General features: G+C 33.0%; 1 protein-coding gene across 1 annotated transcript; it reads left to right on the forward strand.

Annotated features, from left to right (window-relative positions):
- Positions 1 to 20,905: 20,905 nt before the first annotated feature.
- On the forward strand, positions 20,906 to 118,278 carry LOC129233567 (nose resistant to fluoxetine protein 6-like). Its single transcript, XM_054867577.1, has 15 exons — positions 20,906 to 21,561; positions 37,276 to 37,451; positions 37,528 to 37,627; positions 39,924 to 40,026; positions 54,970 to 55,184; positions 56,734 to 56,910; positions 65,507 to 65,600; positions 67,365 to 67,457; positions 85,196 to 85,358; positions 85,806 to 85,885; positions 94,273 to 94,413; positions 106,422 to 106,542; positions 107,621 to 107,795; positions 113,969 to 114,111; positions 117,838 to 118,278. The coding sequence occupies exons 1-15, from the start codon at positions 21,246 to 21,248 to the stop codon at positions 117,958 to 117,960; spliced, it is 2,220 nt and encodes a 739-aa protein (XP_054723552.1). The 5' UTR covers positions 20,906 to 21,245; the 3' UTR covers positions 117,961 to 118,278.
- Positions 118,279 to 123,525: the final 5,247 nt, after the last annotated feature.

Genomic DNA, 123,525 nt, shown 5'->3' on the forward strand with positions numbered 1-123,525 from the left:
CGGATGTTAAAAGATTGCATTTTTCAAAATGTAGACATCTAAAGGGAAAAAAAAAGGTAATTAAAAGAGTATATTTGAAGTTAATCATCCTTGTTAGCATCAAAAATCAAAACCCACATAATTTTCTCCCAAAAGAACAATTAAACATAGCACAGCACCTTAAAAACGCAAATATTGATAAGCTGGCAAAATGATGAGAATATTTTCTAATCAAGTCATTATAAAGGTTCAACGCAAGACGCAGTGGCGCCGACTCCATAGGGCTTGAGGGGGCCCGAGCCCCCTCAATAGTTTACTTTGGGGGGCTCGGGCCCCCCAAAGGCTCGGGGGGGGGGCCCCCTCAAATCAACCCCGAGCCCCTCAAATCGGGGCTCGGGGGGGGGGGGGGGGCTCTGTGCTTTAACATACTCCCTAGACCCCGGTGACATCCGGCCTCCCCAATAATTTTTCCAAGTCGGCGCCCCTGGCAAGACGCTAAGTGGTGATAATTTTGAAGTTGGTAACACTATCTGAAGGGATCATATTTTTTCCTCACCCTTACTATCCCTTTGTAGTTCTAAGTTCATTTCACAGATATATATTATTATTGTTTATTAAATCATGAGCGGAGAAAAGTGTTTACCAATGCCTTTTCAGAAAAGTTTACAAAAACACTGCTGCCGATTTTTTTTTCTTCAAAATTAGCCGATTTTGTATAAGCTGATTCCTCTAATTTGACTTAAAAAAAGGTTCCAAAAATTATTGGTTTATACACAGAAATATGCGTTATTTTGCTTTCAGATTTGCTCTTTCAATAAACAATTTGACAGATCCGACCTTGTTTATCAGAATTTTGTGAAGGGTCCGTTTTGTTTGATCGGGATTTTGTGAAAGGTCCGTTTTGTTTGATCGGGATTTTGTGAAAGGTCTGTTTTGGTTGATCGGATTTTTGTGAAGGGTCCGTTAACGGACCCAAATATCCTCTGGCCAGACCCCTGTAATTATACATCACATAAATTTGCATTAAAATTTAAAAATGAAAGTATAATACAGAAAAGTTTTTCTTACGGTTGGATTAGTAACATCCTGTTTGCGTAGAGGTACACTTAAACTTTTTAAGCATTCAAACAAATTTTCATCTGTTAGTTTACTAGCCATTTTTTCCCTAGAAGTGAAACAATTTTTAAAAATTAGAACCAACATAGAGTTTAAATAGGGCAAAATATTTTTCCTTGTGCTCTTATTCTTCATTCTCATAAATGACACAAAAATTAGACATGTCTCCATACCAAATTACAACAAACAAGAAAATTCGTGGAATTCAGGAAAATAATTGCTATTGTGATTAGAGTTCAATTTTGGTGCAAAATACAGTCAAACCTCGTTAACATAAACTCGAAGGGGCAGGGGCGGATATAGACGGGGGCTATGGCCCCTCCCAAAGCCTTGTGATTGTAGGATTTTTTTTTAAAGAGAAAAAAAAAGAAAATATTATGAGAAAATAAAATTTAAGACGTGTTTTTTACATTAAAAGAAATTTCAGCCTTAATTGGGAGAAAAATTATATCTCTCTCCTCAAAAAAAAAACAATTATTACCAAAATTGTGCTCCTTCGTTTACATCATATATTGATTCCAATTTTAGACGCTTGGATGTTCTCTAAATGCTGTTGTCCTCAGAGTCACCTATTACTCACGAGACCAATGAGAGCCTAAATTTGCGTATTTATGGCTTAAATTTCGAAGTTTTTCGGAGAGAGAGCTCACGAATACTCCATCGCTTTCTGTAATCCGCACAAAAATAGCTTAAAATTAGATTTTTAGAGCCTCTTAGGTAAAATATTTCTAGAAAGGGGGGATTCCAAAGACACACCCTCACTCTCCCTTTAGAATCATTCATTTTAATAAAGTTTCTTGAGAGTTTGTTCAAAAATTTTGGATGGCCCCTCCCAAAATGATCGGCTGGATCCGCCACTGCGAAGGGGACACCAAAATATTTCGTGTTAACCGAATTTCATGTTTACCGGATTTTGTGTAAGCGAAAAGTTTTTTATTTTTGTGTCTCAGAAAATATAGGAACCAAAGTACCTTTGTAAAAAAATGTACACTAAGCATTTATATTTATAGTTTAAGTAAGAAATACAAGTAATTAGAAACAGAGGCAATGGCTAGTCGGACCATCAGAGGCGTAGCTAGACCCGATGTTCGGGGGGGGGGGGTTACTTCATTTATATATATGTATGTGTATGTATGTATATATATATATATATATATATAAATATATAATGTGTGTGTAATTTTTTTTAGTATTAAAGAAAGTAAGAGGGAGGTGAATCTTGCATACTTTGGAATGGGGTGCCCCAATTCCGATACTTGTGTCAAACAAAACAAAAGCAAAGAAATTTTTTTTTTAATGTTATAGAAAATTCCACTTTTTTTTCTTTTCTCTCCATTTAATTTAAAGTGAAATTTTCTAGCAACGATCTTGTCAAAACCAGTATATCCAAACCAGGGGGAAGTCAAATATCTAATGAGCGTGTTCTGTTCATTTCAGTGTGAATGTTTAATTTAGAGGCTAACACACATCTACAAAAGTTGCCATCCCTGAAAGCTAATAGATACTTTCATTTCCGCCTGTAAACTGGATGTTTGACTTTCAATCTCATCGGTGGTCAGACTATAAAGACTTTTTTTACTAACTTGGTTTGCACTAAAAGTATCAAATAAAATAAAAAAAGACTTCTTGAATTATGACCCGTAAAAAATGTAATTGCTTTTCATATCGTTATATTTATGTGTTGCTTTTTATGTATTTACATTTATGCTAATTCTAAAGCATTTAATAAAACTTGAATAAAAAAAAGTTAGCGAAGAAATATAGGCGGTAGAAAATTATTCGCTCGAATGCATATCATCTGTTTTCCTCTCAAGTCTTTATTTTTAATTTTATTAGCTGCTTTAGAATTTACATAAATATCTATTTGAGAGAGCAACAGCAATTTTCGAGTATTATAAACAGAAATCTTTATTTTCTACTTTTTAATGCGAACCAAGCTAATAGAAATAATCTAGATTCATTTCATTTTTAAACATTTTATTCATGTAATGCTATGCAGTTTTTCTTTTGAATTAAAATAAAATTACCTTCAGAAGGATCCGATGGGACTAATGCTGTTTTGCAGACTGTACTTCGTTTTCTTCAGATGACGTTAACTTTTAGAGCAATCCTTTTCGTCATTTTAATTTTTTTCTTTGCGTTTAAAAAAGCTTGTTATCGGTTTTGCTCGCTTCATTACGCATCAACTTTCACTTAGAATGTACTATTTTAAACAGACTGTACCTTTCCAAAAGAATACGCAGTAAATATTGGCTGGAAAATCAATGTGATTGCAAGGGATACTCTGGTTAGCAAAGGTCGTTTTGAGTATGACCTTTGACACACAAGGCCAGATCAACAAAAACCTTTATCGTCTCGAATTCCGGTTATGCTATCATTTTCGGATTCGAAGCCCAATGATCTTTAAAGCAGCAAACAAAAACATTTTCTTCAACTCGGAAACAGAGGAATTGTCTTCAAGAGCTGAGGAGGCAGTGGAAAAAAGGGAGAAATGCGTTCCACGAATAGGCTTTCCAGGAAGATTAACCAAAGGACAGTCGTTTCGTGTACTTTCTTGGAAGAGGAGTAAAGGGGTGAAATTCACAGGTTTGACATGTAAAATGAACATTTCCAAGTTCATGGTCATTCAAGTTAAAAGCCAATTCGCTCTGTTATCTGGATTAGTACTGTTCTTTGGTTGCTCTCTTTCTTAAAATTATGGTTCCTTAGAAAACCAAAATGATTGAAGTGAAAAAAAAGTATAAGTTTTTTTCAAGTGATGAAAAAAGGAAAATCGTAGATTACTGGCCAAGTTAGATTTGCAGCAATTGCTAACCTCAAAAGGATAAATAATGAATCCAAAAAAAAAAAAAAAATCAGGGACCAAAAAGGAATAAAAGACTTTTTCTTGAAAAAGATATGCTTAAAGTTTCTTTTACTGTCAAAATGATTCCTTAAACTCGCAATAAAGCACTTAATAATGTAGTAATAGAATAAATACCTAACAAAACTAATAAAGAGGAATTTTAATCAAGAGCCCATATTGTCTTCAGTATCGATTTCAAATTTTCACCATCATATTTCAAATTTCTATAAAAAGTTTTTTAAAGCCACGTATCCTCAAAACCTCTTTATCTCCATTTTTTTTCTTTAATGTGAAATTCGAAATATACCAGATTCGACTGTATGCAATATTCCCACTGCGCGGCTCATAAAATTAAACATATTTAACAATTTGCAGAATGTATGACAAAGAAAGGCTGCATATACGTGGATTTAACATATCAATCTCATTTCTAAAGCGAAGTGTCAAATTTCACTCAATTATCAAATTGTCGCAGCAGAGGAAGGCGTGTTTATACTCGAGAGTCACTCATTGAGCAGATTTTCAATGGCATTTGGGGGGGGGGGAAGTGATTTTTTGACCTTTGTTACTCAGAAAAAAAAAGTCGTTTTGATTTTTTTTCTTTCCCTTTTCCTCTTCTTTTTCTCTTTTTTTTTTTGAGACTAACGTTTCGGGGGGGGGGGGGGGTTGTCCCCCCAACCCCCCCCCTTAGCTACGCCCCTGCGGACCATTTCTCTACGGCAGTGCATTTTCAAACATCTGATTTTTCCTTGATCTCAAGACTGGATTTTCACAGCAGTGTTGACGAGTAAGAGAACACTTTATCACTTTTAGACCTTAAACCTCTACATGGGCAAAACATGTGTCCAGAATTAGATTTTTCTATTCTTTTTTTTTTTCAAGACGAAATTTTACACCTAGGTTTGTCAGCCACTTGTTGAAGATTTCACAATGAATCCAAGCTTTTTTACTGTAAGGATAGTCTACAGCTAAAGTTTGAACTTTCTTGAACAATGTGGTTTTTCCGATTTTCCTACATAAGGGATCTCGCTGCCATCCCTGGTGAAGTGCAGTTCTTTCAAATTTTAATTTCATGTAAAAGTATGGGGATTTTCTTTTTACATTCCCCTTTTCTCTCCAACACCTTTAAATTTTATTCGTCTTATGCAGGATTTTGTATAAATTCCTTTTCTTGGGGAATGGCATTTATTTCGCACTAAGCGAAAGTTCGAGTTAAGCGAGTTCGTGTTAATCGGTTTTGACTGTATTGTTCATTAAAATCCCTATTTTTTTGGCCCACTTTCCTGTACAAATAAAAGAAAGAATAAGCGTGAAAGAAGGCTGAAGAAGCCATTCCATTGTGACAGATGTGATGCTTAGACACCACTTTTACTGGTTAAACCAACATTTTGAGCACTAAATCAGTTAACATATAGTACTAGCAAAGTATTAAAATCATGATTGAATTTGCTAAAATAATTGAGCTGAAACAAAACTGCAAGAGTTTGCGATTTTTTAAAAATCTTGTGACTGGTATGACTCTTAGCAAGACATGAGCTTTCACCTGCTCTTATACTTTTAGAAATTCCCGGGAATATTTTATGATTACAGCATTTTTTTATCATGATGCGTAATTTGTACTTTCCTAAAGAATGATTGTTGTTTCCAATCCGTTAATATAGCTTCAAATAACTTAATAAAAAAAATTATGACATTCTTTACCCTCATGTCTAAAAATGTTCTTGATAGATGAATTATTAGGTAAATAAAGGTTATTAACACCAAAAATGAGACGACCGCCTAATTCCCAATTATCGAAATATCTCCAGATATTTCGATAAATGAGAATCTAGCGCGGTCGTCTCAGTTTTGGCATTAATACCTTTATTTTGGTAACCCTTCTAATTTATAGTAATCCTCTGTAAATAGATGTTTCTGTTCTTTGTTTAGCTTTGCAACGAAAAATATCTCTCGTGCAGGCGCTGGAGCCAAAAATTGACGCCAATGAAGAAAGATCGCCAGATTCCCAATTATCGAAAGATCCCCGAATACCTCCATAGAAAATGTAAAACTCCAGATATTGTAGATGTCCGTTGACAATAAATCTCCCGACATGCAAAACGGGTTATTCCATGTCAAATCAACGAGCCTCACAACTTGACCATCACGGATTCCAACAAATTTCAGGAAATTGATTATATATATAAAATGATACAGAAAAATATTTTTTTCAGATTTTTAAGTTGCCCAGTTTTTTGTGTAGGGCTATGTAAAAAAGGGGAAAAAAAGCAAAAAACGAGGTTTTGGTTATTACAAAAAGTTGATTTTCTCAGCTTCTATTAGAGCTAAAGAGTTCACTTTGGTTTTATTTTAAAGCTTTTGAAATGGGCTTTTATAGAATATGTCACATTATAAGGTTTGGGGTCATTAATATTTCAAGGTCACGAAAAATATAATTTGACCTTGAATATTTCAAAAAGTGTATCTTTTAAAAATCTGAAAAAAAATTATTTTTTACCTACTAATGCACTGTATTTGTGGAAAAAATTTCATAATGGGATTGCAATGGGATCATGGTAAAATAAAATAGTGAACATACATCTACTTACTACTTAAATGCAATTTGTAGCCCCTCCAAAATCCCAAGTGTACCTAAATTTTTATAGAATATAATAAAGGGAAAATTCCTCCGTTTTTTAAATCTTGAACTTGAAGAAAGGCACCAGGAAAAGCGAGGAGAGAACTGTAAAAGCGGATCCAAAGAGGGGATATAACCAGCGGGAAGTTCTCCCCCCCCCTCAAAAAAAATCCCAAGAGTACCTAAAACTGTTCAGAAAACAGAGTACAGGAAAATTTTTTCGTCTTTTAGAACGTGAACTAAGGAACCAGGAAAAGCAATTAGACAACAGCAGAAGCGGATCCATGGAGGGGAATAGGGGGAATGCTCCCCCCCCCCCGAAATCTCAGAGATACCTAAACAATTTCACAACAGAGTGCAGGATAATTTTTCTGTTTTATGGAACTTGAAGAAAGGCTCCAGGAAAAGCGATTAGAAAATAGCATAAGCGAGAACACGGAGGGAAACTGGAGGAATGTTCCCCTCCCCCCAAAATCTCATGTGCATCTAAAAATTTTCACAACAGAGTAGAGTAAAATTCTTCTGTTTTTTTAGAACTTGAACTTGAAGAAAGGCACAAGGAAAAGTGAAGAGAGAATTGCAAAAGCAGATCCCCAGGAGGGGAACTGGGGAAAGTTCCCGTTTGCCCTCAAAAAAATCCCAAATGATCCTAAGACTGTTCAGGAACCAGAGTACAGGAATTTTTTTTTCTGTTTCTTAGAACTTGACGAAAGGCTTCAGGAAAAGCGATTAGACAATAGCAGAAGCAGATCCACGGAGGGGAACTGGGGAAATGTTCCCCTTCCCCCAAAAAATCCCTCGTGTACCTAAAAATTTTTAAAACAGAGTTCAGGAAAATTTTTCATTTGTTTTCCAGAACTAATCTTATAAAATTAGTCCTTTTGAACACAAACCTGTTTAAACTGTCTTTTGTATTTATTTGGTGTAGAGTATCATTATATGTAAAGCTTCCACAATTTAGTGGCACAACCAGAAGGGGGGAATTCCGCCTCAGAAGGCAGATTAGAATGTTTTTAAAACATTTATTACAGTTAAAGAGAAGGATAGAACGTACATGGGGAAAACTGTCGCGAAAATAATTTAAATTTCTACTGAAAAGAACCTTGAAAATTTTCAATCGTGGCAGATTTTTGATCAGTTAATTACATCCCGCACCTCCCATTTCTTTTATCCTCCTTTCTTTTTTTTTTCCTTTTTCCTATTTGGTTTAACAGGGTGGCGACAGGAACTGGAAAAAAAAGTTCCCTTACTTTTCCCTGATTTCCCTGATTAAGTTCACAAAATTTCCCTGATTTACGTTATCAATGATAATGGTTTCCTTTCTTTGCCCTACCTGAAAAGCATTGTATGTTAAATAAAATGCTGTATTTAGAACGGTTTAAGCTGTTAATGAAAAATATATTTTGAAAAGAGGATTCTTTTTTTTTTCGTAAAAATAATGTATTAAATTATCGGCAGAGAAATATTGTAAGAAATCTAAAACAAATACTTTACTTCTAGGAACCAGTTAACATAAGAATTCTAAGAAATTATTAAAACCACTCTTAAAGAAATATCTGATCATGATAAAACTAAAACATTTAAATGGAAATAATCTTGAACTGAATTTTCAAGCAGTATAATTGTTGCTGCAAGAATAACAAATGATAGTTAAAGTACAGAAGTAATGTAGTTTTATTACGTAAATAATACTGCGGTCTTCAGGTAAAATGGTAAAATGGTCAGGTAATCTGCAGAAATTAGTTTTCGAGATATTTGAAGAAATGTGTGGTGGACTCAATACTAACACTAGGAAAATGTTGGAATTAGACTTTTTTTCGCGCCTCTTTTTCAGCGGAAACCAAATAAGCTACAATTTAGATGACAAAAATGCAAAAAAAAAAAAAAAAAAATGTGCAGTTACCGCCCTTTACTTGCAAACAGCAGAATAGACATATTTATGTAAAACAAATTGAAATCTTTCAACAACAAGTCATATTGAGCTATTCTCTACTCAAGAACTTAGGTTTTAATGAATGAATACAGCATTTTAACTATTAAAAAATAATAAAAATATTTACTTATGTACACAACTCAATTTCAAATGATTTCATTAGTTGTCGGAAAAAGAAACCTTAGATTAGTTTTTAGTAACAAACAACATTGAAATTCAAAAACAATTATTAATTTCAAAATGTATATGGTTTTAAAATAATCAAGTTTTAAAGTCTGTGAAAAAAACAACCTTTCGTGTAATCTGAATTGACAGCGATTAATCCCATGGCAAAAAAAAAAAATTGATTTTCAGTCAAAATTCAATTTTAGCAATTACATTAAGAACGCCAAGTGATAACTTTTAAGATTTTTTCAGCATTAATTTAAAAAACAAAGATTTGTTCTTGAAATCGTGATAACAGTATGCTAATTACTTCAAGACAATGAGTAAAGGCAAGGGAGCAAAATCATCAATGACGGTTTCCTTTTTGCCTGTAGGGTTGTTTATTTTTACGTAGCTTGGAATGCTTGGAAGGAAATTTCAAGCAAGGTAAAATAAACAACTTTACAGACTCAGAAGCAATCTTAGGAAGCTCATCCTAAGATTGAATACTTTAACCTTGAGGAAAAAAAGATGCACAAATATGCGGCACTGTATAATCGCATCTCATTAATTTTACTTTTTTTAAACAAATAATTGGTGGAAAATTCGTAAGGAATCAAAATACTTCATTTGTGCAAGGAAAATTTTTTTTTTTTCTTCATTTGCTCAATTTTCCCTGAATTTTTGTTATTTTTTCAAAATTCCCTGATATTTCCCTGATTTTTTTTTCATTGAGTAATAAAGTTCCCTGACTTTTCCCTGATCTGTCCGCCACCCTGTTTAAAAATAAGAAAGTCTTCATAATGCTACCGCTTTGGAACTACCCTTTCTCCTGCCAAAACCTTTCAAGAGGTCCTCAAATTTCGTTTTCAGGCCTTCAATTTCAAAATATCGGGCGGAGGGGTGATCGATTTGGATCCATTCTACAATATACAATATATATATATATATATATATATATATAAATAAATAATATTTTTTATCTATCTATCTGTCTGTCAGCCCCAAAAAGTCCCATTTCTTACTTTAGCGTCAACAACTATCACTTTTTAAAACTTCAATTTCTAAAAATTTCCACCGAAGACCCCCCCCCCCCCCCCTTCGAACCTTTTCCTCCCCGTATAACCTCATCAGAGATCGTCTAGTACTGTTCTTAGAACTACAATTTCAAAAATTTTCCGGGGAGAGAACCCCTGGACCTCCTACCAGTTGGTGAACATTTTAAGATTAAAATATAAAAACAACAATACAAATAGAGCAATGAGCAAAACGATTTTTAAAATTATTTTTTGAGAACTGTACTTGCAGAATTTGTAATGCACAATTTGTTTTATAAGAAGCGTTAAGATGCAGAGGATAAGTTGGTATAGCTCAATTTTCATGGTTATTTTTTTAATAAGTAATATCATATACCCCCCCCCCCCCCCATAAACCTAAATTGCAGAAGAAAAAAGTTCCCCTCCCAAATCTATAGTCTGGATCCGCCACTGCCATGTGGATGCAAGAATTTTATCTTAAGTGTTTGATTTTCTTCATCAGAGTCTAAAACACAACCTAACCACCAATGTCCATCATACCTGCAGATTAAAAACCCGACCATTTCTGCAAATTCAATATAATCCCGAGCAGCTCTTACATATTCTATTCTTGAATTTTTTGAAAATGAAAATATTTTGACTTCCATGTGATTCATGTTCAGTGGAATAAAAGAATGGAGTTTCTGAGTACCTGGTATTCTTCCTGCGGGTCATTAACCTGTTTTTCAAAGTCTCCTCTTCTTGTTTATGTTCTTCAGTTGTACTATATTGAAAATGTATTATCTTAATGTGATCTTTTGCCCATTCATACAGCTGTCGAGGAGTCATAATTTGGTCATTATGTATCATTTGAAGACTAGCTCTTGCTGCTAGTCTTTTCACAGTGCCTCCTACATCATCGCATGCACTTTTGCCGTGTGATGTTGCAAAAAAGTGCCATTGTGCTTTGATACCAAAGTCTGACTCATGGTAGCACAGATTCAGAAAAATGAAATCGGTTTTTTGTATTGAGAAGCAGCACCATCACTATAGTAATAAATTAAGTTTGGTTTTGTGTTATAATGAGATTGCATGAAAGAAATTAGATGCTTTTGAAAAAGATGAAACTGCTGTTGTGTCATGTACAAGGCAATCAGAAATTATTACTAGAGATGTATTCATTACTGCTTTTGTGGAAGCGTCCTGAAAATAAATGGTGAAGGGGTGAATTGTAGCTTCAGCATTGTTCCAATGGAAACCTTGGGCAGCATCCTGGAGGATAAAAGAATAATTCTCTGCAAAAGTCACAGATTACAAGGTATTCACCTTCTTTTAAACGATTGTTTTAGATGCGTGAGGATAGCTCGATTGTTGACTTGCAAGAAATGAGTGAAGAAGAAGTTTTGGGAGATTTTCAAAAAATATATTGATGAATTCTTCAGTAGTTTTCACTAATGTCTCGAGAGATGTTCTTTTTTTCAACTTGTATACGCTGTTTATCATGTGCTGTTTTCAACACAGTTGAATTCAAAAGCGATTCTTTCTTTGACCTCTTTCAAACCCAGGACAATTTATACAATTTCCAAAGTAACAAGCTTCAGTAGGATTTTCGCAAATTGCATATTTCATAACATCTTTGTAAGAGTTAATTGGTTTATCACCTTCTCATCAGTTCTTTCATTCTGCATTGACTAATCATCAATTTTGCATTTTGGTGTGTTGTACACACACACTTTTTTTTTGTGAGTTTAACTTGCCCCTGCAAGAATACAGTATTTCCGCCTGAGTTCACAAAACTTTGAAAATCCTATTTTCAACAGAGGGTATTTTTGTTTAAATAATGCAAAAGCTTCATGCAAGTTACACGAAATTAATTTTTTTTTGAATATGCTCTCGTTTTCCATTTACCTTAAGAGAGATGAAATCTTTTTTTCCCCGGCATCATTCGACTTATTTACTCACTCTCATACAGATCAGTTACTTTTTTTGCTGTTTCAGAATCTAAAGTTTTACCAGGTTTTGGATCAGGACATGACATAACACCTTTTTCGTTAACCAGATTTTTAGCCTTTCTTGCAGTGTAATCTGTTACATCAAATTTATCTTGGTAATCTTTCAAAGTCCAACTTTTAGGCATTGTTGTTAATATTTGCATTCTGATGCTATTGTCATCTGTACTTTTATATTTTTCCTTCAACTGGTTAATAATTTCACGGTCAGGGGATATAGGGAATATCATCTTGTTCAGGATCTTGGGTGTATATTTAATACTTCGCTTTTGAATGCTGTTGCTGCTTTTTTAAACTTTTCTTGGGGATATTTCTTCTTACCTAACTGTTTTTTCTGAAGAGGTGATTCATTTAAAGCTATCAAACTTTTGTTCAAAGCATTAAAAGCTTCATCTTTTTCTGGGGTACATAAAGGATCTATTTGTTCAGATTCAACATCAGAACTAGATTCCAACTCCCCTCTTTTTAGGCAACTGCTCCTTAGCAGATAGTTGAATTCTCCTTGCGGCAAGAATCAAATTTTGTAGCCTTCTTTGAGAAAAGTAAATGTTTGCAGCAAGTTTTTGCTTATAGTTCTCAAGCTTTTCTTGTAACAGTTATGGCCTAATTTTTCAAATGGGTTGCAACAATATGTTTTACTTGAAGCTGTAGAAGTTGAGGGTTCCATCTCTAAATTCTGACTAAAAGCTGTGATAGATTGCAAAAACTTTTAAAATTTTAAAGTCGAAAAAAAGTAAAGAAAATTAAATCCTATTGAACAGTGGATCACTGAAACTTCTGCTTCAAGAGCTGACCATAGACTGAATTCCTCTTCTCTCTCTCTGAGCTCTACAGGGGTCAAAATGGTTAGTGGTTTGGTTTTAGAGGCTTCAGAATCAACTAGTATGTTGTGGCCATCACGAAACTTTCTTCTATATTTTTCCTTTTTCTGATCCCTCTCCATGCTTGACGAGGAACGCAATATTCCTAACAAAAACAAAATTACACATGCAAAAACTTGACGACCATCCCAATGTCTGAATTATTGTAAAAACAAAACAAAGAGCGAAAATGGAAAGTTACTTTAAAAGCCTTACTTGAATTAATTACAAATATTTTATTTATTAACAAACATAAGATGGCAACAGTTAAAAATTTTAAATAATTGAGATAATATTTCCGATCATATCCATACAATTAAAATCACGAGAAATACGCAGACGACAATCTATTACGATTTATCTTTCTTATTGTTGCATTAATAAAACTATTTTTATTCGCAAAAAAAAATAAATCAACACCTCTTGGAGCGATTGGAGTCAAAATTGAACCAAAGCCTGTTTACGTATGGATTCACATATATTCCAAATTTCAACCAGAAAGTAGCATTACTTCTTGAGATAGGGCACTCACAATGGAAAAAAAGAAACGAGCGATTGCGTTACCACCCCCTTTTTAGCTGTTGACACCAAAATAAAATCAGCTCTTATACCCACTAAGGGCTACTTGTCAAAAAAATTTTGTTTGATTCCGTTAGTTATTTCTTGAGATACAGCAGTCACAATTGACGACAAAAAACGTTCTATAATTCAACCCCCGTTTGAGCTATTGACACCAAAATTGAATCAGCACCTGCTCCTGTTAGGGGCAACATATGGACCAAATTTTGTTTGATTCCGCCAGTTACTTCCTGAGGAACAGCAAGCACGCGTAACTCAAAAAACGTCCCATTGCTCCACCCCCCTTGGAGGAATTCGCGCCAAAAAACCAATGGGCACAAGTTCACATAGGGGCACATATGTGTACCCAAATTTCGTTCAATTTCATGCGGTAGTTTTTGCTGTAGAGCGGCCACAAAAAACTGGTCACACACAGACGTGACACACATACACACACACACACACACACAGACAGACAGACATTTTCCAAAAATAGTCCGAAATGGACTCAGCACACCTTAAAACGTTCGAATCCGTCAAAATTCGAAAATTTGCACGATTCCAATACTTTCTTCTATATATTAGATATAGAAGAAAGTAAAAAACTAAGTTGGAATGGGGGGGATGGTTTAAGGAGCAGAATTCGAAATGGTACTAACTATTGGGGTTTTAGTAGAAACGGAAATAGGGTGGCTAATAAGAGAAAAGATTTTAACAGCTGGGATTCAAACAATCGTGCAGCATTAAATAAAAGTAAGATGAGCTTACTTCAGGTTTTTTTATACAAATGCTCGTCTAGTATTAGGAACAAGATGGAAGAATTGAAAAGCATAATTATAGACGAGAGGTTGGATATTATTGGAGTTACCGAGACATGGGCTACCGAGAGTGATGATGATTTATTATCTATTGCTGGGTATAATTTGTTTAGACAAGATAGAGTAGGTAAAAGAGGTGGTGGGGTTTTATTTTATGTCAGAGACACTTTAATTTGCAATGAATTGGTAATTAATGATAAACCTAATGAGATTCATATATTTGGATGGAGTTGATTAGTAATAAGGGCAAAAAACTACGTCTAGGGCACATTTATAGGCCACCCAACTTAAGCCAGGGTCAAGACGAACAGATGTTTAGTATTATTAGTGACATTTCTAGCAAGGGGTCAGTCATCATAATGGGAGATTTTAATTTTCCAGGAATTGATTGGAATAATTTTTACCATAGTAATAGCAGAGAAGAGGAATTTTTTAAAGTAATTGGTGACTGTTTCTTAGATCAAATTGTAACTCGGGGTACTCGACAGGACCGCGATTTTGGATCTAGTTTTCTGCGACATGGAAGGCTCTGTTCAGGGGTTATGTGTAGGGGAAACACATTGTAGACCAGTGCCAATAGCTTTGAAAAATGGTAAAAAGTCGAAAAAATTTAGAACAGGATAAAACCAGTTAGAAAGGTAAGAAAATCTAATAACATTAATAGGAAAAATAAATTACGGGCGAGCTGAGTTCGGGAAAGGGGGTGTAGGGGGGTTTTAAGGGGGGGGAAAACGGTTTATCACAATTTCCGGAAAAACTAAGAGTCCTATCGAAAAAAACAAAATTGCAAAGTTGTTGGTAATAAAAAGATCTACAACTTTTGTATTTGCACTTTTTTTCTATAACCTCAAAATATATGCGAAAAATTCAAAAAACCGACTTTTTGGTTTTTTATTTTTATCTCCCACAAAAAAAATTTTTTTTTCACTAAATTTAATGAAAAGTTACCTTATTATGTCCCCAAATACACTGTAATTTTTTGGATTTAAAATATTTATTTTTTCTCCTTATTTTGATTCAGTAGTAAAAAATCATCAGAATTTTCAATCAAAAATTCTCACGTCAAAATATCTGATTTTTTTTAAAAAATCGGAGCAAGTTTTTTTCGTTGGAATCTCTACTTTTTGATGGTATAAAAAACACAATATACAATACTATAGAAATTTTTCGCAAAAAAATGAAGAAAATCAAAAAACTCGAATTTGAAAAAAAAAAAAAAAAAATGTCATAACTATGTAAAAATTTTAAGCTCCTTATTAAAATGTACACTTTAATTACTCGAAAAATGAAATTTTTCCATGTGACATTGTCACAAAACTGAAAATAAAAATATATTAAAATAATTAAAAATCAATCTACAGCATGCATTTGTTTTATACCCTTCTCATCCATCATTAGACGGTGACTGCAGTGCCCCCTATAGTTCTTTGGAGTTACGAATATCAAGCTACACTGTAGGATGGGATAAATGAGTAATTTCCGCGCAATTTCGAACTGTGTAACCTTGAATATTATGAAAAAATAATCAGTTTTCCAATTGTGTTTGCTGTTAATTATTGTGTTTGCTGTTAATTTAATAAATAGCTTAAAATTTTACATAGTGATGATTTTTTTTTTTTTTTTTCAAATTCGAGTTTTTTTGATTTTCTTGCATTTTTTGCAAAAAGTTTCCATAGTATTGTATATTGTTTTTTTATACCATCAAAAAGTAGAGATTCCAACGAAAAAAACTTGCTCCGATTTTTTAAAAAAATCAGATATTTTGACGTGAGAATTTTTGATTGAAAATTCTGATGCTTTTTTTACTACTGAAACCAAAATAAGGAGAAAAAATAAATATTTTAAATCCAAAAAATTACAGTGTATTTGGGACATAATAAGGTAACTTTATCATTAAATTTAGTGAAAAAAAATTTTTTTTTTTTGTGGGAGATAAAAATAAAAAACCAAAAAGTCGGTTTTTTTGAATTTTTTCGCATATATTTTGAGGTTATAGAAAAAAAGTGAAAATGAAAAAGTTGTAGATCTTTTTATTACCAACAACTTTGCAATTTAGATTTTTTTTTCGATAGGACTCTTAGTTTCTCCGGAAAGTGCGTGATAAACCCGTTTCCCCCCCCCTTAAACCCCCCTACACCCCCCTTCCCGAACTCAGCTCGCCCGTAATTTATTTTTCCTATTAATGTTATTAGATTTTCTTGCCTTTCGAACTGGTTTTATCCTGATCTAAATTTTTTTTGGTCTCAAACATTATTGGCACTTGGCCCTATTGGAGATAGTGACCACTACAGTATTAGGTTTGGGATTAAATTTGATATGCACAAAGTTGAGAATTTTAGGTTTGTGCCCAATTTCAGAAATACTGACTTTGTGGCACTTCGGCAGAGTTTGAAAGCAGTTTTTTCCTTCTGGATTGGACAATAGCGATTTGAATCTTCAGTGGGCAGAGTTTAAGGAAAATCTAGCGAATACGGTTAGGGATCAAGTTCCTTTTAGGAGAAAGGGTGTCAACACTAAAATTTGGCCAATGTGGTTCTCCAGGGAAACTAAAGACGCTCTAAATTACAAGCAAGCTGCTTTTCATAGGTTTAGAGAAACAGGTCACAGTGCAGATAGGCTCCAATATTGTAAGGCAAGGCGTAATTTTAAATATTTGGTACGGATTCAGAAAAGAGAGTTGGAGCAAAGACTGGCAGATAATATAAACAGGAATCCCAAGAGGTTTTTTCCATATGCTAATTCGGGGAGAGTTCGAAATAGTCATATTGGGCCACTGGTTGATGAACACGGACTTTTAATTCAGGACGATAGTGATATTGCTAATGTTCTTAATAACTTTTTTCGAGTGTTTTTAAAGATAACTGTATCTCAACAGTTGACACCAACAAGACACAAGCTATAGTACAGCTTGAGGACTTTGTATTTTCCAGGGATGACGTTTTACTTCATTTGAAAAAATTAAAGAGACTAAGGCTCCGGGGCCAGATAATATTTATCCGAAAATTTTAGTTGAATGTGCAGAGGAATTACCAGATGTAATCGCAAACATTTTCAATGCTTCTTATAATTCGGGGACAGTGCCAGAGGACTGGAAGCTGGCTAACATTACACCGCTCTTCAAGAAAGGGTCTAAAGGGAGTGCAGGAAATTATAGACCTGTGAGTCTAACTTCGGTGGTTTGCAAAATTTTTGAAACATTGATAAAAACTAAGATAGTAAATTTTCTAGAGACTCATAATCTATTGACTAGTTTTCAGTACGGTTTCAGGAAAGGTAAATCTTGTGCAACTAATTTATTACATTTCTATGACAATGTTACCATGGCTTTGGACAATAAGAAGCCTGTAGATGTTGTTTACATTGATTTTCAAAAAGCTTTCGATAAGGTACCGCATGTTGCTCTACTTAGCAAATTAGCTGATATAGGAATAGGAGGGAAAACTTTCATTTGGGTAAAAAACTGGCTGACCGGAAGGAAACAAAGAGTAGTTGTAAGGGGAAATAATTCTAATTGGAGTGAGGTCTTAAGCGGGGTTCCTCAAGGATCAGTATTAGGGCCTGTTTTGTTCATTGTCTTTATGAACGATATTCACAAAAATATTTCTGGGAACATGAATTGTTTTGCTGATGATGTGAAAGTTATGGGGACTATAGAAAATGAAGAACAAGCAAATCAGCTGCAAGAGGATCTAGATCATATTACGGAGTGGGCTGATAAATGGGGTATGGCTGTTAATGTTGGGAAATGTCAAGTGCTACATTTAGGGCATGGAAATAAGTGTACAAGTTATTATTTGCAAGGTTCAGTCATTAGTCAGGCAGACAAAGTTACTGATCTGGGGGTCTTAATAAGTCAGGATTTAAAGTTTAGCCAACAGTGCAGCGTTGCTAGCAACAAAGCCAATAAGATGCTTGGGTTTATCAATAGATCTATTTCAAACAAATCTAAAGAAGTTCTTCTGCCCCTATATAGAAGTTTGGTAAGACCCCATTTGGAGTATGCTGTTCAGTTTTGGTCTCCTTATCTTAAGAAAGACATTAATGTATTGGAAAGGGTTCAAAGGCGGGCTACAAGTCTAATAAGTGGACTTTCCCACTTAGATTATGATTCCAGGCTTAAAAGGCTAAAAATGTACAGTCTTCAGCAAAGAAGAGACCGAGGGGACATGATTCAGCTGTTTAAGTTTATTAAAACGAAAGATGTTACGGGGCTAAAGTTTAGCACTGAAAACAGGATAAGGGGTCATTGTTTTAAGCTACAGTAAAACCCCTCCTAACGGACACCCCTCAAATGCGAACACCTTTCTTATGCGGACAATTTTTAATACCCCGATTTCAAGGCAAATAACATTATCAAACCCCTGTCCTGCGGACACCCCCTCTATAGCGGACAAAAAATATTGTCCCTTTAGTGTCCGCTTTAGAGGGGTTTTACTGTATTTAAATCTCAGGCTAACATGGATATTAGGAAAAATTATTATTTTAGCAGGGTAGTGGAACCTTGGAACAGCTTACCAAAAGAGGTGGTAATGAGCAAAGGAGTAGACAGTTTTAAGAGGGCCATTGATCTTCACTGGGGATTGTAAATTAACTAGGACCAGTCTAGCTGGGCCCAGAGCCTGTTGCTGGTCGTCACTTTTGTATTTGTATCTCTCTGTTTACAAGTCGATTCCTTAAGGGGAGGGACTCATGTCATATTTATTGACTTCTTAGAAGAAACCAACCACATGGCCCTGTAGGGCCATGTTGTTGACTGGGAAATTCTAGTATACTTCAAAAACCAACAACATATTTATTTGATCACAGCGTTGTTCTTGTTTAGAGCATGATTTTAAAAAGAGCAAAGGAATATTTAAAATGAAAAGGAACTGGAGGTGAAAAATTTAGAATGAAAAAGTCATATAATTTATTTTATTTTTAGTAGATATAAATATTATGATACTAAAAAATATTTTTCATTTAAAAATTTTTTTTATGTTATTTCAAAAATAAATGCCAGCAAAAAACTTTGTTCTTTAAAATTCATATAATAAAACTATTTTTCTAATATCGATATTAATTTTAATTTATGTTTAGTACATATGTATAGTATATAATACCCTTAATAACGTGTTAATTTTAATATATTTTTAAATAAATATTTGCTTCAGTATGGTTGATTTTTTTTTTGTAAATCTTAATATATAAAGATCAATGTCCTGAGATAACATATATATATATATACATATATATATATCAACGCACAGCCGAAACCGCTGAAGCTTCAGACTTGAAATTTGGCAGGCATGTCCACATGATTACAAAAGAAACCACTAAGAAAGGATTTTTCGAAATCTCAATTAGTTCGGGAGAAATTAATTAAAACCCCTTAATTTCTGCGAAATTAAAAACCTGTCATTGAAATTCAAATCCCTTATTTTCGAAGGCTTTCCTCCATTCAAATCATTATTCAGTACTTCATCTCAACTTTTGGTCGATAGCAAACTATAAATTTGATATTGCTTTTGTTTCTCACGTGATTCTTCTAGGCTTTTCTCAAGTCAAATCATAATGTTTCTATCTTTTGCTTTTATTTTTTCAAAACTAGAAACGAAGTTTTTAAGAACATCATCACAGGCGGACTATCCTTTTGAATTTAGAAGAGTGCAGTTTCCTGTTAAAGTTTGCTTTGCAATAACCATTAATAAATCACAAGGACAGACATTAAAAGTAGCAGGGATCGATTTTAGAGAAGACTTTTTTTTTCACATGACCAATGTTATGTAGCTTGCTCCAAAGCCGGTTCATCAAGCAGTTTAATCATTTTAGCACCGGGGGAAAAAAAAAAAAACTAAAAATGTTGTATACAAAGAAGTTCTAGCTTAAACATAGGTATAACTATAAAATGTGGATGACCTGTGTTTGCAAAGATAATCAATACTTTAAAAGGATCGTTAATAACAGTTAAAGATCGGTTAAGGACAAGTGCATATATATATAAGGAGTCCAGGGTCCCCGGGATCCTTCCCAAATTAGAAAAAGTTATAGTAATAAGTTATTATTATAGGGGATTTTCGAAACTAGGTGCACCAAGCACTGTTAACCCCTGCTAATTCCATTACCCGAGCAATGCCGGGTACGGGAATGCTAGTATGTATATAAAATAAAACTTAAATGCCGATTTTGTACTGAAATGGTAAGTTACATTTTATTTTATAACTTAGCATCCCATGGCAATCTCATGTTTATATGCTCGTATATAGTAAAAAATAGATGTAGGAATAACATATTTTTTTTAAAAGAAAAATTAAAATACACTTTCTGAAATATAGAAGGTCAAAGGTCAAAGTGTTTGACCTTGAAATTAAAAAATCAAGAAATATAAGCATGTCACATATCAAATAAAAAGTCCATTCAAGCACTTTCTAAAAACACCAAAAGTAATGTTCTGCGACAATACGGGAACAAATAATGACTCATTATATGATTAGCAAAACGCAAAATTTTACATTTTTTGCTTATCTTTGGATCGAATTATCTCAGAAACTAAAATAGATAGACTTATTATTGTATATTTATTCCTTTTTATGTAAATCTAACAATTGAGCCAAATATCAAAAAAATTTGAGAAGGTCAGGTTGAAAATGCCATTTTTTTCGTTGATTTGACATGGAACGACCCAAACGTAAACAAACAATTTTTCTTCTCTTCAAACATTTTTACTTTAAATACATTGAAACTTTAGGTTTTGTATGACACTTAAACTTACTTAGTATTATAATTAATTTTTCCTAAAAATTATAAATATAATAGAAAATTTGACAAATTAAAAATGTTTAACATAGAACTACTTGAACAACTTTGTTTTGAATTAGCGAATTCGCGCTAACGGCTAACGAAACGAAAGTGACGTCAGAGATGTTTTTCATTCGCTTACACTACGCCTACAGAGGGCTCTGCCGTACTTTTGGGATTTCCTTACTCCTCCCTCCTCCCCTTCCAGCGCCAAGCATGTCGGTCGGTCTGCCAAATATAGAGGAGAGGAGGGAAACGCCGAGAAATTATCTGCCATATGATTGATTTTGATTATTGCCGAATGTTTTTGCAAAGTAGTTGGAATTAAACAATGTTATCTGCAAAAATATGTTTTAACAATTGCTGAAAAAGAGCAAAATCAAATAAAACAAAATCAAATAAGTTCAGATATTGCGTAGATTTTTTTGAATGATTTTAATGAACATTTCTGTTTTATCTTTCCTTTTTTTGTAGTAATCGACTTTTTTGTTTTTATTTCTTTTATGTTGTTCATTTTTCGCGGATTATTTTTTTTTTCAATGATTCGAACTAGTTTCATTCGCAAATATTTTGATCATGCATCTGTTTTTTCTGAGCTTGTGTATTTCTATTATTATTAATAGCTCAGCAGATCTCATACAAAATGACTTTGAAAATGCTGCTAAATTCCCTCTACAGTATAATCTACATAAGCTAAAAGGCAATATACACTCTTCTTTATTATCAACAGATCATTCCTTTACTGCCAGCAATTTTAATGACCTCGAATACTATGAAAACAGAGATTCATTATTAAACACCTTTCCTCCCAGTAGTATTTTTAGTAAGTGTTCAGAAGATATTTTATTTACTGTGTTGAGTTTGAATCGTTCCAGCGCTTGGGCTTTACAATGTAAGTATTTATTCATGTATATACTGTCCAAAAAGAGATTTAAATTTAGTTTTAATAATCTTCCCTTCTAGTTAAAATCATCTAGGTATTTAACATGAATCAACTTGTAAGTGAATTAAGGCCATTGTTGCTTAATTGTATTTGTTTGAACCTTTTAGAAATACTCTCAGTTTTGCTTAATCTGGTAACAAATATCCTGAATTACAAGAATAACACCTTCCAAAAAGGAATATTAAAGATGCTTGTTTATTCAAATAATTTCTCGTAGATAATCATGTATAACTAGTCTGCATTTGTAAATATTTTTGGCCAGAAAAATTGAATGCATGTTATTATTATTTTTTTAATAATAATAAATATCTAGGTGACATGACATTTGTAACATTTTTACTGATTATGATTTATGGTCGGTCAGAACATCAACATGCTGCAATAGGGACAAAGTCTTATGGTCCTTTTTTTTATTGAGCAAGTGAATTATATAAAAGAAATGGAAAAACCAATGAGTGGGAAACCTGAAAGGGGCACACACTCCTAAAATGCCTGCAGGGAGCAATAATTCTACAGTAAATCTGTTGTAGTGGACATAAAAATTTCCATGTATCCACCCTCTTAAAAACCTACCACTGGAAGCAATTCACTTTAGAGATTACTTTAATGTAACTAATCTTTAATGTTAAAGCTTGCCTGTGCATTACATTTTTTTAATCAGGGGAGGGTAATGGGGTTATGGCGCAAGTTGTGCCATCAAAAAAAAAAATTTTTTTTGGGGGGGGGGGGACGAGGGTTCCAGAAGTTTTTCCCTTTAGAACATGAAATTTTTGATTTTCGGAAAGAAAAAGTATTTAAACTTATTCAACAAGAAATAGGCATAAATAATACTTTTTCACGTACTCTTTCCAAAATTTAAAGACCGTGTCTCTTTTTCAATAAAGAGAGCATCCGAGACACGATGGCAGGGTTGGCCGGATTGGACCCAATGGGTTTTTTTGAAAAAACCCATTTAAAAAAACCCATTATTTAGCCCACTTTTGGGGTTTTTAAATTTTCTGAGAAGTTTTAAAAAAATTAATTAATTTAAATACTTTCACAATTTAAATTTCTTTTTTATTTGTTCTTTACCACAGACAATGGACATAAAAAAAATGAATTTTGAACTTTAATAGTATTTCTTAACTCTTAACGGCATTAAAAAAATTCTTCAAAGATTTTAATAAATGTATTTAACTTTTTTCTTTAACTGGTCAATAAATAACTCAAATTATCTTGAGTAAGTCCTGGCCTGTCTGATTTTCTCAATATTTGTAGATTGTACAGAGGAAACTACTTTAGCTTAAAGGTTTTCATGTGAATTATTTTCTGCAAACCAACACGTGACAAATTTTGAATTAACACACACACAAGGTATATTTTTTAGAAATTAACAGGTTTTTCAAATGGTCAGACAGAAAACAGAATAGAATGTACAGTATTTTCATTATCTTACGAAAAAGTTTAATATTTCTTACTCTGTACACAGAAATAGAAAAACAGGCAACATAAAATTCAATGTCTTGATTAAGCTGTAATTCAGTAAAAAGAGATTTTAACTACTTGAGGTTCTACACTAGTTTTGCATAACAAAATGAAATACAATAAAGTAAAATGTTAAAAAAAAAGGTAATTAAAAACGAACGATAGACTCGAGAAGTAACTTTGCCTTAACTGTTGGTAATCATAGAAACTAAAAAATCGGAAATTTCACCATTCTTGAGTTTGTCATCTTTTATACTTTTCTTTAGAAAACGCTGAATTTTAACTAGTTTTACAGCTTTTTTACCCAAGACAATTTTTGCGCTTTGTCCATTTACTTACGCTACAATATGCTACAAGTACCCCACATTTTCCCTAAAGATTTTAAAATCCACATTTCTTTTAAAAAACCCAACTTTAGTTGGGTTTTTTTTTGGGTTTTATTTAAAAAACCCTGGGTCCATGGGCTTTATTAAAAAAACCCGGGTTTTTGCCAACCCTGCACGATGGAGTTGGTGTCTGTTTCAAAGCTGGATCAGGCAATTCGCTTTCTTTTTCATTTATTATAAATTAATTAAGTAGCACAATTCTGCATGATGAATACATGTAACAGTGATGAGAGGGAGAGAAATCAAAAATGACTAAAATAAAAAGGTTTTTGCTCTTCTTTATTTATTGTTTGTAATAATTCTGACCACTATGCTCTAGTCCAGGGGTTCCCAACCTGCAAAGCATTTCTTAGGGGGTTCGCGACATTATCCCTAAATTAAAAAATATATCATTGCATAGTTTAAAAATAAAAATAAATCTGGGGAAAATAGCATCACTTTATTGTAGCATCATTTCTTGAGCGCTATGGCGAATTTAGGAGGACTATGGGGTTACAGTAAAATGCCAGAGTACCTGATCTCCCAACATCCTCTAAAATTATCTTACAGTTTAGTTTAGGGACTTCAATCTCTCCAAATATCCGCGAAAGAGTCCCGAAGTCACTCCCTCTAACATCATCTAAAATTGTCTAAAATTTCGTTTTTGGAACTTCTTGAATAATTTCTGTGAGAGATTCTCTAAACCCCAACCCTTATCCTGAAAGGTGCCCTGTAGTTCTGTTTTTAAGACGTAATTTTGGAAATTCTCTTTGGAGGAGTCCTGAATCTCTTCCCGTTCCCTAACTTAAGGGGCATTCCATGGTATTTTTGACATTTATGTAGAGTCCGTAACGTGACCTTTTTTGCCATAACTTTTTAATTTACCGTTTGATTTGCAAATTATTTTAATTTGAGCTGGTGTGTTGGTAGTAAAAGATCAAAATAAAATAATATGCTAATCAAACAGTAAATTAAAAAGTTATGGCAAAAAAGGTCACGTTACGGACTCTACATAAATGTCAAAAATACCGTGGAATGCCCCTTAATCAAACACAGTCAGGAAATGGGTTTTTAGGATTTTTATTTCAAGAAAATTCTAGGGGAGTGTCTGCTGTTTCCCTTCACATAGTTAAAGAGCATATAAAATCTCAATTTTAGGGCTTGAATTTAAAATAAAAAATCCGGTTGAGGGTCCCTGAACATTTTTTCTTGTCATCAATGATAACATACGGAACTGATGTGATGTACCCCACCCTTGGTGACTTTTTCTTGTTAGCGCCAAGAAAGCGTTGCCAAGAAAACGATGTATGACGACATATGTCATACATCGTTCTTAGCGATGCTTTTTTACCGTCAACAGGAAAAAATCAAATAAAAAACCATGATCAAAGCACTTCAGAACACAATATATATAAAAACAACATAAAACCACAACAAAAATCATCACGGATATAAGCTTCAAAACTACCAGAAACTAGAAAGTTTTTTTACACAAAGAACAATTACTAGAAAGTATTTAAAATGCTTAAATTGACAAATTACTATAACAGCTCACCAATGAATAAAAGCTATTTTCCTACATGCATTTCCTCAAACAAAAACTTTTCTCATACTCTGCTAAAAAAGAGCAAAGTAATTCAAATTGCGATGTTTAAAGCGGAAAACATCCCCAAAATCAATAACTATTTCAGACAAAAAAGCGCTTAGTTACTCAAATTTCGATGTATGAAAAGTAGAAATGTCTCAACCGAACATCCTAAACATAAACAATACAAAAATACCATACATTTATTTGCTATCCATACATGCTTTCAAAATACCTGTTATATTTTACATAAAATAACACTTTTATATTTTTATAAAATGCTGGAGTCAACTTATTTTCAGAAATTCAGTACCTAAAGGAGGCACGTTAATAGAATGTCTAAATAATTCGTGGCATCGATAAGAATTAACTTTTAGAACAAAATAACTGTACTATTTTTGAAAAATTAATTTACATACAGTAAAAATAAAGTTAAAAACTACAAGAACCCCTTAAGAATTTGTAAAAACAAAGAATTTCGGAAGTGAGAGTTTTTTTTTTTTTGAATTCTAAAATAAAGAACTAACCTTTTTATGGTATAAATCCTCGCACTCAATCTAAAACAATACATCATATGACAATGGCACGTTACAAATACACACCATGTTGGAGTTAACTTTTAATTAACATTCAAGTTTGAAGAAACTGGCATTTTCTAATGTTTTTACTTCAAAACACAACTGCTGAATTTAAACTAACAACAAAATAAGCTTTCCTGTAAGGTTATACTGCACGAAACAACACGTATCTCTCCTGCGTGAAACCGAGTAAACAATCCAAGTAAACAAGTCTAAACAGATCTAAGATTGCCTTTGGGTTGCCAAACACAGGTTAGTTTCGCCAAGGATGCCATGCTTAAAAAATTATTGCCTCATTGGCGAGAAAAATATTTCAATTTTGTGCAAAAAATCGGATGTCGCCAAATGTGGGGGTGGGGGGGGTACATCACATTTGTACCTAACATACTATTACATTCTTTGACTTGAATTTCGAAAAACTTCCTTGAGAGTACCCGAAATCCTCTCTCCCCCTACATCGTTAAAACTCGTCTAAAATTTCGTTTTTGGAACTTCTGTTCTGAAAAAATTCCGGGAGAGTGGATCTAAAGGGAAACTTTTTTCCTTACGTTTACAAAGATGGCTTATAACTGCATTTTTAGAACTTTAAATTCAAAAATTTTCCGGGGAAAGGTCACCCGAAACCCTTTTCTTTGCTTAACTGCAACAAAGATGGTCTATAACTAAGCTTATTTAGGACACATCATTTTCATGAAAAACAGAGCATCCCTGATCCTTCTCCCCCTTTCACTATGGTTAAAACTTGTCTAAAACTTCAATTTCAAGTAATTTCAAAGGTAGAGTCTCCAAGCTTGAAATGTTCACAAAAGTCCCCACACCTCTCCTCCTCCTAACATTACCAGTGATCATCTAAACTGCAATTTCAGAACTACAATTTCTGGCCTAGGACCATCGTGAATGTTACACTTACAACTGTGGATTCATATTGTTAATTCTCTTTCTTGTGTTACATGAGAAATTTATTGTTAATTTCTCATGTAACGCAATTCTCTTAATATTGCACATAAGCTAGTAATGACAGCTCCCCCCCCCCCCTAAGCAAAAATCTGGACTCTCTCTACTCTCTCTATCCTGTTACATTTACATTTGAAAAATAATGAGTTTCTTCCAAATGCCCTCTCCCAATTTTTTGACCTTGCTATGGCTTGTTACAAGAACATACCTTCATTCACTTCATTATAAGTTGGAGAAAACCAAATCATGCATTCGTCACTGCTAGGACGCAAGAACTTTGAAATCGAAAAAATGTATATTTAACATTATCGAGGCAGTCTTTCTTTTTTTTTTTGCAATTATTGTAGAAATAAAAAAAATACTCATTAGGCATGAATGAAATATCTCAAGCACCTTGAGTTAGTTATACACACATATACAGGGTGTTCTTTTTTAATCTGCAAGACCTTCATTTTTGCAACCATTAGTCCTAGATATATACTTCCAATTGCAAAAATGTTCAAAATCAGCTGCAGAGTTAAGGTAGCGAAAGTTTAAAGTAAAAATAAAAATTAGTCAAAAAAAATTTAACTTTTTATACGGGCCCAGGTCCCCCAACTTATTTTTAGGGAAATAATCTCCATTGAAAACTATTACTGATACAAAAAAACTTGACATTTGTACAACCAAAACTCAAGGCGACATTCCATTTCAAAGTTTTAAGGGACCATACAGAAGATTAGATTGAATGAAACTTATTGCCCTGTCAGAAGAATGACAGTTCGTCAAAGTAAGAAAAACAAGGTACTTAAATTTTTCATTGCTATTCAAAAATAAATGCAAATGTTATGCCGTGATATGCAAAAATACACTACAAAACCTCGAACAATTTGAAAAACCACTCTATGCACACATAAACAAATACAAATACAAATACAAAAGTGACGACCAGCAACAGGCTCTGGGCCCAGCTAGACTGGTCCTAGTCAATTTACAATCCCCAGTGAAGATTAATGGCCCTCTTAAAACTGTCTACTCCTTTGCTCATTACCACCTCTTCCGGTAAGCTGTTCCAAGGTTCCACTACCCTGCTAAAATAATAATTTTTCCTAATATCCATGTTAGCCTGAGATTTAAATAGCTTAAAACAATGACCCCTTGTCCTGTTTTCAGTGCTAAACTTTAGCCCCGTAACATCTTTCGTTTTAATAAATTTAAACAGCTGAATCATGTCCCCTCGGTCTCTTCTTTGCTCAAGACTGTACGTTTTTAGCCTTCTAAGCCTGGAATCATAATCTAAGTGGGAAAGTCCACTTATTAGCCTTGTAGCCCGCCTTTGAACCCTTTCCAATACATTAATGCCTTTCTTAAGATAAGGAGACCAAAACTGAAAAGCATACTCCAAATGGGGTCTTACCAAACTTCTATATAAGGGCAGAAGAACTTCTTTAGATTTATTTGAAATAGATCTATTGATAAACCCAAGCATTTTATTGGCTTTGTTGCTAGCAATGCTGCACTGTTGGCTAAACTTTAAATCCTGACTTATTAAGACCCCCAGATCAGTAACTTTGTCTGCCTGACTAATGACTGAACCTTGCAAATAATAACTTGTACACTTACTTCCATGTCCTAAATGTAGCACTTGACATTTCCCAACATTAACAGCCATACCCCATTTATCAGCCCACTCCGTAATATGATCTAGATCCTCTTGCAGCTGATTTGCTTGTTCTTCATTTTCTACAGTCCCCATAACTTTGACATCATCAGCAAAACAATTCATGTTCCCAGAAATATTTTTGTGAATATCGTTCATAAAGACAATGAACAAAACAGGCCCTAACACTGATCCTTGAGGAACCCCGCTTAAGACCTCACTCCAATTAGAATAATTTCCCCTTACAACTACTCTTTGTTTCCTTCCGGTCAGCCAATTTTTTACCCAAATGAAAGTTTTCCCTCCTATTCCTATATCAGCTAATTTGCTAAGTAGAGCAACATGCGGTACCTTATCGAAAGCTTTTTGAAAATCAATGTAGACAACATCTACAGGCTTCTTATTGTCCAAAGCCATGGTAACTTTGTCATAGAAATGTAATAAATTAGTTGCACAATATAATTAGTTGCACAATATAATTTTAAACACTTGTTAACAGCTATATTTTCCCCCAAAATGTGTTATTGATGGCGAGTGAAAAGTGAGTGTAAGTCGCAAAACGCTGCGTTTCATGTCTTGGTGAATATTGGTCATACTAATTTCAAACTTTTTGTGTTGGAATTACTTTTCATTGGAGATTATTTCCCTAAATATAAGTTAGGGAACCTGGGGCCTGCATAAAAAGTTAAATTTTGTCTTTCTTGACTCATTTTAATTTTTACTTCAAACTTTCAACATCTTAACTCTGCATCTGATTTTGAACATTTTGCAATTGGAAGTATACATCTAGGACTAACGGTTGCAAAAATAAAGGCCTTGCAGGTTAAAATGGAACACCATGTATGTATATATATATATATATATATATATATATATATATATATATATATATATATATTAGGGTGGTCCTTATTTTTATGGGAAAAAAAAAATTCGGAAATCAGCAAGTGACGCCCCCTATTTTTGTGACACTATAATAAAAAGTAACATGAGCAAAATTTGAACTCGATCGGTCAATAATAACATGTTCCCCTAGGCCGTTGAACTTTAACACTTTTGATAATTTTCTCACAAATCTTCCGAGTTTTCACTTCAGACACAGTACATCATTTCTCCTAGGTTTGCAAAATATTTTTACAGTGAGGTAGCACTAAAATTAACCTTTTTAATTACTTTATATCATCTAAAGATTTTACGTTGAATAAGAATGAAATAATTCTTTAGAAACTTTCCTTAATCGTACGCTTTTCTCAATATATCTCGATAGTGTGTATTTTTTTTCCGATAGTCTTGGACGATCTGTAAAATAAATAAATAGCTTTGTGACTCATATTTGGTAAATTAGTTGTGAAATTCTTTGATTAATTGTGCTCCTCTTTCAGTTGTATCATTCACAATTTTCAGTATTTTAGCAATATCTCTTCCCTTTAAATAGCTTAAACATTTTGCCGCGAATCAGGATCATATAGGAAAAAATCTTTTAGTATTTGCAACTTATCAAACAATTTTATTGACTCGTAATTGATTCTATAAAGAGGAAGATCTTTACTAAGAAAGTATTCTAAATCATCTACTGTTATCTGAAATTCGTGTCTGTTAAACAGTCATCAGACACGTCTTCCTTATCACAAACATTTTTTGGACTAGTCTTTTCCTATCTTCAAAGTTAATTCCTTCATCCAATACGGACAAAGCTACTAGTTTATCCCCTAAATACCATAAGTGATTTATGAATTTTCCAATCACTGCTTCTGCTGTATGTTTGTCGTCATTTTGTACGCTGCTAGATTTCAGACATATTATATTATTCAAAGGAGCCTCGATTGGGTTAATGCGAAAGACCATATATTCATACAGCATTTAATTGTAAAGCAGCTTTGTAAGAAAGCATTGAAGGGCTTTCTTTTCATGTAAGGTCAATTTAAATTGTTTCCTAAATATAAAAATTTTCAAACAAAAATTCCTTTTGCCACCCATGTGGCTCAGGGATAAGCTCCAAGTTGCCGAAAACATATCCCTGTAGGAGGAAATTCACCAGGAAATATTATTATAAGTTATGAGAATTCTTTTTGATATCTTTCTCAATACCGCTTTTTACGAACAATGATATGTCATCCACTTCGTCTTTTAGAATTTAAGTGGTATGTGTACTTGTTTGAAATGTTATAAGTTCTGAATGATGGAGATCTTTCCACAAAATTTTGAAGCGCTTAAATAATTGAATATCTGATCTAGAACTAAGAAAGGCAAGAACTTCTTTAAGGACACACTCTGCAGTACGATTTCAAGTGCATGATGATGGCAATCTAAATGTAATATATCACCGTTCAGTTTTTGCTCTAAAGAATTGCATGCACAATTTTACCGTTGGTATTGCAAGTCGTTGTATCAAACACTACAACTAGAACAGTTAGCAATAAAGAGCTGTCATCTAAGATATCATATACAACTGAAGAAATATCTAAGGAATTCCGCATCTGTTCAATATTAGGACCGGAAGCTATCACGGTAATCCTGTCGACGTTCTTTTTCCAGTTACATCTAAATGTAGCTTTGTATCGCAGTGAATAACTACAAAATCTAAATTTAAATTCATGAAATTTAATTTTACCTCTCGAAGATTTTCTTTTGCTCTCTTAAGGAATGTACGATTGATCACTAGGTCATTTGGATTTAAATTTACTGCAGCTACATAGGCTGTAAATAAATGAACAACATCTTTATCCCTAAATATGGTATTTGTCTAACAGTGATGAAAGGCGAGCAGATATCAATAGTTGTCAAGCTTTTTTGCATTGTGGTAGACCAGCTGTAGAAAACAAAATTTCAACAGGTTAGGATAGATACCCCTTTCGGTTTCTAAATCTTGTGAATCGCAAGAATTTGATGATAATAAAGGACTATACTGAAATAGAAGAAAATTAATTTAAAGTATAGATTTCTACATTGTTCCGATCTGGATTTTTTTTTTAAATTTATATTTTAGCTATGGAAAATACAGTATATTTTTATGTTAGTAGTAATCGAGGATTTTTCGAAATTTATATTTTAAAAATTAAAACTTGCATAAGCATTTAGGTATGTTTATAGTATGTTTATAACTAAAGAACAGCGAATTAAAATATAATTGCAATTACTTATATTAATAGCATTGAAATCTTGCGACTCTATTTGACACACCTATTACATACACAGGGAATTTTGTAAATCAATACCCCCAAAGCCTGGAGGAGGCAATTTGTTGTTGTCAAAGATCGTTCATTAATGGCCTAGGTTATTCATTAATGGACTGCAGAATCCCTTGTGTTCATCTTGTTGAGAAGAAACGTTCCCCTGCCGCTTGGTTGGAACAAGCGCAGAAGAACGGTACGCTTGACCCAAGGCCATTGGGGTACATTTTATTCTCTGTAACATGTTAAATTTTACAAAATGAAAGTGAGAGAATGGTCGATCTGGAAGTAGCAGCACCTATTGAGGTTCAAAATTACTTTAAATATAAAATGTTAGAATATTTTCACACAAAAATGAGAAAATCCGCAATTTTTTCTTCGAAATTCAAAAAAGGGGGCCCTAGGGGCACGTGTTAATATTCATGGATTGACTTTAAATTTTGCAAGGATGATTTATTTGTACAATGGAACAAGTTGAGGGAGCATCGCGTAAAATATCTACAACTTCAAAAATAAGGACCACCCTAATATATATATATATGTGAATGTAAACGAGATTGGATTGCTAGGGATGACCTGCATCTGAGTTCTATAGGGGTCAAAATGGTTAGTGGTTTGGTTTTAGAGGCTTCAGAATCAAAAAACTATGTTGGAATGGGGGGCATGGTTTAAGGAGCAGAATTCGAAAGGGTACTAACTATTGGGATTTGAGTAGAAACGTAAATAGGGTGGCTAATAAGAGAAAAGATTTTAACAGCTGGGATTCAAACAATCGTGCAGCATTAAATAAAAGTAAGATGGGCTTACTTAAGGTTTTTTATACAAATGCTCGTAGTATTAGGAACAAGATGGAAGAATTGAAAAGCATAATTATAGACGAGAGGTTGGATATTATTGAAGTTACCGAGACATGGGCTACCGAAAGTGATGATGATTTATTATCTATTGCTGGGTATAATTTGTTTAGACAAGATAGAGTAGGTAAAAGAGGTGGTGGGGTTTTATTTTATGTCAGAGACACTTTAATTTGCAATGAATTGGTAATTAATGATAAACCTAATGAGATTGATATGATTTGGCTGGAGTTGATTAGTAATAAGGGCAAAAAACTACGTTTAGGGAATATTTATAGGCCACCCAACTTAAGCCAGGGTTAAGACGAACAGATGTTTAGTATTATTAGTGACATTTCTAGCAAGAGGTCAGTCATCATAATGGGAGATTTTAATTTTCCAGGAATTGATTGGAATAATTTTTACCATAGTAATAGCAGAGAAGAGGAATTTTTTAAAGTAATTGGTGACTGTTTCTTAGATCAAATTGTAACTCAGGGTACTCGACAGGACGCGATTTTGGATCTAGTTTTCTGCGACATGGAAGGCTCTGTTCAGGGGTTATGTGTAGGGGAACACATTGGAGATAGTGACCACAACAGTATTAGGTTTGGGATTAAATTTGATATGCACAAAGTAGAGAATTTTAGGTTTGTGCACAATTTCAGAAATACTGACTTTGTGGCACTTCGGCAGAGTTTGAAAGCAGTTTTTTCTTCTGGATTGGACAATAGCAATGTGAATCTTCAGTGGGCAGAGTTTAAGGAAAATCTAGCGAATATGGTTAGGGATCATGTTCCTTTTAGAAGAAAGGGTGTCAACACTAAAATTTGGCCAATGTGGTTCTCCAGGGAAACTAAAGACGCTCTAAATTACAAGCAAGCTGCTTTTCATAGGTTTAGAGAAACAGGTCACAGTGCAGATAGGCTCCAATATTGTAAGGCAAGGCGTAAATTTAAGTATTTGGTACGGATTCAGAAAAGAGAGTTGGAGCAAAGACTGGCAGATAACATAACTAGGAATCCCAAGAGGTTTTTTGCATACGCTAATTCGGGGAAAGTTCGAAATAGTCATATTGGGCCACTGGTTGATGAGCACGGAATTTTGATTCAGGACGAAAGTGATATTGCTAATGTTCTTAATAACTTTTTTTCGAGTGTTTTTAACGATAACTATATCTCAACAGCTGACACCAACAAGACACAAGCTATAGTACAGCTTGAGGACTTTGTATTTTCCAGAGATGACGTTTTACTTCATTTGAAAAAAAATTAAAGAGACTAAGGCTCCGGGGCCAGATAATATTTATCCGAAAATTTTAGTTGAATGTGCAGAGGAATTAGCAGATGTAATTGCAAACATTTTCAATGCTTCTTATAATTCGGGGACAGTGCCAGAGGACTGGAAGCTGGCTAACATTACTCTGCTCTTCGAGAAAGGGTCTAAAGGGAGTGCGGGAAATTATAGACCTGTGAGTCTAACTTCAGTGGTTTGCAAAATTTTTGAAACATTGATGAAAATTAAGATAGTAAATTTTCTAGAGACTGATAATCTATTGACTAGTTTTCAGTACGGTTTCAGGAAAGGTAAATCTTGTGCAACTAATTTATTACATTTCTATGACAAAGTTACCACGGCTTTGGACAATAAGAAGCCTGTAGATGTTGTTTACATTGATTTTCAAAAAGCTTTCGATAAGGTACCGCATGTTGCTCTACTTAGCAAATTAGCTGATATGGGAATAGGAGGGAAAACTATCATTTGGGTAAAAAACTGGCTGACTGGAAGGAAACAAAGAGTAGTTGTAAGGGGAAATTATTCTAATTGGAGTGAGGTCTTAAGCGGGGTTCCTCAAGGATCAGTGTTTGGGCCTGTTTTGTTCATTGTCTTTATGAACGATATTCACAAAAATATTTCTGGGAACATGAATTGTTTTGCTGATGATGTCAAACTTATGGGGACTGTAGAAAATGAAGAACAAGCAAATCAGCTGCAAGAGGATCTAGATCATATTACGGAGTGGACTGATAAATGGGGTATGGCTGTTAATGTTGGGAAATGTCAAGTGCTACATTTAGGGCATGGAAATAAGTGTACAAGTTATTATTTGCAAGGTTCAGTCATTAGTCAGGCAAACAAAGTTACTGATCTGGGGGTCTTAATAAGTCAGGATTTAAAGTTTAGCCAACAGTGCGGCATTTCTAGCAACAAAGCCAATAAGATGCTTGGGTTTATCAATAGATCTATTTCAAATAAATCTAATGAAGTTCTTCTGCCCTTATATAGAAGTTTGGTAAGACCCCATTTGGAGTATGCTGTTCAGTTTTGGTCTCCTTATCTTAAGAAAGACATTAATGTATTGGAAAGGGTTCAAAGGCGGGCTACAAGGCTAATAAGTGGACTTTCCCACTTAGATTATGATTCCAGGCTTAGAAGGCTAAAAATGTGCAGTCTTGAGCAAAGAAGAGACCGAGGGGACATGATTCAGCTGTTTAAATTTATTAAAACGAAAGATGTTACGGGGCTAAAGTTTAGCACTGAAAACAGGACAAGGGGTCATTGTTTTAAGCGATTTAAATCTCAGGCTAACATGGATATTAGGAAAAATTATTATTTTAGCAGGGTAGTGGAACCTTGGAACAGCTTACCGGAAGAGGTGGTAATGAGCAAAGGAGTAGACAGTTTTAAGAGGGCCATTGATCTTCACTGGGGATTGTAAATTGACTAGGACCAGTCTAGCTGGGCCCAGAGCCTGTTGCTGGTCGTCACTTTTGTATTTGTGTGTATATATATATATATATATATATATATATATATATATATATATATATATATATATATATATATATGGGGCGGGGTTTCACAGGTTTTTTAGTTGGTGAAAAGGGGGTCTCGACTTGAAAAAGGTTGAGAACCACTGCTCTAGTCTTTCATTGATTCATTTGCGCCTTGACAATCATTAAGAACTAGTTTTGAAGTTTGCGAATAACATCTTTTTAATCCCTCCAATCGACAATTAATATATTTTCTCCATAAACTAGCTTAAGTTTATGCAGAATTTTTTATTTGACTTTACTATCATTTTCTCTACCATTTTTAAACTGATTGTTTCAATTTATCATTAGATGATTTTTATTGAAACTTTCAGTGATGTTGGTTTTTGCTGATAGAAGCAGGACAAACAACTTAAGTTGTTTTAATTATTTTTCTTAAATCATTGTTACTTTCTTCAATATCTGATATGCATAGATGGATATTTGATTCGTTAAAATTCTTGAGTTCTGATTTTCAATCTGTGCTGAGTAGTTGAATCCATTTTTGAGGATTTCGGAAAAATATCTATCTCAGGGTATCTGTGTGTGATCCATCTTTTTTGGCTATACGAGATTCAGTTTTGGAAAACTTCCAGGAGAGCGCCCCCACTGTTATGCTGAATAAAACCCTCTTTATCATCAAGAGTTATCTAAAACTGCATTTCTAGAACTGCAATTTTGGAAAATTTATAGGAGAGAGCCCCCGATTCCCCCCTCTCTCATTGTGTTTTTGTAGTATCAATTTCGAAACATTGCTGTGGGAATGGCACCAAACACCAGTCTTGCATAATATAGACGAACGCACTAACGGCGTTCGCAGAAAATATTTGACTCTGCAGAAATCTTTTTTAATTTGCTAATGTTAATTATTAATTTTTTTAAAAGAAAAATTAAAAAAAATCCCAGTTTATTTCTGCTAAAGCCTTTTAAAACACATGTGTGAAAAAATAATGGTTTTGGCAATTTTCTTCAGTTGGTGAAAAAAAAGCAAACTAATATGTTATTTTGTAGTAAGGTACCGCCAAAAAAAAAAAGATTTAAAGCACTTTTAATTTTTGTCGCTCCATATTTGAATATAAATTTAATTCTTTCAAGGGGGAATCACGCAAAATAATTATTTGCAGAAAAATTTCCGGTTTCGGTTTGTGTTTGCAGAAAGCTTTTCATTTTATCTAAGTCTGCCAAACACCTTCCACTAACATTATCAAGATCTATCAAAACTGCGTTTTTAAAGCTACAAGTTTGAAAATTTAAGTGGAGCACCTTTCTCCCTTCCCTCACTCTCGTCAACATTATTAAAGGTCGTCTTAAATTTTATTTTCAGGGCTGCAATTTCGAGAAAATTCTGGGAGAGCTTCCGAAAACTTTTTTCTTAACGTCACAAAGGTCAGCTACAATTGCAATTTTAGAGAATCAATTTCAGAAAATTGCCTGTACAGGTCTAACCATAGATAGCCTAAAATAGTGTTTTAAAGACTTTAATCGGAAAAATTTCCTGGGGCGAGGCCCCGAATCTCTTTTCTCCCTAACATTACCACAGATAGTCTAAAATCACGTTTTTAGAATACTTATCAGAGGAGAGCCCCTGAACCCGTCCCCTCTCCCTAACACAACGGTAGACTATCTGTATGTACAATTGCGTTTTTGAAGTTTCAGTATTGAAAAATTACTGGGAAGGGGCCACCAAACCTTTTATCCCCCTAACATCACCAGAGATCATCTAAAACTGGTTTTAAAGCTACAGTTTTGAAAATTTCCCGGGGGAGAAACCCCCGCACCCCTAGCTTAGTGCCTTATATTTCCATTTCAAGGTTCAAATTGTATACATCTAATAATGATTCCATCCCAAACCATAAAGTTGAATCCACTCTCCCTGTATAATTATTCATACGTTAAAAAAAATAAATAAATAAGGTGTTGCAAATCTCGGGGGTCTCCAAAACTTGTTTACTCAAGATCCACGTTGTAAATTTTTAGAAGGCGAGGCTGTTCAACAATCCAACAATATTTCAGTTCAAATGGTATTTGTTAGCGCTAGCCCCCCCCCCCCCCCCCCCGAGGGATTTGACTGGAAATTAGACACTCTAAAAACTTATGTTTAACTTAAAGGTTAACATTCGAAAGCGAGAAAAATGGGGGGGGGGGAGGACACCCCTGTTTTTAATTAGTAGTAGTTTGGATATTTTTTCTTACATATTCTTTTTAAGTTTTTCTGTGAATATAGGTAAAAAAATATTCATTGTCTGTTTTTCTTTTTCCCAGTGATTGACTCTTATGGAAAGCCTGAAAGTGGAATCACTCTTGGAAATACAAACTGGTGGGGCAATTATTTACAATGTCTTGATACTTATGCTCCTCCTGAAACCAATGGGACTGCTGGAGATTTCAATGGAAAATACTGTTTACTGAATTTTGAACTTCATATCAATCAATCCTTGGTATCCTATTTTCTTTTGAGCTTCAGTCTATGTAAAGTTATATATGTGATTATTAACACTGGTTTGTGTTTTTTAGGCTGTTTTGCCTTTATCCTTCAGTACTGGTGTATGCATTCCAGATACATGCTCTGCATCCCAAGTATCCAGTGACTTTATCATATTATTGCAATATGCAGGTTAGTATTCCTCAAAAAATAAATGTCACAGCATGTTTTTTTTTTTTGAAACAGGATACTTTTCACTTTTAACTCCAGAGTCCTCCATACCTACCACTATTTGTGGCTTAACCAGTTGGACGGGACCCTGAAGACAACTCTGATTTTTTGAACCAGACCAGAAACCGAGCAATTCCTGGTCCAGCACCCCCAAAGGTGTTGTTTCACTTGGAGGACTTTGTGCCCATGAGCATATTTAGCATCCCCCAGCCACCATTAAGGTCGAAGACGGTGGATCTTCGACCAACAAGGATCGAACCAGGACCCTCCGGCCCCAAGTCCGAAACCTTGCTGATCAGGCCACCACAGCCTTTTGAAACTGGATATAAAAGACTTAAAAATAGAGGGGTTATAGGGTGGAAGTTTCAAGTTTTGCACCAGGTTGGCAAAATCACAGATATGGCACTGTCTTTGAGTTGTTTCATTATTTCATCTTTTGCTCAAAAGGGCATTTTGATAATTAAAAAATAATGATAAACGATTATATTCCAAATGAATTTTGGTACTTTTCCCAAAATTATTAGTGTTTTAACAAAACTGTGTTTTAAAATAGACTCTCTAACTTTGTCATTTAACACCTATATAGCTGAATCTTTGCTGAGTACTGAAATTCAATGATTTGTGAATTAACCATTTTATTATAGCTGTCATCTTTATTTACAACTAGTGGTACCCGCACGGCTTTGCCCGTAATAGAAAATTAAAAGGTCTTTTGGTTCGCCTGTATATTTACATATAATGTATGGTAAATTTTCTCGCCAATTGGCTTGGTTACGGTTTCACGTAATGATAATTTCGTTTTTTTCTCGTTCATCTTATGAGAATTTTGTTCTTAAAATTGGAATAGAAAAAGAACCACATCGAATTTTTGAAAAATCGCTTCGAGGTGCACACCCCCATGCTACAAACTAACTTTGTGCCAAATTTCATGAAAATTGGCCGAACGGTCTAGGCGTTATGAGCGTCACAGAGATCCTGACAGACAGAGATCCCGACAGACTTTCAGCTTTATTATTAGTAAAGATACAGTAGAGCCTCTCATCCTCTCAATAAGGGACACGCACTAATGGGACCGGATAGTCCATCCCTTAAATAGAAGTGTTCCTTCTTCGGAGGTAAAAGAATTGATGTGTGCTGTGTATTTAACTCCGTATAATTTTAGAATTTGAGACACATATTTGTTTCTTTGCATGTAAAGCAAACTTTGGCACGTAATTTTTAGACAAACAATGAGCCTTGAATTCCAATAAATTTAATATTTTTATTGTATTTATGTATTTTTGTACTTTTCCTCTAAGACTGTCCCTTAATTAGTGGCAAATACATGGAGGTTCTTTTTCAAAGGGACTGAGAACAGAAAAAAATTCCCCTGTACTAGAGGTGTCCCTTATTGGAGGTACTACTGTAGCATCTTTCTCCTGCTAACTTTTTTTTTCATCTACGAATCTACGATTCGAGTAATTTCCTCTGTGTCATTACGCCCACTGACATGAGTTTCTTAACACACCTCATTTTTCAATGTAATTTCATTTGTAAATTGTAACTGGAAAGCATTTCAAAGAGATCTAAGTTTCTGCTTTTGAAAACTACCCATTTTGAAAATGTGCATCAAATTTTAAAAACTTTTCGAACATTTTTTTTTTCTTCAGTTTTTAATTTAGCATATTTATTTGACTGCATTTAGCCTTTTTCATTCCTCATTCATTTTCAACTACACCTAACTTATTAACAGAAAACAATTTGTAAACATATTAATAATGTGAAAGAGAAAATAAATGTTAAAATCACTCAAGAAACCACAGTTGAATAAACTTGTGTACAGCACTGAAATTAGTCAAACTCCAATCTTGTTGCGACTTCTGGCCAAACACAATAATACCTGCTTTTCTTTGATCAACTCTCGCTTTTTGATTTCACACTTAATATTTTCCTCTAATCTATTTCCATGCTTAAAAACATTTCATTTTCGTAAGATGTGTGACTTTCATAAGACTTTCAGGCAACTTGAAGATAACCCGATATAAAAGTCCTTGTCCTTGAACCCAAATGGTCTATGGAAAAAGCTTCAAAAGAAGAACTTTTTTCAGCATAAATAATTCTGAAGCAATCAGAGTAAATAGTAATGCGATGAAGCTATGTCAGTTTTAAGTTGTATGAATTTTCATTTTTTTTTGTATTATGAGCAATTTTGGGGATGCCTTACTTTTGTTTTGAGTTTGATTTGAAAATTAATGTTAAAAATAATTTCCTTTTTCAGAAATGATGCACTTATGGAATCCAAACACATCAGTTTTAAACATAACGTCTTTCAGTTGTAAAGAAAATTCCAAATCCTTAACTGCTGCAGCTAAAGGAGTAATGTGAGTATCATTTTGAACATTGGTTGATTTCATAAATTAAACATTAGCTCACAACATTTTTAAATATTTTTTTTTACAGTGTACCATATATACTTGTGTATAAGTCGAGAAATTTAATACAAAAAAATGAGGTTAAAAGTTAGAGGGTCGACTTATACGTGGGCAGAACTTCCAAAAAATTTTCCTGAAAAGTTCTTGGGGGGAAAAAAAACACTTGAAAACGTGAACATTTTCCCAATTTTAGTTCAACCCTTTTAAACAGATGCTATAGAAATAAATACTTACATATTATGCTGTTATTTTATATGCTCTGATTGTGAAATCAAGACTAAATAATTACATATAAACGACGGACTACGCAAAAAGTGCAGGAACCGCCGGATTCGCAAATTAAGGTTCATTTTTAAAAAAATAATGTATACATAATGTGACTACAGCGCAAAATTTTATTGATTTTTATTCAAAATAAAAGCAATAAGTAACAAAAATCATAACAGCAAAATCGATCCCTTTTACAAAAATCACTATCGCAGAAGTGAACCCTTTCAGTGCAAAGGAATGATAATTGGACGTTTTTTAGCTTAAAAAATGTAAATTGCATTTCATTTTCCTCTTTTTTACAACGTTTATATTAAAAATTACAGCAGAAGGTTCCCGATTTTTTCTGAAAGTAGGAGCTCGACTTATATGCAGGTTTTCAATTTTTTCGCAATTTTTCTCCTAAAAGTAGGGGGGTCGATTTATACGGAAGACCGACTAATATGCGAGTATATATGGTACATATTTTTTAGATAAAAAATTAGATGTGGACACCAAAATACTTCCTTTTATTTCCATTAAATAATAGATGTTTTTTAATTACTTAAAAGACTGAGCTCGTATACTCATATACATGCATTAGAAGCAATACTTCTTAAATTAATAGCTTTTTAGACATTTTTCTATGAACATGAAAGTATGGTTAGCATAGAAATATGGGTACTTTTCCATGGTACGTCACTTGGTTCATTTAAAATCTTGGCGACGATTTTTCATTTTGTTTATTGCTGTCGTGTTAGATCAAATGTGCATAGAAACTAATTGTATGCTGCTTAAAATAAACTGCCAAGTAACAAACAAGCCATTAAATAAAGTTGAAAGTTCGGTTCCAATAATCGGCCAACCAAACAAAAAATAAAAGCAAAATCTTACATAATAAAAAACTGAGCATATGTACCTATGTATCATACATAGGATACTTAGGAATGTTTTATGCACCAGTTTTCAAAAATAGTTAAAACATTCAGAGAGCGTTGTATTCAAATGTTTTTTAATTAATGTATGAAAGCACTTTTTGAACAGAGTTCAAATCTCATTGCAATGTGTTCAAAATGGCCACCTTTCACAGCAGTATATGACCATTTGATTACATAAGGTTACAGCTATGACAGGTAACCATATGGAACCAATGGGTTCAATGTGGGCAATGAGATTTGCCCATTGCCCCACTTTTCATAGTCCTAAGTAACCTCCTAGAGTATTTCTTCTCTATTAAAAATAGTTTTCATTTTTTGGCCCTTCAAAGTTTTGCGATTTTGCGTTAGTTGTCATTTACAGTTCTCTAAAAATGAACAGCAGCTGTTTGCAAAAAAAATTATTTCTCAATAACTAAAGATAAAAAATTTGGAAAATTTTTATATTATATATTAAGATTTCAAGTATTTCAGAAAAAAATATGTCAAAAATCTAAATTTATATTGAGCAATTAAAAAAAAAGAGCGAACTGAAAAATTTTAAATTTTTTCAATAAAAAAATGATAGTCAAAATTTTAAAATTTTGGCATGAGGGTCTAAATTAAAATAATTTATATATTTTTTTAATGATCATTAACATGTGTGCTAACATATAAAATGAAAATCTTTAGGGGACTTTGAGGAATTCTACCCCCCTGCCCTGCCCCCTATTTTGATAAATGAAAAAAAGTTGATCACAATATTACAAACTAAGTTAATAATTGCAGTAAAGAAAATTTAAATATTGAAATACATTGGTGTTTGAACTTAAATATAAACATTTAAATGCTCAAGATTTTTTTGAATTGTAAATAATTAATTAAATTAACTAAAAATAAGATATCGCAAAATTTGAAATTTTCCTACAACAAATTATGCATACTAAAAATTATTGTTAAACTTAGGGCAACATAGAAATTAAAACTTCTCATCTAATTCAAATTTATACAAAGTATTAAAAATCCTATAAATACCAGCTCAGAGCTTTAAATTGATTCATTAATCTAATGCAATATCAAACTGAAACTTAGATTTGGTTTAACACAGCAATTTTGGGTATGAGTTTAAAATGGTTACCATTACCCAAAATGTTTATAATTAAGGCTTTGCAACAATCTCATTTGACCCTAAAAGTGTGTTTTGTTATCTTCAGTGTTTCTATGATCATAAATGGATTCTAATAACCTGGCATTTGTACAAATGACAGGTATTTTTATTTTACACTTCACTAGTAATTATTTTAGATGTTTTGTTTTCTTTTTAATATATTTGCCTGTCACCTCCCCAACTTTATGGTTGCTTTACTAGCTCCCAAAAAGGAACAGCTTGTATTAGATGACAGCTGATCAGCAAGCTGTATGGCTTACATTTATAGTTAGTTGTTTATATTATGACTGTGAGATTGGTAACTACTTTTTATTTAAAATACACTTTTTTTTTCTTGATTCCTCTTTCAACTGCTGCATTAGTTTTATCAAAGGCAGTATATTCTTTTAAGCCACTTTTCATTTTCTACAAATGATTTATAAACATTATATGTATTCCAGTTTAAATACAGTGAAAATTCAGTAACTGGACACACTGATAATCCAGGTAACTGGACATTTATTTTTCTTAGGGTCTGCCCAATGCTAACTTTAATGCCCGAAAACCTTTCTAACTTGACACACATTTTGCTAGTGCCCCTATAAGTCAACATCCAATTGCTATTCTAGTTCAATTCATTATTTCATATTGACCTTTTCTCAAAATTTTAGAAAAGTTCTTTCAGAGAATTCTATCTTTTATCCAGGGGAGAGTAAGCAACCACTCTGTGCTGTTAGTGCAATTCTGATAGGGTAGGATAAAATGTACCCCATGTAGAGAAAGAAGGCACCATTATTTGTTTTCTAAAAAAGTGTGAGCAGGACTTGTTTTTTTAACAGACCTGACTAACAAGAAGCTTTTATCTCTTTTCAAAAATTATATATTTATTCGTCACAAGATATTCAAATCTATTATTGATTTAATTATGTTTTTTCAAAGAAAGAAAACAAAAATAGAAAATTCATTTACTGGAATTAATTTTAAGTGATACAGACAGAAAATTTTTAGGAATTAAAATTTTGGAGTTGAGGAAAAGTTGCGAGTTATGTCATTAAGCTGGGGGGGGGGGGGGAATCTGGACAAAAAAAAAATTTCATGAAAATAATTTGTTTTCCAATTGTCATTAAAAAATATAAAAATCCATTGAATATGAGAGGTGCATAAATACTAATTCATTTCTTCATTTGCTATGAGGGGAGGGGGAAAGGTAATTTACTTTATTTAGAACATATTATTACTAAAGAATGAGGCCATTAATTTTTAAGGGGTGTTAAATGTCATTTCAAGAAATTAAAAGGATGAATTTGTCGTTGTACAGTTGTAAAACTTAATGTAATGGAAAAACAGCTCCACAATAGCAATGTTTCTCAAACGTAATGGGGGGGGGGGAGGATCCTGAAAGGTACTAGTAACTGCATGATTATGAATTGGTGTTAAGACTTTACTTTTGTTTTAACTTGTCTGGACTAAAATGCAGTAATCCGTATGCAGATAGTGTTGTCTGCAACTTTTGAATTTCATGATATCTTATTTTCAGAATGTCTATATTTTAAACAATTTTTAACTATTTCAAATAAAAAAATATCTTTAATATTAAATTTGTATGTTTGAGTTCAATATTTAACACACTTTATATTTAAATTTTTTAAATAACTGCTGGGAACTCTTGTTTCAAAGACATGAAAGAACTTTTCTCTATGATGCTTTCGTTGTTTCTAGGGGGGAGGGGACAGAATCCCTAAAAGACCCACAACTTTTTTCATAGGAAAAGTTAGGGCACATACGCATGATCATTTTTTCTTTAATTCATGATTTTTAAAACTGACCCTGATGTTAAAAATTTAGATTTTCAACAATGGTTTTTTTGACCAAAAAAAAAAATCAAAATGTTTAACTTTCTGATTTTTAAAAAATTCTTTGTATAAACTAAGATTATTATAGTAAGTCTTAACATTTTTTATGAAAATTTTCAAAAAGGTAATTATTAGTTGCTGAGAAACATTTTTTTCCCCATTAACAACAGCTCATTTAGTGTCTTTCAAAATGTTAAAAAAATTCAAAATCAAAAAATTTCAGAAGTCTATAAAATTAAAATACATTGAGATTGAAACAAAAGAAACTAAGGGGTTGCTTTTAGCCACAAAATAAGGGAGTATACCAAATTTCATCAAAATCTAGAAGGTAGGTGTTAAAATCCCATTTTTGTGGTTGATTTGACAAATTTTAAACTATTTCAAATAAAATTCGCAACTCCAACGAACTATAGGGGGCACTGAAGTCACTGTCTAATGGCGGAATTGAAAACTAAAACAAACGCACATGGTAACGAAGAAAATGCTAAAAGTGTTGTGATTTTTGTTCATACGTATGATTTTTTCGCTTTATTCTTTTTAAATTAATTTTCAAAGTCTTGTTGATATTCTGACCCACGTAGAAAGAAATGAGAATTCAAGAAGCATTACTAAACGTCAAACATTAATGCAAAGTACGTAGTTCATAGTTCTAAGCAGCCATTTTCACGATGTTGAATTCGATATTTATCAATTCTTGATAAAACTAAATAATAATTGTGGCCTGACAAGAATAACAATTAATGCTAGAAAATTTAATATGACATTACAAATTATTACCAAAAGAAGATGATACTTCTTTGCTTTGCTTTGGCTAGCACTTGTTTTCCATTTGTAGCTGAGTTATTTCTCTTGAATTCCCGAATCGGTTAATTAAAAAATTTTCTGTTTCGATTTTTCTAATTTCTGAGTTACGATTTAATTGTGTCATGTTATGCAAATCATCAACAAAATTCTCACGGATATATGGTGGTAGTTTTCTTTTCAGTTGATTGACAATTATTTCTTTTTACTTATCGAATTCTGTAATCTTACTACCATTTTATTCCACTCATGATAAAAATTGAAAATGGTTTAACTAAAAACGCGAAATCTCGCCAAGGCTACTTTGTTCGCACAATACCAAAACTATAACCCTAAACAAATTTGGCGATACCTTTCAGCTGAGAATAAAAGGAATAAAGTAAATTCTTTCTCAGTTAAACATTTTTCATTTTGTTCTATGATAATATATTCAAGAAAATATTTTGCATACTGTCCATTCCTACTAAATGCTGCTGTAAAATATGGTAAGTTTAATTAATGTAAGATTTGAAAAAACTCCATATTCTTACAAATTCATACAAAACAATAAAATTTTTTACCTTGTATAACGTTATCCAAGTTTGTTAATCCAGTATTTTCGCTTTTACCAATTATTAAGGAAATAATGAAAACTAACATTATTTTGAGAAGCTCGAGAATACTACTAAGTGACGAATTAATTTCTGTAGCTGAAAGCAAACTAAGACACATCGATTGCGTTAATAAATACTCAGAACAAACTGCCTGTGTTTACGTCAACAGACACACGTGGAACGCTTCATTTGCAGTTTTGTAAATCACCGCAAGGTAGCGTATTCGAGCGCTGGAGTTCCGAATAGAAGCTTAAATATTATTTTCTTTCTTTATATTTTGAGTTCCATATTCAACACACTGTATATTTGAATTTTTGTCATAATTGTTGACAATTCTGTTTTTAAGAATATGGAAGAGATTGTATGATGTTTTACGCTTTTTTTCCAGAATGTGGGGAGGGGGGGTAGAATCCATTAAAGTCCCCTAATGTTTTTCATTGGATAAGTTAGAGTACATATTCATGTTCATTTTTTTAAAAAATCATGATTTTTAAAGCTGACCCTTTTGTTGAAATTCAGATTTTTGCCAACACCTTTTTTTGAAAAAAAAAATCAAAATTTTCAATTTTCTAATTTCTTAAAAAAATTTTGTGCAAACTAAGATTATTAAAATAATTTTTATCAATATGTTCAAAGTCTTTCTATTTTGTGTAAAAATTTTCAAAAAGATTATAGCATTAGTTACCAAGAGATAACTTTTTTCATAAACAACAATATCTCAGTTTAAGTGTCTCGAAAATGACAAAAAATGTAAAATCGCCAAATTTCGAAAGGCTATAAAATCAAAACGCATTGATATTGGAAGAAAAAAATTTAGGGGGTTGCTTGTGACCATAAAGGGATGAAGTATACCAACTTTGATCAAATTCCGAGACAGTGGGTGTTAAAATCCCATTTTTGTGGTTGATTTGACATGGAATGACCCTACAGCGCTTTGATTTGGCTTACTTTTTTTTGACTTACTTTTCATCACACACGGTTTTGCTGTTAAGTCATTTCAAAGCAGGGTTGGCAGATTTCTGCCGAGGCGGTAAAAACTACTGGTAGAAACCGGTTAAAACGGGCATGGCAAAAACCCTTTTCTGCCACATTTATGGCAGAAACTCAAAAAATGACTTAAATGTAATTCCTGACATACAATAGAAAATGTATAAGAAAAATAATTAAATATTAACCCAAATACAATTTATTTACAACACTATCACCATTCAAAATCAAATTTTACATTGTTTTCACACTGCAGCAGCCTGTAACAAAATACAAGTTTTGACGCTGTTTCTAAACCTAAACAATTTCTCAATTTGTTGTGCATAAAGGAGAAATTTGAGAAGATTCTTTCAATCCCAGCAGAACTAGCTGGCATTATCATCAAAGAACAAGCAAGATTCACAAAACTTTCATCTATAGCACATTTTTTCAAACTGGACCACCATGCGGTAGCTGGAGTAGTTGTTACAACTTGATTGGAAAAATAGGTTTCGGGAAAAGGGGCCAATTTGTTTTGTAAAGCTACGGTATAAGGTCAGGGGTCGATCCAGGTTTTATTTTTTGGGTCCCCATTTTGTGAAAAAGCAAAATATTTTTGTAAATTTTCCTTATTTTTGTTAAAAAGCAAAATATTTTTGTGAATTTTCTTTATTTTTGTTAAAAAGCAAAATATTTTTGTGAATTTTCTTTATTTTTGTAAAAAAGACCTTCTTGTGATTTTTTTCTTGGAAAAGTTTATATAAAAGCATTTTTAGCTGTCATATCATTATAGGAAAGCCCTAGACAGGTTTCAGGAGTGATTGCAAGTTCTTGAAGAATACCTGAAAGCTGTCAAGAGAAAATGCGCTGGGGGGAGGGGGGAGTAAGACCCTTAACATTTTATTCATAATTTGACACATACATTACATTTATTGTTTTTTACAAATATACATATGCAAGGCACACTTTCTTAAGGTGAAAGTCTCACAACAGATTTCCTGTTTGCCCCTCTCAAATACTTTTAGAGCAATGAAAATTGCACATGCTGCTGAAGGTAATGATAACTCCTAATAAATACAATATGAACAGACTCAAAGATATCACATATTTCTTAACACAGAAGTGAAATACTCATTAAAGATGCCATGTATGTGTTTGAAAAACTTAAAAGTGTTGGCCTAGCGCCCCTTATATAATAATTAACTAATTCATCTCGTCACCACTTATCTCACCATAATATCAGTCACTTGCCTAATCCTAGTATGGGAGAAATTTTCAACTATGTTTTTCTACCTTCTAATGCGGATGCCTGAAGACGTATCTCGCACGTGCAGTCGCCGATCTATGACGTCACGATCTTTACGTAATCAACGAAGCATCGTAACAGATCGGCACGTGCCCGATGCTCATTGGCCAGGTGCTATGCTGGCGTGTATCAGAAGGTGATTTGGCGTCCGCATGCTAATGAGTTCACTTAGAATATAAGGAAAGGTTTCGAGTATGAAATTGACTTCTTCGGTGTTTTCTCTCTGGCTAGTTGACTTGAGCGCCCGTTTGCTTTTAAGCAACGATGCGGGGTTATTTCTTTAATAGATAGATAATAGATTGATATAGCTCAGCTCTAGTTCGCGTTGTTTCAAATGTTTTTAATTTTATTTAACTAACTTTACTAAATTACCAAATAAATTTGGTTTTTATTTTAAGTTGTCTTCAACTATTTTTTTAATCATGCATTTCTAGTCATACATTTAATTAGGTATGACGGCATTTGGAGGTTATTAGGCATTTGGAGGTTATTAGTCTTGAGCATTCTCTTGCTCATTAAAAAGTAATTAAAACCCAAAATAATACTGCACCAGCATTCAGCATTTAATTTTTCGACATTTGACGTTCTTACAGAGTAGGTATTTCGTTTAAAACTTTGCAATTTAATGATGTTAATAAATATACAAAGAAATTTTATTTGTTTGCCTCTTAATAAGGTACAGTAACATCAAAAATGCGAAACATTTGTTTACCATAGCGGATGCAAGAAAATCAAGATCTTCAAAAGAAATAAAAATATAAAACCAGAATATAAAAGAATTTTATTTTAAGTAAAGTTATTTTAGAATTGGATTTTGAAACTCAACACAAATTAATACTAAATATATATTGCATAATCAAAGTAAAATTCAGGATTTTCCTGAAAACAACGGAATGTTGGTATTTTCAAAGATGAATGTTTTGAACTGAAATGTGGGATAAATACGTAGCATTCTTACCACAAGTTAGCAAATGTTTTTTTATTTCATTGTCATCTAAATTTTCCCTCAAAAATCTAACTAGAGATTCAAAATTCTCAGAAATGGCCCATTCCTTCTTGATTATAAAGTACAAAATTTGAATAAACTTACCAATCAATTTTCTGTTTTTTTTTTTTTTTTTTTTTTTTTGCTTCATTTCCAATATCTGCACTTTCAGATTTTTTTGAGAATTCCTTCTTTTGCACTAGATTTTTGTATATTGATAGCCTCTCCGTGATTTTTGCTGCACTCATGTTTTTTTTAACACTCAAGTAGGTGACGGCTTTTCTTGATATCAACTCCAATATTTACTCAAGGTTTGTTCGAATCACTAACATTCATGAAAGATGAACATATTTTGCACAAAAATCCTTTAACTGAATAACTATAGTAAAGCCAGCTATACACCTTTTCATAATTTGCAATGTACTTTTCCTTTATTGCATGCTTCTTATTTCCATTTGTGCTCTCAAATACAATGCTTGAATCATTATTTGATGACTCAATATCATCATCAGTTGAAATTGCTCCAGATTCACTTCCAGTATTTTCCGTCTCAAAAATAGTTATACTTTCGCGAACTGCCCTCACTGTCATTTGATGTACTATCTTTTACCGCATTTCCCGAGTTCTCCAAAACGGGAACATTTGCGTTACTATCTTTTACCGCATTTTCCGAGTGCTCCGAAACGGGAACATTTGCTTTACTATCGTTTACCGCATTTTCCGAGTCCTCCGAAATGGGAACATATGCATTACTGTTACTGCATGATGAAGTGGTGGTAGCGATTTTATCGGGGTTGTTAATTGCTGACTTGAAGAAATTCCCAATATTTTGGGACCCAACGTTCGAAGAGCGAAATTTTTTAACATAATACGCAGAATTTCGGGAGGTACCTCCCATTGCAGGACATCCTCGTTTCACATTTTAATTTCTTGAAGAATAATTTTCAACGAACAAGCGATCTCTCCAAACTGAGATTATTGAGGCTACTATCTCCAGCGCTCCATTATCCGCTAAAAACGTCACAAAATATTTTGCAAAACACAAATTAATAATCGAATAGAATAACAATTTATTCTTTGATGCGCCTAAAAAATGTCCACTTAAACACGCGAAGGCGCAAACAAGCTAACTACGAAAAATATCGTCTGCGCTCCTGGATCGTAAACGATCTGTTACAAAAGAAAAATTAATACCGAGAAAGAAAACGAACTGGAATAATATGCAATTACCACATCTTTTTAATTTATCGTCTGCAGATTATGCGATTCCCGCAACTTTTTATAAAATCCCACTCAATAAAACTTCCTTTGCGCGCTGTTCCCGTTTTCTCAGCAGGCAAAAAAGATAAGATGGGGGAAGGTGGAAGAGGGGTAGGCTTCCGCGTAGATGCGTACACATTTGCGGTTAAAAAATATTGTGAAAAGGCTGCCTTTTTTATAAATTTTTGTGAAGGGGCTGCTTTTAGACGCGGAATTTTGTGAATGGGGTCGCTTTTGCGATGCGGAATTTTGTGAGTGGGGCCGCTTTTGCCATTCGGAATTTTGTGAAGGGACCGCAGAGCGGCCCCAATTTGGCGCTGGATCGATCCCTGAAGGTACATAATCAGGGTTAATATTTGTGAGTAAAGTTCGGGCATTTTCTTCTTGATTACATGATAAATTTACTCCCAAATACTTTGGATGGAGCATATAGGTGAGTAAATGGTTATCAGTAACTGCTTGATTAAATCTGTGCATCACTTCCTTCTCAAAAGCATACATAAGAGCGTCTTCTTTTAATAAACAAATCCAAACATCGCAAGCATCTGCAATGAAGCAGTTCTCTTTTTAAACTGAATCCAGAGCAATAGCAACAGGTTTTATCTGCAGCAGCAAGTGTTTAAATTCTTTGTGAATCATCTGATTATTTATAATCTGAACAATACTTTTGTCATGAATATCATCTTCATGTTCTTCTAGTATTTGTAAATAATATGGGCAATTCTTCATAAACGACTCTAAGCAGTCCACCTGGCTATTCCACCGTGTATTACAAGGTATATGTGGTTTCACAGCTTTTGGGTACTTCTTTAGCCAAGCTCCTTGCCTGTGATGGTTTCTGAAATATTTCTGGACTGAAGCCACATGTTTAATGAGAGAATCTGGTGTGATATTCAGTTCAAGAAGATTTAAGTAATGAGCTGAACACCCATAAGTTATAACAGATGGCATTTCTTCTTCAATAATTTTCCTCATTAACTCCATTTTGTGTTGATTATCAGTTACTAAAGATAATACTTCGCAGTCATATTTCGTTTCTAGCTCTATTATTGCATTTTTTGCTAAATCAGCACAGTAAGTGTCAGTTTTTTTTTCACTTCCGGTATTTACAAAATTATAAAACATGCATTCAGAACCAGTGTGAATACAATTTGCAACAACGGGTTCGTTATGGATATTACTCCATCTGTCTTGTATCAATGAAACTTTTTTACCACTGATTTTCTTTTCAAGGTGTAGTTGCAACTATGTATTTTGTCCAGTAGATCTCTAGCCAACTGTTTTCTTTTGGGAGGTTTATAACCTGGTCTCAGTAAGTTAATCATGCTTATAAATGATGGATTTTCACTCACCAAAAAAGGTATGTTACAGCTGTAGAAAAACTTGGCAATTGCCTCATCCAAACCATCTTTTACTTTTGAGTTTGTTTTCACAATAAAATTACTCAGAGAACTTTGGATTCTAGAAGGTCCAACTTCTGTAGACTCACAGGGCTCACATTCCCCCTAAAATTCCTAAATATTTTCACAGCTCCTAAAATTCCTAAAATTATACTAAAATTTTGTTGGTGTTCCTAAAAAAAAAACGTAAAAACTGCCATTTGCTGACCGAAATAAGTCTCCCGCACTTCTTCTGACGCATATTTCTAACCCGCTTCCGGAAGGTAACTTGTTTTTCGCCGTTCCGTGATTAGAGAGCTTTCCTGCGCATGGAGCATGTCTGGTGGCCATGCGCCAGAGGCATCGCTCGTTGCTGCCGGGAAGCATGCCTACTACTGAGTATTTTTTAAATTTTTTGCCTAAACAAAAGTTGTTGGATAAACAGCTCAGTGCTTCCAACAGATATAAGCGTATTTGTGAAAATTTTAAAGGATGAATCAACATTATGCTTTTTAGCTCTCATTGCTTATTCGCACAAGCATTTTGAAGCTTTTTCACTCTGTTTTCAAAGCGAACCACCGAAAATACATCTGTTGTTTGATGAAATGAACAAGCTGATCCGACAGGTTATGATGCAGTTTTTGAAGGATGAACTTGTTGCTTCCAAGGAAGGTGCAGAATTACGAGATGTTGATGTTGACGACGGCAGCAATTGGAAGAAGTTAACTTCAATTGAAATTGGTATGTCAGCCAAAGGATTTTTAGAAAAATTATCTCAAAGCAAGAAGAAAAATTTTCTCTTGAATGTTCGTTCAGCACTTATAAAAACTGTCAAGTATTTAAGATCGAATTCGCCTTTTGATGATCAGTTTTTCACGGACTTAGAACTGTTTCACCCTGGGAAATTTTACGATTGCTCCAACAGTGTTCATGCAATTACACGAATTTCTCATTATTTAAACTTTTCGAATGACTTTATTGATAATGTTCGAGAAGAGTGGAAACTTTTCATATTTGATGTTACTGCTCGTGAAAATCTATCTGAAGAAACACGAGTAGATGGATATTGGAGACAATTATTTCTTATGAAAGATACTAGCAATCGGCTAAAATATGAAAAGTTAACTGAAGTAATCAAAACTGTTATGATTTTGCCACATGGGAATGCGGACCCTGAGAGGGGTTTTTCATTCAATAAAGCTATGATAAATGAATCACAGTGAACATACTATTGTATCACTCAGATTAGTGAAAGATACTATTCGAAGTTATGGAGGGGTACTGAATGTACCTATCACTTTAACATTACTAAAAGTAGTGAAAGATTTGCATAAATCATACCAGGAGTATATTAACAGATTGAAAGAAGAAGAAAAAAAGCTTAAAAAAGAAAAGGAACAAATGACAAAGGAAAAACTTGAAAAAGAAGAAACTAAAAATAGGAAAAATGATCTTGATTTACAGATAAGTGAAAATAACAAAAAGATCAATGAGTTGAAGAAGAATAAAGAATTAGCTTTAGGCCCGATAAAAGAGGGAACAGAGAGACTAAAGAATGCTACAGTAACTCAAAGTATTGTACGAATGACAGTTGCACAGAACCTAATTCTTGAAGGCACTAGTCAGTTACAAAAATTAGAATCAGAGTTATCCATCTTCAAAACTGACAAAGAACAAATTTTGAAAAAACTACTAAAGATAAAATAGAAGTTTTAATCAGTGTAATGTAACCCCAAACTTGCTTTTGAAAACATTATTGGATGAATCAAATGTGTGGTCAGATCTGTTTTTTCATAGTAGCAGATTACGTTTTTTTTTTTTTTTTTTTTTTTTTTTTTTTTTTTTTTTTTAATGAGATGCAAATAAAAATTTTGAATTCACCATTATAAAATGTAAAAGTTTTTTTATGGCTTTTTTTTAAAAATTTATAGAATCATATTTTAGTTCAACACTAGTTTTAAGAAGGTATGAAGAAAAGTTGTTGTGTTTAAATGTATTTATACTTCATATAATTGATTTAGTTTAAATATTGTTTACCTTAATATGTGATGTAAATCGGTTTTGCTTTTTTTTTTTTTACAGAAGTAATTGAAGTAAGTTGTTTATGCATGCTATGAGATAACATTTATTTAAGTTTGGTTGTTGTTTAATAAATTATGGTCAGGCTGCTTGTTTAAAGGAGATTGTAACTTAAAATGCCCCTACCCTAAAATTTTCCTAAAATTTTGTCAAAAAGTTCCTAAAATTCCCCTAAAATTTTGGAAAAGTCTACTCTGAGCCCTGGACTCATTTTCTTGTCTTGATTTTTTAGGAAGAGGAGTAATCTTGTTAATCACCAAATCACTATCACTTGATTCTATCGTAACTTGTATGTTAGAATCAGAAGTTGCTGGTACGCATCACTAGTAGCACCATTACACTTTTTATGATGTTCTCTCATTCTGTAGGGTTTTGCACTCACAGTTTTTTTACAGCTATTACATTCAACTACTAATTTATTATTAATTTCTTTCTGACTACAAAATCCCCATATAGGATCCATTGGTCTACTACCTTTAGAACTCATGATTAAAAAAGCTTCACAGCATAGAGCAAATTGTTCTCAAAACAAAATCTTTTTGTACAAATAGCTCTTTTGGTTGATAGGAGAACAGCTTACAAAAACAGAACTGCTTACTTGATTGGTTACATGAAATGTATATGTAGAACTGTTTCAACCAATGAAACTCTTTACATTTATGAGTCAGTGAATCTAACCAATTATATTGTTTCTCACATACAGCAAAGTTGAAGACTGTTAGTACTTATATAATTGGATTATTAGCTTTCCATAGAAATCAAGAGGGGGGGGGGGAGCTCTTTGAGAATAGCTTTATTCAATTATATTAAGTGTAAAATGACAAGTTCCTGAATTTTAGAGTTTAATGAAATAAAAAAAAATCTGTATTTATTTAAATATTTGATATATTACACTTTATATTAAATGCAAACAAAATAATTATAAACAAACTGAAAAATTTATTACTTACAACATTACAAGGCTAAAAATTTCTAACACATAACAATTTGAACTATAATAAATTTTATTTTGCTTTGGAAATGTCAGTCTTATTATTTAACATATTTTTACACTAATTATTAAATAACTATTATATTAAGTTTTTGCAATGACGAAATAGAGTTATATTTTTTATTTTACTTAATTGCCGGTTGATTGATATTTTTTGGAAACCGGTGCATACAAAAGTCCAAAACACTGGTGCAACATATAATTTATTTTAACCTTTCTATCTCACACGGTATTGCTGTAATGTCATTTCAAAATAGGGTAGTTCTTTTTCACACATACTGTATATATATTCACACACATATGTACACATATTCTTTGTTTTATTAATATAGATTATTGCAATAACAATAGTTTTATTAAAATTTCCTTCAGATTTGTCGTCTCATTTTTTGTATTTTTGGTGATCCTTGGAAGCTCTACTACTATTTATGAATATTTCTTTATGGGAGAAAAATCTGAATGCAACTCAGTTCTAGTTGAAGAGGAGGGAAAATCTGCACAAATTAATGATGGAGGAACTCCATCTGATGAGAATTATGATGTGGAATTGCTTATTCAACAGCATTCCAATCAGGGTTTATTCTCTGGTAAATTTGGTTTGTTACTTAAATTTCAAATTGATATTTTAGTTAGAAATTGACATCAGCAGTGATATGTTATAATTTAAATGAGAAAAAAAACCTAATTTAAATGGAATTTAAGAGTTTTTTATGCCTATCTATATTTATAGAATTGAAATATGTGTTAAAATTTAAGAATATAAAAGCTTGGTTTAAGATCTGTCAAAAATGTTACGGATATGGATACAGATCTTCATTTTCCTTCGGATATTCAACACAGTTGATATAATATAATATATTCATGGAAATTTAGATAAGAATTCTGCTAAAGAAAATAAGTCATTACAACGATAATTTTGGGCCATCGGGGATTTGAACTCACAACCTTTGGATTATTAAGCATGACGCTCTAACCAGCTGAGCCAATGGATCTCAATGTCGGAATGCTAGGGATTGAAGCGATGCATAATAAAAAAACAGAATTAATTAAGTTTTTTTTTTTTTTGACAAAACAACCAAATTGTGAATTGTCTCTATTTTTAGCCGAAAGTGTTGAAAAAAGTGTTTTAAAATGATGTTTTGTTTATGGAGTTTCATTCAGTATTAAAGAACTTTTGGTTTTGTCACAAAGAAAAAAAAAACTTTGAGAAATAATATATATGATTACCCGCGTGGCAGTTTGGGATTCTCTTTGGCAAGTACTCTATGCACACCCTAGGAAAATAAACAGTACATAGCGAATAAATTACCTTTCTGCATTGAAAATTAACTGAATAAAGTACCAACGTTTTGATGCGCAAAAATTGCAAACTTACTACAGACATGTGTTGCGGTGTTACAAGGACACCTTTTTCAATGCAAAGAAGTGTGAGCTTTTAGATGAAAAGCTCACAGCCGAGGATCCCTTTCCTTGAATGACTTTTCATTCCAAAAGCTCACATTTTCTTTGCATTGAAAAAGATGTTCCTTGTAACACCTAAACATGTGTCTGCAGCAATTTGCAATTTTTTGTACAGCAAAACGTTGGTATTTCATTCATTTAAACAGTACAGTATTTAACCCTAGAGAAGTCGCGCTTCGGTCGATTCCCCGCCCGTTGTCAGATATTTCGCTCTATCCCACCACACCTTATTCTAATAATGGGGCCCATCTGTGTAGCTGAAAGTCAGACTCTCCCCAGCCCACACACTTAGTTCTGAGAATTTTTTTCGGTATTTCAAGGTTGCATAGCTTTTGGAAATGTATGTTGGTCATTTAGACCAATAGCGCGCCATCCTAGTCAGGTGTCATTTTCTCCCCGGCACTTCCTTTCTTCTGCTTTTGTCTCACGTATCGCTACGGCGGGGAAAAGACCGAAGCGCGAGAACTAGCGTAACAAAAGGAAACGTGACTTCTCTAGGGTTAAATAAGCGATTTTGAAAATATTTCTCAGAATAATAGAAGTAACAACTGCATAATCTTTAATTAAAAGTAGTAAAGTGTATAATAATTATTTTCTTCATCATAACTAGACTATAATTTAATCAATTTCCCTTTTTTAATTTTTTTTGTTAAATTAATTTTTATCCCGTTACAGGGTTTTTTGGAAAGTGCAAGCCTTTCCTTAAATGCTTTTGCATATTTACAAATGGATCAAGACTGTTGGATACTAACAGTACTGAAGGGCAGTTGGAATGCATTCATGGTATACGGTTCTTAAGCATGAGTTGGGTTATTCTTGCACACACATATGCGTTTAGTGTTAAAGAAATAAGTAAGTGTTATGCAATACGTTCCTGTCAATCAATGTAAAACATAGCTTTGTTAAAACAAAAAATTCTGATGTCGCTTTATGTTAAAATTTATGAATTTTTGTTAATAAATAGCTCACTAGTTTTTCCTTGTAGTATGATTGCACATTGTTTAATGAGTCAAACATAAGCAAAAAGCATAGTCTCAAATGTTAAAAGATGTGCAGCATTGTTAAAATAGCTTTTTCAAAAGTTTTTTTTTTTTTCATTTAAAATTATTGTTAAATTTTAGTTGTCCGTAAGCAATAAGCAATACCTTGTGCTGAAAATAAATTGAAAAATTACTGAAGCACAAAAGTTGCTAATATTGTGTTTTAATGTTTAGAGCACAAGCATTGAATGTGTAGAAATCTTACCTGTGTAGGATGCAAAAACGGATACAAGGGAAGGGCAGTGGGAGCGATCGCCCTCTCCTTGGCAAAATAAATTAACTTTCCACTGGCAGCTTTTCGGTATTGAACTATCAAAATCGCAATTTTGTGTGATCTTCGATTATGTTAGTAAAGGGAGGTTTGGGGCTCTCCCCTGAAAAACCTTCGGAATTGAAGTCCTAAAAATTGCAGGCAGTCTCGTTTCAAACTAGAGGAAAGAAAGCGTGGGGTTCGGAGCATTTTGCTGGAATACTGAATAAGTTGTAAGCACTGAAAATCAATCGCCCTCCCCTTGAATAATTTCTGGATCTGTCCTTGGTAGGATGATATTGTTAACCAGCCAAGAAGATACAGTGCATAATCAATAATTTAACAAAAGGTGCAAAGATACATTACTTGTTTGGAAAATTGAAAGCAATGACATGTTACTGCAAAATCTTTTTAAAAAGTAAAATTAGTGTAAATGCATTTATTTTTTCAAATAGAAGCTGATTTTTAATGACCTAAAAAAATCCACACAAGCACCCAAAGAATGTTCTTAAAAACATTTTTTTTAAATCCCTTCAAATTAATTATAAAAAGATAATAATAATCTAAACATATTTCTTTCTTACGTTTACAAATAGTTGTGCTTAAATTTGAAAATTAAAAAAAATTGAAGTTATTTTTTTAAATAAAAGTTTAAAACATTCAAGTTCTATTATAAAGAGCAAAAATATTAGAAATTTTTTTTGCGGGGGTTTAGAGCAAAGGATAGATACTCAATGTAAATTTTTTCAAAAAAAAAAAAAACTATGTCGAGTCTAGAAGACAGGTTTAAAAATGAACAAGTAGATGATAAATGAGCAAATACAATAAAAGTAAAAAAAAAAGAAGCATTTCTTTTTTTTTTTCTTTCTAAATGCAATCTTAAAATATAATTTAGGAGCATCGAGATTCTTTCTTATTAAATTACCTCACCTGGGCGACCGAAGCATGTTTTAAATAGAAAAAAAAGCTGAAATACTGCGAGAAAGATCTAAAATATTGTAATGATATAATCACACCAAAAGTTCTAAGTACTTGAATGTTCGAAAAAAAAGTAAAACATAATTTTATTAAGATATTCAGGGGGCATGATATTTATAATGAAGTGAAAAATAGACCTAATGTATTAAGTGTTAACAATGGCGTACCTAGCATGGGTAGTGACACCCGGGGCGGTAATTTGTGGTGTGTCCCTCCCGCATTTAAACAACCCTTACTCTGTCAGGTGACCTTGTGAAAGTTTTGAGGCCCCTGATTGGCTAAAGCGAAATGACTAGCTCTTACATACGGCGGCCATGTTTTTTCTTTCGTCCAACGCGTATGAACAAATTTCGTTTTTATTTAATTTACGCTTGAATGTATACATTTTCTTTTTCAATTTCGAATTATGGCTACCGAATCTTGTTTGGAAATGAAACTTCCCTCTTCTTTTAGTAACTGTATTGTAAATAGGAAGTGTAATATTATTGCTATACGCAGCGACATAAAAAATGTGAAGCAGTGCAATAAACGGGTGAAAGAATTTGGACTTCAGACAAATACGAAATGGAATTCAAGGTCTTCAGTTCCTCGGGGAAAGAGAATTATGTGTTCGTAAGTACTAATTTTTTCTTTGTGTTTATATTCTAATAAACAGTGATTACGTAAAATTTGATAAAATTACAAATTCATTTATTCATTCTACAGTGCTGCCATCTATCTATGTATCTGACATGTGAAAATTTTAAAATTGCATTAAAATTAAACCGGAAACACATTCTGCTAAATTAAATGAATAATAATCATTGAAACATCAATTTTGTTTACTTGATAGAAATTTTTAAAATTTCTTTTTGTGCAAAATTTTTTAACAGCTATGAGTAATATTTTACTTCTTTTATTCACAGACTTTAGGCTATTCATATTTATCTAACTTTTACTTGTATTTAGAAAAAAAACAATTGCATCGTCAAACTTTTTTAATTTTATTCTATTTTAATTTTCTATAAATCTGAGTTGCATTCAAGATTAAGTTACGAATACGGCAACTTTTGGAGGGACAAAGTAATTATAGTAATGCCAATTCTTTCAACTTGAACCTTCATTGGTTCATTCGCATTAAAGAACTTTACAAAGTTAGTTGCAATGTTAAATATTTTTCCAATTACTTCATGTTATGCCTACATTTTCATGAGGGAGAAATTTCCCAAAATAAAACTGAGCTCCCAAATCACCAGATCAGTTGTATCATCCTGGTGCAGTTAGTACCTTATTCTTGGATTTAACCTGATTTTTTATTGGATTTACTAATTTGTGCAATTGTTTCTAGGAAACAATTTTTTACCACCACAGTTCCTTCATGAACATTCCAAAGGAAGAAAATAAAAGAAGCCTTTCAAAAAACTCTAGTTGTCCGGCAAAAATAAATGTAAAAATTAAATTAGATACGCCTTCTACAAGAAAGAAAGATGCTTTTGTTAAAGTAAGAGGTGTTTCAGATGAGTTTTTAAAGCAAAATTTGTGAATTGTAAGATACTATATTTCAATCTAAAAACAAGAATGTTTAGAACTAATTTAAAATGAAAACTGTAAGATGAAAGTTATTTTTTGAAATAATCCGGTTCTAATTATTAAATTGAATGTGCATTCATAATAGAAGCTACAGGCTGTATAATTATCATACGTGATATAAGTATAATACATTTAACTTATTATGGCAAAAAACAAAAAACATGCAGATACTTAATAGTTTACATGTAATATAAATTATATTTTTGTAATGTAACTAAAATAATAAATAAAAGTTGCTTTGAAGTCGTTCTTTCATTTATTTGTTCATTCAAAAGACAAAAAAAGGAAAGTTTTCTTAAGCTGATCAAAACACGCTAACAACGACACGTAATAAATTTGAAATATCACATTTAAAAATACATTTTTAAAACTGAGCAAGAACCTTCTTTCTAAAAATTTTGCAATTTAATTTACACTAAATGCTTCTTTAATGACGAAAAAAAAAAAAACGCCTAAAATGCATTAGAATTCATTTTTGATATGAATTTCCTTACCCAAGTAGCATCAACTCATCGGATTTTGCTCGACCGATCATCGACTTCTCCTAATCTCATCGCGTAATGCACGCTGATATCGTTATGATCAGAATCCGAGAACCGGTTTTCGATGATCTGTTTTTTATCGGAAATCTATATCCTTACAATCAAATTTTCCGATCAGAATTTGCCGGTCTAAATTTCATCAGAAAAAGAGATTGTAACGATCAAATTTTCTGATGAAAATTTTCTGAGCTATATTTCATCGAAAAACAAAATCGTAACGATCAAATTTTCCGATTAAAATTTGCCGAGCTACATTTCATCGGAAAAAGATATCGTAACGATCAAATTTTTCGATGAAAATTTTCCAAGCGAAATTTATTGAAAAACAAAATTGTAACGATAAAATTTTTCAATGAAAATTTTCCGAGAAATTTTTTATCGAAAAACGAAATCGTAACGATCAAATTTTCCGATGAAAATTTGCTGGTCTAAGTTTAATCGGAAAAAGAGATCGTAACGATCAAATTTTCCGATTGAAATTTGCCGAGCTGCATTTCATCGAAAAAAGAGATCGTAACGATCATTTTTTCCGGTGAAAATTTGCCGAGTTACATTTCATCGGAAAAAAAGTAGGTTGTTTAAATTTTCCGATAAAAATTTTCCCAATCCAAAATTTTTTTGGAAATCTCCCAACTGTTAAGTTTTATTATTCAAAAATCTGACGATTGATCAAACGTATGGCTATACAGATCAACATTCAGGGTTGAGAATCGGAGGAAAAATGACTGAGACTTCGACTCCGAATCCGACTCCTGGATTTTGGAAAGGTTTACTCTGACTTGCTTCAAAATCAATTCAACTTCAACTCCACTATTCCAACCCCGATTACCTCACTGGAATTGCAAACAAAATGAGACTCCGACTCTTGAATGACTTCTCTCCATCTCCAAAACAATTCCACTCCGTTCAATTTGACTCCCAATATTACCGACTCCGACTCGGTTTGCGGCCAAAATGAACGACTTTGACTCTTCACTAGCTGGCGCCCACAAGCATATTCCCCCTCCCCCGTCCCACCCCCCCCCCCGAATAAAATTCTCACTTCCCGTTAAGAAATCTGTCATGGCCTTACCACCGATAGATGGCGCCACAAATGATTTCCCATTTAAAACATTATTTTCCTCCTTGGTTAGAACATTTCTTGTCTAGTGGTTAGCATACGAAGCTCTTACCCCCAGAGGCCGAGGGTTCGATTCCCGGTCAAAGCAATTTAGAGTAAACTCGTGAATCAGGCTCATCAAAAGTAATAAATTAGAAATTAAATAGATAAGAAATTAAGTTAACAAGTTATTTAAAAAAAATTAAGATAATAAATAATTGTCCCAAATGACGGATTCCAAAATGACGTCATAGGAAAATACCCCTTCTGAAAATTTTTATGATGGCGGAAGGGTCACCTGATCATCCAAGATGGCGGACCCCTTTCCCACTGTTGAGTTGTTTTCCTCCTGTTTGTCCCTATATCGCGACTGTTACTACTTCTCATCGTATTTTCATCCTAAATTCATCGTCTTGGAACAGCAGTGCTCGTATATTGCTCCAAATCTCATCGTATTTTAATCCAAAATTCATCGCCTTTGAACAGCACTGCTCGTATATTGCTCCAAATCTCATCGGTACAGGGAGCAAAATCCATCGGATTTCGATGATCGGATTCTACTATTGCCGATGAGACATGTTGGAGCAATTTCGATGAAAACTCATCGGCCGATCAAAGTTTGATCGGATTTCAATGAATGGCCGATGATCGGCTGATGAGTTGATGCTACTCGGTTATTGATTAAAAAAACATTTTTAATCAAAATGTAAAATATCGAAACTAAATTTAGAACTATCTTTAAAATTTTAGCTTAAAAACACATGCATATTATATATTGTGTTTTCTAATCTTATTAAAACCACTAAACATTATTACCAAACAATACAAAAACTAGTTCAAAAAGTTGTGGAAGAAAATCGTTAATAGAAGAAACAAATTAAAATTTAAAACAGTCTACACATTAAAATTTTCCAAGTGTTTTAAATTTATACAAAATATAAGTTTATGTGAGTATAAAATACTACAATGTATGTATAGATGGCAGCACACAAAATTCTTTCCCATTTTTTCAATTCAAACAATCAGCAAAGTACGATTGCTAGAAACTTTTTTTAATGAGTAGTATTCAATTAATGCAGAAAGAAATTGTGCAGATTTGAAAGAATAAGCAGGTAGCCATTGTTCGAAATGGAAAAGGAAAATAGATACATTTAGGCGTGAATTGAATTAAAACGAAATTTGCTCATATGCGTTGAACGAACGAAAAAACATGGCCGCTGTATGTGCGCTCTAATTATTCGCTTTGACCAATCAGGGGCCTCAAAACTTTTACGTGGTCCCCTGACAGAGTAAGGGTTGTTTAAATGCGTCCCTCCTCCTTCCCCCACAAACGTAAAAAAAAAAAAAGCTTTAAATAGTCTATGTAAAAAAAGAAAACATGAAATTCATACAATATGCCGTCGAAAGGTCAAAAAAGTAAGGGAGTGTATGAAATTGATGGCCTTTTAATTATGTCAAACATATCTCAAACACAAGTGAAGATAATGAGACTCTTTTTTTTATTACAGGAACTCCCGACTAGGCTTAAGTATTGACAACATGAACCTAATCCTGAGTATAGTGTTCATGATGAGTATAGTCTCTATGATGAGGAGTAGGGGGAGGGGGCGGTCCGGGAGTCTTCCCCCCGAATTTTTTTTTTTTTTAAATTGTAGTCTTAAGAGTGCACTTTAGCTTCATATTTTTCAAAAACTTGAAATTTTACATTTCACTTTGGGTTTCACCCTACATACGGGTGACACCCAAAGGGTACCCGCCTCGTCCCGTCCCCAATAGCGACGTCACTGGTGTTAAGTACATTACACTAGTCCAAAATGTTAAAAGTGCTTTTACTGAAGTCGCAGACGTATTTCAAATAAATATCCGGCTGGAAATTGAAAATTTCTCTATTCTATAGAAAACCAAAGCAGTCAAATGGTTTTGAAAAAGAAAAAGACTCTCCTCAGGCCTTATGCCTTCAAGACTTCATAAGATGTCGCCTAAAATTGTGTTTTTGAAACTTTTATTTTGAAAGCAAGGGAGAGTATCTAAATACCATTTCTTCCCCTAACGTCAGCAACGATAGCCTACAATTGCATATTTACAATTTCAATGTTGAAAAACTACCAGGAGGGGGGCCTCACCGTAATAGTGGAAAAAACGCCCACTCCCCACTATCAGAGATCGTCTTGACTTTCGTCTTCAGGGCTTCAACTGTGAAAATATTTTTAAGATCCCTTAACCTTTCTTCCTAACCAAAGAGCGTCTAAAACTTCGCGTTTATACCTAAACTTTCGAAAAAAGTTTGGGAAAGAAGCCTTGAAATTCCTTTTCCCTACACCATCAAAAGTCATCTAAATTCAACTTTTTCGGATCTTCAACTTCAAAAAACTGTTTGTTCCCAAACATGGCCTACAATTGTGTTTTTAAAACATCGATTACGAAAAAATTCCGGAGACGGACCCCTAATCTCTCTTCTCTCAAAAATCGTCTAAAACTGAGTTTATAAAACAATAATTTCGAAAATTTTCCGGGGAAGAAACCCCCAAGACCTCATTTCTGAGTCAAAATTGTGCTTCAGTAGGTTAACTAAGCTCAAAATACACAAAAAGTGATTAAATCCTGTTCTCTTGTGTTAACACATCATTAGAAAAAAATCGCAGAGAGGAAAATAAACACAGTTATTTTTATCACACATACTGGCGAGGAAAAGTTTCTTTATTTTGTTTGTTTATGCTGATAAAGATGTTTCAGTTTTTAATATTATGTATTAAATGACAATGCTAATCCATTTTTACTATGTATACATTTTTTTATACTTTTTTTTTTTTTTGAAGTGCTTGAAATTAGCAGTGTTAAAGTTGGTCCCCCCCCCCCAATAAATGTTATCCGACGATGCCAATGGCATGGATTAAGGACGAACTGTCACTATTTTATTTTATATTGCCAAATATAGTGTTTGAACCTGTTAGCAAATACAGTGCAACATGGGTTACAGATTCTTGAGAAAGTCTGCAGGCTATTCCTTAGTTGGGAAGGAAAGAAAAAAAATTTTTTTAAGAAAAAAATCTTGAATGTGCAGTTAATCATTGAAAAATCATTTTGGTACAAATGAAAATTTACCACATTTTCTGGTACATAATCCACAGGTAGGCTTGTACTTGTAGTTTACAAATTTAGTATCTCATTTTTAAGTCTTTCTCAGAGCCAATCTTACAGCCAACCTTATGTTGGATTATCCTGCAGACTATTTTTGGATTTTTAATGACTGCTGGGAATTATTAGAAATTGATTCAAAATGCAAGGGTGCCCCCCCCCCCCCTCAAAGAGCAAGACTCCCCCCCCCCCCAATGAGAAAAATTTCCCGTCAAAACAACCCCCACTAAAAATTTCAATGCCGTAGTCTGCGCCATGACAACCCCCCCCCCCCCCCCTTTAGGTGGGCACCTCTGCAAAATGTGAATAGAAATAAGATTTTTATCAAATTGAATGTCTTAGAAAACAAAGATTTAACACTTAAAGAAATAACAAATCAAAATGCACATAAATTCATCTGCCTTTTCTTTGGAGGACTACATTTCATAGTGACTCAAAGAGTGAATTTTTGATAAACTTGTTTATATTTTGCTTTTCTAATCTAGAATAAGTGTAGAGGTGTTTCTGACGCGAAATTTCTGAACATTTTGGGCTTACAACACATTCTAAAACTAAAAAATTATTCAAAAAAAGCTTTTAAGCTTTTTTTTCCAATGATTCTTGTATGCATATTTGAAGAGGTTTTTTTTGGGGGGGGGGGAGTCGAGCTATTTCATAGTTTCCGAAAATTTTACTTGAGTCCACTTGCACCCCTGAGTAAATGGTTCAATTAATATAAACTGCATAAAATTTGTTACATTACTTATGAAATTATTGCTTTTGATCAAATGATTTTGATATTAATTTGTTGTTAAATTCAACTTAGAGCAATTTATATTGATATTTTGTCTGACAGATAACATCTTTCAAGCTGTTAAACTAACTGACAGTTTAGCATTTCAAGTGGTTTTTCAAGGGTTCTATTCAGTTGATTCATTTTTTGTGCTAAGGTAAGAAATAAAAAAAAAGTAGATCGAAAAGATCATTGCTTTAATTATCAAAAGCTTGCATTCTATTAACATTTGGTTTATTTTGGTATTTGTATTCATGTTTAATAATAAGCATAAAATCTTTATTTTATCAGTTCCTTTTGCTGAACTTTCCCTGTTTTCCTTATTAGTATGTTGCAAGAAGAAAAATGTTATATATTTTTTTAATATTAACAAATTTTATTACTTTTAACAAAGGAAGCACATCAGTAGTGTCCAGTGCTTCAGTAGTGGCCACTTCAAGGTTACTCATGAACTTTGAAGAAAGAAAGGAACAATGATAACATGATTAATAAACTGGTACTTAATGTAACTATCGTATTGAATCAATTTTACTCATCGGTTATTTGAGTTTAAAGTAAGTAATGTAAATTCTTCGAATGAGGGAGAATGTCAGATGGTCACTACTGAAAATTTCAGATTTTGGATGGGATCACTAATGCATCAAATTTGAGGTTTGTGGGAAAATTGAACTAATTGAAATTCTGGCATTTTTAGAAAATGGGACTAGTAAGAAAGAGTTGGACTATAATACGCTCATTGAATTTCAAGAGAGGTAATTAATATTGTAGACCCACAGTTTAAAAAATATGCTTCCCTACATGGCCTTTTTCTAGTGCATTTTAAACCTTGAAGTGGCCACTACTGGTGTGCTTACCTTACCAGCTGGGTAAGGTAACTGGTGTATTTTAAAAAAAATAACATACTTCTCACTTTGAGATCTGTTTTTTCAAGGATAAATGCCCAACTCGTGGCCCAACTGTAATATATTTGGTTCAGAATCAGAGGTTCCTGGGCCCCAGTGTTGCCGTCACTCCTTTGAGTTAAAAAAATTGGTAGTTGAGATGGTGTGTTATTGTGGCAAATTGTTTAGCACTTATCAAGTTTCTTGACTGGCATTTTCTTGGGTTTCTCCTATTCAATATGCAAGTGCATTGAATAGGAGAATAGGAATCACCCAGGAAGGAAGCATTCCCTCCCTGTGCTGTGCACCAAAAGAAACTTTGTCTGAATCAACCCATTGAAGCTCGAAAGCAATAAAATACAAAACAATCTAATCAATAGTGGGGCACATTGATCTGCTTTCTTATTTTTAATTTTTTTCTTACTCATCAAAAAATAATCAATTCAATCTAATTTTTTACCATAACGCTAATGACATGTTTCTCATCATCCGAGATTCTTCAAACATTGCAAGAACCATTGAAGGTGGACCAAGGTGTCCCATTTACATGTTTATGGTATGTTGGACCACCCTATGGGCTGTGTCGCAAAACAGTTATGAAATTTTCTGAAAATATTTTTGGTATCAGACAAATTAAAAAGTGGAGCAGGGAAAAAATCCTGAGCTTGAACTATTCTATAGATTCATTCCTTTAAAAATCTCAAGTATGGAGAAAAAATAAAATTAAATAAAGTAAATGAAACTTAAATAAATAAAGGACAGTTTCTTATTTATTTTGGAATGCTTTAAAAAATCATTTATCTAAATTGTTTTTCTTTAAGAAAAAAAAAGTTTGATACCTTTGGATAGGGGAGAAAATTTTGAATAAATATGAGAAGAGCTTTAACAGTCTTAGTTTCTATACTTCTAGCTATGGAATGTAATTACAATATCTATATTGATCTCTATTGATCTATAGTTGTCATTTTACAGAGATAAAATTTATATAAACTGTCTATTTTATATTTTTTATGCATTTATTTCTTGTTTATTTCCTTTAGTGGATTTTTGCTTGCATATCTCTTTATCAAAGAGTACTCTAAAAATGAAGGGAAAATTTCTTGGGTGTATTTTTATCTGCATCGGTATTTAAGGTAAGTAAAATCATTTTACTATTTTTTAAATATTTTTTTTAAAGCTGGTTCTGCTTTAAGTCTCTTCATGTGGTATTTATCATGTAATAAATATTTTAAAATGCCTTTTTCAGTGGAAATATTAAATTTGCATATTCTTTAACAACTAATTAGTTTTAGGACACATTAATATGACATTGTGTAAAAATGGTTTTGCAGAAATATATGGAACTACAAATTATAAAAACAAAATAAGATGATGGATGTAATGTTTATCATTAGCTGAAAAACGTTATTTGGCAGCGCTGGGGAGTTTTTCCTTTCATTTTCATTAATCACTTTTTTCATGTACAGTTATTTGTTTTTGAAAACAGCTCAGATTAATGAGAATTAAACTTGCCCCGCATTATCCGGCCTGCCAGAAAACAGGGAGGTTGACCAGCATGTCGGGAAATTCAAATTTTCCGGCATGCCAGATATTTTGAGCTTTATTTTGCAACAAAACAAAACTCAGTTCCAATCAGAAAGCAAACCCCAAACCCCTAAAAGGAAAAAAATTAATAAATCCGGAAAAAGACCTTCTTTCAAAAAAAATGTGTATTGCATTTAATATGTGCTTGTTATATATGGTAGGTCATTATTAATGGATTTAATTATATACCAATAAAATAATCAATTCAGAAGCAATCATCATTTCTGCGATTTGTTCATAATTTTTTTAATAAATTGTTTTAGGTTCCTTTTAAAAAGGTAAGTTTAATTTTTATTTATTGAATAGCTATGGTAAATTCTTCAGCACTGGTTTAACCCGTTCGGGACGGTGGTCCGCAGGAGATAGCACTCCCTCAGGATGGCGGCTGTTACACGCGGACTGTGCACACAGGCCGGGGCAATTTCTCCCGCTAAGCCTAATACGCAATTTCGGAAAGTACGCATACATAATAATGGATAAAATGTATACTTTAAGCAGAAATGAAACCATTTTTTAATATATGATAAAATATATCAAAATTTCAATCATAACAAAAAATTGGATGAAAATAATTGACGTTTTACAATAAAAATGCAAAATATTGTTACAAATTCTGTAAATAGTAATTATTTTTGTGATTAATTTGTCGTAATCTAGCTAAATTCGGCGTTTATTAAATTATCTTTCATCTAAAATAATTGTAGTAACGTAACCTGTAAATAGTTTCTTGTAATGAATATACAGCCCCCGTACATTCGGCTGAAGTATACGTCCCCTCATTTCTGAATGATAAAATTTATGAATGGAAAAGAAATAAAATAACGGTCTACGATTTTCGGGAATCTTGTGGAATATTTGAGAGTTCTCTTTCGGTGTGTATAAAAAGCCGTTACGCATGATAAAAAGTTAGTTTCGATTGAGAATTTGTACTGAGAGTGTATTAGCTCTGTTTATTGCAAGGCATTTCGCTGTGTTGTTTTTCGTATTTGGAAGTAAATACGTGTGTAACCGTTGAGTTTACAGTGTTGTGTGATATTTGCTTAATTGCTGATGATTAATTTAGCAGTTGTTGACGATCTTTCCTGTACAAAGTGTAAATAAATTTCCTGTCTTTTTCTCAAGAACTGTCGTCCTTTCAAGAAAGTTGGAAGTCGCACCGGATCCGTTACAATATCAGGGGTTGATCCAGGTTTTATTTTTTGGGTCCCCATTTTGTGAAAAAGCAAAATATTTTTGTTAATTTTCTTTATTTTTGTGAAAAAGCAAAATATTTTTGTGAATTTTCTTTATTTTTGTAAAAAAGACCTTCTTGTGATTTTTTTCTTGGAAAAGATTATATAAAAGCATTTTTAGCTGTCGTATCGTTATAGAAAAGCCCTAGACAGGTTTCAGGGGTGATTGCAAGTTCTTGAAGAATACCTGAAAGCTGTCAAGAGAAAATGCGCTGGGGGGGAGGGGGGAAATAAGACCATTAACATTTTATTTGTAATTTGACACATACATTACATTTATTGTTTTTTACAAATATACATATGCAAGGCACTTTCTTAAGGTGAAAGTCTCACAACAGACTTCCTGTTTACCCCTCTCAAATACTTTTAGAGCAATGAAAATTGCACATGCTGCTGAAGGTAATGATAACTCCTAATAAATACAATATGAACAGACTCAAAGATATCACATATTTCTTAACACAGAAGTGAAATACTCATTAAAGATGCCATGTATGTGTTTGAAAAACTTAAAAGTAATTAAAACCCAAAATAATACTGCACCAGCATTCAGCATTTAATTTTTTGATATTTGACGTTCTTACAGTAGGTATTTAATTTCGTTTAAAACTTTGCAATTTAATGATGTTGATAAATATATAAAAAAAAATTATTTGTTTGCCTCTTAACAAGGTACAGTATATCAAAAATGCGAAAAATTCGTTTACCATGGCGGATGTAAGGAAATCAAGATCTTCAAAAGAAATAAAAATATAAAAACAGCATGTAAAATAATTTTATTTTAAATAAAGTTATTTTAGAATTGGATTTTGAAACTCAACACTAATACTAAATATATATTGCGTAATCAAAGTAAAATTTAGGATTTTCCTGAAAGCAACGGAATTTCGGTATTTTCAAAGATAAATGTTTTGAACTGAAATGTGGGATAAATACGTGACATTCTTACCACAAGTTAGCAAATGTTTTTTTATTTTATTGTCATCTAAATTTTCACCCAAAAATCTAACTAGAGATTCAAAATTCTCAGAAATGGCCCATTGCTTCTTGATTATAAAGTACAAAATTTGAATAAACTTACCAATTAATTTTCTGTTTTTTTTTTTTTTTTTTGCTTCATTTCCAGTCTCTGCATTTTCAGATTTTTTTTTGAGAATTCCTTCTTTTGCACTAGATTTTTGTATATTGACAGCCTCTCTGTGATTTTTGCTGCACTCATGTTTTTTTTTAAACTCTATGGGGTGACGGCTTTTCTTGATATCAACTCCAATATTTACTCAAGGTTTGTTCGAATCACTAACATTCATGAAAGATGAACATGTTTTGCACAAAAAACCCTTAGCTGAACAACTATAGTAAAGCCAACTATACACCTTTTCATAATTTGCAATGTACTTTTCATTTATCGCATGCTTCTTTTTTCCATTTGTACTCTCAAATACAATGCTTGAATCATTATTTGATGGCTCAATCTCAATATCATCATCAGTTGAAGTTGCTCCAGATTCACTTCCAGTATTTTCTGCCTCAAAAATCATTATACTTTCGCGAACTGCCCTCACTGTCATTTGATGTACTATCTTTTACCGCATTTCCCGAGTTCTCCAAAACGGGAACATTTGCGTTACTTTTACCGCATTTTCCGAGTGCTCCGAAACGGAAACATTTGCTCCACTATCATTTACCGCATTTTCCAAGTCCTCCGAAACGGGAACATTTGCGTTACTGTTACTGCATGATGAAGTGGTGGTAGCGATTTTATCGGGGGTTTTAATTGCCGACTTCAAGAAATTCACAATATTTTGGGACTCAACGTTCGAAGAGCGAAATTTTTTAACATAATATGCAGAATTTCGGGAGGTACCTCCCGTTGCAGGACGTCTTCGTTTCATATTTTAATTTCTTGAAGAAAAATTTTCAACGAACAAGCGATCTCTCCAAACTGAGATTATTGAGGCTGCTATCTCCAGCGCTCCATTATCCGCTAAAAACGTAACAAAATATTTTGCAAAACACAAATTTATATTTGAATAGAATAACAATTTATTCTTTGATGCGCCTAAAAAATGTCCACTTAAACACGCGAACAAGCTAACTACGAAAAATATCGTCTGCGCTCCTGGATCGCAAACGATCTGCTACAAAAGAAAGATTAATACTGATAAAGAAAACGAACTGGAATAATATACAATTACCACATTTTTTTAATTTATCGGCTGCAGTTTTTTTTTTAAATTTATCGTCTGCAGATTACGCGATTCCCGCAACTTTTTATAATCCCTGTTAGATTTTTAATTTAAACTTTCACAAAAAGTGAAAGAATCACTTAATTTGAAAAAAAAAGTCATTAAAAATACGTTTTTGCATCATGCAGAATCAATCCTTTTTCGATGTAAACGTTGCATCACGTTGTGACGTCATGTGTGCGATCGGTTGCAATAACTCAGTCAAACAGGTGAACCGAGTCACCAGTTCATTGTATCTTATAACCGCGAGTTTATTTTTTTGATTGAGTTACTTTTTGATTGGCAACATATCTTTAACTTTCTTGCATTGGCAACACATCTTGTGTTTTGCATATTCTTAATTTGAAAGCCATGTGAAGACTTTAAATACTTCGAGCGATCTTTTTCGCTCTCTCTCTCTCTCACCTCACATAGCCGCAATGTATTGCACGTAGTAATTTATCGTGATTTCGTGATGTCTGCCAGTGCTCTTTGATGCGTTTTTCGTCTCTGAAGAACCACCTAGCGCTGAGGCAAAGATGCGTCGTTCGTCCCGAACGGGTTAAAGGCAGTAACTTGCTTACTTAGTTTTTAATTTAATTTTTATGAAATTATTCGTTATTAAACAATATTTTTCTTGTTAAAATAACAAATGATACTGTTAGTAAATATTTTTACAAAATTAACTGTTTATTAATACTGCTAAGATATTATAGAACTTTTAGACCGGGATCTGAAGGGGGTTGAGCATGCATGGAAAGGCTGACGCAATATTATTTCTGATTATTGTTACAGGCACGATGGTGATTATGAAACCACATGTCGTCGCCCCCCTGGGTGGTCGACAACCCCGGGGGAGGGGGAAAGCAGTGGGGGAACCGTTTTCTAAAACACTCATAACTCGCGAACTATTTGAGATAAAACACTGAAAAAAGTGGCAATCGACGCAACAAAACAAGGGCTTCATAAAAGCTAAATATGATTATGGACCTATCTTTGTTGGTTTCTGAGTAAAATTCCATTTTTCGAAAACAAGCAAAGTTTTTGAATAAAATGCGCAAAACAAACTTTTTTTGACCAAAATAAATTCCAAATAAAAATTATTTGATTTTCTTTCAAATAAAGTCCTAAATATCATTATTCAGTTTGTTAAAACTATTTAAGTACTGTTAACGCGTTGAAAAACAAAATGACAGTAGCAAGCTCGAACACGATTTGCAGTATATCATGGAAGACCCGACGCAAAATTATTTTTGATTAATGTCACAGGCACTATAGTGATTATGAAAACACATGTCGTCGTCCCCCCGCCCCCTCGGTGGTCGACAACCCCGGGGAAGGGGGGATAGCAGTGGGGGGAGCCGTTTGCTAAAACACTCATAACTCGCGAACTATTTGAAATAAAACACTGAAAAAAGTGGCAATCGACGCAACGGAACAAGGGCTTCATAAAAGCTAAATATGACTATGATCATATCTTTGTTAGTTTCTGAGTAAAATTCTATTTTTCGTAAACAAGCAAAACTGTTGAATAAAATACGCATTTGTTTTTTCAAATTATCAAAATTATTTAACTGTTTAGGGAACAAATAAAATCTGAAATATCATTATCCAGTTTGTTTAAAATTACTTAATTATTATCAAAGCGTTGAAAAGTGAAATAAAAGCAAGCTCAAAAAGCATTTGAGGTAATTCACACAAAAGAAAAAAGTTTGCGGAATGTACCTTGAAGACTCGACATAATCCAAAGTAAATTTTGTGGCTCTCCTTTTTTGGCGGTTTTATTTCGTAATATTATCAAAACAATGTCTCAGTTAAGTAATTATTTAATTATTTAACCTTTAACGCATAATAGCTGCTTAGTATGGGTCACAATGGCACTTTTTAAAAAATTAAAACATGCAAGTTTGCAAGTACGAAGTAATTACGGAAAGGATAAACTATCAGGATAACCTTTTTGCAGACTATACACCTGAGTTATGAAACATAGGGAGCGAGGCTATTGCCACATAAGCAGCATCAAATTTCAGTGGAACGTTAAAGAAAATGTGAATTGTCTCTTATCCAGAGAAGTCCTGCAATGGTAATGTCTTCAGTAGCGACTGCAAAACAGCAAAAGAAAACCAAAAAAAAAAAAATTTAACCTGGGAAACGTTAGCTCAAAAGTGATGTTAGTAAATCTAAAAATCATCCCCACACAATAAGCCCAATACTAGGTTAGGTTCATCAGAATGGTTCACTGAAGCAAAGCAAGAGGTCCGATTTCGTGAATGTAATTGAAAATGATACTTCTTGCAGCAAAACTCTAGAAGAAGCACCCTATTTTAAGACCAAAGTTCAAGTTATCGGAATGACTCTGGTCCATAATGTCCCAAACACTACTTTCAAATGTAGCAAAGATTTTGCAGGTCTCCAAATAAAAAATAATAAAATTTCCTCTCCAATAGTCAAACTACACAAGTGGACCTTAAACACAACATCATCTGTCGTTTTCATAACTTAAAAACCAGAAGTTCAGGAAAGTCTCCTTCGCTTATAAAAAAATCACTAGGTACCAAACCAGTGGTTTCGTGTCATAGCCATTCCTGAAAATAAAAAGAACCTTTAAAAGTACATTTCAGAGTATGTAATATGTAACATATCTGTTCCTGCATCCAATCAGCTTCTGGTGTCTGGTAACTCTGAAAACGAAAATGAATATTATTTAAAATCTGAGAGTCAAGTAATAAATTTCTCTGAAATGTCCGAGTTCAAGACGAAGCACGCAACAGAATCTGTCTTCCTGCATATGATTCAGTGCAAAATAGGGGAAAAAGTAACTAATAGTTAATAGATCAGAAACTAATGAATTCTTATTGGCAATCTTTGTTAAAGGACAGGTTGCCATTTCATGTATTGGGGTTGTGAAAGGAAAAGAGCTTTAGGATGGCATCTATCTTCAGGAGCACTTACGGAAAAAACATCTAACAAGTAAAATAGGAACAATAAAGTATGCTTTCACTTTACCAAAAAAGTCGGAAACCCTTTTTCGTACACTAGAGTTATCATTAAAACAATATCTGAGTGCTTCAGAATTTCAACTGTTAGAAGCTGTATTATAAAAAAATTGTCAAGAAAATAGGTATTTCTTGCGAATGCAACCATTACACAATAATTTCTTGTCATTTCCATCAGAAATAAATATAATATCAGCTCTCTACCATGCTCCTGCAATTTTTTCCAACATGTGCTAAGAAGTATTGCTCAACTGTACTATCGAATCAATTTCCCTGTACCTTAGCAGTGCCTTTAGATGGAACAAAGTTTGGGTTTCGCTTGGATGAAAATAAAACAATAAAACCCCACACCTTATGATGCAGCCAGTGTTACCAGAGGGTTTAATTCAACCCTGCGCAGGCAAGAACTGTAAATAATCTTGTAAATGGTTTATTAATAATTCATCTTGCTGTAAATACTGTGCTATTAAGGCTAAAGCAAAAACTCATAAACTACAATACTCGGAAGAGAACGATTCAACAGAACAATTACAAGTCAACAAAAAAGAGTATGATCCAGCTTTCAGAATTTCTGATATATTAATGCTTTATGTATGCATGTTGATATTCTGTAATTATTTTTTAATACGCATTATTTTACTAATTTTATTTAATTAGTTTTTTAGAACTCTAGTGTATAATTTTATATTTATATTCGTTTTCACAAAAGCTCAAAGATGCTTCTCATTTTTTATATTTATTTAGAACATATTATTTCTTGTATCATTGCTCTTTGTTGGGTAAATTATAAAAAACAATATCCGCAAAACAATACCCGCAATATTCTTTTGTGCAAATTGAAAATATAAATTAATAGGTGGGCCGTGGTAGCCTGATCGGTAAGGCATTGGACTCGGGGCCGGAGGGTCTCGGGTTCGATCCCCTCTGGTCGAAGACCCATCGTCGTCATTAAAGGGGACTGGGCGACGTTAAATATGCTCGTGGTCTCAATGTCCTCCAAGTGAAACGATACCTCTGGGGGTGCTAGCACCAGGTAGCTATTAGCTCTTGGACTAGTTCTAAATTCTCATTAACTGTTCGATCCGGTGATGGTGCTGCCATCTATCGGTATATAAAATAATGGAGGCAAGGCACTTAGTATGCAGTCCTCGACATAAATACAGTTGTAGTCAGTAGTGACTCGGAATAGTAAATTAATAGAAATAAATTAAAATTATATTTGAATTGAAACTACTGTGGGCCTGGTTCCCTAGTTCCTCTCAAATTTAAAGCAGCATATAACAAAATTAAAGCCATAATTGAATACTTTGCAAATAGAATAAGTTTGTAAAGTGAAGAATGAATAGTTCGTCATAAGGATAATAAGGCTATTTTTTTCTCCTTAGCATACTGCCGTTTTATTCAATGCACTAACTTAGGCAGTGCTTGCATTTTCTATTTCGCTTTTTAACGCTCACGTTGGTAATAATTAAGTAGTTTTAAACAAACTGAATGATGAAGTTTCAGATATTATTGATTCTCTAAATGGTTAAATAATTTTAAAAAAAGAACTTATCATTGGAAAAAAAGCTTTTCGTATTTTATTCGAAATTTTTGCATGGCTGCTAAAAAAAGAATTTTACTTATAATCCAACAAAGATAGAACTATAAACATATTTAGGCTTTTCAAGCCCTTGTTCTGTTGCATCTTTTGCCACATTTTTAGTGATTTACCTCCTACGGTTCGCGAGTTATGAGTGTTTTAGTAAACGGCGTCCCCCTACTGCTTTTCCTCTCCCCCGGGGATGTCGACCGCCGAGGGTGGGGGACGACGACATGTGTTTTCATAATCACTATAGTGCCTGTAACATTAATAATAAATAATTTTGCGTCAGGTCTTCCATGCATGTTCAAAACCCCCCTTCAGATCCTGAACTATACTACGAATAGTGTTCGAGCTTGCTACTTTCATTTTGTTTTTCAACGCGTTAACAGTACTTAAATAGTTTTAACAAATTGAATAATGATATTTAAGACTTTATTTGAAAAAAAAATCAAACAATTTTGATTTCGAATTAATTTTGATCAAGAAAAGTTTGTTTTGCGCATATTATTCAAAAATTTTGCTTGTTTGCGAAAAATGGAATTTTACTCAGAAACCAACAAAGATAGGTCCATATCCATATTTAGCTTTTATGAAGCCCTATTTTGTTGCGTCGATTGCCACTTTTTTCAGTGTTTTATCTCAAATAGTTCGCAAGTTATGAGTGTTTTAGCAAACGGCTCCCCCACTGTTTTCCCCCCTCCCCCGGGGTTGTCGACCACCCAGGGGGACGACGACATGTGGTTTCATAATCACCATCGTGCCTGTAACAATAATCAGAAATAATATTGCGTCAGCCTTTCCATGCATGCTCAACCCCCTTCAGATCCTGGACTATTTATTCATTTTTAAACTAAACATATATTTTTTATTTATTTATTTTTTTTTCGTAACCTTGATTTTTCTGGCAGGCCAGAATGGACCAGGCAAGTGTTATTAAAAATCTGGTGACGCCTGAATTTTGAGGCATGCCGGATAATGGGGGGTATCACAGTAACATTTTATATTTAAGGTATAAACTTACCCATTTATTATTTATTACACAGCCTCCCTTCTGCTTGAGTAAGGCCTTCCTTTACATACATAAACAAAGCGCAAGACACCTATCTAGGACTAAAAATTTGCATCATTTTTTTAAGCTGACACTTCCAAGGAAAAAAAAGAGAATTTTATGTTGTTAAGGATAAAAATAAATTTGCAATTCAAATTTTAAACATGGAAATGTCGAGTTTTGTAATATTAATTCTCTTTTTTTTTTTTTTTTTTGGTTGATGTTATTTTTGAAATTTTGTGCCAATTTTTCAAATAGTTTTCAACTTTTTAAATTGTTTACTTTTAATGGCAAAATACAATTTTAATGATTTTCCTTTTTGATTAGCTGCAACTTTATACATTATAATATTTCGTTATAATTATGACTATATTTATAATTGATTTTTAACATATTACAACCTTGTTCATCTGGACTAACTGGGACCAAAGGCAATCTGTATGATTGAAAATATCGGTAATAAGCAAATCAAATTGAGTCATTCCACGTCAACTGCCTAATTTTTCAAATCGTCCCCACTCGACCATCTCCGATTTGGATGAAATTTTATAGAGGTGTAGATATGCCTTTGAAACTAACCTATGCAAATTTCCAGCTTCCTAGATCCAAATCCTAAGGATCTAGGGTCTCCCAAAAAATTGATCCAAAATGATGGATCAGCTTTTTGTGACAAATTACCATTTTTACACTAAGTTTGCAGAAAATTTTAACACCCTAGAACCTTGAAATTTTAGGAGCTTAAAGTACAATAGGCTGTTAATACTTTCAAGTTTTTCTGGAAATTCGAGCTCATTAGATTTTTTATAGCGCGCATGTAAACTCGTAAAAAAGTGCAGCAAGGAAATTTTTTCCTGGATTTTAGGTTGTCATAAAATCTGAACAAAATTGATTCAAAGGCTCATATTTCGTGATTACATAGTAAAGATACTTGTTTTTGGTGGGTTAGAGTTTCAGGGCTTAAATATCTATTTTCTAAAAGTTATTGTCATCCAACGTGGCTATCAAAACCGTTCAAGTGAAAAACAGCGTATTTTCAATGCGCTGTAACTCAAGTTTTGTTGGCATAATTAAAGTTAAGTTTAAAAATCCAAAGTTTAAGAGATTTAAACTAAGCCAACATTAACTGGCCGTGTAATTTCAAGTTGGAGACAAGCAAAAAACATGTTTCAGAAAAATACATTTATTAAATATGACTAGAACTATAATACAATATCCCCATAAAAGAACACCCCCAAAATATCACAACAAAAGTGGTTCCAATAAGTAAAAGAAAAATGTCATCAATCTGTCGATGTAGTCACTGGCCAGTCCAAAGGATCCACATCCAGAAACACAAAAAGTCTCCCGGATCACACTTCAGGAACGCCCTTAGCAGGTAGGCAACGTTAGACAGTTTGAAGATTCGGCGAACATATTCGGTAGAATTCTCAGAACTCACTTCCCCGGCAATATCAATTGGCCGGACACAACACAAGTGTTTCTTCACCTGGACTCATTCTAATTCCAGGACTTGGAAAATTTCAATACTTGAAAAGCAAGGTGAATATTCATCACCATTTACACACCACTAAAAAACCCCGCTAGCACCGCGGGGAAAAAACCCCCCACACGTGAGCCGAACTAGGCTTCACGATCAAAACAAAACTGGGGATCGTTGAAAAGTGAGGAGAGAGAGAGTGCTGCCACTCGCCTCAATATATATGTTTCATCAGCCAATGAGATTCCATGCCTCGATGACGTCACCACACTAACTTCTACTTCAACCATCACTCATTTGTTTATTCCACTTCCGCGAATATTCGTACTCCTCTCCATAGCACGTGCGGACAACAAGTGGAATTAATTCGAATCAATCAGGTGACAACTCAACTTTTTCTGAATTGACACATCGAGACATGCAATCTTCAATGGTTTTAGTAAACAGTCACCATTAATTATGGCGTGGGGAATTGTCGATTGAAGTGTTAGCACCAACTAGTTGAATTCTACTTTTACCAGACTGGGCTTAAAGTAGGTAACAATTAACTTTAAAATATTTTCATTAAATTATCGGCTGTGGACCGAGAATAAAAATAAAATAATATTTTATGCCAATAAGTTTGTCACCTCGCATCTTCTTTTCGTTAATACTATTAGAAAGAACAGATTTTTTCCTTTCAAAACAAGTTTTTTCTTCGATGGTGTTCTTTCGAATAAGTATAAAAATATCAGCTTGAAATTCTGTCTGTCGTAACAAATCGCCATGTTTAAGCTCACATTACGAGAAATTTTATCACACTGGAAGCCTGAAATTTTAGGATTTGAAAGTATTTTTAGTTGTCAATACGTTCTAGCATTTTTATGAATTTGAGTTCATTAACTTTTGTATAACACGCATCAAAAGTCGCAAGAAAAATGCACTGGAGGAACTTCTTCATGGATTTTAGAATGTCATAAATTCTGAACAAAAATAATTTAAAAGCTCGTACTTTGTAATTCTTTTGTCAATATACATGTTTTCAATGGGTTGTAGTCGTAGAGCATAAATATTGATTTTCTAAAAGATATTGGCATTCAAAATGGCTGTCAAAATCGATCACATGAAAAACAACCTATTTTTAATGCAATGTACCTAAAGTTTGTCACCTCGCATCTTCTTTTTGTTGGTACCATTAGAAAGAACATATTTTTTTCTTTGAAAATAGTTTTTTATTCCGATGGTTTTCTTTCAGATAAGGGTAAAAATGAGCTTGAAATACTATTTGTTGTTAGCGAGAAAATCGCTTTCTACAATAAATAAAGAATGGTGAATGCCGTGGGGAAACCGCCTAATAGGGATTTTGCAACTGCTATTAGTCAGGAATAGTTTAATTCTCTTTAAAAAAAATTATTTTGTTCTGTCTGATGTATCAGTCTGCTTCCAGAACAGGGTATTTTTCTGTTTCTGTCATATTTAATTTGCAAAAAACTTCTTAAAAGGGAATTAAAAAACTATTTCTGACTAATAGCAGTTGCAAAATCCCTATTAGTTGGTTTCCTTGGCATTCATCATCATCATCATCATAGTTGGCTCGACAGCCCAGGGTGGGCCAAGGCCTTCCTTTGGAGAATCTTCCAAGACGTCCTACTTTTTGCCTGGGTTTTCCAATTTTTAACTTTGAGAATATCGAAGTCAGATTCAACAGAATCCAACCATCTCATTTTTGGTCGTCCCCTTCCTTGAATTGTCACAGGTTTTGCAGCAAAAACTTTTTTTACTGGGTTTTCTTCGTTCATTCGAGAGACATAGGCCGCCCAGTTCATTCTCCTAATTTTTATGCTTTTTATTATGTCAGGTTCTCTAAACAATCTGTAAATTTCAAAATTGAATCGTCGTCTCCAGACACCGTTCTCATTGATGCCTCCAAAAATGCTTCTTAAAACCTTTCTCTCAAAAATTAATATCTTGTGCTCTCCGGATTTAGTCAAAGGCCATGTTTCAGAAGCATAACTTAGAACTGGCCTAATAAGAGTCTTATAAACCAAGATCTTTGTTTTTCTTGAAATCAAAGATGATCTGAAGATGGGGCGTAGTCCAAAAAAGGCCTTGTTTGCCAACGTTATTCGGTTCTGTATTTCTGAGATTATGTCATTTTTGTTGTTAACACAGGACCCAAGGTACGTAAAACTGCTAACGATTTCAAATGAATGAGTACCAATTTCTAAACATGTGTTCCTGTCATTTGGCGGAATTTTTTTTACAGGCATATACTTGGTCTTGGAGTCATTTATTTTTAGTCCCATTCGACCAGCAGCTATCTCCAAAGATGAAAAAGCCTCTTTCAAGGCTGGTACAGTCCTAGCAACTATATCAATATCATCAGCATAGGCTAAGATCTGAACTGATTTGTAAAAGATGGTGCCCCTAGTGTTGATATTTGAGTCACGAATAGCTTTTTCCAAAGCAATATTAAAAAGAAGGCAAGACAATGAGTCGCCCTGTCGAACACCATTATTAACATTTAAATCCTCAGAGAGGACACCCTTGAATTTTACCTTCGCATTTAGGGTTGTTCATAGTGCACATTACAAGTCTAATTAATTTGCTTGGGATCTTGAATTCATACATTGCATCCATTAAATGTTTTCTATCCACACTGTCAAATGCAGACTTAAAGTCTATAAACAAGTGATGAGTGCCAATATTAAACTCAATTGATTTTTCAATAATTTGACGTAGACAGAAAATTTGGTCTACTGTAGATTTTCCACTTCTAAACCCACATTGATAACCACCAATTTCTGAATCCACAAATGGTTTTAGTCTCACAAACAGAATATTGGATAAGATTTTATAGCATGTGGTTAGCAGGCTGATGCCTCTATAGTTGGAGCAGACCATTGGGTCTCCTTTCTTGTGAATAGGGCACAAAATACTAATGTTCCAGTCTGATGGTATATATTCAGAGCTCCAAATATCAATTATTAGTTTATGCAGGTGCTCATATAGCTGAGGACATCCATATTTTAGCAACTCTGCAGAAATAAGATCATGTCCTGGTGATTTATTATTTTTTAGTTTATTTAAAGCAAATTGAATTTCATCTCTATCTGGGAGGGGGATGACTTCGTTATCATTTAAATCTATAGAGTCGCGCCGATGGTCTTCCGCTGGTTCCTCCGAGTTTAAAAGGTCACCAAAATGTTCCATCCATCTACAAAGTATATCCTGTTTGTTAGCCAGGATTTCACCCTGCTTGTCTTGACACAGAGCAGAACTTGGTTTAAAGTCAGAACGACTACGATTAACCTTTCTATAGAATGCTCTGCATTCATTGATGGTTTTGAGATTATCAATGTCCTTGAGGTTCTCCTCTTCAAAAGTTCTTTTCTTCAACTTGTGAAGCCTTTTTTCCTCTTTTCTAGCTCTTTTATATTCATCTGAGTTATGTCTGGTATTTCTCTGCAACATTATTTTATATACTTGATTCTTCTTATTTGTGAGTTCAGCACATTCATCGTCATACCAGTCTTTATCCTTCTTGCGTTCAATGTTTCCAACTACAGCTTTAGCTGTATGACAAACACTTTCTTTTATTTTTCTCCAGTATTCATCTATGGAGTCGCTATCACTGATTTCCGTTAGATGCTTTTCTAAACATTCAGCATATTCCTTTTTTACTTCAGTGTTCTTAAGTTTCTCACAATCAAACGTTTTTAGGGGCTCAATCCGTTCTTTCTTGGCATTGGAAAGCCTTGCTCTAATCCTGGAAATAATTAAATAGTGATCATAGTCTATATTTGCACCTCTGTATGTTCTAACGTCAATTAGGTCTGAGCTATGTCTAGCATCAATCAAAACATGGTCTAATTGATTTGAACATGTACCACCTGGTGCTTTCCATGTTTCTTTATGGATTAGTTTATGACAAAATAAGGTACTTCCAGCAATCATCCCATGCTCCACCGCAAAATCAACCAGTCTACATCCATTGTCGTTTGTCAAATCATGAAGGCTATATCTACCAAGAACAGAGCTGTATTCTAATTCCTTTCCAAGTTTAGCATTCATGTCCCCAATAACTCTTTTCACATTATGTCTTGGACATCCACTGTAGGCCCTAGACAGATTTTCATAAAATGTTTCCTTTTCTTCATCAGATTTATCTTCTGTAGGGGCATGGCAACACAAAAGGCTGTAGTTAAAAAACTTTCCCCTAATTCTCAACTTACATAGTCTTGGTGAAATTGCTTGAAAATCCATTACGAGGTGTGAAATTCTTTTATTTACAACAAATCCAGTTTCTTCAACATGTTTCCTATCATTGCAACTATAGAAAACTAAGTAGTTTTTACTGTTGAAAGTTCCATTACCTGTCCACCTCATTTCCTGTAAAGCACATATATCAACATTGTACTGATCCAGTTGCTGCAGTCAGTAACTTTAAAAGTGCTTTACTTTTGTATAAAGACAAAACATTCCAGCTTCCAATTCTCAAGTCCATTGTCCGTTTTCCAGGTCGTTTTCGTAAAACAGTCCGGTTATTTTCTCCATTGGATTTCGAAACATGAGTTTTTTTACGAGGTGGGGTTGTCAGCCCCACGCCCAACCCCCAACCTGGAGGACCAGTCCCCTGTACAATCCCCAGGGGCAGGGTGTCCGGCTATCCTCCCAGGCACTGAGCACCTATTTTAGTCGCCTTTTACGACACGCATAGGCTACATTGGGACTATTCTTACCCCCCGGTCACCACACGGGGCCCTTGGCATTCACCATTCTTTTATTTATTGTAGAACAAGGTTTTCTTGCTAACGACAAATAGTATTTCAAGCTCATTTTTTATGCTTATCTGAAATGACACCATCGGAAAGAAAAACTATTTTTAAAGGAAAATATATGTTCTTTCTAATGGTACCAACCAAAAGAAGATGCGAGGTGATAAACTTTAGGTACATTGCATTAAAAATAGGCTGTTTTTCATGTGATCGATTTTGACAGCCACTTTGGATGCCAATATCTTTTAGAAAATCAATATTTATACTCTATGACTACAACCCATTGAAAACATGTATATTGACAATAGAATTACAAAGTACGAGCTTTTAAATTATTTTTGTTCAGAATTTATGACCTTCTAAAATCTATGAAAAAGTTTCTCCACTGCGTTTTTCTTGCGACTTTTGATGTGTGTTACACATAAGTTAATGAACTCAAATGAATAAAAATACTGGAACGTATTGACAACCAAAAGTATTTTCAAATCCTAATATTTCAGCATTCCAGTGTGATAAAATTTCTCGTAATGTGAGCTTAAACATGGCGATTCGTTACGACAGACAGAATTTCAAGCTCTTTATTTTTTTTTCCTTATTCAAAAGAACACCATCGAAGAAAAAACTTGTTTCAAAAGAAAAAATCTGTTCTTTCTAATGGTTTTAACGAAAAGAAGATGCAAGGTGACAAACTTGAGTTACAGCACTTTGAAAACAAGCTATTTTTCACTTGAACGGTTTTGATAGGCACTTTGGATGACAATATCTTTTAGAAAAAAGATATTTAAGCTCTGAAACTGTAACTCATCAAAAACAAGTATTTTTACAATGGAATCACGAAGTATGAGCCTTTAAATTGATTTTGTTCAGATTTTATGGCAACGTAAAATCCAGGAAAAAATTTCCTCGCCGCGTTTTTTTATGAGTTTACATGCGCGCTATAAAAAATGTAAGGAGCTCAAAATCCCAAAAAAACTTGAAAGTATTAACAGCCTATTGTACTTAAAGCTCCTTAAATTTCAGGGTTCTAGTGTGTTGAAATTCTCTGCAAACTTAGTGCAAACATGGCAATTTGTCACGAAAAGCTGATCCACCATTTTGGATCACTTTTTCGGGAGACCCTAGATCCTCAGGATTTGGATCTAGGAAGCTGAAAATTTGCATAGGTTAGTTTCAAGGGCATATCTACACCTCTATAAAATTTCATCCAAATAGGAGATGGTCGAGCGGGGACCCCTAGGTCACTTGACATGGAATGACTCAGTTCTTAAATAAACATACTTACTTCTTCATCATGACAAAAACCATATTTTGATTCAAAATTACATAGAATTGTTTAAAAGACATTTTTAAAAAATCAAAACAATTTTCACATTATTTCTCAACAAAGAATTGGTACTGTCTTGTGGTTCAAACACATGTGTTGTTTGATTAAAGCACAGTCAATCCAACACTTCATCATTACAGTTCAGCTGCAGAACTGTTAGATTACCAAAGTTTATTGTACAATCTATGCAGGAGCTGTACATTTTAATCAAAATTAAAGGTAAATATTTGGCGTAATTATAGTTATGTTTTTGTTATCATAATTTGGAATTATCTATGCGAACATATTTCCTTTTTTTTATTTAAAAAGCTACAAATTTGATCCGGATAAGTGAGGCTCTGCTGTATGTGTTTGAGTTCATTCCATGGTAAAATTAATGTTATTTTGTCCTTTGAAAAGTACTGTTGTCATTAGTACATTTAGTAATATTGTATTCTAGTAAGTATTGTATGTAGTAATATTACATTCTAGTAATATTGTTTTTTCATCGTGGTGTGGTCTTTTGCATAAAAATACTTTCATGCTAAAAGCATTGTTAAATGCCATGAAAATATTTATTATATTTTTAAAACTTTCTTTTAATACTTTTCTAATATTTTGAAATAAAATTTTGTGTGTTCAAATATTTAAATTCATTTCTTAGGTTGACACCTATGTATATGATTCTTCTTGGAATTTCAAGCACTTTGTTTCTTTACTTGGGATCAGGTGCTAACTGGCCAGATTATTCTGTTGATCCCGTGTGCAAGGATTATTGGTGGACAAATTTGCTGTACATAAATAACTTTTTCAGTGTAACACATCAAGTAAGATCCTATTTCCTGATTTATTCCTGGATTTTTTTTTAATTTTTTGCCTGTAAAAATTTTTATTTCAAAATTGATCTTTTTTTAATTATTATTATTTGTGTAAATACACTTACTAGTTAAACTAAGGATAATTTTGTCAGTTTAGAGGTAAAAACTCTCTAAGTGCACTTTGATTAATCTGTGGAAATGAGGAAAAAATGTAAAAAATAGTTATTTAAAAAAACTGGGTGATTTTTTGTTGCAATATTTTTTTTTGTTATATTCAAGTTTTGTTTTAAGCCTGCATTATTGTAATTTTGTGTTAAGCATCTGCTAATCAATCCAAATGTGCTAACACCTCAAAATCGACTTGAAATGCACTTATTGAGTTTTTCCTCTAAACTGACAATTTTATGTTATTTCTGAAAGCTGTTTGCTTTAATGATGTTAATATTTATTTTACAGTGCATGGGATGGTCATGGTATTTGGCCAATGACATGCAGTTCTTTGTTATTAGCCCTCTATTTTTAATAACATTATGGAGGTAAGCTTTAGGGATGTTTATCTTTTTTTCCCCCTTTCTTTTTTGCATGAAGTATGCTCAATTTAATTTTTATGGTTAACATATATTCTAAAGTTATTTTCAAGATTTGAATATAATTAAATATAAGCGTTTAGGTAACATTATTCAAATTAAAACGTGAAAGAGAATGTACAGCGGAGAGGAGTGTGAAAACTACCACCGTTTGGGAGATACTTTGCAAACGTTAGCTGAAGCAGCCATATGGCTCTCGCCCCCAATCACGTATCCTATTCTTGTTTTGAATGCCTTTACTGGAAATAAATTGTTTTGTTTTTCACCAACAACTCATCAATGCAGTCAACAAGTATGTACAGTTCACCGACGGAAATATAGTTTCCCCCTGAACCAGGCGGCAACAATAACTACAAATAGATCAATCCATTTGCATGGGTGTGACATTTTTACACACATATTTGCACTTTATTCCGAGAATGTTAAACTTTGGCTTTTAATTTTAATGGATTCAAAAATAAGAGCCATTATGTGTCATAATATGAAGTATTAACTTCCTAAAAAAAATTTGGTACAAATTCTTTCTATAGAAAGTTGGTAATGTTTGGTGCATAATAGTTCCTAAAATTCAAATATTTCATAACTAGTGGTGCCCTCATGGCTTTGCCCGTACTAGAAAATTAAAAGGTCATTTATTTCGCATTATTATTTACAAATATTGGATGATGAATTTCTTGCCAATTTGTTCTGTTCATTTGCTCGCCCATGGCGGCATATGGTAATTTACTCATTTACGTTATGGTGATTTGCTAGTCCACGTTTTGGTAATTTGTTCGTCCATGTTATGATAATTTGCTCGATAAAATGTTCTTAAAACTGGAATAGAAAAAGAACAAAATCGAGTTTTCAAAAAAATCGCTTCAAAGTTCGCACCTTTATGCTATGACTAATTTTGTGCCAAATTTGATGAAAATCGGCCGAACGATCTAGGCACTATGCACGTAACAGACAAAGATCCAGATATCCTGAGATCCAGACATAAACTTTCAGCTTTATTTTTAGTAAAGATAAAAAGCCAAAGAAATATATGTGAAAAAGTCTCATTTGTGCAAATAAATTGAGCAAAATATTCATTCAATGAGTTTTTTGTTCAGTAACACAACTTTTATTTTTCTAAAAATGCTAGTATTTATCTTCTAATGCTAATATAATAAATAAATAAAATCAATTTTTAGTGCGGCAGATTTTTTGCCCTCTACTGTACCCTCTTTTGCTATGTTAGAATAATTTTAAAATATTTAAAAAAATTTTTAGTTATTTACCACTATTATGATTGAACTTATGATGTCTTCTTTTTGGGATTTTCTATTTGTAAATCAAATTCTTTCCTTACTGAAATTTTGTAATGTATTATATCATCACCTCAGAGCAACAGCAGGATATCTTACTGTTATTCTTGGGATTAGATGTCTTACTGTTGCTCTAAGATGACAATATGTTCTATGATTTTAAATGTGCTTTATTTCTGTACTTGTTTGTAATAAGTACATTGTTCTACTTAGGTATGTTTTCTAAATAGTTATTTAGAAATGAAGTGAATTCTTGGTGGTTAATTACTTTCTTTTTTGTATAAGCCTACTTTGTCATTTTGTCATGGTTTGAGGTATGGCATTTGTATACAACTTTTAATTTGCAAAATTAAACATCTTTTAAAGTCCAAGTGTTTAAGTTAATCGAGACTTTCGCAAATAATGGAGGTATCCCTTTACATATTGAAAAAGACTTTGATCATGCTTTACTTGGTTGGAATTTTACTACATGATTATTATGTTCATGAGAAAATAAAGCAAAATGAGGGGCACATCCAGTCTCTGTTAATTGAATTTTTATAGTTCAAATATTAAGAATTGAAATTAAGGCACATTTTTTATCACTGGAATCTAAATTATGAAAATTTTTGTCATTATCCATCACTAATTTTGTTGCCATGTTTTTTATTTTTTGAAGAATAAAATCCTTCAAAATTTCCATAAATAAAATATTGAAAGGGGAAAAAATATTCTGATATTATTGCTTAAATTTTTAATTGTTTGTTTTAATTATATCACAGATTTAGTCATGGGTTGTATATGTGTTGGTGGCCATCAGCACCCATCCAACTCAATATAGTTCTAAGTTAGGGAAACCTGACTTAGAACTATATTGGGTTGAGTATGGGAGGAAATGGTGGCCTGATTGGTAAGGCGTTGGACTTGTGTAACAGGAAAGCCGCAGGTTCAATTCCTGCCAGTTGAAGACCATCAGTGTCCCCTAATGTAGACTGGTGCACATGATCACAAAGTCCTCCTAGTTTCCATTCCAAATCAATACCACTAGGGATACTGGATCAGGTATTGCTTGGCTCCTGATCCGGATCAAAAAACAGAGCTGTCTTCACAGCCCTATCAATCTGGCTGAACCACATTAGGTGCAGAGAACCCTTGTGTAATGTTGTGACCGTTATTGAGAGCAGGGCTTTCAGGTGGTTTTACTTTTATCCATTTTCTCTCAGGTATCCTGTGGATCGCAAAGAGGATCCTTCACCTCTCCCATCAAGTGGAGCTGTTTTTGTAAATAATAATGCTCTGTTATCAAGCGTAACTCATCCACTGCATGCTATCTTAATCTAAAGTTGAATCTAAAAATTCTGTTAATTCGCATCAAAAGTTGAGCTCTTAATCCTATTTAAATCATTTGGCATCTATGATTGTACTGAACATCCTCTTACTACAAACTTGTCTTGTATATGCCTTTTGAAACGTTTTCAATTAGCTTTATTTGCACCATTGAACTATAAGTAAGGTGGAATGACTGCTGAGGGAGAAAACGCGGTCCGAAAAAAACTCTCATTCTTCCTCACCGTTTGACAGGGGTCTAGACGGCAAGACAATCCGGTTAGGGGAATCTGCTTTGCTCAAGATACCAAGGAGTTTATTAATATGGGACAACTCCAGTATTTAAAATAATATCCCTCTTAGGTTTGCACAAAAATGCGTCTTGATTTCATAACAAACTATTTGTTTAATGAACCGATTTACCCATTTTTTTTTCCTTTCGAATCATTATTTAAACACCTTAAAAAAACAATGAAAAAGGAGAAACATTAATAAATTTTTATTTTTATGTTTTAAGAAGATATTTTTAAGTACATAATTACAAAATAAGTTTGTAAAAGAAAACTAGTATGTTGTGGCCATCACGAAACTTTCTTCTATATTTTTCTTTTTTCTTTTCTGATCCCTCCCCATGCTTGACGAGGAAACAATATTCCCAACAAAAACAAAATTACACATGCAAAAACTTGATGACCATCCCAATGTCTGAATTATTGCAAAAGCAAAACAAAGAGCGAAAATTGAAAGTTATTTTAAAAGCCTTGCTTGAATTAATTACAAATATTTTATTTGTTAACAAACATAAGATGGCAACAGTTAAAAATTTTAAATCATTGAGATAATATTTCCGATCATTTCCATACAATTAAAATCACGAGAAATACGCAGACGACAATCTATTACGATTTATCTTTCTTATTGTTGCATTAATAAAGCTATTTTTATTCGCAAAAAAAAAAAATCAACACCTCTTGGAGCGATTGGCGTCAAAATTGAACCAAAGCGTGTTTACATATGGATTCACATATATTCCAAATTTCAACCAGAACGTAGCATTACTTCTTGAGATAGGGCACTCACAATACACAAAAGAACGGGCGATTGCGCTACCCCCCTTTTTAGCTGTTGGCACCAAAATAAAATCAGCTCTTATACCCACTAAGGGCTACTTGCCGATACATTTTTCTTTCATTCCGTTCATTATTTCTTGAGATACAGCAGTCACAATTGACGACAAAAAATGTTCTATAGCTCAACCCCCGTTTGAGTTATTGACACCAAAATTGAATCAGCCCCTATTCCTGTTTATGGCAACATATGGACCAAATTTTGTTTGATTCCGCCAGTTACTTCCTGAGGAATAGCAAACACGCGTAACTCAAAAAACGTCCCATTGCTCCACCCCCCCTTGGAGGAATTCGCGCCAAAAACCAATGGGCACAAGTTCACATAGGGGCACATATGTGTACCAAATTTTGTTCGATTTCATGCGGTAGTTTTTGCTGTAGAGCGGCCACAAAAAACTGGTCACACACAGACGTGACACACACACACACGGACACATACACATACACACACACACACAGACAGACATTTTCCAAAAATAGTTGAAATGGACTCAGCACACCTCAAAACGTTCAAATCCATCAAAATTCGAAAATTTGCACGAATCCAATACTTTCTTCTATATATTAGATTTAGAAGAAAGTAAAAAACGGACTGAAAAATTCAGAATCGTTTAAAGAAAGAATCAAGAGAAAATATTACCAAAAGAGTTTTGTAAAACTGATTAAACTATTACAAGGCAACTTATTTACAGTGTCAAAAAGTTTTCATTCTGTTAGGCTTGATAAATAAACTTAAAATAAGTTCGCGTTTTAACTAAAATGAAATAATTTATTTCTTTTTAGTAAGCCATTTTAAAAATATGTTTCAATATTGTTCGAAATGGAGTATTAAAATAGTTTATACAAAGCACTCCTCATTTTTATCAAAAGGTCTGATCTTTTTCTAAAATTTTTCAATATATTTAGAATGGGTAAATAATGTTTCATGCATTTTATATACTGTTGTAAAAATTTTTAAAAAAACGTATACCACACTCTGTAATTGTGAAATTGAACTTTTATACTTTAACAATAAGCAAAACAAATAATGAATAGTGGTATTCACAATAGAAAATTTTTAAATCCATCTATCTCAGTGTATCACCAAGAACAATATTAGCGAATTTTCTGTTTCCAAAAAAATAATTTTTCACACACAAGATAGAAATTACAAAAATTTATTCGACATTCAAAAGACTTCACTTAAAATTTCACAACATATTTTAAATTAATCTGGACACTAAATCTCTACTCTGTAAATTGAAGATATATCAGAGAAATCAGGATGGACCATACATTAGGGATACGCCGATCAATCGGCCAATTTGCCGACTATTTATAATGGCCAAGTACTGCCAATTAATCAACGCAAAAAATATTCTTCAAAATGATTTTTTAAATCGTACCTTTAACAAGAAACTATGATGAAATCATCTATTAACAAAAAAATTTAATTTTTCTGCATACGACGTTACTATAACATGTAGTATGAAAGTTTACAAAACAAATAATTTACAAAGTTCGTAAAAATGAATGAAATGTTAAAGGATCATGTTCTAAGTTTATGTACGATAGCCTCACCGCAGCTTTTGATGACACTTTTTTTTTTTTTGCAGTTTTTTTTTTATTCTTTCTAACCTTTCAAATGATTACATCACTCATTTTTTTCGAAAAAATTACTTTTTATTCGATTATTACAGATAATTTTGATAACAAATGTTTCAGTTGGTAAAAGAATAAGTGAATAAATAAAAAGAAAAGGAAACAATAAACGAGTAAATGAATAATTAATTAATTAATATATGAGAAAAAATATTTGAGTGAATAAAATAGTGAATGAATATAGTTATGGCATACTAGAAGCCCAGAAAAAAAGAAAAAAAACAGGCTGATTCTAGTAGGTCTTCATGAAGAACTTAACCTTAATGAATGCTTAAACTTAAGAAAAAATGAAAAATGGGCTTTTTCACCCCAAAAACGGCCTGTGGTTAGGTGATAAAAATCTCAAAACGCTAGGGCAAGAAGCGTTTGCGTTACCTTTTAAAACAAAACAAAACTGTCTTGATTTTCTTAGGCGTAGAAAATATAAAAGCCTTTGAGAAAAAAATATTTAGTTTAGTCAAAAATTCTGTTTTGTAAACATGGTTAATAAAAATTCAAAGCTATTTGCTGTGTAAAATTATAATTTGTTTAATGTAATATCATGAATTAAATAATCATGAAATAAAAAATCACATTTCAACAATTTGTTTATATTGGCATTTAATTAGTTATATATTCAGTCTACTTAGCGGTTTTTAAGTCAAACCGTGGTTCTAAATTTGCTGTTTTCATCATTTCGAGCATAAAAAAGTCAAGGGCGGACTTACTGTAGGAGGCTATTTTTTTTCCTGTTACAATTAATTATGTATACTAAAAGTAGAGAAAAAAATAAGCTGGTATTGGCAGCCCTTTATTGTTATAAAAGAAGGCTTGAAATTTGCTTATGGGCACATCGGGACTATATATAATTAACAATTTTTGAATAATATCATCTTATTCGATTTTTGACGCACTGTTTCAGTATTTTTATGGCATTTGAATTTTTAAGTACTTAGCATGGGAGTGCTATCTTATATTTATATAAATTTCAATAATTTTTTAAACCATTTGGGATTTGTAGAGAAGCTCACACCCAATTTCTTCAGTAATAGGATGAGCAAATTTCAAACCTTCATGTAGGATTAGTGATGTAAAATACCTGGGTATTTATTTTTAGGGGTAAATACCCAGGGTATATACCCGGGTAAATACCCAAATTGGGTATATACCCGGGTATTTATTTCAAAAATTTATATTCAACTAAAATACTTTTCTGTATGTATTCCACTATGTATATATATATATAACCAATCATATACAAAACAATAAATTTTTGCCCAAAAATTGTATTTTAATCACATATTCAAAGAATTATTGTGTGAAACAACTTAGCAATCTAATACGATATTCGCATTAAATGTGTTGGATATGCCTAATCAATGTTGATAGCCAAATTTCAAATACAAAAAGCCATTCTACAAAAAGTAAAAAGATTAACTAGTTACAAAAAAGTAAACATCAATTTTTTTAAGGTCCTAGTCTTTTATAACCCAGTAATATATCCCTGCATAACATCAAAATGTAACGAAATGCCGCTCAATATTTTATTAATATTTATTTACCTATATCCTATATGCAGAAATTTCCTCCAAACCTAGTTCAAGTGTTTAGGTGTATTCTGCAGATAGCGTATCAGTCCTTAGTTTGCTTAATTCATTTTGATATTTTGACTTTCACTTCATATTGTATTTCAAGCATATGTATTGAGTGTGAGATAAAAGAGAGACGTTGCAGCTGATATGTTTTAATTTAAAGAGCAAAATAATTTAATACTAAAAATAAATGCAGTACAACAAAAATGTTAGCATAAAAATACTTGATCATTCCTTTTTCAGTAAAATGTGTTTGAAGATGTTTTACGGTTTATGTTTTTTAAAAAGAAAATCATCACTTTTTGATATCACCTAATTTTTTTTTTTTTTTTTACAAAATGCGCAATTACTAGGTAATTTACCCTGCCTTCGGATAAATACCCAAAAAAATATTAACCTTCCCACCCTACATTACTATTTGCGTGTATTAAAAATAGTTTGAACAAATTTTCCTCATGAAGTACCGAGGAGCAAATGCAAAAGAGCAAGGCAACAGAAAACAATATTTTGATTTTTTTTTTGCTTATTAATGTGAAAACTGTTTCTATATTTGCCAGGTTATCACTTAAACAGCAATAAAATAAATAAATAAGATCATAGTCTTAATAACTTTTCAGTTTATTCTTCCAAACATCCCTCATGCTTCCTTTTTTTTTCCTTTTGGATATGACTAACCTAGATTGTGATTTTGAAATCCTGAAATTCGTCATTGAATTACTTATATTTCTCCTTCTCTTATGACATTGAAAAGAAAGATTCTTTGGTTCACGATAAGTTTCTTTCATAATTTCATCAAATCTTTCAAAAAAAAAAAAAATTATAATAAACTGTGTTATACATATGTATGTATCAGTTTTACCAATTATTTCATATTTAGATTTAAAAAAAAATTTCCCATTCACTTTTTGCATTTTTTTTGTAAAATACCCAGTTTTTGGGTATTTACCCAGGCCTTGGGTAAATACCTGGGTAAATACCCAAAAAATATTTACCTACCCACTGGGTATTTACCCGATCCACATCACTATGTAGGATGTATTTGTGAGTTATTTTTTTACAGCTACGCTTAAATTGTTAGTTAAAAATTTCTGGTCTGAAAATGGATCAGGCAAAACTTTACGTGATAAATACTAAACTAGCATCTTAATTATAAATTAATTCAGATGAAATCAGCAAACATTTTGAATGGCTCCTATACAAGAGACGCTATGTTTTGCCGTCTAGACTGCTGTCACCCTTCAAATTCTCCCAAGAACCAGTTTCAAAACTGAACCACGTCTTTAACAAAAGGGGGAATCAGCAGCAGAGTCATTCCACCTTACTTATAGTTCAATGATTCGCACTAGTGCAGATGTACATATCAAAATACTTACTGATAAAGTTATCTTTTTTTTCTTTTGCAGATGGCCAAAAATAGGATTTTCTCTACTTGGATTATTTTTATTTGGTTCTACATGTGCCAACTTTTATGTTACGTACCACTATGATTTGTATGCAGGAGTTCTTAATCTACAATTAACTGATTCTCAATCAGCTATGGCAAAGTAAGATTTTAATGCTTATATTGATTTTAGATGTTCTAAAATATGTGTTAAATACTGTTGATGTATCTCTTCAAAAATGTACAGTAGTTAGATAGCTCCTTCCTAAAACCTCTTATCATAAACTAGTATATGTCATTTGAAACATTCTATATTTCTACCCGAATTTCCTTTAATTTCTCAAAATCTACTATTATTTTTATTTTCAAATGTTTTCAAGCGTCACTATTTTTTCCCTGTTCCTTTCAAGAATTGCTGTTTTTTAGCCTACTTCTGCCAAAAAAATGAGGGAAAAAGAGAGGGAGAGAGATTCAAAGAAAGGCTCTATGCATTATAAAAATATCGCTAAAAAAAGCTCAATACTTTATCTTCAATAAATATTGAAGGAAAAAGTATTGAAAACAAGGTGTTAATATAAGAAAATGTGTGTCTGTCTTACAGTGGCGGCTCATGGGAGGGGTCAGAGGGGGCCCGGACCCCCTCACTTTTTTGAGAAAATAATTTATAACCTTTTTATTTATTTTCCCTTTTTTTTTTTCATGCATACCTGCTTGAAAATTTAAAAAAAAGGATTGTACCGTAGTGTTCTGAGTATAATCTGCGGAAAACCTGCTAAAAAAATTTTAAAAAATGATAAGGTATATATTATCTGTGTTTTTCCCCCCTCAACACCAACGCATTGAACCTCAATATTTGCAGCAGGAGTCCGAGAGACAGTTATCCTCGTGGTATGTTGTTTATTTTACATAGCTTTAATATTCATCTTACGCAATTCAGGCTATGTAAAATAAACGACATACAGTAAAAAAAAAAGAAGCCTTCATTTGCACAAGATTTGACCGTTTGCTCCTTTCTTGACTCTTGTCTTCAAGTGATTAGTGTACTATAATGACAATTTAGAGAAGAGATCATAAATGTTTTAGATTATTTTTTTCAGTTTTGAATATACTTTGAAAGTTATTACTTCTTCATGTTTTTAAATTAAGTGTTAAAATATTATGTTAAATCAAAATGTATCTGAGAAACACAATAGGGCAGAAGAGATTTTAACAAAGATAATAGAACTAGTGAAGATTGGACACTCGACGACCGGTTTTTACGCATGGCAAGGAAAACAAGCGTAAGTAGAATGAAAACTGGTGCTTGAAAAAAACTGACATTCAGAGCTATAGCCGCCAAGTTGAACTGGAGATTCTTGGAATTGGCGCAAAGGTTACAACACTAAGAATTCTTAGAAAAAGTGGGGAGAAAGGACGGGGATACTAACCACCGGTTTCAGTTCCCGCGACAATGATAACAAAACCTAATTGATTCCAGATTTCCTACGGAATCTTGAAACTCAATTTACATCCTCTTCCCATTCTTTTGAAAATCTATTTAACGGGACGCTGATTAAGCGGCGATGTGTTCTTCATAATGCCATAGAAAGTCTAAAGTACAAATACGTTTGGAGTGGGCTGTCAAAAACTAAAACTAAACAAAATAATTTTTCTACACGCCCCTTTAATTCCAATGCTTTTTCTTATTAATGCTTTAAGTTTTTGCGAACAAACAAAAAAAAAAAAAAAAGAAAAAAATATGATGTTGTGAACTACTAAGAATTTTTTAATTTTAAGTTCAAATTTTTTCTTCTTGATCAAATCAAACTGTGCCAAAAAAAAAAAAAGATGCAGTAATAGATCAAATATCAAAATATATTTTAAACAAAAATCTTTACTCACGTGTATTGGCAACGATATGGTTGATGGCAAGCATAGAGCGCAATTTTAATTCGCTTCTTGATTATCACAACGTGGAAACGTTGTGAAAGATGCGGCAAACTGCATCATTTGTGACGCCATTAAAACCACACCTTGTTTGAAAAATCGGACATTTAAAAAAAATAATTAAAAAATAAGTGTTGGGAAAATGAAAGTATTTTCTGGGTCCAAGTTATAGTTTTTGCTTATTCTATCGATTTCAGTGACTACAAGTACTACTTTTGACTGAAGGAAACCACCCCATTTGTTTGTGAAAATTAAATAACCACGTCAAACAGACTGAATTGCAGATTACTGCAGACTCGTGTTTCGGCGTTACAATGGACGGCTTTCTCAATGCAAAAGAAATGAGCTTTTGGTTGAAAAGACACCCGACAAAAGAAACCTAACCATTTCTCCGATGTTTTTTCAAACATAAGCTCATTTCTTTTGCATTGAAAAGGACATTCATTTGTAACGCCGAAACACGTATCTGCAGTAATCTGCAAAGTGTGCTATTTGGCGTTGTTATTTCTCATTTTACTTTTTGCACATAAGTATTTATTTGACTTATAGTTCGTTTTTTTTTAACCCAATTAATATACAAAGTAAAAGAAAAATAAATTGAAATAGAAGAGATCTAAAAATTCAAGAAAGTTACATTAAGATTTAAAATGAATCAGTTTTGTAGACATTTTTTTTTTTAACGAGAAATAAATTTTTAGGTAAACACGCATTTGTCTGTGTGTCTTTTAACCCAATCTCCTGTGGATTAGGAATGTCTCAGGTCGAAACTGGTCTCGTTGGATATCGAACATCCAGAGAAAGCCATTCCGCTTTGGGCTTTCAACATCCAGTCTTGAGAATATCATGAACCCTGTATGTCCCGAGGACACCAAGGAGTAAGCATTAAAATTACCAATCGTTACGCGCCACAAGTGGCGAGCGGAGGTTGGCGAACAAAACGAGCAGGGAGTGGAGCCCCCTAGTACAAAATTAACAGGAGTGAGAATTTAAAAAATAATTGTAAATTCATTCAATCTAACGAATTTGTCGCCCACTTCACAGTGAAAATTGAAGGGAAATCTTGCGAGATAAAAAATTTTAAGTAATGTAGTCGATGACTGAGAAGTTTTTTTAAACCTTATCAACTTCTGCAAAATAGTGCAGCGAAGAGGAGAGCAAGCGGGGGGATCATCCCGGGCACCAAAATATGAGACGGCTCCATAAATTATGGGTTTCCTGATATAATAATGGTATACCTGTGTATAATGATATAGTTTACATTTGAGAAATTTGTGAAAGTAATCTTTGTAAACAGTGGCGTAAATAGGGATTGGCCGGAGTAACTCTCTCCAGGGGCGCAACAGCAAACGGGATGGAAATTTCAAAACGTTATTCCCAAAAAAATTTTGATTTTTTAAAACTATTTCATAGACTTTTTTTTAGAAAAAATAGTAAAAATAGAACTAAGGGAGTGTGGGGGTTAGTTTGAGACCCTGCTCATTGGATTTCTTGTTTCTACTAATGGTTTTTATCGCGGCCGTAATTTGAATTCAAGACCTCAAAATTCAAATGAATGCCAGGAAGAGTGTTTCGAATTTCTATACTTTGTTACAAAAGATGGCTTGCTTTGGCATTTTTCGCACTTTACGACTTCAATTTGAAAAATTTCCTTCGCTTAGAATTAAGATTTCGTGAAATTTGAAAGGAAAACACACGCACACGTATGTACATGAATTGCGTAAATGTTAATTAATTTGTTGATAAATCTAATTTGGAAAAACATATTTTTAAGTTTAAAATTTCAGTTAACATTTTGAAAAATTTCATGTCACGCAACCCCGTAATTGTGGATGAAACCTACTTTTTTTTTTTTTCCTTTTTAATCACAAGACTTTCAAAACTATTTTCATAATTCTATACTTACGCTTGCTAACATTAACTCCATACCGAACTGCCTTGCATTCAAATTTCAAAGGATTGAGTTCATCTTCAGGGTGTAAATCAGTATTTCAAAGTGCAGTAGCCGTTTGCGTGAAATCTTCCCGCGTTTGTCCACAGCTTTGCTTATCTGCCTCATTGTCACCAATTTTTCTTTGTTATCTCCTATTATTGTCCTTTCTCCTTCGCAGCCGAAGACAGCGCAGAAGCAGGGGCAGAAGAGTTTTTCTTACCCTGGGCTTCACACAAAAGAATCTATAAACTCCTATCGTCGGACGCACTAATTTACTTCCTTCACAAAAAAACTTCTTAGGTGTTCTCATCTCATAAGAACATTGTCAAGTTAAGAGCCTGTGTCGAATTGAAATCCCATGTGGTGGAATAGCAGAGGAACTTCCAAACTACTGAATCCGATATTAAAAAAATAGCAACACATCAGTCACAAAAAATCATCTTGGAAAAATGTGCTGCAAAAACGCGAGAATCATGTTTTTTACATTTTTTACTCAGAATGTATCAAGGAGCTGAATTTGGCACATCTTGGTAACCAGATAATAGCCTAATCAGAAACTTGGGGCCCGGTCCTTGGAGAGTCCCCGGCTCGAAATCGGTGCAGTGTAAGTTTTATAAGAGTTTGGGGGGGGGGAGGCAGGGGCGTTCACAGGGGGGAGAAGGAACACCTGTTGGTCCGAGCCTGAAGAGGGCCCAATATTTTTATGACTAGGGGCGAAAATACGGGTAAACAATATGGAGAGGGGCCCGAAAAAGTCATTTGTGACGGTCCCCGAAATTTCTGTGCACGCTCCTGGAGGAGGGAAAGTCTACCAAACTGATAAGGGACCTACCTGCCTTGACCCTGGACGACCCAAAATTGAATTTGGAAAGATAGCAGAAAGTCCTATTTAAGGGTCTAAATTTCAAATATGCTTTGTAGTTAATGAGAACTAGAATTGCTTTTTCTGTGTTTCTTCAAATTTTCACTCGTTTCATAGTTTCAAAATTCAGAATTAAAAAAAAATTGTTTCTTTTCCTTTACTGACATGAGAAATTAAAAAAAAAGAAAAACTTTCTTCTGTTTTACGCTACAAAACGTTCCGGATTTCTAGAGGGGGGGGGGTTGATGGTCAAATTCTTTTAGGAGTGAGCGAAATACATAAAGTTCGGAATAACACATTTGAATACTGATAATCCGGTAAATATAGAATTTATAGTCCCCTTGAATAAGCAGTAGTCACCGTTTTAAATAATTTATCTTTGTATAATATAAAAAATTGAAACATTTAAGTACTCGCTCACGTTCTTTTTAACCGACTTCAAAAAGGAGGCGGTTATCAATTCATACCGTATGTATGTTTTTTTTTTTTTTGTTTGTCCACTCATAGCGTCTCACCTAGTGGACCGATTTTGACGATTCTTTTTTTAATGGATAGGGGGTGGCTCAACTTAGGTCCCATTACTTTGTTTGACCATATTTGTTCTTTAGAAAAAAAGTTATGGGCAAAAAACAGTAAATTTTATGCAATTTCCCTCTTAAATGATTTTGTAGCGAAGTTCGCACTTTTCATCCGTGGATAACGGTGGCTCAGTGGTAGAATTCTCGCCTCCCACACGAGCGACCCGGGTTCAAATCCCGACTAGGACAAAGTGAATTTTACTAAAATTTCGTTTCTACTGTTTCCCGTATTTTCTCGAATCTTCTATTAATTTCTGTATCTTTCAAAGTCTGGAAAGTTCCAGCACTTTCTCAAGTTGTATATAAGGAGATGTAACGTTCATTCGTGGTTCTGAATCAAGATCTCGAGTTGAGACTAACGAGCATTCGCTTCATTTGGCTTTCACATTGTCTTAGCTACCTTCATCTACGCGACAATATGAAACTCATTGTTATAAAAGTTTGGTGCCACATAACAGTAACATTAATAGTAATTGTAATGATAATTTCGAATAAAGGCTTCTCTGAAGCAAGCATCAAATTTCTTCAAGGGATATTTCGATAATGGGGAATCTGGCGCTGTCGGCTCATTTCTGGCGTAAATAATTTTATTTTAGTAACCCTGCTGATTTATAGTAACCCTATGTGAATTATCAAAATCTTCCTTTCTTCAGTGCTATTGCTCCATAGTAGGGGTAAACCTAACCTGGAAGCGAGGTGATGCAGTGATTAGGATCTGCTTAGCCTTCACAATGCTATCATTAGGTTTGACTCAACTACTCTGTAGTATTTTTATCGTTATCATCTATGCCGATAACAGATGATCGGGGCTAAGTAAGAAAATACAGGATTGCATCATGAGCAACTTAGATGCTGTGGAATATAAATTAGTTATTAAAAACCTAATGCTTAAATGGTTATAATTAAATTAACTACGCATGATTTCCAGAGAGGAACAAAGATAAGTTTTTAGTGCCAATCGCTTAAAGTTTAACGCGTGTCAATAGTTTTCTTTTTTTTTTAGTATGGAATATTTTTAAGAAAAAAATGTGAAGTTTCGTGATGGTAACTTCCTATTATTTCTGAAATACCTACATTTACACTAAAAAGAATGAAATAAAAAAATTTTGAAAAAAAAATAGAACCAACTTCAAAATTGCTCTAAAAAGTGAAAAATAATTTTATTCTTTAAACACCATCGATAATGCTTTTAAACATAATTTTTGAAGTTGGCGCAAAAACGATAGATAAAATCATTCACAGCCATAACTCAAATGCAACTATAAATTTAACCAGGACCAGTTTCTTCACTATCACATACATTATGCATTGATGACAGCATATTTGAATAGCGATATAAATGTTTCGTTCGTAACTTTGGATACTTTTCAAAAAAAAAAAAATATGAACGAAGCATGGTTACACTGGATTTTACGTTTTGTTTTTGCGCCAACTTCAAAAATTATGTTTAAAAGCATTATCGATGGTGTTTAAAGAATAAAATTATTTTTCACTTTTTAGAGCAATTTTGAAGTTGGTTCTATTTTTTTTTCAAAATTTTTTTATTGAATCATTTATTCCTATAACATATGCTTTATTTATTTATTATTTTGTTTTTTATCATTTTATCCTGAAAATGAAATTTTTTTCTTCGAAATTAATTCAAATATTAAAATGCTGAAATACCTGTTGTAACAAGATTAGTTCGTTAAAAACGCATTCCTGTGAGATTCGTTTCATACTTTTCAGCAGTATAAGTGTTGCATTTGTCCCAAAGAGCCGATGAACAAAGTTTCTTAACTGTACAGTTGCAAATAAAAATAACTCATGAAAGGTAGGCTAAATAAAGGGAGGAATTATATCTACGTTTACTGTTACAGTAGAATGCAACATTTCTACGGCTCAGATACCAACGCTTGGGCGCTGGGATGGATGGAGAATGAGAAAAAAATCTATTTCTATTGCTTTATGTATCCTAATTTAATGAGATTTATAACAACAGCAGTTTGATAATTTTAATGATTATTATTAGTATTTTGTTTCACTTTTTATTTATTTTTTGAAAAACCTTCGCCAAGTCATAGGACATAACATGAAAGAACGAAATTAGGTTACTAAACTTTATAATGAAGGTATCCTTGAATTCTATGCCATGAAAGGAGGAATAAGAAAAAAAATCAATTGGTTGTCGATTAAAGATCCGATTCGACTGAATGTAAGAAATTAAACATAAATAGAAGGAAAATAAAGAACCATATGTAACTGCGGATTTCAGAAATAATTATTATTTAAAACATTGTTTTTTCCAGTTGTACTTAGAAACCTGTTGGAAAGATAAAGCATGCAATAGAACACGATTTCTTAATAGTAAGCACAAGAATCTTACGAAGTAAGTCGTGTTATATGCATTAAAAAAATCATTAACATATTCTAACAAATATGCATCAAAAATACCTAAAATATTAGCGAAAAATTAAAAAATATGCATTAATAATACTTTAGTTTCGTCGATAATTTTATCTGAACTGAATACAAAATACTTAGCCATTCTATTTTTAAATTATTTGTTATTCACGCGATCCAGGGCCGGATTTGGAAGTGTGGAGGCCCCGGGACAACGAAGGAGTGGAGCCCCCCCCCCCTTTCTGATATATCCATAATAATATTATCTTGTGCAATCATTCTTTGTAGAAATACCAAAAAAAAAAGAGGATATTTTGTAAAAATTTTATTGTGGGGGCCCCTTTGCTGTGGAGGCCCCGGGGCAGTTGCCCCGCCTTCCCTCTTCTAAATCCGGCCCTGACGCGATCGATATTCGGTATTAAACAGGGGGATACGAGGGGAGAGTCATGGGGATCATAACCCTTTTCTAACCGTCCGCAGATTATAAGCCCACGTTGTGTTCAAACACTTTTTCCTTAACTTAAATACATTATATTTTCATCTTTTTCTTTCTGCTAGTTTGACATCTTGAACTTAATTGTAATGTAATACAAGATTTGTTGACATGAAAAAAATAAAAATTATAATGTGAATAGAGAAATTATAAAATTTATAAGTTAAAAAATTGTGACAAAAATGAAAATACATCTCTGCATTCGCTTCACAAAGTAAATAAATACAAAGTCAATGAATTAAATAGAAATAAATAGGCAGTAAAAAAGGAAAATAAAAGTAAATAAAACAGCAAAAAAAGAAATGAGAAAGATCTTTGCATCTTCGTAAACAGTCTGTTATTGATACAACACACTTCTGTGTTCCTTTTGCTTATTTATTTGCTTTCATTTTTTCTTAATGACCCTCTCTGAGGCTTAAATGCCCATATAATTACCACCCTTCGCCAGAGGGAGGGGAGAAGAACTGATTCAAACACAGCACACGGCGCACGACGCACAGTGGCTGAACTTGGCGATTAATCGCTGCACACAGTATAAAACATTTTTTCCTCCAAAATTCAATCGCCAACACGCCTGTGAAGTTTTTTTTATGTGCTCAACGACTTTCATTGAAGTGGGAGAAAACGCGAAAGCATTGATTTCTACCGGAGTGTCCAGTCTTATGCGAAGCTATATGGTCTTTGATTTTAATTCAAAAAAAATAATGATGTTAGGGTAAATCTCAATTTCTTTTAAAAAGAAATATTTGAATTAAAAATTTTCAATAGTTACAGCTAATTGGTCAGCTAGTTCCCCCCCCCCCTACCCCTGTCAAAAAACATTACGGAACATCTCTACTTTCATTTCCAGATCTTCAATTTCGCAAAATTTCCAGGGAAAGTCTCCGAATACCTTACAACATCGCTTAAAATGGCGTTCGAAAATCACTTAAAATTGCGTTTTTGGAGCTTCATTTCCAAAAGATTGATGTCCCTAATGTAACCAAATATATATATTTTTTATTTAGCTTATCTATTTTTATTGTATTCATTTTAAAGTGGTTACTGAGATGTATTTTCATCTTTGTTAAAGTTAATTAATTTATAATTTTTACATATTTCTCTGATCACAATATTTTTACACTTTTGTAATTTGGTCTTGTTTAAAATAAAATAAATTTTACTCCTTCAAAGTAATTAGTTATTAAAAGATTTAAAAATAACATTACTATTAAAAATATTAGATTCATATTGCTTTGTAACATTTATTTATTTATTTTGAAAGCCAGGGGGAAAGTGCCTCCCTTTCAGCCCCTTTTACCACTGCTGCAAGGGCGACATACTGCAGCGCCGGAAAGCGTACTGGACATAAATGTGAGATTAATAATTTTCGTGATGTGTTTCGTATCTGTTTCCCTATCTGATTAATAAATTTTACTCTTGAAAGTCAGGGAGAGAAAGTGCACCATCCTGCTGCAGGGGCGGATCCAGACAGAATTCTGGGGGGGGGGGGGGCATTTGAAAACATATGATGCTTTGGAAACTTTTGAATTTTACAAATATCAATATAGCCCACCTTTAACCAGACTATTTTTTAAGGAATTTTAACTTGGTAGACAACACAATTTAACATAAAGGCTGTAACCTACCCAATAATTTTCCTCTTTTCTTAACAAACGTGTGCATATACCGTCCCCTCAAAGTGTTATTCCTGTAATCAGTACTGTTTGTTTTGAGGTGACTGTATAGAACTTCTGATTTAAGAGGAAGCCGATATGAGCCAACCGATTAATTCCAAAGAAAGGGGGCCCGGGGGTTTCTCCTCGTAACATTTTCGAATTTGTAGTCTTAAAAACGCATTTTAGACAATCTTTGGTAATGTTAGGGGAGAAGAGGTTCGGTGGCACTCCCCTGTCTATTTTTAGAAATTGTAGCTCTAAGAATGCAGTTTTAGACAATCTTTGATATTGTTAAAGGAAGGAGAGATTTGAGGGCCCATCTAAGGAAATTTTTCTGATTTGTAATATGCATTTTAACTGTCTTTCGTAATATTAACGACTTGGGTGCGACTCCCCCGCCCATTTTTCGAAACTGAAATCCTTAACACCAATAACGTTAAGAAAAGGGAGCTTCTGGGGTTCTCCGGCAAATATTTTTTGCAATTGTAGAGCTAAAAACGCAGTTTAATACCATCTTTTTGCGATGATAAGTGAAGGAGAGATTCGAGGGCCCACACCAAGAAATTTTTCTAATTTACAGTCTTAAAGATGCATTCTAATTATCAGTGGTAATGGTAGGGGAGAAGAGGTATGGAGCGCTCCCCCAGAAATTGTTTGAAATTGTAGCTCTAAAAAGGCTGTTTTAGATGGTAATGTTAATTTTTGGTGATGTTAACTGGAGGAGAGATTAAAAAGACCCATCCCAGGATTTTTTTTTAATTTATAGACTTAAAAATACATTCTAGACTATCTTTGGTAAGGTTAGGGGTTGAAGAGATTCTGAGTTTCACTCCCAAAATTTTTTCAACATTGAACCCTTTGAATTGCAATTATAGGCAATCCATGATTCATGAGTAACTTTTAAAGGACCAGCAATTTTTCCAAATTGAAGCTCCAAAAACGTAATTCTTGAAGACTTTCAATGATGTTAGGGAGGGAGGAGTTCTCCCCCCGATCTTGAACGATGTTGGCAAAAAGGAGAAGTGGGCAATGCCCTCTCTGACATTGTTTCCATTCTTGCTAGACTTCTCATGAATTACAATGATTTTTTTTTTTTTTTTTTTTCAATTTAAGCTAGAAAAGAAGGTTTAAAAAACTATACTTGAAACTTCCTCAGTGTGGTTTTATGGCTCCTCGGTGTTGCTTTTATATTCATGTTAGGCTTCAAAGAATAATAAGGATTTTTTTATATTTAGCTCTAAAAAGGTTTTTAACTATTTTCGCAATTTTCTCAGGGTGGCCGGGGCCCTGCTCTCATTGTTTTCCTTATTGTTAGACTTTGTATGCATTATACGGGAAATGTTTTGCATTTTTGCTCAAAAAAAGGATTTTAACTATTCTTGAAATTTTCTTGGGAAAGGAAGGCATGGTCCCCATGCCACTCCCCCCCCCCCCCCAGATCCACCCATGACCTGCCGTCAATCATGGACATAAACATAAGATTAATATCTTTTGTGATTTACTTTTAATTTGATTAATTTGATGCCAAAAAAATAATTTAAAAAAAATCTCTTTCTCTCAAAAACCAAGGGGGGGGGGTGCAAGTGCATCCATTATCTGGCCCCCTCATTTTTTCAAGGCATGAGCCGCCACTGCTGTCTGTCCCCCTTAATAGCTTTTGAGAAAATGCTCAAATTCAAATGAGCCATTTTTTGTTCAAAAGGTGTTGACCAGGACAACTCCTTCCTGTATTGTATTTTTTAATTTGCACAATTTTTGTAGAGTTTTAAAAAAAGCATCTAAATGAATTGCCCTAGACTGTGCATAGAGGGAAAAAAAGATTATTTGGTTTTTCCGAGATATTATGATTCCTGAACTAAAAGGTGGATTTTATTCAAGCAAACTTCATGAGAATGAGTTTTTAGATGTAGATGGTGTCAATAGGAAATAGTTGCCAAAAACCTAACTTGTGTTTAACTTTTGCCAACTGTTACCACTCTTAATTTATGCTGAAGCACAAATCAAAAAAGAAAACTAGAAAATTGATGAGAAGTAACTTTTTTTTTATCAGAAATCAGAAACTTTTGTTGGCTACTAGATTTTTTTTTCTTCTTCTTTTTGAATATTGTATTATTTTTATTTTATTATTATATATTTGCATACTTTATTTTAACTTTCTTACTCATTGATTACTGTCCTAAATCCAAAAATATGATTGTCTATAGATAAACTTTTGGAATTCATTTCAACAAGCTATTATTTCATGTGTATAAACAAATTTACTTTTCAATGATGAATGTATAAGTATATTTGTAATTTAAAAACCTTTAGTACTTAAATGTTTTTATTATTCATATTTTCAGGTACAATGATCACTTTGAGAAACTATATATTAAACCATATACCAGAATTGGTCCATATTTGGTTGGTATGATTACTGGTTATATGCTAGCAAAATTTTCAAATAAACCCAAGATGAATAATGTAAGTAAGATCTTTCATGATTATTAATTTGTTTGTTTTTGTCTAGTAAATACTGTTAAAATTAAGAGCTTAAATACTTGCCTTTGTTCATATAAAATCGGTAACAAAAACAAAATTTCTCAAGTAAATTACAAAATATTGCATACATATATTTCAGAGGCTAAAAGGAACTCCTTTTCAAATATGGAAAAAGCTTTGAGCTTGTGGCACTAAGCAGCTCTCTCTCAAAAAAAAAAAAATCGCAACCCAAAAAACAGTATTTTTTATATTTTGAATTTAAATACTGTTGCTTTTACCATTCAGCATTTTAAACCCGTTTTTGAACTCTTAATATTACTTGTATTAATAATAGTTGCTTATTATGGAACAACTATTGGCAGTTTAGTACTTAAGAGCTTTATTTAAAAAAAAACTAATGTACATAAGAAATTAATTCAATTTAATTGAAATTCTTAAATTGCTACATATATTTTTTGTCTAAATTATAATGTAATAGTTTCATGATTATATAATAATTCCTTTATTTTCTGTACATTAAGATTGGGTGGGAGGGGGGGGGGGTGATTGCATGGAAAATTTGGTGGCTCTTTCCAAGGACTTGGAAGTTATATATTTTACTAATCTGAAAAAATATATATATATATATATATATTTAAGAAACTGACTTTGGTTAAATTAGGTTCCAGTTTAAAAAAATTTGGATTATAGGGGTTGTACTGAAGTTTAATATTTGCATGAGTAATTAGGTGAGATTATTGTGGCCTCCTAAAAATTGTTGCTAACTCTCCAAATAACAGGCTTGTATTTATAACATTCAAATTCCAAGTTCATTTATTTCACTGCAAAGTACTTAATGTGGCATCGCAATGTAATCAAGTTACATTGCGTACACAAGTTACGTTGCAAAGTACTTAATGCGGCTGTAAATACAAAAATTTACTGGTGTGATCCCTAATAAACTGAGCTACCACTTGAAAATGGTGGGATACTATGATTTCAAACTTTGCTTTTTATGTTGTTAATTATGTACTGCATTTATCAACAATATAAACCTAATAATAAATTTTACCTGTTTTAGATCACATTATGTTTTGGTTGGATTGTAGCCTCTTCTGTTTCACTGACGTGTGTTTATAGTTTGTATCATAAGCACCCAACAACATTAGCTAATAGTTTTTTTAATGCTGTGAATCGTACACTTTTCGGAGCTGGACTTTCATGGGTTATCTATGTTTGTTTGACGGGTCAAGGTGGTAAGTAGTTTTAAAATTCTCATTTTTGAAATTTATAAGAGCAATGTATGATATATGTACATATTTGTTTTATTGGTTTTATACCATTCCAACATTTAAAAAAAAAATCATTTTCAAGAGGCAAACTAATTTTTCTGGGTAGTCACCGGACCAAAAACACTAGTAGCCATTCTGGCAATTTATCTAACCTGGAAAAGTCTCCTTATATCTTAAATCTTTTAATGAAGTTTTTATACTTCAGAGACTTGGAACTTTCCCCTCATGCCCCAATACATAAGTTTAGCTATTACACGAATTGTGCATTTTACCCCCATTACAGGCAAAAGGGATGAAGGGTCAGTTTCACAGTTGCATATAATTTCAACATTTATTTATAAGGGGTGAACTGTGATTTCACTTGCACCCATTCCTTAATTATTTGTTTTTGATTTTCAAGACTCAATTCAATAAGAACTAATCTTATCATTCTAGATAGGCAGCTGAGCAATATGTTGAGAAAATGAAGAGCTAGTTTTGTTTTATGAATTTTTGAGCCTACCTGTTTTCCCAGGGTACAATTTGCTTTGACAAGCGGCCTGACAGTATCATAATTCCTTAAAAGCTTAGATATAGATGTATTCAAGGTTCGTACACTCCGGGAAAACCTGGAATTGTCAGGGAAAATGGCATAGTTAAAAATGTCAGGGAAAAGTCAGGGAATTTTCCGAATTTGCCCCCCCCCCCCAAACTTTTTTTTCCAACTTTTTACCAGGGAATTTTGTTCCACAAGATCTAATCTTCATTGTAATCGATGTTTTTTGAATAAAAATGTACAAATTTTGAGGCAAAATGACGCTGGCAATAAAAGAAATGGCTACTGAAAACCCCATCTTCGGTCATTCACAAGATGGAAGTAGACACGATTCTTAGATGCCTAAGTTTCCAAAAATAAAGCATAGTTGGATATTTTCCTTCACTGAAAATTAATGAAAATAACACAAAATGTGCTGCAATTTTTATTTTTTTTGAGCAATCACATTGCTTATTGTTTTCATTTGACATTTGAATGATGTTCCTATGATTTTATTTCCCCCCGCCTCCCTCTGCAGCACCACCGTCGACCGGCCCCTCCTGATGCTGCTCCTCAAGCGAAAACCGTCTCTCCAGGTTGCGTCAATATCCTACACACACGCGCACAGATACACACACATACATACACTCACACGCCTACGTACACTCACACACATACACACCCACCTACATACACTCACACACATACACATACACACACTCGTGATTGCGAAAAGCATAATTTGAATTCAAGATGTTAAAATTCAAATTAATTTTATTTTAAATAATTTTCTTGAGAAATGAAAAATTTTGTTCTTGAAAATTAATCTTGTCCTCATTGCCTTGGATGCAAATGTGCTAAAAAGTTTTCTACTGAATTGTAATTTCATGAAGATTAAATTCTTAAATTGTTTTCTTGCTACAAATTCAAAAAAATATTTCGTATTTTTTGGCATGGCCGCAATATTTGGTCATTCCCAAGATGAAAGTACACAAGACTTTTTAAATGCCTAAGTTTCCGAAAACGGCATTGGATGTTTATTGCAATGCAAACTATTGAAAACAACACAAATTGAGTCTTTTTTTGTGTGTGTGTGTTTTCGGTAATTGTTTTCTGGAAAAATGCAAAATTTTATGTTCAGAATATTTTTTTATTCAAATTGATTTAGACGCTTATGTGCTAAAAACTATTTTATCTTAATTGTGGTTTTTTAAGGATTTTTCATTATTTATAACTACTTTTGTGCTACAAATTGAAAAATCTACTTATTATCTTAAATTTTTCCCTTAGTCGCCATATTTGGTCGCTTGCACGATGGAAGTGGATGTAAATATCCAAAAACATGGATGTTTATCTCGATGTAACTGTTGAAAGTAACATAAAATGTACAATAAATTATGAATTTTTTAAATAAATTATTTTCTAGAAAAGAAAAATTTAATTTTTATGAAAGCATTCTTTAATATGTGCGAAAGAAAAAAAAAGCTGATGATTATTGGCATTGGCCTGTTGTCACGTAGATTGAGTGCACACTACACTGTAGAAATGAAAGCTGGTTTATTCTAAGCAAGCGAGCTATCAGGCTACAAGGTCGCAACTGCCAACTCTCAGCTCGAGAGAAGGCTTTTATACAGAAACTTAAGAACATTCAAGAACAATGCAAATTAAGACTATTTACATACATTTACATAATTCTAAAAACTTAGAGAAAGGAAAGAAAGTAAAAGTGGAATGAACGAGAAAGTCACTCCTGAGGCCCGAACTCGCAATCTTCGGATTCTCAGTCCAGCACTCTATCTGTTTCGCCAACCGGGCGCTAGCTTACTGAGCGATTTATGACAAGTATGATCAGTGGATGTTGATTTTTGTTATTATGCATTATATGGTGTGCCGATCGATGGAACAAGTTAATCATATTTATACTGAAAAATAGCTTTGTATTTTGCTCAATATGTTTTGTGTTATACAGTAGGCGGCGCTTAAAGTGATCACGGTTAATGTTATCATTTGCTTAATGTTATCAGAATCACGAAGTCCCAGACCACTTGTATGTTAACACACGTTAAAAAAGTCGGATACTGTAATCAGCGTCTTTGTTTATTGCTATCTCTTTTTCATAAACTTTCAATTTTTTCCCCGTTTTTGTTCTTCAATTAACAGAAATACATAGGCAAACCCTGACGAGACTAACTTTCTGTGTAGCATTTTGTGATTTTCAATAGCAGTTCAAAATTTTTTTAGGAATGAAGCTACAGAAAGTTCGCCCCCCAGTGACCACAGACTCCTCCTAAGAAAACTTTCTTTTGCACCTAAAAAAATTCAGTCGCTGGACATGTTGCAGACATTGATGTAGGACCTCCATTGTCGCCATTACTTTGTGAACTATTAAAGAATTGTGTCAAGATTGAAAACAAAGCGAAGTTAAATTAAAATTTAAACAACAAGCAAAACCATGCTGGAAAAGATAGAAAAGCTGAATGTGCTTTGAAACTGGTTTACGAATGTCACGGAAAACGGTCATATTTTACTTCACCTATTACTATGTGATTAAAAATTGCATAATTTGGCTTTAAGTTTTTATAATTCAGATATTTCCATTCTGTTAATTTAATAATTTATAATTGAAAACTGCGTTCAGTTGAGTCATTGTGATTTTAATTTGAGGTTGCCAAAATAAATGCACCTTGATTGGAAAAAAATCATTATTTTGTGTCTCCTGGATTCTTTTCGGTTATTGTTATCAGTCGGTTATTGTTATCAAATTGTATTTGTCCCAAAGTGATCACATTAAGCGGTGCCTACTGTATACTAATAAGAAAATAAAAAGCAGTATTGTAAACCAAAAGCGAATGCTAAAAGATTGCTGCGATTACAGCAAAACGCTAATATTACGCATGACACGTGACATCGAAGAAGCGCTAAAATAAGTTGAAAGTACTTTGTTTTCAACAACTAGTAAATGAATTACTACAGTTTTGAATAAAATGTCAGAAAAAAACTTTAAATTTTGAGAGAAAAAAGAAAGAAAAAAAATACAGGATTTTTTTTTTGTTTCTTACTCTAAGGGGAAAATTTTCAGTTTTTCTGCATTGCTACTTTAAACAATTTTGATTATTTTAAAAATATTGCTATTTAAACTTAGTTTTGAATGAAGCAAGTAACCTGGAATTTTCTAAAAAATAACCTGGAAAAGTCAGGGAATTTTTTTTAACCACAAGTGTATGAACCCTGTGTATATGTGTCAGACATTTTTGAACTTCAAAGATGTTTTTAGAATTATTCCTATAGGTCTAAGTCAAAAGCTTATGCTTGGAAAAATGTTGTAAAAAAATGAACTTGAGAATCTGTTCTGAAGGAAAAATATTTATTTGGCTTTCAACATGAAAAAGCTATTTAAAAAAATCAGTATTTTAGCTCAGCAGGAACAAAAGTTATTAACTTTAACATGCAAAGCAATACATTGCATCAACTGCTAACGAGCCTTCAACTCAAATTACGGAACAAATTCAACTAGTCCCAGGGTTTGTACGGGTGTCATGGAAATCCTGGAAAATCATGGGGAAAAAATAAGCCAATTTCAGACCTGGAAAAGTCATGGAAAATTAAAATTTCCATTCAAAGTCATGGAAATTTATTTGAAGTCATGGAAAAATGTCCTGGACAAAGAGAAAGGAACAGTAGCTAAAAGAGCATTAAAAAACTTGAGTGATTTAACAGTATTGTGCACAAAAGCTATTAAAAGGAAAATTGAATGATCTCAAAAACAAATCTGAATTTTCAAATTTCATTGCATCCATTTCTGTAGCAGCCTCTCATCTTTTTTTGCAATGTGATTTTACTGCTTAGACATCACTCATTTTGATTTACCATTATTTTCAACACTTCTTTTATTTTATATTCTGTATTAGTTAACTTGTATGTTGTTCATTTTTCCACGCCTACTCAAACACAATTCAATTGCACCCAAGTTCGATTCTATCCACTTAAAAACCTTATTATTAATTTTATCAAAGTTTATCTTAATTTGTTGAAGGTTTTAGAAAACAAAGATCTTTAGTCAGGTGATAGAATAGAGAAATAGGGGAATTCTAATTACTGTGAAGCAGTAGTGCCCAACATACGACCTGCAAAGTAATGCATGCAACCCACAGCTGCGTTCAATGTCAGGAATCAAGAACTATGATTCCTGAAGGTTTTAGAAAACAAAGATCTTTAGTCAGGTGATAGAATAGAGAAATAGGGGAATTCTAATTACTGTGAAGCAGTAGTGCCCAACATACGACCTGCAAAGTAATGCATGCAACCCACAGCTGCGTTCAATGTCAGGAATCAAGAACTATGCTTTGGAATTACTAAACCTATTAATTTATATGCATTAGAAAATGTGCAAATAAGTAAACAAGTTCATTTGAATCAGAAGTTTTATTCACTACTGAATTTTTTTTTTTTTTTTTTTTGAATAAATATCTGGTTTAGAAACAGGAATTTACTAAAGAATGTTGCTTTACTTTAAAGTACTAAAATACTGTCAAGTTATGTGGATGATTAAATGAAATGTTCGGTCTAAAAGGCATTTTTTGAAGGAAATTTATTAGAACTTACTATTGACTCATTCAACCTTCGTCCCATTCTTTATCATTCTGCCTGTTTACATAAAAATTATTAGACATTGAAGCATCATTATATCATTCACTGTATTTTCACTTTACTTAGTGCTTCGATGAGGTAGTGGCATTCAAATTGGAAGTTTCCTAATGCTCATTTCCAAAAATTGACAAGTTTTGACATTAGATAGTACTGTTCTCTTTATATAACAAGGTCATGAAAGTTTTTATGAAGTCATGAAAAAGTCTTGGAAAAGTCATGGAATTTTTTTATCCAAGTAGAGTATGAACCCTGCGTCCATAAAAAATGCTACAGCTCTTCAAATAGAACTTCAGCAAGAGACATTTTATTGTTATTGCTTCCAACTAGCTTGGGCACCACATACAGGACGACACGAAAATGAAAAGAAGAACGATTTCTCAAATGCAAATAATTTTATAACTGCACGCAAGGAAAAAATCTCATATGCAAGACTACCACTACTGTTGCCAAAATACGAAAACCGGGAAGAAACTCATGGGATAAAAAAAGGAACTTAGGACTTCGACTCAAACCAGTTCATTTTACCGAATTGTTCAAATGACGTCGTCACACAGTTCATTTGATGCCACTTTTTCAAAGGATTCTGCAATTTCATTTCTCTTTGCATGTGGCAAAAAAACAAATTTTTATATAGAATAAGGACATTACATTATCGTTTCTTTTCATCTTGAGAAAGATAAACTAACAAAAGGCAACAATTTCACGTGCTGGCCTTTAAGAAAGGAAAATTAATAAGGTATTACAGACATCCAGCAACAGAAACTTATCAAAGTCTCATCATGCATGGTGGTTAGCAACGATGGCTGCTGCTACACATTTGCTAAAGCACTGACAGGAAATTTTTGAAAAATTTGATATTTTCAAATAATTACTAGTATTTTTTGCTAAGTATTTCTTAATAAAATATCTAGTAATAGCTTGAAAACAACTTAAGATTTTCAGAATGATATTTATCTAAACTGTGCTTTTATTTCAGGAGTGGTGAACAAAATTCTGTCTTATAAACTCTTCCTTCCTTTGAGTAGATTGACTTACGCTGCTTACTTAATTCATCCACTTATTGTGACTGGTTATTTTACATCATTGAAAACAATGCTTGCTTTTTCTCATCCTACTATGGTTTGTACCTTTTCTATTTTCTTTTGTTATTTGAGTATTAAAGCAAAGTTTTATTTATTTACTTTGTAATTGTAACATAATTATTGCTAATGGTGATCATTTTAAATCCATCCTTTAAAGCATGTAAAATTATCACACAATGATTCTTTTGACTTTTAAAATCATTAAGATCCCTATTTTCTCATACGTGTTTTTTTTTTTTTTTTTTTTTTTCCACTTTCACAAATGAAAAAAGTGTCCCTTGTCACCCCTAAACACATTGTGCTCAGTTTTCTGCAAATTTGTGTCTTTTTAAGCTATTTTATTTTCTTTTACTTTTCAAGCACAAAGATATTTATTCAATTCTAATAGTGCTTGCGACCTGTTAATGTATTGCACTGTGTAAATTGGTAAAAAAGTTTTGGTTGGCATCATATCTTCTGGGATGTCACTCATGCCGTCAGTCCATTGAGAGTAATTTCCTTTCACAGCTACTTTTTGTTTCTTACCAGTTAAATCAAATTGTTAAGAAGAGCATCATGTGGTACCTTACCAAATCCTTTTTGTTAGTTTATATAAGAAAGCATCTGCATTTTCCGTCTTCTAAAGCCACTGTAACCTTGTCATAGAAATGCATTGAAAATTGTGCAGAGACCTACTCCTCCTAAAACTACACTGAAAACTATTCAACAGACCATTGTATCTTGAACCTTTGATCAAGATAATGGAATTCCATCATATCTTGAACTTGATCAAATCTTCAAAAAAATTTGCAACTACCTTCTTGAAATGTGTGCGTAATTTATTATTTCGTGAATTTTTATATGCGGTGCAATTGTAGTAATTACTTGTGGACATTATTTAGCACCTTTTAATGGAGAAATGCACAAAAGTTTTGCAACTGAACCACCGACAATCACTTGAACAGTGGTTCACAACCTGGGGGCGATTTAGCTCCTAAAGGGGGCAATTAGATTGTGAGAGGCGATAGCTGAGCCATGAGTGTTTAAAATACAAAATAATAATATTAAAAAGCCAGAAAATATTAGAATTGAATACGCATATGGAACCAATTGTTCAGAGTTTGATAAAAAAAATAATATACAAATTAAAGTTCAAGAGCTTCCTTCTCACGCCTCGGTTGAACCTTAGGGAAGTAAAATAAGAAATAACGACATCAAAAAGCAAATTGCAGACTACGGCATACACGGGTTTCGGCGTTACTAGGTACGCCTTTTTCAATGCAAAAGAAATGAGCTTATGGATGAAAAGACATCCGACGAAAGATTCTTTTTCGGATAGATTATAAATTCAATCCTCAAGCTTCTTCATAGTTTCCGAAAATTTCGCACAATTTTCAGAAAACTTTACTTTAGTTCACTAGTACCCCCATGGGTTGATTGTCGTACGAACTTATAAGTTGTATAACTCTATTGAATACCTTATGTCGGTGATTTTTTTTTTTTCATTCCTCCTAAGTTGGTTGGTAAATACGCTTTTTGTACTTTGCCTATTGATTACCCTGAGGAATCCTGCCTAAGTCTCTCTCTCTAAAATTTATTTCCTAAGTCATGTCTTTTCCTTGATACTGTGAATAACTTGTGTAGACTTTAAAATTTTGTGATGCTAAAAGTAATTTCTCCCACAATAGTAGGGTTGAGGAGGGAGGATTGGGACACTTTTCACATAAATGATTCTTATTCATAATTCTCTACTTATTCATTAATGCAAAAGCTCACACAATAAACTTGCATATTATAACTACCAGGGGCCAATCCAGGATATTTTTCTCGCTACCTATTTTTGTGAAAGTATTGCATCATTCTATTTTTGTGAAAGTTTTTTTTTTATCAGCATTGTTTTTGTGAATTTTTAGAGGCATCCTAATTTTTGTAAAAGAAAAGTAGAACAAGTGAAATTTTAGTTTGAAAAGTGTAAATGTCATCTAGTATTATTTTTAACAGGTTTTGTTTCTTGGGGAGGGGGGGGAGCTAAAAACCTAAGAAGTACCAAAAATACCATCGTAATTTCAGCTTAATGGGCTATGTACTGTGTACAATATTGGAAATTATGAGAAAAACGGTTCCTCAAAACATGTTAAAAGATTGCGATAATATTGCATAAATACACTTTGTCGAGAAACAGCTAAAAAGTAGTTAAAATACCACAAAAAGGTTGCTATTTAAGCGTTTGTTATATAAACCTGCTTAGAATTTTATGTTATAAGTAAATTTTGTTTTAAACAGACAAAAAAATTTATATTTTAAAATGCGAATTTTTGTGAAATTTTCGATGTTTTTGTGAAGCTACCTGATTTTATTACTTGATTTTTGTGAAAGTACCTATTTCAAAACAAGATTTTTGTGAAGGTACCGAAAAACGGTAGCAAAATCAGCCTATATTGGGCCCTGACTACATTTTAAAAATGTACACAATGTTTAAACATTTTATTATTTTCACACTTGACTAATTACAAATTTCAAGAATTTTGTCCCATTCCTCCCTCCTGGGTGGGAGGAGTGAGACATGAGTATGGGAGGAGTGGGACACATTTGAAAATTACAGAAAAATTAGCGAATGTCATAATTAGAAAGGTCTACATTAAAAAAAAAAACAAGACTGTGCTCTACTGGTCCCACCAACCAATTGTGATGGCGGTAATTTCATGATAATATCTGTTTTATCTATAATGCTACAGTCATCCTGTTGAGGAAAATTAAAATTTCATGTCCTTTCTCATAAATTTTGCATTGTAGCTTTCAGTATCATAAATGCTCTCCACCCTTGCAACATAGTTAGGGGGGGGTTAGCAATTTGCTTATTTTTGCTGACAACGGAAGGGGGGAATGTTTGAGTGATGCTTACGTAAGACATTTTCAAAAATCTTAAATTGTAAAAAAACTAGAAAAAAATTTCAAATGGCTAAGTTCTTTTAAAATTGTGATCTAAGAATTTTTCTTAAATAAGGAAATTAAACAAGCATTTTTTTAAAATTAAGTCTCAATTTTTTTTAATTGAATTTTTACTGTTAAGAAAAGGGGGGGGTTGCTATTAGTTTATGTTATTATTAAGGGGGGGTTGCGATTTGCATATTTCTGCTGACAAGGGGGAGGAGAGGTCAAAAATTGATAAAAACATGCTTACGTAATATTTGAACTGCCCCTTTACAGAAGGGACATATTTATGGGGCATGTCCCATTCCTCCCTCTTCGGAGTGTCCCATTCCTCCCTCTACACATTGCTTCTAAAAAATAACTTGTCACATAAACCATGCTGGTTTTAGGCTTAATTAAATTGCAGATAAGCATACATTATATACTTAAGATTACAATGATAATATATTATGTTAGTTTTACAAATTACATAAATAAAGAAATAAAACTAAAAATAGATTAGAAACTTACTTTAGAGGTGAGAGATTTAACTTTTTCCAACTATTAACTGAAACTTCCTGCTGGATAAAATGCAAGTATGAAACAAAAAGAAGCTATAAACAGGCCTTCTAGTGGTCAAACTGACAATAAAATAAAGTGATTTATTTTGCCATAATTTTAGCTATCCCACTGTCCCATTCCTCCCTCTTCTCCCCTACGGTAAAATCACTAGTGGTGCCATTTGTCAAAATTTTTTATGAAAAAATGTTCTGCATTAAATTTTATTATGTAGAACAATAATAAAAATAGAAATTGGGCTATTTTCAGAATCATGAAATGTTGGTATTTATAAAACCTATTATTTTTGTTTCAGGTTTCCCTGTTCCTTGGCTTTCTTTTGATCACCTATGCCTGCTCAATATTAGTCTCATTAACATTTGAATCTCCAATTATTGGTTTGGAGAAACTCATAAGAAAGAAGCTCAGTTCCAGTTAAAGAGTTCTTTATAATAACATTAACAATAATAGTGGCAAATCAATTACATTCTAATTTAAGTATTAATCTGTAAAAGTTTATCATTTCTACTATACACAATTCATAGCTATTGGAAACATTTAATGCAGCTTTTATACTTTTGTTGTTAAAAGAAGTATTGTTACTGCAATATGTATAGTAATTGTTACTATTTTTGTTACTGTTAACATTAAAGACTCATATTTTTGTTAAAAAAAATTTTAAATGTTAATATTTATTAAAGCTGGCTAATTTTATAAATCTATATATATAAAGGAAATGATGTTTATTTCTTTCTCTGTCTGTTTCTTTGTTTGTTCCGATGGCCACGACGCCCAATAGTTCCTACAGCCTTGAAACTTGGTACAAAATTCGAATGTGCCCCTGTAAGACCTTTTTATAACTTTCAAAGCAGTTTTCTTTTACTTAAAATACACCGCCAGCTAAGTTATTCCATCCGAGGACTGCAGTTTCGTGCTTATTAGCACTCATCAGCCCAGAATAGGAATCAATTTCCTATTCTGGGCTGATGAGTGCTAATAAGCACGAAACTGCAGTCCTCGGATGGAATAACTGAGCTGGCGGTGTATTTTAAGTATTTCTGCCTTAGCCCTGGCTTTAGGGCGGTAACTTACTACAGTTTTCTTTTAATTAATTTTTTAAGCTGAAATTTCATTTGTGTCGCCTAATTGGGGGGGGGGGCGAAAAAATCCCCCCTCTCTTTACATATATGTTATTAGGAAGAGCTTTTTTTTCTGTACAAGAAGAAGTTTGTTCCATTTTTCTCAATTAATTAGAACAAGAGATATAAGAGTTTCTAGTTTTGTCAACTTTCAAGGCTGAAATCAATTCACATTATAGTATGCAAAATGGCAAAAATTTCATTCAGCAAGGTTGTGTTCAGAAAGGTTTAACTAAGGTCTCTTTCTGATATGTTTATTGCACATTTTAACTCAATATAAAGTCTTTTTTTTTTCTTTTTTCTGATCACGAATTTGAAAACGCTTTTCGAAAGTCCAGCTGAAATGTTTTTTCTTTTCTCAAACGATAGCTTTTTATTTATTTTCTTTTTCGTTTTCTTGTATTTGCAATGCAGATTTTTCTTATAGGGGTGCATTATGATCATCTATACTAATATTATAAAGAGAGAGGACAGATTTTTGTGTGTTTATATGTTCGAGGTAATCTCCGGAACCACTGCACCAATTTGAAAAATTCCTTCAATATATGAAAGGTGCTTTCTTACTGAGTGACATAGGCTATAATTCGAAAAAATTCGATAAATAGTTCTTTTTTTATTCCAATTTAGGCCCAAATTTCACATAAATTCCCGAATATTGGAGTGAAAAATTGCTTGCACATATTAATATTATATATCGTTGAAAAGGGTAGAATTTTCCTCGTTTCCTAAACAATTTGTTTCAATGCTCTAACTTAATTACGGTGGGAGTAATTTGCGTTTTTAGCTCGAACTTTTTTAAGCTTAGCTGAAATTTAGGCACTACTTTCTTCATTAAATCTATCAATAAAAAGTGAAGGAATTGTCCCACAATTTTCTTTTTGATACTATTGGAAAAAGCTACATTTTTTACTCCAGATCTATCTCGACCTATGGTCAAAAAACTTAGCTTCTATCTGCAAAGGAAAAAAAGTTACAAGTGTTTTTAAATCAAGTTCTAAAAATGTCATTTTAATTCAGGTTGCCAACCATTTTATTTTTGTGTTTCCACGGTTACACTTTTTAAATCCATTGTTTCTCTCCTTATTTTGCATTTAATTTCTAAAAACTTATTTTATTTCGTGTTTTCATGATTACACTTTTAAAATCCATCTTTTGCATTTTAATTTCTTAAAAGTATTTTAATATCGGTCATCATTGTTTGGAAGGGTAATTTTGCTTGGTGTTTTTTTTCCTTTTATTTAAGCATGATTGTTGAATATATGTCACACGACACAATTTTTATCCTCAAGGTAGACCAGGCAAAGCCGGGCAATGCAGTTCTTAATATATAAAGATTTGAAAGCTACTGTTAATGTGATTTTATACTTTTTTGTTTGTTTGGCGAAGCATTTATTATTGCCAAAGAAAAAACATCCGCTTCACTCGCAAAAGGGCTGGGTTGCGGTAGCGTGGTCGCTTGACGCGTTAGGCGCTGAGCTGTTCAGTTTAGGATTATTGTTTTAAAGCAACCGTAAATGCAATTCATTGTTTTGGCAATTTGTTTTGAAAGAAAAAAAACTTTTGATTTGTTTTTATCCGAATGAAATCTACGACATTTTCTTCTTTTTTTTTGACAATGATTTTTGAATGTTCCACCGGATTTTTTTTTTTTTTTCGTTAGAGGGATGGATTATGATAGTGTGGTTGCTGGACGAGTTTGGCGATAAACAATAGAGTTGCGGAATTATTTTTACATTTGAAAGATATTATTTGATGTCTTTTTTTGTTTATTTGAAGAAATATTTTAAATTACAGTAAAAACTGCTTCACTCGCTAAATAGTTTTAAAGCAACTAAATCTAATTTAATGATTTAACAAAAAGTTTTAAATTCCAAAAAAACAATAGTTTTTTTTTTTTTTTTCTTTTTTTTGAAAAAGTATTTGAGTTAGATTCGTTTTTAAACCGGGGAGTCAAATTTTCCTTTAGTATTTGTTATGCGGATTTTTTCTTTAAAACTTTTTTCTTCTAGGGGGTTTGGAATTATCATTTGATATGAACTTTAAGTTTACCAACTGCTCCACATTTTGCAGTGTTGCTACCCAAAAATAATGAAACTTCGTAAAGAAGTTATTTTGCTGTGCTTTTTCCCGTCAAGCGTTTTCAAGCACGACATAGTGTTTAAAGTTGTTTTTTTTTTTTCTTGCTGGTGCTTTAAATGATTACCAAGACTCAAAATCAGTTTTTGATAAGTGTTTTCTGTTTTTTTTTTTTTTTTTTTAATTTGATGCAAAACACCAAGGTGCTCCGCAAAATTTCAAAATGCTCCTCAAAATTCCCACATGTGGTCCTCAAATTGCTTCTCCAAGTTTGGAAACCCTGAATTTACATTTCGTATTTCAGTTAAATTCTCTTTTCGATGGGGGGAGGATTTTCCTTACGGTCCCCGGGAAAGGCATTCAGCAGTGTTTAAGTTATCATCCCATGTCGTTTGAGAGAGTTTTTTTATGAGTGTAGGTATGTTTTTAAGATTGAAAAAAAGGAGGAAAATATTATGAGGGGAAAAAAAAATTTAACACATGGGTTTTACTTCAAGCGAAATTTGGCACTTGGGGTGAAATTATATTCTTCTTCTCAAAACAACTATTATTTTCAAAATTTTGCTCCATCATTTACATCATTTCTTGATGCCAACTTTAAATAATTCGAGTCTTTAAGTGCTGCTAACCTCAGAGTATACCTTTTGCTAAAGAAACCAAAGTGCCTAAATTTGCATTTTTAGGGCTTTGTTTTCAAAACATTTCTGGGGCAGAACCCTTATTTCCATGCTCCTCCACAAGTGTAACAAAAGGTAATTAAAAATTGCGTTTTAAGACTTCAATTTGGAAAATTTTCCTGCGAAAAGTAGCTTACCCAGTCTTTATTCCTGGGAGAGCCACTAATTCCCCCCCCCCCAAAAGATAGTCTAAAAATAATTTCAGTTTTAAAACAAAGAAAAGAAAAAGAAAGAGAATTTTTTGCATGTATTTTTGACTGTATTTTTTGAAAAAAATCCGGAGGGAACCTCAATCCCCTTTTCATTAAAGGTACCAAAAATTGCAATTTTTAATTTCAATTTATGAAGTTTCCAGGACCCCTGACCCTCTTTTCTTTGTCACGTAAGATCTAAAACTATGTTTAAGACTTGAATTTTGAAATATTTTCCTCATGGATCCTCCCCACCTCCATCCTTTCTCTGACGTAACCAAGGACAGCATAAAATTGGGTTTTTAGGACTTATAACGTTCTATATTTTCTTCTTCAAAGCAATAAATCGCACCTAAATTATTTTTCGGTTTCAAACTTAAGTTTTATAAATTCAGCCTATTTTCTGAGGTTTTTTGAGTTAAAATTTGATATAAAATAGATGGGTAGAGGCAGAAAAAATAAATTTTCAAAAAAATAAAAAAGAGAATTTATCAAAGTTTCGAATGGCTCCTTCTAAAATGATTGGCTAACGGCTAGATCCGCCACTGTCTGCGCTTAAATTCTATTTTCTACCAGAGGGAGGGGGGAATTTTCAATTTGTTCAAAATAGAATTTGTGTAGCGTCTTTTAATCGGACTCTTTCGAATTGATCCATGCAAATCAAATAAGATTGTGAAGCAATCTTCTGGGGTCGGTGAGAGTTAGAGAGCAGAGGGCATTAAAAATAAGTAATGAAAATATATGCAATGAAATCAACCAGATTTGAGCTGATATACTTTTAATGGTATTTTTCACTAATGTGAAAAACTGAAGCAACAATTGCATTTTTTAACGTGGAACCATGAAATTTTTCTGACCAGTACAATAAAAAAGCTGAACATCAATAGATAACATCAATAGAAAAGTGATGCATATGCCAATGGCCTACCTAGCATGGGTGACACCAGGGGCGGTAGTTTGTGGTGTCCCCCCCCCCCCCCCGCCCCTGCAAACAAAAAAAAGTTTTAATGATTGAGGTGAATATGAAATGCATACAATTTTTAGAAACAACAACTTGTGTTACAACTAAATTTCAAGTGGGATAATGCACAAAAGACAAATAAAATCTAAAAACACTCTTTATATAACTTGCCCTCGACCTATGTGCGCAGGCCTTCGAGATGTCAAAAAAGTACAGGTATGCATGAAATTGATAGCAACCTTAATTATTTCAAACATACTCAAACACAGAGAAAGATAATAGGTTTCAGTTTTTTTTGGTATAAGAGGAAGTCGCTAATGTTTAAGTATTGACAATATGAACTTAATCCTGGGTATGTAGGTTGAAAAATAGACAGGGTGCCCCCCTGTAGCAACGCCACTGCATATGCAATGTCAGCACAATGATGACTCAGCATGTAAGTACGTGGAATGACTGAGAGCAGTATCAGAGCAACTTAAAAGAAGAAAGGATTAATTTTAAGACATTTCCTGCAAGTGAATGAATTTGTTCATTCCGTTGTACAAGAAAGCATTCGGATGCCTTTACTTTATCCAGTGGATTTCTCATAGATTTCTTTTGGAATTGGTTGGTCGTCTGGGGTGAGACAGAAATTTAGACGGTCAACAAAATGGCGATTGTGACTGACGTTTTGGAAGTGAAGTCCGAGAAATGGAATTTTGGTCGATCTCAGGTGATGCCCAAGAATGTTTTCAAAATTGAATTCTCAAAAACACGATTGTAGGTCATCTTTGGTGTTATTTGGATATGGCCCAGAGAGAGTGGAAAGTATTCTAATAATAAAGTTCGAAAAATTCAATTTTAAACGATTAGTTGAGATGGCGTTAGAGGAGAATCGGAAGCACTCCTCAGACGATTGGAGACTGAAAGTAAACAACACGCCCTCTGGCGAGAGTTTTTAAGAGGAAAAGATGGCGATTG

This window comes from Uloborus diversus, unplaced genomic scaffold (genome assembly GCF_026930045.1).
Source record: "Uloborus diversus isolate 005 unplaced genomic scaffold, Udiv.v.3.1 scaffold_535, whole genome shotgun sequence".
NCBI classification, from domain to species: Eukaryota; Metazoa; Arthropoda; class Arachnida; order Araneae; family Uloboridae; genus Uloborus; species Uloborus diversus.

Bases quoted from the DNA above. Each gene is read 5' to 3' on its own strand.
- LOC129233567 (XM_054867577.1), top strand. From the start codon at position 21,246: ATGCATCTGTTTTTTCTGAGCTTGTGTATTTCTATTATTATTAATAGC. The intron at 40,027-54,969 runs GTGAGTATCATT...AATTTCCTTCAG, and splicing joins GCTGCAGCTAAAGGAGTAAT to ATTTGTCGTCTCATTTTTTG. The intron at 67,458-85,195 runs GTAAGTAAAATC...TTCATTTCTTAG, and splicing joins TATCTGCATCGGTATTTAAG to GTTGACACCTATGTATATGA.